General features: G+C 27.0%; 5 protein-coding genes, 2 long non-coding RNA genes and 1 pseudogene across 11 annotated transcripts; 4 read left to right on the top strand and 4 right to left on the bottom strand.

The window, feature by feature from the left end:
* Positions 1-40,135: 40,135 nt before the first annotated feature.
* LOC126552615 (uncharacterized) lies at positions 40,136-43,573 on the bottom strand. The gene is made up of 4 exons (XM_050207327.1): positions 42,914-43,573; positions 42,081-42,845; positions 40,649-42,002; positions 40,136-40,584 (listed from the first exon to the last, which is right to left on the bottom strand). Exons 1-4 carry the CDS (start codon positions 43,571-43,573, stop codon positions 40,136-40,138), a joined length of 3,228 nt encoding a protein of 1,075 aa, XP_050063284.1.
* Positions 43,574-51,088: 7,515 nt separating this feature from the next.
* LOC114129228 (nuclear pore complex protein Nup160-like) lies at positions 51,089-56,938 on the bottom strand. The gene is made up of 2 exons (XM_050207420.1): positions 56,238-56,938; positions 51,089-54,947 (listed from the first exon to the last, which is right to left on the bottom strand). Exons 1-2 carry the CDS (start codon positions 56,248-56,250, stop codon positions 51,343-51,345), a joined length of 3,618 nt encoding a protein of 1,205 aa, XP_050063377.1. The 5' UTR covers positions 56,251-56,938; the 3' UTR covers positions 51,089-51,342.
* A 1,170-nt stretch (positions 56,939-58,108) lies between these two features.
* On the bottom strand, positions 58,109-66,320 carry LOC114129222 (glycerol-3-phosphate dehydrogenase, mitochondrial). Its single transcript, XM_027993881.2, has 13 exons — positions 66,172-66,320; positions 61,649-61,752; positions 61,025-61,190; positions 60,679-60,901; positions 60,456-60,619; positions 60,102-60,396; positions 59,836-60,029; positions 59,559-59,753; positions 59,241-59,497; positions 59,014-59,172; positions 58,759-58,947; positions 58,598-58,696; positions 58,109-58,457 (listed from the first exon to the last, which is right to left on the bottom strand). Exons 2-13 carry the CDS (start codon positions 61,742-61,744, stop codon positions 58,332-58,334), a joined length of 2,163 nt encoding a protein of 720 aa, XP_027849682.1. The 5' UTR covers positions 61,745-61,752; positions 66,172-66,320; the 3' UTR covers positions 58,109-58,331.
* A 56-nt stretch (positions 66,321-66,376) lies between these two features.
* On the top strand, positions 66,377-89,414 carry LOC114129223 (uncharacterized). Of its 2 annotated transcripts, XR_007605508.1 has the most exons (5): positions 66,377-66,517; positions 66,587-66,632; positions 76,631-76,793; positions 88,781-88,908; positions 89,067-89,414. It is a non-coding gene; the product is annotated as an uncharacterized LOC114129223 (long non-coding RNA). The 2 variants fall into 2 exon arrangements; XR_007605507.1 differs by having other exon boundaries at positions 66,425-66,632.
* LOC126551583 (uncharacterized) lies at positions 80,131-83,738 on the bottom strand. Its single transcript, XR_007605509.1, has 3 exons — positions 82,631-83,738; positions 82,328-82,576; positions 80,131-80,782 (listed from the first exon to the last, which is right to left on the bottom strand). It is a non-coding gene; the product is annotated as an uncharacterized LOC126551583 (long non-coding RNA).
* A 2,624-nt stretch (positions 89,415-92,038) lies between the features above and the next one.
* LOC126551582 (uncharacterized) lies at positions 92,039-92,615 on the top strand (annotated as a pseudogene).
* Positions 92,616-104,930: 12,315 nt separating this feature from the next.
* Positions 104,931-112,213, top strand: LOC114129230 (beta-lactamase-like protein 2 homolog). Of its 4 annotated transcripts, none has more exons than XM_050206594.1 (7): positions 104,931-105,134; positions 105,287-105,567; positions 106,520-106,689; positions 108,109-108,220; positions 108,287-108,485; positions 109,095-109,223; positions 109,313-112,213. In XM_050206594.1, the coding sequence occupies exons 2-7, from the start codon at positions 105,308-105,310 to the stop codon at positions 109,427-109,429; spliced, it is 987 nt and encodes a 328-aa protein (XP_050062551.1). In that variant the 5' UTR covers positions 104,931-105,134; positions 105,287-105,307; the 3' UTR covers positions 109,430-112,213. The 4 variants fall into 4 exon arrangements, with proteins under 4 accessions (XP_050062551.1, XP_027849690.2, XP_050062550.1 ...); XM_027993889.2 differs by having other exon boundaries at positions 104,932-105,202; XM_050206593.1 differs by having other exon boundaries at positions 104,932-105,186.
* Positions 112,214-128,129: 15,916 nt separating this feature from the next.
* Positions 128,130-132,252, top strand: LOC114129224 (cathepsin B-like cysteine proteinase 3). Its single transcript, XM_027993884.2, has 6 exons — positions 128,130-128,353; positions 130,226-130,450; positions 130,529-130,729; positions 131,501-131,648; positions 131,713-131,823; positions 131,953-132,252. Exons 1-6 carry the CDS (start codon positions 128,234-128,236, stop codon positions 132,162-132,164), a joined length of 1,017 nt encoding a protein of 338 aa, XP_027849685.2. The 5' UTR covers positions 128,130-128,233; the 3' UTR covers positions 132,165-132,252.
* Positions 132,253-143,755: the final 11,503 nt, after the last annotated feature.

Raw genomic sequence — 143,755 nt, forward strand, 5'->3', positions numbered from 1 at the left:
CGTTTTTGTAAATATTATTTTGTTCATCATTAAAAAACAAAATTATCAAATATATAATATATTGTTAATTGTTTTTTTTTTTAAATAAAAATATATATTTTTAATTAGTTATTCAAATGCAGAATATTTTTTGGGGCTACTTTGTTGATACATAAAAATATAATTTTGAGCAAGACTAGAAATTTATGAGTTTATAAGTTAAGTAGAATGAAGTGGAATAAGGATATTTCGTGAAATATTGGTCCACTATAATACTGTTATTCATAAAACTTTAAATACTTATATGAAGTTATAATATTTTACTTATTTGTCCGATATTCGATTTGTATAGATATACTCTGAATCACATTCTGTTTCAAAAATTAAAAAAATTATTATTATGAAAAACAGAAAAAAAAATGTTTTTTTCCAAAAATGATGTCTCAACAACTTAAATTATGTACGAGTGAATATTTTCAAAAAATTGAATTATATTTTATAATACGAGTATATAAAATATAATATAATATTTTATATTTTATTATATTATCAAGAGCTATATTTTCAAATACTTAGATTTTGTATATCATTTAATTATAGGAATGTCAATTGGAAATCAGGCAATTAAATAAAGCATAATTCTGTCATTTATTATCTTTTAGTTAATAAAATGTTTTTTACTATGTACATTGATGTAGAAAAATTAAAAGCAGAACTATATATGTACATCATATAATTTTTTATACAGTCTAGTAAAATTTCAAAATTTCCTATTTAAACTATACACATTACACACTTGAAAAATAAATTTAAATTACGCCTTCGTGATTATCCTTAAAAACTATTGTACATAGGTAATAATGCAAACATAGACTTAATATTTAATTAAGTACTTAGTATATAACAATTTTTACAAAATATAAAATATGTTTATAAATTCATATAAATTATTATAATTTTTAAATCAAAATTAGTTCCGTATTTAGGAAATCCGTAACCCCAAGCACACAAATTTAATTAACTCATTCACACACTTCTAGTTCAAATTATTTACAGTTAGATATAATAAAAAGGGTTATTGTTATTATTTTTCAAAAATAGTTGATAAGTATTTAAGCAGATAATTTAAGTATTTGTAAATGAGATAAATTAGTGTACTTCAGAATTTCCTTTAAATTTTTAATGAAATGATTATTTTTTTTTTAAATGATACTAAATTGAATTTCGAACAAATAATTTTTTAATTATTTTAATTTGAAAATTAAAATAAAAGGGGTTAAAATGGATTTAAAAATTATTATTTTTCGTGGTAATAAACTTAACTTATAATGATTGGTGATAAAAAAAAAATATTTTCAATATTATTATTATTTATAAGTTTATAAATCTAACTAAAATATTATTGACTTTTTAAAAAATGATCGAAATAACAAAACTACTAATATAAAAAACGTCATCTTAACGTTATTACTAAATTCTAGATTCAACATATAAAACACTACTGATTTTAAAACTTTAATCTTTCATATGTCATGAAAAAATTATTGTTGGTATTTATTTATATTAACAGAATGTTATATGTGAGAATGACCATGTAGAGGATAAAGTAGCCGGGCGGATTACGGCGTAGGCGTTTCGAATCCCGGTCACGGGTGGCTTTTCTCTCTAGGCAGGTAACTAGTCTAGAGTCTAATTCTAGAGAGAGAGTGACCGCTATCCCCCAAATCAAGCATTGCAGAAAACTACTGGTACCCAATTAGAAATTCTGCCAAATAGGCGTCCAACTAGGCCTTCGGGCTTACTTCCGGATTCAAGCCATATGAAAAAAGAGCCCCATAGTGTTTGAACTTTTAACGACTTGTTGAGATCTCAAATGATTGAAAAATTTGAAAATTGAAACCATTTCAATATTGTATACATAATTTTTATTGAAAAAATATTTTCGATATTTAATTAAAAGACGTTTTAACATTGCTAGAACTTCAAAGGCAATATTTTATATTCGAAATCGTTATAACATCAAACAATAGGCATGCTTTTTTCATGCTTTTTTCCCTTAACGAGAACCATAATAACGTGAACAATAATAATTATATAAAAAGAATAAAAATCGATTTCACGTTATTGGTACGACAGTGGCTATTACGACGTTATCATTTAAACAAATCGAAAGTTTTCGACCTTGCAGCGATCGTTGCCAACCACTCCACCTGCCATAAAATAGTAATAATAATATACTTAATCCATTAAATATAATATTTACCTCGCGATCCCGACGAATAATGTTACCACGATGCGCCATCTATATAATATTCAATACAAACACACACACATAAATATATAGTGTAGGTACATAATAATAATATAAACATATACCATATGACGTAGATGGTATATGCGTAAAAATCGGTGGTTAGGTTAATATTGTTATTACCCACAACTGTTATACAGGGTGATTCGTTAACCGTGCTCACAACAATTTTTTCGTTTAAACATGAATATTTTGAAGTCCTGATTTTTTCACTATTTAGGAGTGCTGAGAATGTGTTTAATTTTTTTTTTCAAGTGAAAACCAAAATTGTTTACAATAAATTATGAAACAGACGATTTTATTGATAATGCTCATTAATCCAAATTAAAATTTGACATTTCAATACATTTTAGTATGTATAATTGCACAATATTTATTATTAAGTACCTTTGTGTACTTAGAATAATAGGACCATGATTATGAGGACTATGGTGGTTTTAAAATCATACTAATCAATATGTATCTATTAATATTTTATACTTCATAAAAAATGTTCAAAGCATAACATTACGTAAATACCAAATTACATATTATGTATATTTAATAGTTTTATTAAATTATTTTTAAGGACTATTATTTTTCGTGAACTAATACATAAATACCTCAGAAACTATTTGTTCAAATTTTGAATTAGGTACATCAACGTAATCAAAAAAAATATTTGTTTTATAATTTACATTAAAAAAGATTAGTTTTTATTTGCAAAAGAAAAACAAAGGAGTTTGTTTTCCCACAGAACACTGCTTAAATGGTGTAAAGATATAAGTATTTAATAATCATATGATCTTCAAACAAACTTAAAAATTACAAAAATCGTAATTAGGATAAATTAATTATTAATGAAAAAATGGCAGTGATCATGCTTGGTGAATCATTCTGTATATCAGGGGTGTCATTTTCCTGGCCTAAATGAAGACAAAAATATTTCTCGAAACAAGATTCTTGCATCAACCACTTATGTATATTTACATAAACATCTTAGTATTATGTTTAAACTAAAACGTGATATCTAAATTACGATTTTTTTTTAAATGTTTAGCACAATAGAATGCACCAAAATATTTATAATGAGTTTAAAATCTCAGCATCCTAGAGGTTAGGGAAGGTTAGGTTAGGTTAGTCAGCGAAGACGCACTTGAAAGATTTAAAGATATTCATCATTTGCATTTCAAAGAATTTTTGATTTTTACACAAGTTTATTATTTAAATTGATGAATAAAGTTTTAGGTATTTTTAATGATGAAAATGATCATTTTTCGAATTTAAATTCTTTATAATTATATCGATATTTGTTATTAAATATTTTAAAATAATAGTACCTACTTTATAATATAAACTGTTTTAATAATCATATATTTTATTTTTCTTTAGTCATTCTTTTCAATTAAAATATTTATCAATAATATTTTTGCATTAAACATACATTTACTCATATTCATTTTTTAAAAAATAAAATAAAATGATCATTAAAAAATCAAAAATTTAAAATGTTTATGATTCGCTTGAAAAGAATCAATATATAGTTGAAAATAATATAACTATTAAAATATGGTAGTTGGTAAAAATGTCATGGTTATTCGTTTTTTAATTTATACCAATAAAATGAAATACATTATTCCAAAAACTTGTTGTATAAGTAAAAATTGCTGTTTTTCCTTAATTTCTTCCCCGTTTATTTCAAAATTACTTGGAATTTTCAATTTTGACATCTCAAAGTATAAACTAAATCTAATTTATACCATCAAAAATAAAAGTCTCAAAGCTGAAATTCAAACCTTTTTATTTACTACATTTTACGTTTAAATATAAAAAAAAACACACATCCTTATAAAACCAATGTATTTATTGTTTCTTTATAGCTTTATAAGTAACAACTTATTTTTAATATTTTTTTTCGAGAACGATTTTGCTTATACCTAATTAGAAATCATAATCATAAAAATGTAAAAGTTGTATTTTAAATCAAAAAAAAATTAAAATAACGTTAAAAATCTTAAATTAGATTCAGAAAACAAATAAATTTATACTGTACAGCAAATGAATTAAAAATCATAAAAAGCCTTTAAATATATAATAATATCGTTAATCACGCTGCAGACACTATGTATGCGTATTATATTGAGTATCATATTATAATCATTATTAATTGAATTCTGCATTTAGGGCACTCAATATATTTTGTATTGTGTTCGTAGGTTCGTGTAAATACTCAATACATATTAAATATATATATTTTTTATTCACTTTTGTATGAATATTTGTTTAAAATTCACCTAACTTAGTAAATAATATTACGAACATTGTAAGAAGTAAAACAATATTCTTTTTATACTAAGATGATCTGAAATGATATTATCATATTAAAATGCTATATAAACGTCAAACAGAAGCTATATTTACCTATTGATGTACCCTATCTACTATAGAAACAATATCATTCTTTATCTAGTCTCTCAATTCTATTAATACTTTATAAAAATCAATAGTATAATTTTGTTTCTTATTTATTAAAAAACGTAATTAAAATCTGTATACATTAGTGTTTATTTTATAATAGTTTAAAATAACGGAAATTACAGAGTAAGAATATATGGACTCATAAGTATAATATTTTAAAAATTACTTTAATTTAAATTTATAGTAAAAAGACAGTACTATAAAAGTTATAGTTATTATGAGGTTTTAAAGTTTTTTTTATATATTTCTGTTATATTTACACACATTTTTAACAAGAGTTTCTTGTTATACACAAATTATAAATAATATCTATATATACTACTAACAACGTAATTAACAATATGTACAAAATTACCAGTATTTTAAAGTATTTGAATAAATTAATTTTAATGTCTCTATAATATTTGAAATACTTTTCAAATTAAGTATAATATTTAGATAAGTATTTTAAATATTATCTCGAATGTATTAACTATTAATTATATTTGAAAACAAATACTCTTCAAAATTCAAAAGAATTATCTGTCACATTTCAGATTATTTTTTGATAATCATTATATTATTTTATTTTAATTAATGTCAAATTTATTTATATTTTATATTTTATTTATTGTTTAATTAATATTATTCAGTAATGAGTTTTAGAATTAAAATGTAGTAAATTTAATTTATTTTCATATTTCAGTATAAATATGGTGGTATACAAAGCTCTAATGATACTTATTTAAAATAATTTTCTTATCCACTAGTATTTATACAAGTGAAAAATAAAATTGAAGTAGCATTTAGTAATCATTCCAAGTATTTGAATTTCTTCTTAAATATTTTCTGAATAAATGTATTTTAATCTGCGTTCAAACATAATTTAAAAATTTTTTTTACCTGACTAAAAATTACTTAAAATTAATCACTATTTTCGAACGTCATCGTGGTACTTTCGTACAGTCACATAATATAATATAGGTAATAGATGTATATACACATCTCAATAGCTTCTATAATCTATATCTATAGTCATACAATATTATTATTATATTATCTTTTTTTTATATGCATTTCAATAGACTTTTCACAGTTTTCATTTGTACACATGTCAACCTTTGTTTTATACATATTTTTATATTATGCGTCTCCTCTCAACTGCCAACTGAATTCGTATGATAATTTGATAATGTTTATTATTATTATTATAAAAAGTAAACAACGTAGAAACAGTTTTATTGATCGCTTCGTTGTAGACTCGGGTAGATTAAGCAAAATCACATTTGTGAGAATGGTTACCAATAATACACAAATTAAGAAAATAATGCTAGTCTTCTTTTTAATATCTTAACTTAACCTGTTAGTGGATTTCTTTTGGCCTCAATAACTTATCTAGTCAAAATTCCCGAAATAATAACTTAGTTTTAGATACTTATCATAAAATATGTATAATTCGTATTAAATTAAAATCATAGGTAATATATATATATCTATAAATTCAGCAACTAAAACAAATTTTATAATTAATTATTATACAATAAAATATTTATATTAGCTTTTTAAATTAATAATTTCCTTCTTTAATTCTTAAAAATAGATATTTTACGTTATTTAATTTTGTTGATTAATATTATTTCGTTAATGTGTTAACAAAATAATTAATAAGCTCTATTTCTTAAAATGAAAAAATTGACTTTAATTATTATGAAGTAACTATTTAACTTAAAAGTAATGTATCGACCAAATAATATAAAGTAACTTCAATAAGAATTTTTTAAGATAATTCATAGTGTTAATTACTAAATTAGTTATTAAAAAAAAAAAAAAAACTCCAAAATAAACTACAAATAATAGTTGCACTGCATCTATAATTTGTAACTAATAAAAAAAAATAATTTTCTAAATATTTTTAATGAAATACTATTTTTAATAATAATAAATAATAATATACATATATATATATATAATATATACCTATATGTATACTTTAATTGAAAGTTGCACAATATTACTAATTACTATGTATAATTCTAGGTACAACAGTTTTTAAACATAATTCAAGTTGACAATTATTTACTCGATATTCTTAACTTTTAGAGTTTATTATTTGTTTGCTGTTAACGTGTAACTAGACATTCATTAAGTAGATTTAAATTGAACTAACTTAAGTCAATTCATTAACTATCACACATTTTGGATTACGATCAACAACTACGGTATATACAATCGCTGGTAATTAGTTATTATTATAATGTTGTTTAAAACCAAACCAAATAATTAGAACCGTCTGTTTGTTTGTGTGTTTTTTTTTTTTTTGTAACCACAGAAACGGACTAAATCATTATATAGCTATCAAATAGTATAATAGGTATATAGGTACCTACTGTAGTACTGTACATAGTAATAGTGCCTAGTAAAATATATAATCACAATTATAATGTGCACGGTCTTTACAATAAATGGCTTTTAACGAGAGTAAAAATAAAAAATAAAAATTTATTGCAAAATTCTCTAATTGCATGTTCTTGCTAGTTGCGTATTCTGCAGGGTTTTCAATTATATTACAAAGGGAAAAGACGTTCACAGTTTTTATAAATATTCACAACAACTATAGTACAAAACCACTACTTAAATTAGTACACAATAATTATTCATTTTTCACAATAGACTGCAGTTGTTGAGTCTTCGGATGACCGGATATATGATGTTTTTTTAATCGCATCTATTTTGTATGACAAATAATAATGATGTTATGTATACAATAGCTATAGAAAGAGGGAAATAACGTCAAAATATTTCCATGAAAATCAACAAAAATGAAAATATTATATTTTTATTTAAGTGTACAGAATGATGTTTAATATATAGTTTTATTCAAATTTCCGTGAACGTTAATTACGTGATACAAATATGTCTATGGTCCATCAGTGATCTATTGTAATATCACTTCTACATAATAGGTATTCTATAACGATCGTGCCTTACATTATTACGCAAAATAAAAATTTCCCCAAAAACGTCTGTGAATATTATTCTTATATTTTAAATACAAATTTACACGTAATTTTAATATTATAGTATATTTAGGTTTCTGAATTTTAAATGTTTCATTCTTCTTGAAACATTTCAACGAAATATTGAAAAATATTTTTTCTTTTTTTAAACATATTCGGTTGTAGATGATTAGAAATAATATATTGATTGTACGCAGAAACTATTGATAGTAAATAACTTATCAGTTATCATTTATCATTTAAACCTACCAAGGTTTACGAACTACTATAATATGTTAATGGTTATAATTAAGTTTTTTAACTTTATAACTGCTTAAAATATGGTATATTGATACTAATTTTATTAAATTATTCGTTATGTTTTTTGGAGGTAAATGATGCCATTATTACATTATAGATTTGTAAACTATCTTCTAAATGTTTATATATTTTCTATGTATCATACAATAAACCAACTTATAAAATTGTTTACTTGCAAGTTGATGAAACTATAAACTTTATAAACATATTTTTTTTTCATTAAAATGAGATATTTCATGAAATTTTAAAACCCTAAGTATATCCTATTGTATATTATTTTATAAAAAGCTGAATTATCAGACATTATTGAACTTTGATCACTAAACGACAAACTTTTAGGTACGGGATAATCCAAATGCCTCGTTACAAAATAGGATATCATCCAAAACATCATATCTTCATTCAATCTCTAATTCAGACGATTCGTTGGTGAAATTTAGTTTCTGTGGCCTGGTGAAGGGGAGGTTGAAATTTCCCTCTGGTTTATTAGGTGGTGCAAAAGTGGTACTTTTAATATTCCAACTTCAAAAAACAAGATGTGAAAAAATAAATATTAATAGTTTTTTAGTGTACCTATAATTGCAATGCAATTTTTCGATTTATTTTTCTATTTTTAAAATATTTAATTCTGCATATCTATAAACCCAGGAACTGTTTTAGTCATACGCTGTGCTTGGGATAGTTTTAATCTGACAGAATATATAGGATACTTTATACCACTTCTAAGGATTAAACATATTAATTATAATATATTATTTTACATTAGTTGCTGCTCATTATTAGACTAACTTCGGAATCTTATAATGAAAGTATATTAACCGAATGAGTAAACATAGCAAAAGGCCTTATAATAGAAAAGGATGTAATAAACTAGTAATTTGAGATAGGTATAGGAAAGACTAAAATATGTTCAGTGAAATAGAAAAATATGTTATATATACCTACTTCTAAATTTACTATTATTTATTTTTTTTTTTTACAAGTACATTATCATTATGAACTTTACAGTCAAAGTCAAATCACAATAAAACTATTCAACAATTAACTTAATTTTTAGTTATTTATCTAATCAAACCATCACATTTACTGAGCTGACTTATGTGTGTAAATCAAGATTCGAGACAGTCTGTTTGAGTCAAATGGACAGATAAGTCAATTAACCGTAAGTCTAATAAAGTATGTGCGACTTTAAAAATCATTTTCTTTTTTTATGAGGTTTTTCTATTTGGTTTTGTAACAAGTCAATATCAAATAATATACCTACTACTATCCAATTCCGTGATGAACAATAAATAACATTGTGAACGCCTGCCGCATATTATGTAAAAAAAAAAAACGATTGTATTTCGATAACAACATTTATGTACCTGCCTGCTTTTTTATACAATGAAGTATAAGTAACAACTGTATGAGTATGAGTGTATGACATAAAAAACAAAACACAAATTTCAAGGGAAAACAATAAAAAAAAATTAATGCATTACGATAATAATTACAATATAACGACACTGTGGTGCGCGCCTCGGAACCAATTCTCGTAGGTACCTACAACGAATAAATCGTATAAAATTATACATTTTATATCAGTCTAGTATAGGAATACTTATTATATTTTGTTTCATTCGTGTAAGTAATATGCTAATAATATCATAATATTTATTTATATATGATCATAAAATAACATAATATAGAGTAATTTATTCACAAAGCTTTCTTATCTCTTTTTTATCTTCAAAAATTTAGTTATTTAAAATCTGATTTTTAAATATATTCGAAAACTATATTTTTAAATTCTTAAAATTTTATGAAAAGAATTATCGTTTGACAACAGTAACTTATTTTTTTCAAATGACAATATCCTTTTCTTCAGTAATTTTTCTAATAACTTTGACGTACCTATTCAAATTTTCATTTTGTTTGGTTTTCACGTCAATTGAATTAAGTACGTTGTGATCATCAGCAATACAAGTAGGATTTGGGGGCATCATTTTCCGTCGGTTTTCATAAATATTTTTTCGAATTCTATTTATATCGTTAATGGTTATATCTAATGAATTACTATTTTGTACGATTTCAGTGAGAATAACATAAATTTAACATAATTTAAATAATTCATTATCAATGAAAAAATAGAGGTTTGTATGTTTAGTCAATCACTTTATACACATAAATTTTGTCCATAGTTAGAAATATTCGACATTAAAATATATTTTTTAAGCAGGTATATAAAACATGTGCGGCGTTCAGTGAAAATTGGGTTTACCATAATTACAAAACGTACGTGATATGGTAGCCGGTAGATTAATGTTTTAAATTTATAACACGATTTCGATTTCACTAAATCTTATTATAAACAAATAAAAATTATTTTCGTGTGGTTTCAAAATAGAATCAACCGAGGCAGAGCGAGTTAAAAATTTGACGGCGTTTTATGATGTATTTATACGATTAGTATTCCTGGTGCGATTATAACCGGGATTTGGACGATACACCGCTTTTCATCCACAAATGTACCATTCCATTTCATCACATATTATTATGATCTATATTTTAAATTTAAATTATATAATTTCACTAGGTATCGCAACTAATGGCTACCGCCTACTCGTTTCTTTTACATCAACGACTATTCGTTTTTCATAAACACAATTTTAAATTAAATTACCTACAATACTCATCGACCATCGTACATTACACTTTTTTTTTACAAACAATTATATATAATTACATTTAATTATTGATTTTTTGTAGATAGGTAATCATTTTGATTAAAATGGGTTACACTGAAATCGACTATGATATATTACGATTTAGCACATTTTCCTATTGATTCTATTTACCACATTCAATGACAACGAACGCGTTATTTCCATACGTGAACATTTGTACGTACACTAATTACGTCCGACTTAGGACACGCGAAATTTAAAACATAACAACAAAAATACATTACGTTAGTACCGTCAACCAATTAATGTAATAAATAATGATATATTATTATTATATAGTAGGTACCTACATATCTAAAATATAAGCAATATTATATAAACGAGGCAAACACACAAACATCAACATAAACTGTGAGAAATTCACTATTATTTACTAATTAATTTTTGTGATTTAACAATAATAACTATGATTTTTTATAATAATAACTTCTAATACTTTTTAGAAAAAATAAAAAACTCGATTGCTATCATAAAACCTAAAACGAATATCCAAAAAGTTGATACCATCATATATGTAACTATTCTTTTATGACAAAAAACTCATAGCATATTATTATTATTATATTATTATACATATTTGCTAGGCACTCGTCACCGTTTATTTGAGCACGTTCAGATTTGTATGCATGAATCCCTAAACTTTTCAAATCGACGAACAAATATTTCGCGTTGCTACTTTTGCGAACACTTCTGCACAATGCGAAAAAATTACAAATAATATTATCAGACTTTGATAGCTACTACCTGGAGAAAGTTTAGTTTTAACGCAGGAACAGTGGAACAAACTTAAGAAATAAAAGCCAAAAATCGTGTCATATTTCCAGTATATGACTATAGTATTATTTCAGATAAATTCAAAACATTAATGCGAAAAGAATTTGAAAGGCGTCTGCAGAAATCATTTATATAATCGAATAAAATAAAAACAATTTAAAAAAAACATACTAATAATTAGTTGATAATTATTATCATAATATAAAGTATAATTTGATTCCATGTTATGTCCTATTATGATAGGTTAGGATAGGTATATTATTAATTTGGCTCAGATGCTAAATGTTTTATTATTTTCGTCTAATTTAATGTTAATCTAAATTGGAGTTTGATTGGTATTCTACTAAATCAAAGTATTAGATTATTTTTATTTTGCATTCTATCATCGTATACTTTATTGTTTTGAAAAAATAAATGCATACATTTAAATTTTGTATGCTTACTTGAATTTTGACTTTGCTTACATTTTAATATTTTTTTACTTTAAAATATTTTACATTATCTGTTTCGGCAATGTAAATATTTAAGCTAAAGCAGTATGTTAAATTATAAAATAACAGGTTTCATATGTATTTTATTGGTAATATAATAATTAATATTTAATACTATAATATATAATATATGTTTTATATTATACAAGTGATTGTGCAGTGCGTATGACCACATATGCACTGCACTATATACCAGCCACCAGGGGTGGTCAAACAGGATGGATAAGAAAAATATTATATAACATTTTTTCAATATTCATAATGATATAACATGTTATTGATATTTTTACAAAAATAATAAAGTGAATAATAATATTATTTTTTTTTAGTTATATAATCTGATAAAATTTGAATATTTCGAATTTTTGACGATGATGATATTATTTGGTTTCTCATTATGTAAAAACAATTAACTCTGGTAGATCTGTATAGGTTAATAAATAATAGGTACTGTGCTTATTAAATGTGCTTCAGGTTAAAAGAAAATATTTGTTTGAATAAAATAATTATCAATTAACAGTTCAAGCATAAAACATTTATATCATAATCAGGGTTTGAATTTGAAAAAAATTTCGTTTTATGTTATTTTGAATAAAAACGTTATACAAATTTTGAGTTTATCGTTATTCAGAATTAAAATGTTATTCAACTTTTACGTTTATCGTTATTCAGATTTAAAACGTTGTACAACTTTTGTGTTTTTTTTCAGAATTTAAATTTTAAACGCATTTACGAACCTGTTTCAAAGTAACAGAGCGATAGGGCATCACTATTATCTATTGGCAATAAAATTATTCTATTAATACCTATATATAATTAATTTTAAAATTTTTTTAATAATATTTATATAAATTATTTTTTTTAATGGTATACTATAATATATAAATAATGTTTTGCTTAATGATGTACTATATATTTTGTTAAACGTTACGTTTTATTTTGTATTTTTTGATTATTTATGTATATCGTTTTCCGTTATAATTACGTTTACAAATTTCAATTGTTTTTTGTCAAATATAACTTTATAATTTATAACATTATTATAACATTTTCAAGCCCTGATCATAATAAAAATATAAACTATAACTTTTTAGGATTTTCTCATTTATTTTATAGGTAGATATTTGCATTGAAAATATGTTTAAAAAGTAACTTAAACTGTGTAACTAAATTCCACAGTAACACAATTCCCGTACAATGCTTATAACTCTAAACGAATAATTTTTTATGGTATGCATTTTTTTCTATTTTTTGTCTTGTATATAATTGAAATATTTTTTCTAATTTTTGTTCCCTAACTTTTTAAACTGTTATATTAGTATTACGTGTTACATTGCATATTTTAGATTCTGAACGAAGTGATTAATGTATATTGATTTTACAATTCTTATTGTGTTTTTTTTTTCTTTTTGTGACTGTGTACAGCATAACTTATAGAAATAATGCTTTAATTTCGAACTTTGGTGGTGTTTCCGATGACAAAGTGAATATCCTTGGTGCATTATACTAGTCAAAAGTAAACATTTTCCAACAGTTTTCAAAAAATCGAGAAAAACAAAAAAAAGTGACGGAAAAACCGAAACTTTTACGCAAAACCTATTTTCGACCAAATCGATTTTTTTTATATAGTTGTAAGTTGTAACTCAAAAACAAAACTAATCACTTTAAATACCTACTTGAAATTTTCACCAAATGTTTATATTAGTGTTACCTATATACAGTTCAATTTTCAAAATATTTTCACTTTTTTTTGCGCTATTTATTTATTTTTTTATTTATTTATTACAAATATACGGGTTGCCCCTATAACATTAAAGTACAGTACAATTCATTAGAATAATAGTAGAAAATGTAGATTTATAAAATATTACTTATGTGTAAATAACAGAGAATACAATTTATTTAATCAATAATTTAAACATTAATTAAGTAAGCAATTAAAACGCATATATTGAACTTAAGAGTAATTATTAACAGTGTTTAAGAATATTAGAACAAATTATCATCAAAAGAGAGGTCCTCATTGGCAAGTGACATAATTCGCCTTAAAGGCTAATTTTGTAAATAATTAGTGTCGGAGTTAGGAATATGGAAGGTCACATGAGAACGAGATACATACGAAGGGACTTTAAAGTTAACTTGGGAAAGCAAGCAAGGGGAATCAATATGGTTAGTAATTAGACCACGAATAAATTTTATATTTAAAGTTCTTCTTCGTTCAGCTAGAGTAGGCAAGCCAAGTATGTTTGCGATATTGATATAGTCGTGAGCTAAGTGGGGACTGCCTAACACAAAATAACAAAATCTCAAAAATCTATGTTGAACACGTTCGAGTTGATTAATATCAGAAACAGTGTACGGATCCCAGACAACCGACCCGTACTCTAAAATAGGACGAACTAAAGCACAATATAATGATTTTAATGATTTTGAAAATTTAAAGTATTTAGATGGACGCATAATGAACTCTAAAACTTTAAATGCTCTACTAGTAATCATCGCAATATGAGGACTTGGGTTAAGGTTTCTAGTTAATTTAAAACCCAGGTCGGTTAGATTATCAACGCGTTCAATTGTCAAACCAGAGATATTGTAGTAAAAAAAGATTGTAGAACGGGAACGAGTAAACGTCATGACTCGGCATTTTGAAGCATTGACTTTAAGGCCTATTTTAAAACACCAACTAACAAAACAATCAAGGCTACTTTGGAGATTCGTGCAATCAGCAGCTGAGTTGATTTCCATAAAGAGCTTCATATCATCTGCCAAACATAAAAGCTGACACAAAGGCAAACAGTAAAAATAGAATCGGTGATTACCTCCTGCTTCGATGTACAATATACTATACACACACCGTCGTGCAGTTATTTTATCGTGGTGTTGGATAATATTCAAACAAAAAACTAAAATATTTTGTGCTCCGCACTTGTATTTATAAGCTTGGATTCGCACTCTGCGGCGCTGTGATTGGATATTGCTCGTGGTCGTGCAGCGACGATAACGTTGCTTGCCCGCAGTATTCGTCGCCGCTGCTCTCCTAGCCCCGTCCACAACATTTTGTCGCCGTAGCTCAGTGTCCAGTAGCCGTCGAGTGTTGCGCTGGTTCCGTGTTATGTTCTTGACTTGGATGGTCGCCTGACCGACCGGTGCCAGGGCGCCTCGACGGTCATGTACCATCGACAAACTCGGTCGACGGTCGGCCGAGTGAGGAACAAAACATGGGACCGGCGTAACACTCGACGGCCACTGACTTGGCCACTGACCTGTCCTGACGGTTAAAAAACGTCTAACGCGTACAGCACACGGCCTCTGAGGGTGCGCCAGTTAACTCATAAGTTTACCCTCTACTAAAAAGTTCCCAACGCGGCTAAAGAAGTTTTCACTTCAAAAAAATCAAAAATCGTAAATCACAATTTTTTTATAAGCGTTTAAAGTTAGTAGGTAGTAACAATAACGATTTATGCGCTAACGATTTTCATTATTTTTATTATTCAAAAAGTATAGATCGTAGATACTTAAAAATTTTACCGGCTATTAATATTGGTATTTTCTTTACCTAATTTAATTATCAAAATATTTCGTTTATTTTAATGCTTTTTAGGTATAGGAATTTGAAATACTCGTTTTTATTTTTTTTTTTTATAAATATTGACAAAAATTCCTCATAAGTTAGTCTTATAGTAATATTATAGTAAGAATACATATGCACATTTTTTTTGTTATTAGCATTTGAAGTTCAAATATTGACGAAAATTCGTCAAAATCATGAATATTTGCGAATTATATTGTAGTTCAAATTTATAAAAAAAGTTGTATTAGTTTGGTTTACAATAACTATAAAAAACTTAAATTGTTGGGTATTCAGGTGATTAAAACATAAATCACCTTTTTCACCACCCATCGAAAAATATATCCTATGCTGACTATACTGTTAATAAAACACCAACACATTTTCAATCGCACGGCTGTTATTCGAAACAGTAGCCCTATAATAAGTATGCATCGCACCACACTATAATAGCGAGTAGGAATTCGTTGTTTTTAAAAACCGGAACCGTTGGCGGGAAATATTCGTATAATAGCCGTACAGTTTACCTACTCGGAAACTATTATAATAATGCTTTACCTATTGGCTATTATAAGAAGGAGAGGTGATTTTTTAAGAATATATATATCTGTATATATTAGGTATTATATTTTTTTATCGGATAATGCACAACGCCGAACTATACAATGCGTTCGCGCGCGCACCCACTGCAGCACGCAATCTCTGGCGGCCGACACAGGACGTATAGGTATATTATATTATTATAATCGCAGCGTCCTCGTACCCCGCCCCCGCGCGCGGGGTGGCCCGACATCTGCGGAGGGGACGAGGTGGGCGGGTTGGAGGAGGAGGGGGCGCGTGTTATATTATTAGTAAATAACGGCGCGTGCTGTTCGCCGTGCCGTACGCGATAATAGTAATAATAATATAAAATATTAACACACACACACAGACGGCCGCAAATTTACGGTACACACGCGCACAATACACGCGGACACGTAACGCCGCCGGCCCGGTGGTGCGCCGCGCCGGTATTGTTCCTCGACGGCGGCGGTAGCAGATGTTCCGTGGGGGGGTGGGGGGGACGCGACGGCGCACCGGCCGGAGCACACGACAACGGTCCCGCCGAACAAAACGTACACACCTCAGCCTACCAACACTGCAGCAGCAGCAGCAGTCACCTGCGCGGGCGCGCGCGCGAGCTCGATCAGGCGGCGGCGGTTAAGGGGTGCTCGGGACAGTGAGACTGCGGCGGCAAACGGTCGCACGCGCGCGCGCGCAGTGATTGAATTATTCGGGTTTTGCACACGCACGCATTCACAAAAGGGGCGCCCCTCGAGCGCAGACGCGTCACCGCCTCACCGCCGCGCCGGCCCTTGACGGACGGGGTGTGTGTGTGTGGCGGTGCAGCGACTACGTAGTCGGCGGCGGTGTGAATATAAATATTTTCCGTTTGCCTTTACCGCCGGCGCGCGCGGTCGGTGCGCATTATGCACGTCGTTTACGGCGGCGTACAGGGTGTTCGCGAAACCCCAAACTCGGCGGGCGTGACCGTGAGCTCGAAAATACTTTAAATAAAACGGAACACGCCGTTTTTTTACTCTTCGGCGATAATAATTAATATACCGTATAGAGGTACTCGGTAGTCGCAATAACGATTATAATGTTATTCCGAGACCGTGTCGTGTGTATAATACTGCAATAAGAGGTAAAAGGTCACCTGCAGCTTGTTTCGCACTATAATATGCCGCCCGCCAACGCGACTGCAAGTCTCGCGTGATTATCGCCGACAATATGACCTGCGCTGTTTGCCCCAACCGTACAGACCTTTGTCGCTGTTATACACGAAAAGCCGTTATTCATAAATTATTAGCTTTGGCCCCAATAGCTTTTGCGCCGGGTGTCTTTGTAGCGCACACATTCATAAGTATTACGCCTACGAGACGTATAAACGGGGTGAATTAGGCTTTTTTGAAACGATTGCGAACGGTTTTAGTGCGTTAAATAATTTTCAATAACAATATTTTCATACTATTATTAGGTAATTTCTATATTAAAAACTGTGGGTGCGCGGGTGGTCAAATGACCTCCAGTCTGAAAACACGTTTAAATATGGAAGTATATAACTACTAGACTTGCATCTACTAAAAATCGTCCACTTTGATAAGAATAGCTCTACTCGCCAGAAAAATCTGTTAGAAATGAACGATTTGGACAAATTAATAGACGGTATAATATAGACATCACTGCGGAAGAAACCGGATGGAAATAGTATTGCTTCGGCTGGCCCTTCTCGGTATATCAGCTGCGTATCTATTGCAAGACTAGTTTGCAATTGATAGACTTCTATTTTTTTTTTTTTTTTCTTTAATTATGACTCAATCATAATACATTAATACGTATACTAGCTTACAACTCATTTTATACTGATTTATTTGAGATTTTAACATTTTTTTATATTCAACATATACTATACATAATACATATTCAGTTTACAGCTCTAACTACTATTATGACCACGTATTTTATAAATTATTAGTAATGCTCGTACATAATGTGTACGCTTAAAATAATTGCGATGTCGATTGTTTACAAAATATAAATAATAGCAATAATTATTTTATATATATGTAAATATATAAATATTATGAACATTAACCATGTGAAACCGAAAATTGGATGGTATTAATAAATATTATTATTACTTAGTAGTTAGTACTGCATGATTGCACAATCTAAGACTATTTTATTTGTATTTATAAAAAAAAATATGTTTGATCTTTTTGGAATATGAACGATTTAAGCATAGTTGTTGGGAGAAGCATGCTCTACATTAAAAACTTCATTATAAAACCATACATTTATGTTTTTCTCCACTTTGTTTAGGTACCTAATATTATTATTTTTACGAAGAATTTGCATATACGTGTTTATGACAAGCAACTAATTATATTTATATGGTTTACAAATCTTATTAAAAAAAAAAAAGGTGTAAACGTTAGGTATAACTAACAACGGTCATTTGATTTTTTACGTGCGACCGTAAAATAACGAATACAATTTTTTTTGAAAAACGTCGACTTCAAATCATAGCATGCAAACCGTACATTATTATTTTTCTCCGTTTTGTATAATATTACTATTTTCATTACTGTACACATATCATTGTGACACACGAAATAATAGCTTAGGCAAGAGCTCGTGACACTGACATAAGTCCAAAGTCCGAGGAAGTATTTTTGGTATACGCGTCCTTTGCCCGTATTTATGCAAAGAATTTATTTAATTTAATATAGGTAGTATTGCTTAGTGGTACACTTCAGATGTGTATAATTTACGCTGTCCTATGTTCCCAAAAGTTCTATTTGATATTATTTTGTATGGAGATAGCGATGACTACAATGAAGAGTGTACGTACCCCCCCCCCCACCAAAAAAAAAAAAAGTAATTGACCATCTAAGCGCCTGTGCGTATAGAAGGCGTCTAAATGATACGCCACTGATCATTATTATATATTATTATAGTTAAAAATCCAATCATATTTAACGATAACGACGTATACGGTCGTTCCAACTTTTACGTGGGACTTTTGGAAAACTTTGACTTCAAAACAAAATATATTGTACGCAAAGCGTGCGTTATTCGTACGATATTATCATTACGCTGTGACACGAGAAATTCCGATCACCCTGTGCACAATACCCATTTATATATATATAGTATATTATATGCACAGGCATTATATACCGTACGTCGTCGAGTGCGCACGTCTGCACAATGACGGTGGTGTATATGCGTGTGCGAACCACCTGCCTCCTTCGCTGCCGCCGTTCACCCCGAAAAGGTTTGCGAGCCGACGCCGCCGATTTATGGCAATAATAATAATAATATGCATCTGCACCGGCGCGGCGACCGCGTAACACCGCGACACTATAATATTATTGTGCTGTACTCGAAATATAATAATAACAATAATAATAATAGTACTATTGCGATGAATTATTACCTGCACGCGGCGGCGATCGCGAGTTATTGGTGGAAAAACAATAACGTCGGAATTGATGACAAACGACAATAAAACCCAATACAATAGGTATACCATTATTGATCAAATGCAATTGATTTTTTAATAAAACCACCGTCACTGATCAACCCAAGGACTATCTAGTATTATTAGGGTCACAGATATATAAATGCAAATTTTACTTTTTGGAAAACATTGCTTTTCCACTCGTTCCGAGCACAAAATCAGTTTCATACATCGAAGAACATTAAAATGGAAATTTAGAACTTTGAGTACGTTTTACGTAAATATTTTTAAAGATGGAAACAATTATTTACCGTTAACTAAACGTACCAGTGACAAAAAAATTAAATATATTCTCCTCGACGTAGAATTTATTTACTTGCGTATCCGGGTCTCGCTATAGTCCGGACATCCGGTTAAAATATTTATACTTTTATATTTGTATTTAGCTTTTACTACTAGTAACACTATATTATCTTAAGCTATTTATTGTTTATTTAAATTATTTGCATAATAAAAAACATCGATTTAATAGTTTTACGTAATATCCAAAATTTTTTTTACAAATGTTTCAAAGCTGATTGAAGTTAAATTCGGACTTTCGGCGATTCAGGTGAGTTCTGATCCTTTCAAGTTTATATTAATAAGACTACTGTGTTTCTATTATTACTAATACGAACCATTCAAAATCAGTGGTGGCTGAATTTAAATAATAAAAAACAGAATTATATTCAGTGATTTTTATCAATTTTATATCGTGTTTAAAAACAATATAGATAATAGTATTTTTCAAAGTCTCGAAGTATTATTAATACATTTGATCGTATTTTTAAAGACATTTTTCTTGTTTTAATGACATTAAAATCCGTGCCCTACTTATAATTTAAATGCCTAAGTAATTAGTCTATTGATCGCAGTTACCTTAGGTATCACGTAGGCGCCTTGGTGCGGCTACTTGATTTTTGCTGCGTTTTGCGCTACTATACCTTCGTTGTTGGTGGGTTGAATCTTAAGAATTTATTTATTAATTGATTCCCGAATATGTTTTTTTAGGGACATTTTCTATTATATATATATAATAGTTAGTATATATTAGTTTATTTCTGCAGAACTTCAACCTATTTCCATTACTCTTTTTATTATAATCGGTCATTTAAGCTTGCGATTTGTATGATCTATTTTAGATTGAATTTTAGCGATTCGAGTAAGACGTGAATTTTTTGTTGAGAAAAAAATAAAAATTCAATCATTTTTTTCCCTCATTATTTCTATGTTACTACATCATGGTACTGTAGCGTACTGTTCGTGTCTCAAATTTTATCGAATTAAATATTTTTTTTTTTTATTGGTTAGGTCAATTTAAGTTGAATTCGTTTTTATTTTAATAGGTATACAACGTACAGTGGTGCGAAGCGTGAATATGCTGTGGAACTAACAGCAATACTATGTTTGAAAAAATCGTGTTTGAGCTTCCTTATGTATAGCGTCTTCCTTTTACTTCTCTGCAGATTCTCAGAGACCTGCATAGGTTTTATGGTTTGGCCAACGCCCTTGTAGTTATGAATGTTGTTTTAGTATTTTCAAATAGACGTGCAATAGCTCAAATGTGAGCAGCGTACTATTCGGTAAATTGGATAGGTCATCCAGTATTAAAATATTTTTATTACAAACAAATTTAATAAATTCCTTATTAACTAATATAATCGCTATTAATTATACATTAGCATGTTGTTTTTATAGAGTCATAAACATTACAATAATCTCCAAACTCGAATGCTTACGTGTTAGGTACCTATTGTACTGATAGTAAGGACGTTAACCCGTCATGGTTATATTCTATTAATAATTATTCGTATTAGCGAAGCAACATATTATATTTTTCTTGCAAGTTTTGGGAATCGAGAGCCCGTTACACCTATTTATTCGATTTATTTAAGAATTATAATCAACAGAAACGTCTTGTATCACTTTTTACATTGTTATTTGATGTATATTACTTTTAAGTTTTGCACGCCTATCACGAATTTTACAAGACGTTATTATAAACATTATAAGCTATAGTAAGTTATAAACGCAAGTACACGTTATTGTAAAATATGAATAATGTGATAAACAATACCTAAACGAGTAAAGGAAATTAAAGGCTTTACATTTAAGTTCTCTCTAGTCTCTAATTATTTATAGTTCGTTTGGGCTGTAGATTGGCATAATAATATGTTATATCTATACCTAAATGTAACTACTATAACTGCTACTTAGCAAGCTCAAAATGGTTATTGAATCGAGATGACATAACCTACGGTATTTTTATTCAAATGTCCAACTGCCGGAAGGATATATACCTACACTGACTCTTCAGAAAAATGTTTTTAAATTAATTCACACACGACTACAATGAATTATATCATATAAAAACTATTTCGACATGAATAATACATGTATTTTGGTCATAGGGGTCTATTTAAAATTCTTGAAATATTTTTTTTCTTATTTTTATGTACTTGTCGTCGGTCGATATACAACAGTGATAAAATAATCATTGATTACTTTGATGAACACATAAATAATATAATACGATAAACATTTTTTTTTTTTTTGAATTCCTGATCATTCAAAAAACATGATTTATGGTAATACACAACTAACGAAGATTGGGTCCATGTCTCCGGATTAATAAAATTAAGTGTACCTGTAAAGTTTTTACAACAAAAACTCTAAAGCAAAATATACAGTTTTAAATCACGTGATTTTGTAATGACCAACGAATATATCAATTAAACAATAAAAAGACAGTCTTGTAAAATTTTTGAGTAAAATTAAACAAATACTTCTTAAATTCAGAAATACTTTTGAAACAAGTAGTACTAGTAGTAGTACACAAAGTATTTTAAATACATTTTAAAAGTATCTTTGTTTAGCATCAAATTATTTTATTTTTTTAGTTTTAAATTTTTAAGTTTTGTCTTATAACTCTATGAAAATATAATAAACTGTATGTGATAGAAATATAATAAAATATTATACAATGATGGTAATTTACGTTTACCTGCAATATTTTCCAAATAACAGTTGACTGAAAGAGAAACATCTTACAATTTTGAAAGAAATCGATTAAAGTTACTTTTAAGTTATAACGTAACTAAAACAAATAACTTTTACTTTCAAATAACTCCACAGCCTCTTTTTAATACATTTTTAAATTCTTCGTCGTCAAAGACAAATTCACTGACTCATGAAATTAAAATATTATAAGTGTAATATGACGTTTACACTAGTTTTTCTTTGAAATATGCTGCAAAACATGTCATTTTTATAATATATTATAAAATATCATAAATACATATAATATTTTAAAATGTGTAGTAACTTATTTTTGTAATACCTTTTAATCAAACAAAAATAGTTCATAATATTTAATCGCAATATGAGGTGATTTGTGGAAATAACAGACCAATTTTTTATACAATCGATGAATAAAATCGTTCCGTTCAGAATCTATAAAGGAACATTTTACAATAATGATACATATTGTATAGTATAAAAATTAGTTAGGTATATTATGCGATTCCGTTATTTGTCTAAAAACAGCCGTGCTATTCGGTAGCACTCGATATTTTTTTTTTTATCTCGCACTCAATTCCGCCCGAATTCATTGAAGTTTGCTACCCATTTCTGTTGTAGACGGCGGTGGGTGGTACACCTTGTACTGGTGTGGTGTAAGACATCATAATATACAGTGGTGCACCCTAACTGACGAAGGCTCAACCCGCGTCATCGGGTGCAATAAAAGTGCTGCTGACTTTTATTTTATTCTGTATATATACTTTCACTCTCGTCCGACGCCCTCTACTTATTCATTTATTCATTAAACTATTACAAAATTATAAATAAAAATTGGATGTATAACAATACGGTCAGCCGGCGGCATCCGGAATTTCAACGATGTTCACCTAAATATATGTATTATAAAAGCAGATTCGCGATTTTAAAGCAGTGAAAAAAGCGAGATGAAAATTTGATTAAATACGACGTTTTTTATTGCATATTATTTCAATTTCTTAGATGTTTAATTATATCTGCATTTTGATTTTTCATCCTGGCTTTGGGCGATATGATGTTAAAAATACAAAATTAAATATAATATCATTTTAGAATAAAAAAGAATTTTTAATAAATTCTTTCAAAAATTATAGTTTTTTCTATAAAACTCAATATCCATTAAATATAAATTATTTTTTTCAAGAATATATTTTGTTGTATTGTGTTAATTAAACGTATGTTATACGTCTTAAATGTTATATTTTTGCGCCTTCCAAACTATAATAATAATATTATTCTGATTTTTTTTTTTATCAAGTCTACATTTTAGTATATATTTATATTATCGAGGTAGTTCAATATATCACTTAATTAATTTAAAAAATGTATTAATTTTAATAGATATCAACTAAGTTATTTTATATACATTCATAAATTTCAATGATAACAACATCTGAATCATACAGTCTTTTTTCTTACGGTATTTTAATTTTAAAGCAAGTTATTAGAATATTTAAACATAACATAATAATTAACCATAAATAATTTCTTTTAAATTAAAAAATATTGGAAAAAAAAGTTTATGTTTAACTGCAGCACTTAATATTTTGATAATGGAGTAAACCCCAAGATTAGGCGTATATAATTTTAACCAAAAACAACCCTCACCCCCTCAAAAAAATTTAATTTGTACCACATCTAAAAATTTATTTTAGTTATTTGCGTTACTTAAAATAAATAATAATAATTTTATTTGTAATTTATTAAATGTATTAAGTACCTAATATGTATTTTAAATGAAAAACGAAAGGCTCCGTTAAACATAAATCTACTACCTTATTCCATCGGTTAAAAATAATATTATAATTGAATGTTTAACGCGCGTCATACTTTTTTAATAAATATGGAGACAACTGAAGGTAAATTCTCTTAGTGAGCTGCTATTATACGTCATTTCAATCATACAAGTTACGAGAGAAGCTGCCAAGCCGCGTAATTCACTTATACTTTACAATGAAACTCAACACTCTCGGTCACTGGAGTCTTGTCAGGTATTCAGACGGATCAGTTTTTAAATCATTTTAAGTTTCTTTCCAAAAATCGATCCATAATAGGGGAAAGTTTACCGTGTTATGATTTAATATATAAGTATGCAAAGAGGTAGATTTCATACTCAATTATTTTGTTGCGTCGACGAGGATACGTACGCGCTTTTAAAACGTACATTATATGTATACATTTTTTTTATATATTATTTTTATTTTGTGGTTAAAAAAAATGAAAAAACGTTACCGAGGGGACAAGCTGCAGCGGGGTTGAGTGTATGTAGTCCCTCGCAGCATCGACTGCTGCAGCTGTGGACCACATGATAACCGTCGTCGACCGTCGTATAACTCCCGAGACGCAGTTATAATAATTCCTCTGTCTGCGCACAATATGATAATTTTTTTAACGGCAACATTACACTACAATATTATTGCATAAAACATTATCTACTGCCTGTATTCAACGGTATTTACATCGATCTGTAGCGAAAAATTTACAGTCTAAAAACACTGATTATTCGGCGTGGAATTATATTAATGTATTATGGTATTGTTGGATCTTAGTGAAATTACCATATTATTTCTAGAAATGACCTAGGTATAGATGTTTGCATGTTACACACTTACACGCATGACGCATGAATAGGTAAATAGTTAGAAACACTTGTGCATATGATGGTTGTTGGTTGATATGGCGAATGCTCATTGCTCCTGCTGCAGATGTCTTCCGGTTTTACCGGAAAACGAGGAAATATATATTTTTTAATTTAATTTATAATAACGTATAGGTACTGTGTGAAAAAAATTAAAATGAAAGTTTAAGTATAGTATTTATATATATGAATTACATGAATAGATACTATAAGTATTTAATATATTACCTTTATAATATATTATTAATATTTCTTACATAATATCGAAGTGAAAACTAGGAAACTTACACTACTATAACACCTATAATTGAAAAATGTTTGAATGAGTCACTAAAGTGGATGTAATAAATTTAAACTCAATGAAATGTCATGTAGGTATCATATACGAATTATATGATAAACAATATTCTGAGCGGAGATAGTCTGACGGCCTATATTTCTAATGGTATTTTTAATTTATTCATATATTAATAACTTATTTTATGTTATGTTATAGATGTACTGATATTAATGTACTATATTTTGCTTGGTTCGGTTAAAATATACTTATTTTTAGTTCTACAAAACAAAATGATATCAACATAAATACTTAAGTCGAAATAGAACACAGCAAACTTCAAATGTCTATGAAAAGCATAATAATTTTAAAAAACATTTTGAAAATAATTTCATGTATATTAAATGTCAGTACTCACTATAAATATTTTATGAAAATTTCAAATGTTTTCACGTAAACGTGTTCACAGACACAAAAATAAAATTAAAACGCATTATAAAATCAATACATTTGTCTCTCCACTCAAACCTAAAATTAACTGCCGTCATTATTTTGGCGTAAAACAATAGTCATTGCTGCTGTGTAGATTAGTATCAAATCAGTGAAGTACCCTTCTGATAATATTATTCACCTGTGCAATATTATAAATATATAATAGTAGGTATGCAGTCATGTTACAAAAATAACATACATATAATATAGACGCATATGAATATAGGTACTTGTGTACGGTACGTCACTACTGTGTTCGTGCTTATTGTGATAAAGTATACAGTATCCTGTTATATTATGTTAACAAGGGTGTACCTACGCTATGTGAATGAATGAAAATATTATATATATATTAATAACTATAGTCTTATTGGCATACGAATTTCGGACTGATTTGTACCGTCCAACAACGTAAGGGCCAAAAAATTCAACGACTACTGCACATAACAAATGCGAGAAGAGGTGTGATAATGAAACTTTGAGAGCAGCCTTACAGGAAACTGCAATCGTACGAGAAGGGATTTCGCTTTGCAGACGAACCAAGTTTAGGGGAGGGGGTTAACGGAATAGGAAAAGATCCAAGTGTGTTGGGGTGAAGGGAAAATTGTAAGAACATTGTCTACAAAAGACTTTGGTTCAAGTGGCGGGATGTCGAAATGGCGGTTATAATAAGACTCTTGGGGAATATAATATTTTATTGTTAACGTCTAGAAAGTAGCTGGTAATATTAAGATAAACAAGGGGACTTTAAAACAAGCTGTATCATGTACGTGGTATTATTGTAGTTTATTCATTTTAAAATTATTATCGATAAGTGTTATTGGTTTGCACATCGATTTTTTCAAGGAATTATTCGATGTTTGAAATTTATTATACTAATAACTATTACGAGTATTACATGGTTTAAAAATAATATACAGGTATAATACTTTATGAAGGTCCTAGACCATTGATTACGAGAGCCACTTTACTTTTACCGGTTAAGATCGACTGAGTATCCATATATTTTTCCATACGATAAAAAAAATAAAACATATTTTTACTATTGCCAATAATATTTTCAAAATAAATTAGTACGATGTTAAAATATGGCATTAAAAGATCGTAATAATAAATAAATATAAACTAAAATTTAACCCTGCAACCTGCAGTCACTTTTTAAGTTGGTCGTCAATTGTAAATTATTATGTAGTAAGCGGGCTAGAATATCGTTTTATTTTTATGTAAATACTATTAGGGCTTTTGGGTTTTTTTCTAATCTACTCTGTGTGTGGTTAATTTTCAGGTTTATTGCATCAATATAAATCTGATAAAAACTAAATTATCAAAAAGCTCTAAAAAACAAACAACGCAAAACCTATTATTTTAAGGACACATTTTTACATTTTAAACTATGATTATTTATAACATTATATATCATAAAAATTTTCGCTTAAACACTTTTAGGACTTTTGGGGTTTTTATTTTTCTAATCTACATCTACTCTGCAGGTGACTAATTTTCAGACTTATTGCATCAATATAAAAATTAAAGCACTAAAAAACTCTGAAAAAAAAAATGAAAAGTAAAATCATTATTTTACTCATAATTATTTTTATATATTAAATTATAACTATTAATAATATCATTAACTATACATATATATTATACTACACATAATCAATGATAATACATAATATAAAAACAATTAGGTAGATAAATATATTAAAAAATAATAAAACCTTATTGTAGCTACTAGAACTTTCCTGAAAAACAATGCGAAGTTTTATTTAAAGATCTTTTTAAACAAATAAATATTTTGTTGTGATCAGAATTTTACGTTAGACATCCACCCACGAGGTCGAGGTGTGACGTTTATAATGATCAAAATCTTCATTAATATTTTGATAGAAAATATTAATTATAGATGTAACTAAGAAGACAAAAATACCCAAAAACATTTTAAAAAATAAGAAAAAATTAAGTTAAGCCAAAAACAGGAAAAATTCAATGGAAATAAAAAAAATATTATACGTATTTATGGATTTTGCGTAGTAGCGCAGCTGTTACTACGAATCGTGGGGATTATCGCGTATGCATTACATAATAACTGGGATAAAGAAAGAAAAAAACATCGAGTCGGCAACGACGTAATATTATTGTTATTATTGTTCACGAAAGAAAACGATAGTATTAAATTGTACGGTGAAACATAATCACTGCAGTTAAAAATAGCTAGGTAATATTATACAGTGTGATTCACCGAACATGCTACCCCCGTTATTTTTTTTAATAGGAAATTAATTCATTAAAACTCTAAAATTGACTAAATTATCATATTTTTAAGTATACTTAAAGACCATATTTTTAAATTTTTAGGTTAATAACATGTACTTTGAACCTCCCATTTTACCGTACATTATTATTAGTGATAATTTGTGGCGCGGCCCTTATAGTATCATTATTAAGGTGCTATAAGTGTTTTCTATATATTTGTTAAAGTTTTATACCATTAAGTAGAAGATTATTTATGTACTTGGTACTTCAGTACTTCACAATGATGTTTCTAGATTATGTATGAAAAATATTTTTGTGATTTTTTAATTATCATTGATAATAATTAATATCAAAATTAATTTAAAAAGCAAATTAATTAATTTTTTCAATTCTATATAATAATAAATTATATAAAGTTATAAACATTTAATACTTTTAAAACATAACCTATAAAATATTTGTTTTTTAACAGTTTCCAATGTAACAAATTAGTAGGTTTAGGAAGCTATTTTAAGGAACATTTGAAACATTTTTAATGGCTTTCGCTCTCTCACAGTCTCACACTAACGTTTATTAATGTACACAGAAGTTTTGCGTGTGTAATAAATCTCCAATAATTCGAATTGTCTGCTCCGATGACTTTATGTACATTCTTTGCACGTCTCGTCATTATATGACAATATTGTGGTGGTTACACATTTGCCGAATTGATAGAGAGAAAAAAAACAACAACATAAAAAACGAGTCGTATTATTATTATGTTTTTTTGTTGGCTATATATAAAGAAAACGGCAGCATTAAAAATATATAATAATTTATTGTACACTGCCGCAAAGTTACTGTGGAGCTATATATATATATATATACCTAATATATAGTTAGCTAGGTGGGTATTACGATGACGCATTATATTATTATAATATAATATATTATAATAAATAATAACGCACCGCGGCCGTTGCGCTCGGTGTGTTGTTAATTTTAGTGGTGGAATTTAACTCGGGGGAATCCGACCGCTAGTTATATGCGAGGGGAGTACGCGCACACGCGCATAGCACACAATATTATACATCATGTACAATGAATATCAGCTTACATTTTATTATGAATCGCGCCCTAACCCCCCCCCCCCCCAATCACAACTCGTACTCGCACATTTATACATACACACACACGTTATATATATATATTCGGCTAATGCGTGCCGTATGCGTACACCACCTATACACACACACACACACACGTAAACGCAGTTATAATATATACGTGTATAAACACGTATACAAACAGCTGCTTCGCCGAGCGTAAAAATGATCACCTTTCCTTTTCATTCGCGTACATACCCCTACGACGTGATTTATTTCGTTCGGATACGTTTTTGAACTTGTTCCTACGTATATTATTACGTATAACGCCATGATGATGATAATAATATATGTACGATTCGCGCACCTTCACGCCGTGTCATTACGCAATACCTATGGGAGGTATGTACATATCGTCGTATAGTGTTATAATGTTAGAACATTCAAAGACGAACGAATCGAGGTGAGTGTGTTCAATATACCGTCAAATCGGAATCCAACGGTTAACGAGAATAATATAAGACGCGTATAAAGCCAAACGGAAAACAAAAATACCATCATCCGTCGTCGATATAATATAATATGCAATGTATAGGCGAAGGGTTTATTTTAGCGATTAATTATTAAGATAAGTCTGGCTAGCGAGGCAGTGAATCAAACGGTGCTGAGGCAGTGAGGTGACATTAATTATTTTGCTACAAAGGCCGCCGCAGGCACGAGGAGTCCCGTTGTCATTGACAGAGCGTAGGGACGACGATCGTAGAACAGGCTAAGTGCTTTGTATTTAGTCGTTTACTTTATATTTGTTTTACAAATTGAATAAAAGTGTTTCTGAACAATTATTAAAATATCTGTTTTATTCGAATAGCCACATGATTATTCCGTACTCTTTTAATTCAATCTGTAACTGGTTAATTTGTATATGATCTTTTGTCAATTCAAGTGTCGATAGAAGTATATATCACTGAAAGGGTGCATAAACGACAGTTGGAAAAAACAGTTTGATCTACTTTTTTTAAATTATTCCGTGGACCACATAAAGAGTATATTTTGTCTGTCTACACAATATAATACTATTTTATCAAGAAACAACATAAATTGTAATATTATTATAACTTTAATTAATTTTTTATTTCAACTAAATTCTTTATCATAAAATGAACTAACTAGTTAGTAAGATTAAACAATTTTAAAATATTTAACTTTTTATTTTAACTAGTTAATACCCGCCGTTTATAATATTATTATACCTGGTCGGGTATCGTTTTAAAATAGAGATGACTGATAATTCTATAAAGTTAGAAAGCTGTTGCATTTTCATGTTTGTTATGTGTTATTATAGATTTATTGCTCAATAAGCTTGAAATTAGTTTTGAGACACTTCGAAAAAAATATTAAAAGTTTACTGAGAATATTTTTTGAGTGTTGTGCTTTAGTTTTAAAAGCATATTTATTGAATTTACAATTTTTATACCATATTTGATGGTTAATTATTCATATAATATATATATATAAATTATATATTTAATTTTGAGATATTGACTTTTTCAATTTATATTGTACCTATCGTATTTTTTAAATGAGTACCTAAATACATAGTTGGCATAACAAAAATACAATAATTTTAATATATTATTCACTTTATATTATGGTCAACCTTCAATTAATATTACATTTTAATCTTACACAAGAACAAATATTTGTATACAATTTTAATAATGAAAAAGAATCGTATTAAATTAACATTTTTAAAGTTATTTTAGAAACTATGTTTTAAAATATTACAAATATAATATGGGTATTTATTTTATCATATTATATGTAATTTTAAGAGAACCTATAAAGGCAAATCACATTAGTTCTCCGTAATTTTCCTTGGAATATTAACTTAAGGTTTAACTGGTTATATTATTGTAAAATATATGTATTTAAACAAAAATATAAATAAATAATAGGATATTTGTACTTTTATTTAAGCTCATTAATGTATGTATATTAATAGGTATTTTTTTAGCCCTACAATCATAGCTTTAAACACACAAGCTTAGCTTTCGACTTATAACAAAAAATACCCAACGAGCACTCGCAGGGGACCATATCCAATTCCTATCCAACTATCCGGGCCGGATACGATTTAAACAGGCGATGACTGATAATACTATAGAGACACCAATATTTGCCTTTCAACAATTTTTTTACATTCATGAACTACATCGATCACCAAATGATTGGTACAAACATTATAACGCATTATTTGGGTCTTCAGATGACTTTCAACTAGTAATATTTTATCAGGTACCTTTAGACCCCGTGATAAAACTAATTGTTAAAAACATACCTAACTTTTATCTAAATAATTTTAAATAATGTATTATATATACATTTTGTATAACCTATTATTTATTAGATTAAATTTTACATTCAATGTATGTTGCTATTTTCTACATCGTTATATACATGCTGACAATACATTTTCGTAAAGGATGACTATTTAATCGATAAAATAAAAACATTTTGCATCGGATATTTTTTCATATTTTGGGCGTTATAGCATAGCGTTCATTGAAATGCATTTCTCTGCATACTATACTATAAAATATTATTTAATCACTAAAAATTAAAAAACCATATATCAGTAATTACTTAATTTATTACTTAATGATTTAAACGAATAGAATACAACTATTAAAATTAAAAGTTTTGAATTATTAGATGGATTGAATAATTTCTAGTTTTCACATTCCAGGAGCAATTACGTTAATTGGCAATTGATAACCAATTGTTTTTTCCTTTTATACAATTGATTTATTTGAATTTTTTTTAAATTTTATACTTAAAAAAAAATTTAATAAAAGATTAATAACCATATTATTTTAGAATACAAACTTTACTTTTTATAGCAAATTGTTGATGAATTTATTTTTATAAAATTGTTGATATAATTGTCGGTATTCGAGTAGTGTACCGATATCAAAATTAAATTAAGTAGTTTCTGACTCCTGAATTGTTTACCTTTGTATACTACAAGGTTATTAATCTATGATAATAGGTTTAGAATAGATATAATACGTAGGCTATGATCTCAGCTTAGTGACCCAAAGCTTGTCTTCCTAATTCCGCCAATGTTGTGCGTCGACTTTATAATAATATGTGTATGTATATTATCATATTATAATATATTATGGAGAGAACAATTCCAGTGTAAATTTCTTGGTCGGACGAGTTCTCGAACTCAAAAACAGTCCCTGTCAATGTCATAGTATTATATATTGTACGACGTAAATAATGCTGTTATGTATAATATTATGTTTAGTGTGCAATTCTCTCAACAATTTCCTAATACCAATAGCGACGTCTGTGATTCATTAAAAAAAGAACATAATTAATAAATGAAGTCTGTTAATTACTTTTATTATTTTTACTATGTATTTCTATTTTGTAATTTCCTATATACCTATTATACTTTAATCAAATGTACTTACTGTCTTTAACAGAAATGTTAAATATTTAGTTTAAAAAATAAATAAATCTGATTTTCAACTAAGTTGATTTGCAACTCTTACAAGTTAAAACAAAGAAAAGTAATTCAACACAATTATTAAAACTTAACTTACATTTATTTTACATTAAATTACCCGTACGAGTTAAAACAATATAAAAATATTTATCTTATTAATCTTTGGTAAAATATGAACGATTCAAACGTTATAGTACAATCATACTTATCCATGTACTTATGTTAGTTATTAAAAATGTAATGTTTCTGCTAATGGAACCTATCACTTAAATTCTAAATAATGATAAAAACAAATTAATTAACATTGTAAATGATAGGTACGTATTACAATACCAAGTTTTCTATAAAATAAATCACCCTGTAAGGTTATTGGGTATACTCACTCAATAATAATAATATATTATGTTACCGAATATGTATGTTTGTTTTGAACTTATATATCTTTATATCACCAAATGTGAGACATAGGTAAATGTTACAATATTATATAATGAACAATTGAAGTGTGAATGCAATAAAGATACTCTTAAAGATAAAAAGACGTGTTCGCCGAATAATCGTCCCAGTCGAGGAAATATTTTGACACCCAAAAATATAATATGCATTACAATACGAGCTACATAAACGCCAATCATTCGTGACAAGTGTCAATCGAAGCCGACGGAGTTATTCAAACGCTTTATTATAATTGTTTATAAATATTGGCGTATATTATAATATACAGGGTGGTTTACCGAGCATTCTCGCTTCCAATTTTTTTCATTTAATAATGAATTCATTCAAATTTTGATTTTCATAATTTTTTTAAAACTTTACCTTTAGAAAATATTTTCAAATTCTTTAGATGTTTATACTACTTAATATTTAATATGTGACCTGTATGGCGATACTAGCACAGAATAAATTATTAATAATTTATTCTGTGATACTAGCTTCTGTTTTCAAATTATAACCCCTTTTATCTTAACCATAAATTATTAAGTGGATAATTTTTTGAAAATTTTGAAGAACTAAATTAAAAATTCACACAGATAATTGTCTACTATTAAAATTGTCGTATTAACGAAAAAATTCCTTAAAAATGGTTTTACACAATTGTAAAATACATATAATATCGGATCTATATTAATTATACTTAGACCAGTTGGATCATTTTTATAAATTATGAATATTGATAGATTTAAATAAATTTTTATTATCATTATCGTAGACTTATTTATACATAAAATTAAATAGTTAAAAAATAACTCGTTTGAAAAATGATTTTGATACATCATAATTAATAAAAAAAAATTATTTATTGAATAATTCACAGTAGAAAATTGTGGTTGAAATTTTAAAAACATAAGTTTGCATCTCTTAGTATAAAATTGTTTTTAAATATTTTAAAATATGATATTTAAAAATTACAGAAATTATATTTAATTATTTAAATGGCTGCATTGTCGAAAATGAAAAATGGGGTGAGCATAGTTATTTAATCACTTGTGTGGACAATCACTATGACGTAGTTGTAGTACATTCGAGTTTGAGATTAAAATAATAATAATACTGTTACGGATTAAGCAGACTTTATGTGACGCATAATATCAATAACGTAGGTACGTATACTAACTACACATAATAATTATAATATTATAATACTTCGTTACGTGATCACACGAAAATGGTCAAATAATTATACATGTGGTAAATACGTATTATACAGCGTATAACGTTTTGTGAGTGTATATATATTTATATACAGGATGGCCCATTTAAATATCTATACTAATTATTTCAAATATTTAAAAAATATAATTTTTACAAAATTGCTATAGATGTAAAATGACATTTTTCAAAAAATATATGTATTTTATTGTTAGAATTTTCAAGTTTTTACTTTTTCGATTACAAATAAAAAATTTTGAATATTGTATAATATTAAAAATTGAATTTCAATAAAATAGTTGGTTATAGGTATAAAGTATTTAAAGGTTGATAAGCATATAACGAATATAGTAAATTCGAATACTTTTTTGATAGGCATTTAAGTACTAAGTACTTTTTTCGTTTTACATCTGCGTGTTTCAATAATCAATATTTTTGTATTTTTTTTTTTAAATTTTTTTACTAAATTAATAATATTACTATATAATAATGGCTTCAACAATGTATTTTGTGCCTAAATCGTTACTTATTTTGGTCTACTAATCCGAATGGTCTTAGCTTTAAATACTTTATTAAGATTTCAATATAATTATACAACTAGTCGTTCGGATTTCGATGATTTTAAATTCTAATACATAATATATTAAAATTTTCATAAAATTTCTCTAAAAATTATGTAGGTACATTTTATAATGTAAACCAGTTTTCTTCATATTTTTTGCAACCTCAGCACTTCTGCAATCATTAAACCACAAATGTTTATGAAATTAAATTATATCATATAATAATTATACATTTATACATAAATAGTGGAAATCGCATCGGGTCGAGTATTATTAAGTGTTTGTTAAACTAACCTAACGCGTTGACATCATTTCTTCCGCTCCAAGACATGGGAAATCGCTATAGGCATAGATGGAGGGAATATCATATATGAGGATTGCAAGGGAGCTGCTGTAGGTTGCGGTCTTAGAAAAGCTGTGAGAAAAGTCGCTAGGAAAATAATGATTTTATAAAAGCGAGTGGTGCGCGCAGGACGAGAAAAATGTTTTCGGGTTTTTGGGCTTATGAGTTTTATTTTTGTTGTTTCTCGAAATAACAATAAAACCATCGGCGGATTAAGCGGATCATTGTGATGACTCTCATAAAATATCACCACCTCATGCCTATATACATGCCTTGTACAATACGAACCATGCGTATAATATTATATGTCAGTAAATGAAATTCGGAATTTATTGCACTAAAAATCATTCAAATGACTAAGCATTGTTTTTATTTAAAAACAAAAACCCACAACACTTTTAAAAAAGTTGATACGTCAAAAATAATTTTAAGTTTATAGTAATTGATAATTTACCTATTATGAATTAATAATAATTTCTTAACGTTAGGTACTTATCTAACTAGGTCACTAGGATATTGTGTATTGATGATTATTACAAATATTGATTATTTTAGGTAATTAAGTTATACATATATATTATATAATATACACTGTAGAAAAATAGTTAAGTATCATCTAACTTAGATACAAAATATTAAATAATGATAGCCGCAATGCAAACATCAAAAACCGACCATAAACAGATTTTTAATTCTTTGTACTATTTGGACATAATTAAGTTTCTAATTGTATAGTTGTCGATAGAAATATAATTTATAAATCGTCAAAGTGACTTTTCAAATAAATATAATTTAAAAAATAAACTAAACACGATATTGGCCGATAATATTACATTTATAGCAATAAAAAAATGCACTAGTAGGCATTTTCCCTCAAATATGCAAAAACATGAAAATTCAAACTTTGTGTTTAATTTTACAATTACACAAAATAAATGTATACCTTACTTTGAAATTTGAATAATCTAATAACTATAAAAAAAAACATGCAAATGCAAGAAGTTTGTTTAGCCCTGGTTATAAGTATTATTATATATTTATATTTTTTTTTAGCCGACGCTTTTCCGATTTGATAATTAAATACTACCAACTACCAATATTTACACATTACGCGCTTATATTATGCATATTATTACTATTCAATTATATGCGTTTTAACGCTCATGTAGGATTTTTGTGTCACAATCGACGACGAATTAATTGGCATATTTCAATGCAAACGCTGCGAGAATCGCGACCCGGTTAATCACTCGACATCGTTATTTCGACGAAAAAACATATAAACGCTGGTTCAACTACGTGTTTATAAAACAATAATGTTAAATCTCGTCATTTAAGTGCGTATATACGGTGTGCGGGTGTTAACAGAGCAATTATGAGAAAGACGAAAGTGGGCATTATAGGACGCCGAAAGCTCCAACATTTTTAGTCACCACAAATCAATCAAAACATAAATTTAGATTTTAGATTTTGATGAAAGCAATGTATGTATTTAACCTAACTATAAAATGTGTTTTTTTTTCGTGAATTATAATTTCTTTTTGGATAAAAATGCTTAATAAGAATGCTTCTTAGGATTCAAATTTAACACATACATTACAGTGACTTACTCAACGACGAGATATACCTACTTAACGCTTATTATACCTACAACAGAGCGCTACTTCTGTCCCCGTGTATTTGTTATAAATTTATTATATTATATATTATATTATTTATTTTATAGATTATGTCTTGAATATTATTATGATTAAAACAATTACCTATAAATTATTATAGTAGGTATGATTAAAAAACTATGTGTTATCTGATTAGTTTTGAATATTATGTAAAACTTTTATATGAATAACTATAACTATAAGAAAATTTGGTGTAGGTTTAAATTTATATGAAATCTCAACAGAATGGAATATCTAATTAAATAAATTATATTAAATGTCATGCGCATAAAATATAATGATCCCGTGGCACTAATGATAGTTAGTACGGTACTGAACATCCCATAAAAAATGTTTAATACAATATAATATTTTCATTTACACATTATCCACTTTCATGATTTTTATAAAGATAAACGGTTAACTTTAACAGTTTTTCAATAACGTCATAGACTATAGTTAGAATACGACTGTTGACGAACAAGTGTGCGTGATCGTGCACAGATAAATTTAGTAAATTTAACTTTTTTTCGACGCAAAAATTATTCTTCTATTTATTTTTTTTTTTATGAAAAGTAAAGTGATTTCACTGATATTTTAACAGAAATCTGATACCCACGTCATAGAATCTACTACTAGTAACATTTTAATAATTAATAATAGTATGTTTTAAAAAAATTAGACTAAAATCGATGGAGCAGCTCAATCTACATTTCGGTACCTACATTGGCTCACCTCATAACACACTGTAATCATAAACCACTAGAGAGCGCAACGATTGCATTAAACTTCAAATATATCGCAGAGAATATTATAGGTACTTAAATATTTTTATTTGTTGTATATTTTAGATTTTTAAAGTTTTTTTTTCATATTTATTCGGAAATAATCCTGAATGCACATGAATTTTAGATATTTCCAAAACGGTAAGGTTATGTGACATTAACTTTCGTTATATGAATTTAACATTGTAATTAAGATAAATTAGACATTTTATGTAATACCTAGGTATATAGATACGTTGCCTATAATATGTACTTGCGTAATTCCGAAAAGCATTTGCACGCTTTCTTGTGTTTTAGATTGTGAGTGGATTGATTCTACATTGATGTGAGTTATTTTTATATGTCTATTTAGTATACACAAGATAAGTAATCGAAAAATGCTTCGATTTTCATTGTTGAAGGACAATTTTAAAGAGGAAATAGAACTTAGTTTGTACTTAAAAGAAGTAAAAGTTAAAAATTAAAAATATTCTTTAAAATGACCAGAAAAGATAAATTAATAAAAACAATAGTTTTTAATCAAATTCAATTTTCTAAAAAACGAATTTATTATTCAAATTGAACTCGAAAACTAATAATAGTAGATAAAAATTTTCTTTAGATGTTTATTATAAATAATTATAATAATAAATAGATATAAATTTATAGAAAATGATTATAATTTGTAATCATTTTCTACACATGATAAAATTTTCAAAATATTTATAATTATGTTTAAAAATGTTCACTTTTTAATTTTTAGTTTTTTTTTTTTATATAAATGATATAAAATTGTTTGATAGATAAAAATGTTTAAATATTTAACACATGTTTTCTTATAAGTGTATCGATTACTTAATTAAAAAATATCGAAAATGAATGGTCACAATATTTTTTTTTACAAACATTTAAATTTAGAATTTCAACGAAATTTATAAAATAATAAGTTTTCAAATTATTTTGAAAATAGGAAATTATACAAATTTTCAATTTAATAACTGAGATTTTAAATTTTAATTCAAGGTTTTTTATAAAATTTCAAAATATTTATAAACTAAAATTCTGCCGGTAAAGCTGAGTGGCGGGGGTCAACTAGACCAGTGTGACAGGAAAACTATACCTCCTAATTATAATACCCCCCGGGGGTATGATTTTCCTAGGTTAATAGTACCCCCGGTACAAAAATCCTAGGATATTTATACTCCCCAAAATTATATACCGGGGGGTACAAATATCCTAGTATAATATTCCTTCTAATATTTTTCCTGTGTTATATGTACTTTAACTTCAGAACAAATTAACGAAATTCCCTTGTACTGAGCATAAGTCTCAAGTTATGTGTGATTTTTCACATACTATATAACTATGTATAGTTATTTTAAATAGGTAATAATATATTGTTCGAAATATTGTATTTTTATAAGGATTACTGGCTTATAACAAATAATATCCCTGTAAGCGAGGTCCCTAGCAAATCGTTGTTCGGGGTAACCACGCTTTAAAATGAATATGTCTAACGACAAGCGGACTGTATGTATGATTAAGATATATATATTGTGTATAGATAATGAGATGTATTAAAATATAATATAACAAAGTCAATATAAATTATCAATTAATACATCAAGATATATTGTATGAAATTACAATACAATTATTACAACAAATTATACCATATATATAAAAGAAACAATAAAACAAAATATATTAAACAAAGTTATAAAAAATTGTACCGATATATTATATATAAAAAACAATAAACAACAAAGTTCTTACCGCGTACTGCGCCACTGCAACAGCCGACAAAACACCAATAATTACGTGGAAATTACCAACGCAAAAGAATACGGTGACTAGCGAGCCAAACGGTCGCGGCGGCCCATATATATAGGGACCGTCGTGGATAGATCAGCAGCGGGGGGAGGGGGTGTCGCGTCTAGAATATTCGAGTTTGTCGCAGTGGCCCAGGCGCGTTTGTCGAATGATCGAGAATATCGTCGATCATTCCAGAGCTGTATCCAACATCCTCCCGCCTTTGAAAGGATGCTTTCAAAATTACAAAATAAACAAATAATGAATAATGAATTGTACATCTTGTACCACTTTACATTAAATAGATGAAAATTAAAAAAACAAAAAAACTGGTTGATAGAAGAACCTTCTGATCAGGACACAGGCAGCTTCACCACTTGAGATGGACTGCCTTTACTGACAGACACACAAATAGAGCAAGATAAGCCTTGTTAGTCTTAGCACCTCGTCGACGGCTTTCTTTCACAATAAACGGTCCACCGTAATCCATGCCAACGAATGCGAATGGTCTATGAGGCTGTACTCGTACAGGAGGCAGGTCTGCCATGACTGGTTGTGGGCAAGCAGCTCTATGGCGCACACATCTAACACATGTATGTATAATTTTCCGAATGGCGGCACGTCCTGACATAATCCAATATTTCCTTTGAATCATAGCCATAACTAATTTTGGACCGGCATGTAGAAGGCTCATATGATAATGGATTATGATTAACTGCGTAACATGAGCAGCCTTATGGAGCAACACCGGATGCTTAGCTTCCTCGGTCAGAAGCGAAAAACGAAGTCGACCGCCGACACGTATTAATCCTTCCTTGTCTAAATATGGTGACAACTGAGCAAGTGAATTGGGGGTTATCGATGCCGGTATTTTTCTACTAACTGCTTCCGTAAGTCTTCCCAATAAAAATTTTGCGTAAGCTTAATAATGTTAAGAAGTGTTCGATGAGTTCAATTTGAGTAAGTGGGCCCCTCCTTACAGGCCTCCGTTTGCAACGGTCAATGAGGCGCCATACATACGCGAGTGTTCGTTGCATTCTCGTTAATGACGAAAAACGACGGAAGATCTCTTCTGATTCTTTACATTTAAGGATATGCAACACACACTTCACTGGTTGTTTGTAATCTGGAAGTTGCTCGGAAGGAAGTCTTGTTAAAGTTTGACTCGGCCATTGTTCTTCGGGCTGCCGTAAGAATTCCGGACCGTTCAAATGCAACTGCGAAGCAACTAATTGGCTTGGGAGTAACCCTCTTGATGCCGGGTCCGCTGCATTTTCCGTAGTTTTTACGTGATTCCACTCACATTGTGGCAGTAGCTCCTTTATTTTGTTTACTCTATTTGTAACAAATATTTTAAAATCCTTGGGCTCGGCCTTTAACCATGACAAAACAATCGTTGAATCAGAGAATGCTTTGATGCTTTGTACAGATACTAATTCCTTTAACAGTGACATCTTATGTGAAAGGAGACGTGCTAACAAAAGTGCGGCACATAGTTCTAACCGGGGTATGGTCAAAGACTTATCGATCTTGGATGTCTTTAGCGGAGCAACCTTTGACTTGCAAGCAATGAAATGCACTTTAATAAGACCTTGATTGTCCGTTACTCGTAGAAAGACCGTCGCAGCATAACCCCTTTGTGACGCATCTGCAAACCCCACTAACTGAGCCTTTATGCATTTTCCAATGCTAATATGACGAAGTAATTTCAAGTGCGCCAACGATGTAAGTTCTTCTATGAACATATTCCACTTGGAAGAGATCTCATTGGAAATTGGAGTGTCCCAGTTCAGTCCTTGGCGCCATAGCTCTTGCATTAGGCACTTAGCCCAGAAAACCATTGGGCCTAATGTTCCAATGGGATCATATAATCGAGCGAGGACTGATAGTACTGATCGCTTTGTAGGTTGCATCTCTGTAATATTTGACCTGTATCCGAATGTATCTCCATACGGGTCCCAGTAAAGTCCCAATATTTTTATAGCCAGTCCAGAATGAGGTTCATAGTATGGGTTACTGGCGCAGTCCTCCTTCGCAATGCCTTCCAATACTTCGGGGCAATTACTGGCCCATTTACTGAGCTGAAAACAGCCTTTCTGTAACAACCCAACGACTTGACATTGCACCTTCAATATGCCTTCCCTTGTATCGGCCCCTGCAATAATGTCATCCACATAGGTATATGACCGCAGAAATTGCCTTGCCAATGGAAATTCTGGACCATTATCTTGTTCCAACTGGAGAAGACAGCGAATTGCTAAAAACGGTGCTGAATTTATACCATAGGTAACAGTGCACAACTCATATTCCTGTACTTGCTCGTGTGGTGAACGTCTCCAAAGAATGTGTTGGTAAACACGGTCTTCTTTTCGAACGAATATTTGTCGATACATCTTAACTATGTCCGCTATGAATATGTACTTATAGAATCGACAACGCAACAAAATGTCACCGATATCGGTTTGCAATTTAGACCCAGTTGCTAAGCAGTCGTTTAGAGAACGTCCCGACGAAGAAGGGGCGGAGGCATCAAAAACAACTCGAATTTTTATATCATTCTCCTTCCGTTTTACAACTGCGTGATGTGGTATGAAATATTCTCCGGTGCGTTCAGCCAACTTCATATGGCCTAGTGCAATATATTCATCCATAAAATCACGATAGGCGTTATATAGCTCTTCGTCCTTACTTAGGCGACGTTCAAGATTATATAAGCGATTCAGAGCTAATGCCCGGGACGATCCTAGGCCTAATGAATGAGCGTCATGCTTTGTATTTCCCTTATCCATTGAACTAGAAATTATGGATTTGAAAGGTAAAGCAACATGGAATCTTCCATTAAAATCCCGCGATACTGTTTCTTGAAAATGTCTTTCACATGCTTCATCTTCTGTGCTTGGGCTATGGTTTATATCAAGTTCTTCAACTTCCCAAAATCGCTGTAAAAGCTCACCTATATTTTGATTATCTGATGCCGCATGAACCACCAACGATGAAGCCGTAGAGTATTCTCTTGACCCTTCTATGGCTCCGACTATTACCCAACCAACTGTGTGTTCAAGGCTGACGGCAGACCGGGACTATGGACAATATCCGATCGCGATTGCAAGATGAATGGATATAAATCCCCTCCAATCAGCATGTCTACTGAACCTGGTACATCAAAATCGGGGTCAGCGAGTGGAAGATGCCCGTATCGCTCACGAATTGAAATGGGTAATTTTTGATTCGGCATAAGAGCGGTGATTTTTGGCAATATTACAATATTGGTGGCCGATATTTGCGGTGCATCATACAACAAAGGAATAAAGCTACAATTGGTTGAACCCTTAACAGTTCGTACGGGCTGCTGTGCCAGACCACTAACCTCTACTCGTCCCTTGTGACGTGGTAAACCAAGTTGGATCGCACACTGATTGGTAATGGCCGAAATTTGTGATCCAGTATCTAATAAAGCTCGCACTGGCACCAGCTCACCAGATTGGTCTCGTATTCTCACTATCGCCGTAGCCAGTACAACACTAACATCCGATTTCACAGCGCCTGAAAAGTTAGTAGCTGTACAGTTCTGATCTGTGGTGCTTTCAATCGGTTTTGAAATTGCCATTGCATTAGGTGTTGATGTTTTCCCTGAACCCTTATGTTTTGAATCTAAATGGAGCAATACACTGTGTCGTCCTTCACAAGTTTTGCACAAGTACGCTGACTTACAGGAGTTTGCTTCATGATCCGGACGTAGACAAACAAAACATAATTCTTTCTTAATGACAAACTCCCGCCGTTCGGCGACCGATTTCCTCTTGAACATTAAACATCGAAATAACGGGTGATCACGATCGCAAAACGCACATTTGTTCTTGGCAGTGGCAGTAGTCGATAATGAAGTCTTCACGGACGTCTGGCCGCCCTTGCCCTTTCTAGAACTACTGTTGCCCACTGACAGCGTACCCGTTTAGCGCCGACGTTTTCTAAAATCTTACACCGATTCGCAGCAAAATCCAACAGTTCATCCAGCTTCGGTATGCTTTCTTGAGGTACACTTGCTTCAAATAATCGACGAGTATCAGGATCAATGACGCGGGCTCCGATGTAGAATAGCAAGAAACCAGACAAATCAACAACACCAAGTGCCTTTAGCGCAGCCACATTCTCACGAAAAGTATTAACAAAAGATGATAACGAGGATACCGATTCCCGTTGTAAACGTTCAAATGAAAATAATTTATCACAATGTGCTGTAGCAAGAAGCCGCTTGTTATCATAACGATCCCGAAGCGCACACCAGGCGATTACATAATTATCTGAGGTTAGTGGAACTGATTTGACAATGTTCAAGGCCGATCCTGATAAGCAAGACACCAAATAATGAAAGCGCTCTATATCCGTTATTGACCGATTTTCATGCACTAGTGACGTGAACATATCGCGAAACGCGCACCAATTTATAAGACTACCGTCGAATTTTGGAAGCTCAATCTTCGGCAACGACAACGATGCACGAGCATTATACGTATTTTCGCGTTCTACGATTGCACCTTGATGTGTAATTGAAGGATATCCACGTAATTTCGAAAACACCACTTGAATTTCTCCACACATTTTTTCCATGTCCTCAGTAATTTCTAAATCTGAACTTGTAAATTCGTCAGACCTGTTTATTCAACCAGTGAAGAAAGAACATTTCCTTGCTCCGCTTCAAACGACTTAACCGCACGTTCTAATGTCCCGTGACGTGCGAAAAATATTGGTCGTTTATGCTCATCCGTGTCCGCTTCCATAGCCAGTGCATGTATTTTCCGTATTGAATTTAACGCCGCGTCCCTTGCGACGCGTGCTCGCGTTAATTCTTGTTTCGAAGATTTTGAAGGTGCCATATTGATAACAAAATATCCGGCTCGAAGGACCAAAAAATGTAAGCGAGGTCCCTAGCAAATCGTTGTTCGGGGTAACCACGCTTTAAAATGAATATGTCTAACGACAAGCGGACTGTATGTATGATTAAGATATATATATTGTGTATAGATAATGAGATGTATTAAAATATAATATAACAAAGTCAATATAAATTATCAATTAATACATCAAGATATAATTGTATGAAATTACAATACAATTATTACAACAAATTATACCAATATATATAAAAGAAACAATAAAACAAAATATATTAAACAAAGTTATAAAAAATTGTACCGATATATATATATATAAAAAACAATAAACAACAAAGTTCTTACCGCGTACTGCGCCACTGCAACAGCCGACAAAACACCAATAATTACGTGGAAATTACCAACGCAAAAGAATACGGTGACTAGCGAGCCAAACGGTCGCGGCGGCCCATATATATAGGGACCGTCGTGGATAGATCAGCAGCGGGGGGAGGGGGTGTCGCGTCTAGAATATTCGAGTTTGTCGCAGTGGCCCAGGCGCGTTTGTCGAATGATCGAGAATATCGTCGATCATTCCAGAGCTGTATCCAACAATCCCATACATGGTTACGATACATATTAACATTATTAATACAATATTAAAAACATATTAATGTTATTTTATTATTTTACTCATATTATAAAATATTTATACATAGGTATGAATACAAATTACTGTGGTTCCTGCATAATTGATGTAAGTATATTATCTTCCTTCCTATATTATATTATATTATTTCGTAGTAAATGTGATCGCGGTAATGAGTACGACCGCCGACAACGTTTCCTTCGGGGTTTTTTATTTTTATTCATTCAGTGACGTATTTAATAGACTTGTCCTGTTTAGTTTCTGAGTAAAGACCCTGTTGTCTCATTGTTACCTCCATCTTTTGATTTAAGTATTCTCCTCGGTTGAGGTACTATAATAATAGTTATTATTAATATAATTAATAGTTAAATTAAATTATTATTTTTAGTTTTATTATTCGTATTGTAGGACGACTTGATCTTTTTGCATTTTACAGGACTATTTGCATTATTTGTTGAGTTGTCCGGTTTGAAATGGGTCTTCAGGAAATTATATATTTTTTCCGCTGCCTGGGCGTCAGCCATCAATGCTTGGTTTTTTTGATTTAATTCAATTTTGATATCTTTTTGTTGTTTTTTGTTCAATATTGATCTATTCTGTGGTGAATAAAAAAAGAAATATAATAATAATTTTTATATATTCTATAAACTTAGTACTTACTAAACTTAATGATATACACGATAAAATAATAATCATGAAAAATATGATTTTCATTTTGTTTTTGTTATTATTTTTTTTTTTAATTATCAAAGGATCACAGTCTTCAATCTAAAAAAAATACGAAACATTATTATTTCCAGTTACAAATTATTGGAAAAACATTATAATATAACTAGCAGCCATGTAACTCGCTATAAGTGAGTACCCAACGTCAGAGACACGACTTTAAAAAGAATATCGTAATAAGTCTAGTAATCACATCACACATTTCTTATAAAATGGGTCTTCAGAGCATTATATAATTTTTCCGCTGCCTGGGCGTCAGCCATCAATGCTTGGTTTTTTTGATTTAATTCAATTTTGATATCTTTTTGTTGTTTTTTGTTCAATATTGATCTATTCTGTGGTGAATAAAAAAAGAAATATAATAATAATTTTTATATATTCTATAAACTTAGTACTTACTAAACTTAATGATATACACGATAAAATAATAATCATGAAAAATATGATTTTCATTTTGTTTTTGTTATAATTATTTTTTTTTAATTATCAAAGGATCACAGTCTTCAATCTAAAAAAAATATAATATAATATAATATAGGAAGGAAGATAATATACTTATATCAATTATGCAGGAACCACAGTAATTTGTATTCATACCTATTTAAAATATTTAAAATGTTGATATAAGTGTGGTTGCATAAATCCCTTGCAAAAATAACAGACTGTGACAACAATCTATAGTGTGAATATGAAATGACGCAAGAAACCTTCAACGATTTAAAAATGCCAAAAGATGATTCAAGATCAAGATTCGTGACCACTATATCATTGCATTGGAGCAGACGATAACCACAATTATTAGATTTATAAAATACGCACTAAAGGCATTATAACAGACGGTGACTTCCCATACAGCAAAATAATATTTTTAATATGCTTTCAAAACGTATTTCAAGAAACGAAAATGTTTTTAATTAGTTTTCATTACATTGTAAGGACATTTAACGCGTACGGTGAAGAGCGGAAAAAATATCGGGAAACTTTAGAACTCACGCCAGAAAAACATATCGATAACGAAACGGCGCGGTGGAGGCGGCAAATAACGTTTTCAAAAAGACCGCGGTGAAAAGGAATTTTTCCTTTTTATTTCCTTTTAATATCTATTTATGCTTATGGTCGTAACTAACTGACCATTGACGTTTGGAACATATGCATATCATAATGTCATATAAGAAAATTATTTTTATCAGATTCTATGTTATATATTTTTTATTTGCATGTTAATAATTATATTAAATATATATAAATATATTGCATGTGTAAATAAAAATTTTTACTTTATACTATAATATTATTTTATTATTTTCTAAATTAATAATTTGAACGCATTTTAATGCCTAAGTTCTAATAATATTTTATTATAGGTGCTTATCACTTTAATATTCGTTCTATTATTCAATTGAGTGGGCATTATAGGTAAGCTATTATATTATAATCGACAGATTGAAAAAATTGTATTTTATTATTGTGTAGTTGACATTCCATTGATCTACCACTTCCGTTATTTTTGTTAGGTACATTTAATTTTTTTTCACTTTTATGACTTGATTTAATAAAAAAAAAAAATAGCATAAATGTAACATGTAACGCGTAAACTTCTGCTAGCAGAAAGATGCAGCGATGTACCTATAGAGTATAAAGAGCACTAATTTGCGTCCGAGCGTATAAAATTGCTAGGATATTTGTACCCCCCAGTATGAAATTTAAGGGGGTATAAATATCCTAGGAATATTTTACTGGAGGTATAAAATTGCTAGGATATTCGTACCCCCCGGTAATAAATTGTTAGGATATTCGTACCCCTCGGTAGGAAGTTTAAGGAGGTATAGATATCCTAGCAATATTATACCGGGGGTATAAAATTGCTAGGATATTCATACCCCCAGTATAAAATTTGAGGAGGTATAAATATCCTAGGAATAATATACTGGGGGTATAAAATTTCTAGGATATTCGTACCCCCGGTATGAAATTTAAGGAGGTATAGATATCCTAGACATATTATACCCGAGGTACAAATTTCCTAGGTTTTTCATACCCCGATGGAGGTATTATTATACTAGGATTTACTATTAACCTAGGAAAATAATACCTCCCGGCGGTATGATTCGCCTGTTACACCAGTACCAAAATATGTGTTGAGTCCATGAGAAATTTGTTGATTTATTAATTTAATTTATTAAATTTATTAATTCATAATGTCCTCAATAAAACTTATTATTTATTGGTTAAACAATAACCGATGTATCATATTATAGAGCATAAGACTTGTACTTACTTTTTTTTTTGATAGTACCAATATATGTATTTAATATGTACATATATAATATGTAAGAAATATGTTTTTTTTTTTGATAAAACTTTTATAGATTATATTTATTAAGATATGAAAACCGACATTATAAAACACGATATCGTATATAATTTAATAGGTACCTATGTTTGGTATAGTTGAACAATATTGGACAGTTTAAGTTTTATATTCATATGTAATGTTCTAACTCAACATTGTTATTTTGTTACTAGTTACCAGCAAATTGCTTTTATTTTTGATAGTTATATTATTAGTAATACAGTAGGTTGAATCATTTTTTTTTAAATATACCTATGATGTATAATAATATACTTTAAAAATTTTAAATACCCACGAATAAATCATTAGTCTTTATTTACATATCCAATTTCGTTCAACTTTGAAAATATTAATTATCTATAAAAAAGAAACTGTGTTTATTTTGAAAAAAAAATTAAAAAACCGTTCGATGGAAATTCATTAATTTGTGATTAAATATCAAAAAACTCAAATAAAAACTTAATTTTTCTTTCCGGTTAATGAAATAATAACTTACCTACCTTATAAACAGACGATCAATTTTTTTTTCACAGCACCAGTAACGTTATATTATTATTATTATTATTGTTACAAATCAATTCTAACGTGTTTGAATTACATTTCACATTAAATTTTCATAGCTGTTATAAGTCACCTGAAAATTAAGGTGACTTGTAACACGTACTTTTTATTTTTTTTAAGTCCAATTTTGGTCAAAAAACTAAATGAAAGGTCTTATCATATTTATGAAACATATGCAGAAATTTATATATTTTTTGTAACCCATTGCTATTTTTTTTAAATTCGAAATACCTTTTTTTTTCAGGTTGAAATCAACGAAAATAGTTCCATATTTTAAACTGTGTAAACTTTTTGTTAGGTTAGAATGATTAGATTATATAAGTATGAAAATGTATACATACTACCTACTATTTAGGTTATACTCGTATAATATAGCCTACTCTTGCCTACCCCTTCATCCAAAAGAATATATTTTTTTTGTACACGCTTGACATAGGTACTTCCTAATGTTGAATATTGTTACAATGAAAATTCAATTTCATCTGTAAAATAAAACATCCATATTTGAAACTACTATTTTAGATAGTGGTTTTCTTAACTCTAAATAGTTGAATACCTACTATAATTACAAAACATTTCATTTAAATCTATGTTAATAAATATCTCAGTATGTGAGTTATGGGTAACTACCTATATTATTATTTATGATTATGCATTTATTTATGCCTGTAGTACAAATTATTCCATACAATTTTTTTTATAATAACTGCCAAATAATATCAATGATTTTTAAGGTATATAATTGACAACTATAATTTGTTAGAAATAATAAATAAAAATTTATAAATGTAATGTAGGTACTCGGTAGGTATGTGTAGTATTTTTAATATTCTTCAAGACTAACAGCTGTAATGTATAATAGATGGGTAATATTTATGATATGATTGGTTTGTAATTATAACACTAACAAAATGATTAAGAATAAAGCACATATTATCATTGATTGTATAAATCCAATAAATTAGAATGATTAAAATATTTCAAAGGCTTCTTTTTTGTATAAAAACTGAATACAATTTTATAAGATTGACATTTAATTATGAGCTAGGGCTTCATATATAATAATCATACATAAAAAAAATAATGTAAATAAAATTATAGAAGCCATCAATAATAGATAATAAAAAAAAAGTACACACAGAAATACTTTGTATGCCTGAATGTGTACAAGCATAATATCATTGATTATAAATATAAAATATTGGTCAAGTTTGTTATAATTATTATAATTTAAATGAGAAAATAATAATTGTGATACAATAATCCTACTAAATGTAGAAGATTTTTATTTTAGATTCCAATAAATTAATGATTTCAATATTAATTACTTTTTAGTATCAATTTTTTTTATAGATGTCAGCACACTTCTGTAATAATAACATACACAATTTTACCTATAGTAAAATCATTTGTTGAAGCAATAAAAAATAAAAGACAACAATGGACTGGACACGCCTGGAGAAACCAAAATCCATCAATTTGTACAGTCCTGGAAAAGAACCCTACAGGAAAAACACCCATAGGAAGACTAAAAATGAGATGGGAAGATGTAGTGAAGGACGTGGAAGAACTAGGAGGAGGAAGTGATTGGAAGACACATGCAGCAGACCGAGAGGGATAGAAAGCTGGATGTATGATGGGATGGTCCTAGAGGCCGTAAATACTCATAAAAAAAAATTCATTTGTACAAAATTATTTATTAAATTATTTTAAATTTAAAAAAAAAGTTAAATTTATTGAATATATATTAGTACACATAATTTGTATAGAATTAGTATAGAACAGAAACTATTTGATGTAGTTTTAATAGTTTTATGCAATTAAAATAACTGCTTGGTTTTTTTAATTAATGAGGTAACTTTTAACATTATTCAAAACCAAAACAATTATTTACCATAACCAGTATTGTTAACTTTTACAAAATTGATTAGCGTTTAGACAGTATAATGCAATATTATAATATATAAAGAAAATTAATTAATATATTATAAATATAGAACAAAAATTTTTAAAATTATTCTTAATAACAGTTTACCAGTTTACATATTATTATATGATTAAAAAAAAAATGATGATGAAAAGTAATATTTAATATATTGAATAATTAAACAATACATAAGCCATTACTGTAAACTAAACACACAGACATAAATTAAATTAAATATTTACCTAGTAAACATAATTATTTTATAAAAATTAGCTGATTTGACTTTTTTGAATTTGCATGAATAGGTGAACACAATAATATAAAACAAATAAAAACATTTCATTTTATAATTATTTTACAATTTACATACTTCATATTAGCAATTAGAACAAAGTTAAAAATTTTAAAAATAAATTTGTATTGTAATTTTTAAGTATCCAAAAACATAAGTAATTTTATTTGTACAAAATATAAAACTTATACATTTTTATTAAAAATACTTCATTTTATTTTCTTGTACTACAATTTTATCACAAAATATTTTATATTTATTAAGAATTTCATCTCCAGCCTGTAAATTATTATGTTTTAAATTTACTATTACACATTCTATAATATCTACAGGTATTGTTTTATCAAATGTACTCTCAGTATCATCACTACTTATTTCTTTTTCAATAAGTTCTAATATTAAATCTGAACAGTGTATTAATTCTCCATAACTTAAGTATAATTGTAAAAGTTCACCAACATTTCTTTCTTTAAATGTTTTGACAATCCAATTAGGTAAAAATGATTTATGTCTGAGTAGCTCATCAGCTACATGATAATGTATCAATGTTTTTCCTTCTTGTTCATACCTATTTACTAATTTCTCTAAAAAATGCCAAGCTATTTTTTTACTATCAATGCCCTCACCACTAACTCCGTTGTCGGCTAACCAAATCCATGCTTTATCACACTCTTCAGAATCTATAAGAGATAAACAAGTTTTTACCAACTCTCTTAATGGCTGACAAAGTGATAAATTCCACATTTTAGACAAACGCATCACATCTTTATATTTATGTTTCGTTAACAATATAGATATCACACTTTGTACATCTATATTGATTGTAGACTCTTCAATTTCTTGACGAGCTCGAGCCAACCAACATAATTTTTTTAAGTGCTCAATTTGTATTATTCCATTATGAACATCATCAGTCTTTGAAAAAAAAGGTAATGAAACTGTTACAAACCAAGCATCATTAGGGTTTAATATTTCTAGGTATAACAGTGATAGCCTTAAATATTGTTCTTGGGCTACACATGTATCAGTCCGTAAATATAATTCATAGAATGTCATTGATAGTTTTTTATACTTGGCATATTTATCATGAATTGAACATAAAAACATGTAAAAAGGATATGCATCTACATTTGACAAAGATCGCGCTTTTTTTAATACTATATCTTCTACTGAGCTTTGTAAACCATAAAAATTAAAACTCATGAGTTCTTCTTTTTCATTATTTTCTAATAATGTTAAGACAAATGTATGCAAACAATTTAATTTTCGATCTTGATCTTCTAAACATAAAATATTATTGTATGCACTTCTATAAGCTTTTAATTTTAAATTATTAAGAAAATTGTTAGAATGAAACATTGATGTCATGTTTTTATTTTCAGTATATTTACATATTTTCAATGCATGATTTCCAAGTTTTACTGCGTGATCATAATAACTAAATTTTTCAAACAGAGTAATAGCTTTTAGAAAATTGTCTAAATTTTTTTTAAGATCACTTATAAGTATTTTAAGTGCTTTATCTGGATCATTATTTAATAAGTATGAAATAATTAATGTTTCTTCCCATTTATTAAAGCCCAATAATTGAGCAATTTGTTGTATGAATGTGAATTGTCCCTCTTGTAATAAGAATTTCACAAGAGTAGAAGCGTCAATAAGTGGCCAAGTGTAATTTAACAAGCTATCAATATAATCCATAAATGGTTCCCTGGCTAACAATACATTAGAAGAGATCATTTTTTCATATAACTTTATATCATGTGAAAATAAAGCTTGAATCCAATAGCTATAAGCAAGATTACTAGCATCAACAATATACTCTCTAGTTTGTCCATAATTCTTGGAATTTAACTCCATAAATGTAAACAATCTACAACATAAGTCAAAACGTGTCACCATTATTTGATGAAAACTGTGAGAAACTACACTAATACCTAATTTACTTCTAAAACACCTTGAATATAGTGTATCTTCCATATCTTCATCTATTTTTGAATCAGCATGCAGCATCTTTATTAATACACGAACAGTATCAAGAACATTACATCCATTTAAAAATAATGATATAATTGAATCACTACTATTAAACATATAACAACTTCTAATCAATTCCAAAAAGTTTTTTGGGGACATATTGATATCTAAAAACAAATTAAAATTACTTTTTGGTTCTGACATCAGCACATTGAGTAAGTTATTTAATTTGGTTTCATTTTCAGGATTTTTAAATGAAAATATATTATTTTCGATTTTGTCTGATGGTCGCAAAAAACAAAAGCTTGAATTTGTAACAACAACTACTAAAAACGATGGTGAGCCTAACCAAATAAGTCCAAGAGGAGCTAATCTTTTACGTCGGTAATCTAAACAGCTTTTATAAAAACTGACACTACATTGTTCAATTAGTTGCATTTGTGACTCAATATCTGCAGAGTTATATTTATCCATTTCCTGAGCAACTTTTGTATCGATTACATTACTTATTTTGGTACGGTAATCAGTAATAAATTCACAATCATCAGATGTATCATAAACAGCAATAGCGTTTTTCAAATCATCATTTGTAAAATAGGTTGAAGACGAAAATATTTTATCCAAATAATTTTGTTTTGGGTTAGATGAATATTGAATAGATTGTTCAAAAACAGTAATATCCAAAGAACAATCTTTCCATCCACCATTCCTGATATTTACAGATTTAACACAAGCAGTATCTTTTCCTGTTCTCCATATGCACCAAATTTCATTACCATACAATGACATATCAACTAATCTACTATTTATGGGTGACCGCACATTAAACTTTTCTTGAAGTTTAAACATACCATGATCAGTGCATGGTTCAAGCACTACAAATGTTGAACTTTCAGATAAACTGAGGTAAATAGTAAGTAAAAGTTGATCATCAAAACTTTTGTGAATAATATGTGGTTTTGAACCATTTTCTGTTGAAGCTGCATATATTTTTTTCATATCCATAATATAAATATAGATAGATTTCTCGATTGACCAAACTTTTAATTCACATGTATTATCAAGAGAATATACATAAATATCTTGTTGAAATGGGTGTACAACTAAACTATTAATAACTGGATTCTCAGTATGTGTAGAAAAAACTTTGGTTATATTTGAAAGCATTCGAGGTACAGCAGATTCTTGACAAATTTCTTTTGATGTGGGTAGTCCAGAAATATACTCCATACGTATGTAGAGCATGACATTATTTTGAAGAGCTATTATAAATATAGCATCATGTTTTTGATCTAAACAAGAAGCAGCTGAATATGGATTGCTAAGTTTTGCATTATAAGAATAAAATGTTGCTGGATCATCAATAGATGGTACATTAAAATTTGAAAAAATTGATGAATCCAATAACACATTGTCATTAACATTTTCCAGACGATTTGGTCGCGGAAATGTCAATCGGTGACAACTACATGCTGTCGGCACTAATAAAACAACAGATTCTAATGTCTCATGCACAGATATTCCACTTTCCAATACAGGCGAATCACAAAAATGTATACGTACTTGGTTTTCTGTAAGATTCATGTCTAAACTATACTCGACTAATTCAAGTTTATCATACAAAACACGCCAAAATATAAAACGGTTTGGAATATCTTTGAAACAGTGTCCGCCTGATCGAGGTAGTGTACTTTCATCGAGCAGAGTAGTTGAAGCACCTTCAGGATTAATCAAAATTTCCCTCCACTCATTTGATTGAAAATGTTCAGTAACTACTTGTCTGTAGATGGTATTTATGTATGGATTTTCAATTTCACCCATATTCTCTAAACACAATAAAACAATACAAAATTAATTCAAAAATTAAAATTAAAAAGTAATAAATAGCAATTACACACTAAACATAATTCATTTTTGTTATAATTTGTAAGAAAAATAAAATAAATTAAAGTAACAGGTTAATAAATAATTTATATAATACATGAGTAAAATATTATTTATTATTTTAAAGAATACTAAGAAATTCTTTACCTATATAACTTTTTCCTAAAAAATTAAAAATGATTATCAAGACTTAGGTAGTACACGTATAACTGGGTGTATACAAAAGAAAATCAAATTTATAAAATAAAAGTATTATTATCTAATGAATCTCATCATTTTTTTTTCTATTTACAATTTAATTATTTTAATTTTTAAATGAGATGAACACATTTAAACTTTATGTTGTTAGTGCATTTTAAAATCCAAAAACATACATCTTTAATTAAATTAATTTTGAAATATTATATTTTATAAGAAAAATCCGTTAAATATCTAATCTGATTTAGGAAAATTTTTTTTTTTTTTTTAATTATTTATTGGACTTATTGGTGCTATATATAAATAAATAAATATTTATGCTAAATAATTTCATACAAAAATAATAAGCTGTCCTATATTATATCTTTACATTATGGATTTATAATAATTAATATCTTAATTATTAAAAAAAAATTGTTAAGTAATGATATTTATAAAAATATGAATACTTGAATACAGTGGTACAACTAGAAAAAAATTTCAGGGGGGTTACATTAATACAATATATATCGTCAGGCGTACCGACGTGAAGGAGTACTATGGCCTCGGAGAAATTTCAGGAGGATTACAACCCCTTAACCTCACCTTAACCTCACCCCTGGTTGCGCCGCTGCTTGAATAAGAACTTATTACCTAGTATTTAATCAACATAATTTGAACAACTTATCTATAACATACATGCTTCAAAAAATAACAATTGAATCTAAATGTATATTATTCTGAATCTTAGTACATATTATAATCTTACAAAGAAAGTAATATATATTTAAGATTTTTTCAAACATCGGTATTAATAATTAATCATTTTATAATGATTTGAAATCATTGATATTATATAGAAATATTGAATAATAAAATTTAGATGTACATTACAAGAGAATGAAAAAATGAGAATAAATCAATAAAACCGAGTTTGAAAAATATATGCTCATAACTAAGGATTTTAGTTGATTTTAGTATTCTGAACTACTATTAAAATTTTAAGACCGGGCTTGAAACGCATGGGTAATAATAATTATATAGTAACAACTCACCGTTTCTAAGCATAAGTTATAGGTCAGAACGCAATTAAAGTTGAATGTCTGAATGTTTTGAATGACTGATTTAAAACTTGAGAGCACGTTTGGACATTCGTTTAACGGTATTATCACGAAATATAACAATACATAATATGTAATAAATACATTATACATACATATATTATAATAATATAAAATATAATACAATCATAGTTAGCGTTTAACTACGTGGACGTTAAATAGTAAGATTGATTATGTTTAGTAGTAAACAAAACTCAAACTCACGAGCACGTCTTAAACGTGCTCACGAGGAAGTTCAATTGTTAACTCTTATCACGTTTTGATCAAAATTTGTCAAATACGTTAGCACGGGTATTATACATTTGTCCCAACATCACTTTCATCCATGTTCTGATCACGATTCATATCTTAAATCGTGGTTCTAATGACAAATTAAATTTAATTTGTCATGGTGGTTCTGATATTCTTGATTCTTTTTTCGTATTCTGTATAGTTCATTAGTTCCATAAAACATTTGTACAAATGGTCAAATATATCCACAGATATATGCGTATATATCAAAAAAAAAAAAGATTATTAATTATAAAAAGGCTAGAATAAATAACCATTGGAGAAAATGTCTAGGGAAAAAGTTGTTAGCTATTTTTTAGAACAAGTAATAGTCTTTTCACGAAAATAAAGGCATTCAAATAATTTAAATATTGACAATATTGAATGAAAATTGCATTATGATTTTTAAAATGTTATTCACTATTTATAATAATAAAATTTACTAGTTTTATATTTTATATTAAAATACAAAAAAACAATATGAAGTTAACTTGATGATATTTGATAAGCAATAGTTAAATTCTCTGTAATATTAAACACAAAAAAATTAAACTTTAACATCCTTCAAAATGTAGCTCATACGCATTGTTTATAATTTTGACTGGTTTTGCAAAACTTGTTTTCGCACAACAATTTACATTTTCCTTTGACTTATCTTTGTTTTTTTCTCACAAAAGTATTATTTAAATCTTATTTCACATCTTTAAAATTGGAATGTTTGTTTGTTATCATATTTAGTGAATACATATAGACACAGAAATTAAAAAAAAAATCATTGTAAAATATCAATAATATTAAATTCATCATTCTTCTTAATATCTAAAATTATTTATTAATTATTATACCTTATTATATATTGTTTAATTGTACTAAGTATTCTTTTATCAACACTCATTATATCAAAATCTATACCTGTTTTGAAATATATTTTATCTATATTTTTCAGTTGAATTAAAACAATATTTTGAAATTTTTAAATGACAACATACATTTTTAACTTCATATTCTGAATATATTTTTTAATATTTTGATACATAAAAATACAAGGTTTCAGTGTATGTCATTAAAATTTGGTTAGGTTAGGTTATTAAAATATATATATGAATTATTGATTTATTTTATTTTAAGGCATTACATGTTGAAACTAGTATTACTTGATATTTACAATATATTATATTATCTTGACTATATAAGTTCAAAAATAATTTAAAACACAGTTTAATAAAAAATTAGATGACGAATATGGAATTTGGACGTCAAAAATAATTTATAATTTCCTAGAGATTCTTATTTATCAAAGTTATTAGAAAATGGGCACATTTCATTAATATAAATATTTTCCTATGTTAAGTTTAAATATTCAATATTTTACGTACTTTACATTGTTTATTATGTATACAACTACATAATTTAGAAATAATTATTTTTATAACTGTTAACTATAGTTACATTGTTTATTTTTTAAGAATGATAACTTATTAATTATTTAGAAAATATATATTACTTATATAATATAATAAACATAGAAAATAAAATTCTTTGTAAATTTTTCTATATTTTTTTTTATTTAACATTGTGGTCATAACAGCAGTTTTTATTTTTAAACATAGTAACACTTTGTAACAAAACAAAAAATTATAATTAAAGAAATACTTTGGTTATGGTAAAATTCATTATATCTAAAAAGTTGTTTACGGACACTAAAATGAAACCAAGAATAAATAAATAATTTGTGATTTAATCCAATAGAATTTTCATCTAAAATCCACCGCCACTTCTTTCCACGCTGATTTTGCTTTGAACTTTATTATGAACTTCTTCTAATTCGGCCATTCGGGCAAAACGAGAGTGAGATATATGACCTGATTTAAGTGCTGACATCATCTAAAGTTTAATACATATTTTGTATTATATATTATTAGTATGTAATCACTACTAACATTTTATTAAAAAAATTACAATAAATTAGTATAATTTTAACTTTTAAGTAGTGTTTAAAGTAATTAATATAATAATGTGCATACCTGTAAGTATTCATCAAGCTCAACTTGGCCATTCATATTGGTATCTATTTCTCTCAGAATTTCATGAAGCTCATCTCCAGTTACATTTTCACCAGTATTCTGTGAAAATATAAAACATAATTTTAATCATGAATGATAAAATAATTGACAAGAATAAATACCTTCATACTCCTACGAATATCATTGATGGAAACATATCCTTTGTGATCATGATCAAGAATCTGGAATCTTTTAACATACATTTTGATCTCTTCCTGGGATAGAGTAATTGGAATTTTGTCTCGAGATGCTCTGTTCACACTCATACCCATTTCAGTTGCCAAAAAGTTGTGAGCCATTTCCAATTGTTTCTAAATATTGTAACATAACACATGTATTAATAAATTATAAAGTTGTATGACTATCAAATATCTAACTTTTTTTTCATCATCACTCCAATTTAATTCTTCAGCCATAATGTTTACAATAGTTGGGAGTGCTTCTTGAGCAGCTTGCACATTTAGGAATGCCAATCGTAAACGTCTAGCAATCATATCAACAGCCGTAACTGCATATTCTCTAACTCCATAACGAATCTTTTAAATAAAAATAAGTTTTAAAAATGATTTTCAGAAAATTGTAACATAAGTTTAATGTTTAATACCTCAGCATCAATGTATGGGAATTCAGGGTGAATTTTATTACCGATTACTGGCCAACGTTTACCAGTGAGATTAGCTAATTTAGCTACAGCAAATGCTCTGTCACCATATGACGTAGCTAAATGTTGAGCGACTTCGCATTCCAAACCGAAATCTTGTACTAATCTGATGTACATTGTTGGTGTCCAACCATGTGATCCTTCCAATTGGAGACCATCTGTTTGACATTCAGGTTTTGTTGGTTTTAATTCTGGAACAGCTGCAAAAACAATTTTAAATTACATAAGGGCAAAAATGTATAAGTAAAATATCTAATTAACCTTTTATTGCAGCATCAATAGTTTCTTGAGCCATAGATCTGTATGTAGTCCATTTTCCTCCAGCAATCGTTACTAAATTAGATTTGCTCACATGCACAATATGATTACGCGCTAATGACTGAGTGTCACCTTTATTTGGATCCGATACTAATGGACGAATACCACCCCACGCACTTAAAACATCACCTCGACGTACTAAAGTCAATTTATAAATAATATTAAAATATAAAAATAATAATTGAAATTTTAATTTTAAAAACTCAATTTAATGGCATACCTTCAACATCAGAGTTGAGATAATTTTTTATTTCATTCAATATGAATGAAATTTCTTCTTCTGTAGGTGTGGGATGATAAGTTACATCACATGGGCTATCTGTGGTACCTGATAATGTATGTTTTTGCCATGGTAAAAAGAATATAACACGGCCATCAGATGTTTCAGGATCCAAAAGTCCCATTTGTTCAGGGCTATAAATATAAGAATAATGAAATATATTTATATAAAAATACCTATACTAAATCAGGATTTGTAAAAATTACCTGTAATAACCAGGTAATACAATGTGTACACCTTTACTAGGAGTACATATTTCCTTAGTATTGCTATCATCCATTTTTCGTACAGAATCAGTAAAAGGTCCAGCAGCATTTATGATACACTTTGCTTTAACATCCCATTCTTTTCCAGTTAGTTCGTCTCGAAGGTGTGCACCACAAATTTTTCCATTTTCATCTTTAAGGATATTTATTGCTTTTACATGATTTGCTACTGTTGCACCATAACGAGTTGCAGTCAGTGCTAAAGCTAGGCACATTCTAGCATCATCTTGTTGGCCTAAGATATAACACATTGATGAAACAACTAAACGAACTGAAAAATTGCATTATCATTACCATCATGATACACAATAGCTCCAACCAATTTATTTTTTTTAAGCATAGGAAATATTTCTAATGCTTCATTTTTGGATAAATAATATGAACTTTTAACTGTTTTTGAACCTGCTACAAGATCATATGCTTTAATACCAACCCAGTAGTAAGGAACTTTCCACCACCTACATAAATATAAGAAATAGTGAATAAATGTGAATTAAATATAAAAATTAAAACATACTCATAAACAGGTAACATGATTGGTATGGCATGGGTTAAATGAGGAGCCGTTTTAAGCATTGATGAACGTTCATGCAATGCTTCTTTAACCATTTTATATTGTTCCAAATCTAAATTAAGTATTGCTTTTTGCAAATAACGTACACCACCATGGATAAGTTTAGTACTACGACTTGATGTACCTGATGCAAAATCGTCTAATTCGACTAGTGCAGTTTTTAAACCTGAAAATCATTAATTAAAGGTTTAAAAATGTAATTAGAATATAAAATTACTTATTACATCAAAATGTATACAAGATAATTAGTACTAAAATGTGCCTAATATTTGTTCATTAAATATCTTACCTCGTGTGACCGAGTCTATAGCACAACCAGCCCCAGTAGCACCACCTCCAATAATCAGGACATCAAATTCTTCTGAATGTAGAGATTGAATTTGAGTGCTTCTTGGAGGTAATGTTCGTAGTCTTCCAGTTTTCTTAGCACCTTCTGCTTGTACTGTTTGTAATTGCTTCAAACAAAAATAAATAAATGTCATTAGATGTATTACCAAATATAACAACATAATATAATAACTTAAAATTATTTTCATACATACATATATAATATATATATATATTATAAATAGTATATAATAGCGGTTCTCAACCCTAGGGTCGTGACTCAATTTTAGGTCACCAATAATGTTTAATGGGTTAAAAATTAAAATGTTGATATGATTATATAAATCATAAATTTATAAAAAGGACACATGAAAAATTGAGTAAAAATCTTAGGTCCCCAATACACAATGGTTGAGAACTATTGGTATATAATATTCTTAAGCAAAAAAAAAACCTAAAATAAACACTTTTCAAAAAGTACATAATATTATAATGTGGAAAATATCTATGGCCTATAATAGGCTATATTATGTAGATACTTTCTCAAAGAACCATAACAATAATAATGTAAAAAAGTAATACATACTGTTGGATTTTCTCCAGTCAATAACCATGTGGTGAAATATGCTCCAGCACTAACTGAAGCACCACCAACAATTAAATTGTAAAGTTTTGACGTCATTATGTAACCTAAGACATAATAAAAATGCAATTCAAATTATGTATGTAATTATTTTCATAATTATTTTATACTATTCGTTATTTGAAGTAAAAATTAAAACACTGAGCAGGGAATAATAGATGAAAAGACTATAAAAAAGATTCAGTCGAGAAATACTATTTGATTAGCCTTCAAATTTGTTTTATCCTGGATATATTTAGTGATCTTTTAGGGTACAAATACATGATTTTTTCCTCACATTAGTAATTAGTGAACAAAATAACTCATACTATGTTATTACTAAAAAAAAAAAAAATATATAATATTAAATTTAAAAAGCAAAATATACATTATTTTTCATCTAATAAATAACTTTTATTTTTAACAATAACAAAAATGTCTTCAACATAAATAATTTCTAATATTTTTTTCTCTATAGCTATAAAACAGGAATACATCTTATTGAAAAATGTCCCAATATCCTGATAACATAGTCTAGATATGTAACAACAATTTTAGCAATTTCAGTATAATTGTATAGATTATTACCTATTTTGAATTCTCTACAGCAGACAGGTTTTAACATACAACAATGAATGTCATACTAAAGTGATTTTTAAAGCATGATTAAAATATAAAAATACTTGTTTAAACAATGTTATAGCTGATATAACTTATGAAATATTAATTTGATATAAATTAATCTAAAATAGAACTCTGTTAGAAAATAGTTAAGGAATATTCATTAGGTATTATACAAAATGTATGTTCTAACATACATGTACACAATCTTTATACAATTAGATTTGTATTAGTATTTTGGAAATTTAATTCAAACAAACAAATGGTTTTAATCTAAATATCAAAACTAAATAAACAAAAACAAAAATTGTTATTCAAATTTCTGAGGCAGATTTACTAATTGGAATTGGGCCAGAGACTTTTTTAGCAGACCTTTAGATTAACTGCCAAAAGTCAAATCATGTTATGTATAATATACTAATACTTGTACATATATATACTTAACAAATTTTAAATATAAAACTTCTTACATAAATAATAGCAGGAACCTAATACATTTTTTAAGTCAATGTGACATTGAATGATATTGAACTTGTTTTTAAATTTCAATCATTTTAAAAATCATAGGAGAAACAAAATGATAAAATTTTAATGTTTGTTGTTTGAAGATATTGTTGAAGATTAACATAAATAATTTACATATTTGAAACCTAATTAAATAAATTGTGACCTAGGTATGGTTAAATAAATTAAAATATACTATTATTCATCAGTATTTATTTAGATGACATAATTAGGTAATATCTATAATTAAATAATTAGTTTGATTTGAATTTCTACTCAATAACTTAAGACTTAATAAGTTGATGTTCATTTGTTTATTATTTAACAGTGGATCAATTCTTATTTATGTAAACACCTAAGAAGTGTTTGAAATTATTTTAAGACATTTATATTTTATTAATAATATGAAAGATCATTTTAATATTGCAATAAGGATTTAATATTAAATCGTCTGAGAAAATAAATTATTAGAAAAAGATAATATGTTAAATTATAATAAAATGTACACATATGTATGCATAAATTAAAATAATTTTCACATGTATAAATAAATTAAAAATAAATATTAATATTTAATTAGTAGGTACTCCGGTTAGTACCTAATTATCAAAGTAATTATGTTCATTTATAAATGAGATAGTATTAAATAAGCTCCCTGCTAATTACATATTGCAGTTAAAAAAAAAATTGTCAATCAGTAACAAAAATAAAATAAATTAATAATGATATAATTATAACTCGTTATTTGTTTTGAGTGTGTCAAACATAAATTTCTAATAGCTACAGAATAATGTTATATATTTAATGTAAATTAGATAAATGTTAGCATACATTATTTGTAATATTATTACAATGTTTTTGATGTCACATCTAATTACAAACTTGACATTTATTACTTGAGATATTACAAAAAAAAAACCAAACTTAAGTAGGTATGGTCAATATGGATTAGTAAATTATAAATATATTAAAATTAAAAGCCAAAATTAATATACTAGGTATTAAAATATGGTTTGTTTTGTCAAATATCAATTAAGTTATATTATTTTATTTTACTACTATAATATCTATTTCATTATGTATATATAACAATTGTGTTTTGATTACGTTTTTCTGGGTAATTAATTTTACTGATTATTATTAATCATTTTTATTGCTTTAAAAACAATATTTTCCATTACTTAGAATTTAGACCTTTCTTAATGTATTAATTATGCTGCAATACCTATAAGGTGCCAAATTAATTAAAAGATAAATTAATAAAACAATAAACGATTTTATTTGGAATGTTTTTGTCATTTTAAGAACATAATAAGTAATTAGCTACATGAATATGCTTTAGAATAATATAACAAATAATATTTATCTAACAACCTCAAAAAAAAAAAAAAAAAGAAAAGAAAAAATATGTCAATCTTATAAGCATTGTTCACATTTAAAATATTTGTACCATATTAGTATTCAAATAAATGAACACTAATTACTATGTGTAAAACTTAAGTTGCTAGGAATAAGTGTTTGTATTAGATACAATTAAGTATGTTACAAAAATTATTACCTAACAAGTAGGATTGGTCATAGGTTTATAGAAGAAAATAATCTCGAAAGTAATGTATATAATGGACCAAAGTTAGGTAATCCTCTACAATGTATCTACACTAATTATGTATTTTTTTTACATATTTTTATATACAATTTTAACCTCAACAATTAAAATTTGTAACAGGAAGTTTGTGAATACAGATAAGTAATATATTATAAGCAAATAACAAAATATTTGTAGTGTTATAAATATAAATCTCGATATAAATGTTGTATTTTTTGTGGAACGTGTTATGGTTCAATATTCAAATGATTAATATAGTTATTCTCATACAGGTGAAATAATTGCAAAAAAACACGATAACCGTGTTTATTGATATCAATAATCAAACATCAATGCCAAATATTTTTCAAAGACATGCAAATCTATATAATTTAATGATATTTATTTGGAACAAAATAGAACAGTATTAGAGGCATACAATAATAGGTACATTATTGATTAATGTTGAGTAAGTACATAATATAGTTTTTTTCTGATGACTATTATCCTATTTGACGTTATAGTAGATAAGCCATAAGTGTACAATTTAATATTATACATGCACCTATTTAGGTAGTTATATAAATCCATAAATTTTTTTTATACATATTTTGTTTAAAATTTTTCATAGTACACAGGTATAAGTAATCAATGTCCCTGAATGTAATAGGTGCCTTTACGGCAGCTTAATTAAATCAATACCGGTATTTAGAGTGGTGTCTAAAAAAACAACAGGTAGGTAATGGCTGATTGTGTGAGATTATGCAACCAAGGTCGTTTTTAAGCAACAAATAGGATAGAAAAAAAAAAAAAAAAGGTAGGCAGGTATTACCTCGTCGTGTGGTCGGCAGTAAATGTGAAAAAAATCGCAACGAAAAAAGAACGAAATTTGATCACAGACTCGCGTCCGTTGCGGATATGAGTTAATGAATTAATTTAATCGATAATATTGTTACGGTTGACACTCGTACCCGATCGATTGTCATTTGTCATGACAATAACGGTTAATCGCGGTTGTTGACATCTCGATATTTGAGTAACGATCACAAATATTATTTTCTTCTAACTATCGATCACTGGACGGAGACGCGAGTAAAGCGACGAACACGACTGGCGAAGCGGCGACGGCGACAAAAAATCACGCTTCTGCGGCGCCCGCATGGACTACTCCTCTATCAGTTATCATTGAGCACTGAGCACTGACCAGCGCGGGCCGGATAAACGCGATCGTCGACTACGGAATAAAAACGACATTGTAATCGGCGGCAAATAATGGTTTATCAGCCGTTATCGGTCCGCCCGACACGATAATATTTTGGAGGGGAACAATAGACGGCGGTACGCGTCACGCGCCAGACACGAGTGCGTGCGGCGGCGGCCCGTGATCGGTGACCGGTGTTATCATGTCTCGCGCGCGCGCGATCGACGAACGTGCGAGACCGGACAGGTGACCGAATTCGTTTGTGTGACCGAAATGAGCGATATTAATATCGCGTCGGCAGGCGTGTCCGGCGGCCGCGGTTATGATACTATAATATTGATATTATTATTACATAATAATGAAATTGCAATATCGTCGTCCTCGCGCGAGGTCAATATCGGCGGCGGCGGCAGTGGCGCGTGGGCGTTTGTAGGGCGGGGTGAATGGTTGAGCAGGGGGACGCCGCGAAAACGAATAGTTAATAATAATGAGCAAATATTTTCGAGTAATATTATATTTATTATAATGTACAAAATACTATTATTACGTTCGGCGGCAGCGGTCTGAGGTACTCACCCCGTTAGTGCGCCAGCGTCGCTCATCCAGCGAGGAACAGTCGGACGGTGATCGGTGGTCGGCACTCGACTGGCGGCGGTGGCCGAGTTTTTAAAAATAAACGCCCAGCGGGAGGCGACGGCTTGACGATTGTCCGCGGTCGGCGGTATAGAACGCGAAGGAAAAAAAAAATTGTTAAAACGATTTTTTTTTCGCTCGTTCCCCACCGCGCGCAATCGCGACCGACGTCCTCTGCTGTGACGGCGGCTTTAACGTGACATTGGGGACTCCCCACGCCCGTGGATCGTAGGAAAAAAAAAATTACACCACTTGCGGCGGCGCAAGCGCGCGAGTACCTGGGCACCGCGTCAGTATATTATTATTATTATTATTATGTGTGGTTTATTTTTCGTGTAATATTATTATACTTATATAGGCTTGCACGTTGCACGCCCGACCGACTGCCAGTAGTCTTGTATAAGGTAAGTCATGAGTACTCGAGTAAAAGTATTCAAATAATTTTTAAGTAGGTACTCTGCAAACATACTTGTTTGAAAAAAGTGTAGGTACTTAGAGGCCAGTAGAATATTTTAAATATTTTCTCCAAGTATCTCATTTTTTTAGCGATTTAAATTACACTATAAATTATTTTCAAATTATATTTTTTTAGTTTACACGTTTTATACATATTTTTAATTTACTGAAGAAAGAAATAGAGAAAGTAATTGGTCTGCTGTACTATCGTAGGTGTCAATAACTTGTAAATTGTACATAGTATAATAGTATCGTCATTGAGGAGTACGAGTATGTCACTGTAATAATAGTGTAATGTTTATGTTTGTGTTAAACTTCAAATTAAATGACGATTCTATCGCATATTTGCATACAAAAACGATTTTAAGTGAGGATGACTTGACAGCCTTTATTATTAAATATAATTTATGTCTTATGATATATTTATAGGGTTATTGCCTGTTGTTGGCACTCACACTTAGTAAGGTCACATAGAAAAACTAAAAAACGTGGGTAGTATATTGTACTAATATACTATTTCAGGTAAAAAAAAAATTATAAAATTACAAATTTAAATAGGTAGTTGCAGACTTTCAGTGAGTCTTATATGCTCTTACTTTATAGTTTGATTGTAGACTTCAAACGCAGAAATAAATTGTATTCAGTTAAATTAATAGAAGTAGATTTTAAGAAAACATTAGAATTTAGATTACATATGGTATACCTATTAACTTTTTATAAAGTTATTCTTCAACTAGTAAAACACTAAGATGTTTTTATTTTACACTCTTCTAAAATGTCTTAATTTTTTTTTTTTACATTTTTAACAATTCTAGATGCATTAATTAATTATCGCCATGTATAGACTGACGTCTGACACAAACGGAAAAACAGTATTGAATTTTTATATTGTGGTTTTAAAATTGTCCATCCCATCCTTCCATAAGTATAGTGCTGAGATAGTGTTTGAGATCTCACGAGTTTGGTAAAAAATGTTGAGTAATCTAATCGTACCTACGACCTATCTCATTTTTAAAAATATATTACTCACTTTTACCGTCCCTATAAAGTGTCCGTGGTATATGTAAAATGTAAATCAAATAATAATAGAGGGTACTGCAAATTGTCCGTTCACTATTTATAAGTAAGTACCTATTTCTATCATAGTAATTTATTTTACAGCTGTAAGTTGAATTAGATTATACTTAATTATTATTGTAATATATATTCTTATCATAATATATTATTGTTTTAACTTGACAATACCGATAATTAACTGTAGTTCGTAGGTCGGTAATCGGTATGAATAGGTTTGTAGTTAATTAGGCAGTATATACGTAGCATACAACTTACATAAATATTTTTTAAATGTCAGTGTGGTATTGTGTATAATGTGTTAATGTGTATAAAATATAATAATATTATATTTACATAAAAGTTTTAAATTTCTACGAAGAATATTTTTGAATTGCCTACATCAAAACCACTATAAAATCGTTATTCTTTCTTATTTAGATAGGTATCTAATTAGAAATATCTTTCGAAATTTCAAATTTCAACTTAAAAATGTCTATAAAGAAAATGTGTTTTATACATTTTAGATTGTTTGGTTTCAATAAAATGTATTTGTGAGTATCTTTGTATTAAATGTTGAAACTTCTGTATTATAAGTTTTATGAATTTCTAACTACAAATAATTTGAAAATTTTTGCAATTTTGACAAAGTTCCTTAAAATTCTAACAAATGCATATAATGTATAAAAAAAAACACACATCATTGTAAAATAAATACATTCATCACTTCGTTCAGAATTTAAAAATGATTAAGACTATGTGTATAATAATTTATGTATATTATTGTATGAATTTACAGAATGGACCCTAAAGAATATTATTACACTCAAGCACTCAACTGTTGACGTAGGTATAAGAAATAAAAATGATAATTTTATACATGGTAATATGAAATGGTATAATTTTAATTACAATAATATTATTATTAGTGTATTTCTAGATTCACTAAGCCCTGAGGAATGCGTGTAATATGTTTACGGTATTATACTCGTTTTATGTGACTTATACCCACAAAAAATTCAATATATACTTGACAGAAAACAAGTGAGTAGGTAGTAATTTATAGTTACACCAAATGATATAATGTTCAATGCTCTATGCCTCTATAAAATTAATAAAAATTCTAAAAAAGTCAGTTCTGTTAATTTATAAGATTTAAAAATATGTAGAAAATTTGAATGTAATTAAAATATATCTGTAAGATTCAGATTTAAATACTATTAACATAAGTTTCTACATTTGTACTTGAATACTTACTTTTTAAAAGTATTTTTTACAAGACTGACGTCGATGTAATATAGCTAATACTTTTAAAATGTCTATATAGGTAAAATGTATATGATAATAGTCTGCAGATAGGTACTATCGGAGACGTAGATACCCTACAACAGTGGCATACTGAAGGGGGGGGGGGGTTAGGGGTTTAACCCCTCAGAATTGAAACATGTAAGTATAATTCTTTTTTGGATTATTACATTAATAACATTTTATACATATACATAAATGGTAAACCCCCATAAACGAATTTTGCGTACGCCATTGCCCTATAGGCCTATACAAATTGGTTCTCACCTATCGTCCAGGTTATGGACAATAGCATGTCAAGAAAATATTTATATAACTGACATAGTATATTTTTATAATTAGGTATAGTAAATAGAAATAATAAAATAATATTGGTGAACTTATTTCTGTTACTATTGTTACGTAGTTTCGATAGTGTACCTCATCATTGAGTTTGCCACTAATCCCCATAATAATTAACTGGCTAGCTAATTTTAATTCATTGACAAATCATTGTATAGATATAGAAAAAATCCTTCTGAACAAAAAGACCGATGTCGAACTGTAATTTACATTATATTTTCTATATTTATCTACTTAGTAATTTAATTCAGAGGGTTAAAATAATTTATGCTAATTTATTAAAATTCATATAATTTAAGTACCATATAATATAGTAGTGCTTCACCGTGAGGATTAAAGGATATTTAGTACATGCTTAGGTGCCAGACTTTAACAAAAACGTGTAAAATACTTAAATAAGAAAATCGTGAATAATATTTTATTATACCTAACGCTTGTTGTTAAAATGGTTCCTTACGTAAGATGTATAAAAATGACATTACAGGTTATCTGTTATAAACCATAATTATCACAATAAAATCTATCTTAACATATTATATAGATTATAGTAACATAATATTACTTTTTCATAGTATCTTAAGATTTTGACACCATTTTAAAATTATTTGATGTCTGTCACCGATGTCTTTTTGTTGTTCTTGGGACCTCTTAAAAATGTCTTAAAGGAACTACCCAAATTATTATAGTCTTAAAAATATAAAGGTATATTTTATAATAAAGGTATAGGTATTTAAATAGTATTATTTCATAACGTATTTTTATTGGATATACGTTTGAGTAAAAAATATTAAATAAATAAAAAACTACCAATAATTGATTGTTTTACAAAACGTCATATGTAGGTATATATTCTTACAATACAATTAACTGCGTGATTGTAATGATTATTTGTGGAAATTTATAAACTTTTTGTATAATTTCATAAAATATAACAAAAAAATGAGAAAAACTATTTAAAAGTGTTCGAGCAATTACATATTACTGATAACAATTAAACAATATAAACCTAATTTAATTAATTATAAAAAAGAGCTGTACAATTTTGAAATTTATAAGTCAAATAATTTTAAATTACATTTTATAATCACGTAGATTGTAGATGTACTCGTATTCACTGTTAAAAATATTTGTTAAGTTTTTTTTGTCTAAAATAACTATTATTTTCGTTTTCAATGTTTTCATCGCTACAGAAAGTGATAATTGTATGTATAATTCAAACTTAAATTGGATAATTGGATAAAATAAATAAATAAAATACAACACCAAAACAAATAATGTAATAGATACTTCATTGAATATTTTATACAAAAGTAGGTACTCAATTAAGTATTATAAAACACTGTTATTTAAATACTTCTGCAGTACCTAATAAAGACAGAGACAATGAAATTTAATCCAATAAAAATATTTTGTACATTTTGATATTTATTGAGTATACCTATCAAATAAGGTATGTTTACCTTATATTTCCATAGAAAGGATACTAGCATAGAGTATATTATTAGCATTATTAGTGTAAGACATAAGTTATACAGTGCAATGAAAAATGAGAATTATGCAATTATTATATTTATAAAAAAATTATTTAGATGTCTATATAATATTATCTGATATGTTATTATATGACTAAATTGTATGTTCTTTGTATAGAAATATATTGTTTAAAATTCGAATATTTATGCAATTTCTGCATTTTCATTTGTCGGTAACTTTAGATATCTTAATATCTTATCAGTTCACTTTACGCCATAAGGCAAAACTAGAATTAATTTTTAAGGTGAGGTGAGGCAATCAAGAAATATATTTCTATTATAACATTTTAGATTATGCGCTGAGTAATGGTATTACGACGATGTTCATGTTTTTTGTTAGTTTGTCATTTTATTATATCAAACATAAAAGAAACGGAAAATTATTTGAAATTTGAATCTGCCACTTTGATGGTTTCTGGTGAAAAATTGTGTGTAGTAATAATAGTCTGTATCGTTATCAAAATTTAATTAAAAAAAAAAAAAACAAAAAAAACGAGTTTATTTATTATTTATACCAGATCTGCAATTTTTAACAAATCTTTGTTTTTGTGTTGTTTTATTTACATAATAAAATCGTTTAATAGTATAAGTATTTCACTAGTATTTGGAATTGTCTAGTTCATCAAATAGTTTTTTGATTTATGTAATTAACTGTATGCTATGTTCTAAAATATATTTAATAATATATAATATTTTTTTATTATTAAAAAATTTGAAAAATTGAATTCAATGTTCTTCATAAGTTAATCCTTATAGAATTTGAGAAAACATCAAAAATATATACAGTTTTTTTATATGTTATTTAAGTTCCAATACTTCAAAATCCTGATTATTTGAAAATTATCTTTTAATTGAAAATGTACACCAATCATAACAATAAATTATAATTTCAATACCTAAAGCTTGAAAATTTCATACAAGAACACAAGGTTTCTCATGAGTTTTTTAACTAGAATTTTTAAAAAAAGTTAGCAATAGCGATAGTCGATGCGGTGATTAGTTGTGTACATACATAGTATACATATATATTTTTATTTTGAAGTGTTCAAAGTTTAAATGTCGACAACATTAAAAATTCAAACTTACAATAACGATTTATTTTCAAATAATTTTTGTTATTTTATTAGTACCTTATTCAAAAAACACTTGAAAATATTTGTGATTATGTATAATATTATTATTTTCCACTTACAATAATATTCAAAAATTTTGTCTAATTTTAACAAATTCAACCTACTTTTCTGTACGTAATATTGACTTAAAATTTTTATTTTTTAACTACCTATAGCAAGTTAATAACAAGCAAAACTGTAACAGCAAGCTGCAATAATATTATAATAATGTAGTATATCTATTAATACCTATTAATATATTATAATGATTTGTTTTTTATTACCTATATATTACTTAATATCAATAAAAAGTAACATTTTATACATTTTGTTTGATACTTTGAATGTTATTATTCCTTTCGTTGATCTATACGTTTATTGATGAAAAAAAATACATTAAGTACTAATATATATTTTTTAGATTCTGAACGAAGTGATGAATGTATTGATTTTACAATGGTGTGTGTTTTTTTTTTTTTGTTTTTATGTCTGTGTACAGCATAACTAGTCGAAATAATGCTCCAATTTCAAACAATGGGGGTGGTTTCCGATGTAAAAGTGAATATCCTTGGTGCATTATAGAGGTACAAAGTTAACATTTTCCAACAGTTTTCAAAAAAATCGAGAAAAACAAAAAAAAAATGACGGAAAAACGGCAATTTTTACTGAAAACCAGTTTTCGACCAAATCGATTTTTTTTTATGGTTGTAATTCAAAAACTAATTACTGAAAATACTTGAAATTTTCACCAAATGTTAATGTCAGTGGTATCCGTATATAGTTAAATTTTCAAAAAATTTTGACTTTTTTTGAGTTATTTATAGACCACTGAAATTTTCGATTTTTTTGAGAAATTTTTTTTAAAGTGTCGATAAAAAATTTTTGGATGAACAAAAAGTTTTGAAAATTTAATACAAGGTTCCTTATGAGTTGTTTTTAATGTAGCTAAAAAAAATTAAAAATCGTTAGTCACAATTTTTTTTTATAAGCGTTTTTAGTTCAAATTTTTACGAAATCTGTCGAAAACGCGAAAATTTGCAAGTAATTTTGAAGTTAAAAAATCATAAAATTTTTTTCTTTTATAACTAAGTTTTGAAAATTTGGTACAAGGTTTTCCATACATTTTTCTTCAAATATCTGTAAAAAAAACTCTACCGGATTCAGACAAAAAATTTTTATGAGTGTTTGAAATTTAAATTTTTACAAAAACCGCGTTAAATAACAGTTTAGCCTCAAACGATTTTTGATATTTGTTATTATTCAAAAAGTATAAGTCGTAGATACTTGAAAATTTTACCAGTTATTAAGATTCGCGTTTTCTTTACGTGATTTAAATTTCAAAATATTTTGACTTTTTTTGAGCTATTTATAGACAACTGAAATTTTCAATTTTTCTAAAAAAATATTTTTGAAGTGTCGATAAAATTTTTTTGGCCCTATCAAAATACTTGAAAATTTAATACAAAGTTCCTCATATGTTATTCTTATAGTGATTAAAAAATTATAAGAATACATAGGCACAATTTTTTTTTATTAGCATTTGAAGTTCAAATTTTGACGAAAATTCGTCAAAATTATGAATATTTGCGAAATATTTGAAGTTGAAAAATCATAAAATTTTTTGTGTTTATAACTAAGGATTAAAAATACAACACTAAGTTTTCCATAAGTTTACCTTCAAGTATCTATAGAGAAAACTCGAAGCATCATTATAGGAAAAATTTTAAGTGCGTTTGAATTTTAAATTTTAACGAAATAGCGTAACGATAACGATTTATCCTCAAACGATTTTAAATATTTGTTATTATTCAAAAAGTATAAGTCGTAGATACTTGAAAATTTTACCAGTTATTAAGATTCGCGTTTTCTTTACGTGATTTAATTTTCAAAATATTTTTTAATATAAGCTGGTTTTTTTAAACCACCTTTTTCACCAACCACTAGAAATTATATCCTAGGCTGACAAATCATCTTCGTTCAGAATCGTTTTTCGTATACAATGATAACTATCATTGGATTCAAATTTAACACTCCTATAATATATAATAATGATCCATACGGCACCTAATGTACAGCAGAGCGGTACTCACTTGCCCGCTTTTTTAATGTGATGTATTTCGTGCGTTTTTTTTGCGTCAGAAGCGATAAATTAATGATACATCTATTACATATTTACATATCGACAGCATCTGTAAAAATTTAAAATATGAACTTTTTGAACAAAGACAAATATTTCAATACATTCAAATTTTAAGTTTTTTTTTTCTTTTTGGGTGGTATTGGGGATTGAAATTTAAAAGGTTAGGTTAGGTTAGGTCTAACTGGTTCGTTTTTGAGTGATGCAGTGAAGATAATAGGCACTTCACTATACTTTTTTTGCTAATAAACGTCTAGACTGTTTCTTCTCAAATTTAAGTAATTACAAATATTACAATATGATGGTTGTATTATATAATAATATGAAGGTTATATTTATACACCCGTGTCTGATCGAAACACTTTGAATGTCATATTGTCATCTATATAATAATAGGTAATTAATAATATATCTAGCTGTCTATCTGTACATAATTGTTATATTTTACTATTTATCAATAGGTATTTAATAAATATTATACACAAGAGATTAAACAATATTGTCTATAAACACATACATTTTCATTATATTTTAATCGTGGGTGATAATTATTACTACCTATCTGTCACCGTATATATATAATGTATTATATCTATATGTATATTATTTCATAGTAAAACTCGTCGGTCGTCGACTGCATGATGTATTAAGAGGACATTATACACCTGTATATTGTGTTGTCTCCGTCTTACAAATGTAAAACAGCAAAAAATTGTTTTGCCCTGAAAAGAACCGAGAAAAGGCTATACAGTTATAACTAAGAAACGAAATTTTCACCTCATATAATGAAGAAATTTAGCTGAGAAATATCGTTTTTGTGTTTTTGATATCACTTATACTAAAAAAATTATTATTGTTAAAAATTATTATTGTTAAAAATCAATTATTTTTAATCTCGAATAACTTTTTTTGTAGTTTCGATAATGAAAAAATAAAAACGATATTTCACAGCTAATGTTCTCCTTAATATGTGGTGAAAATGTCGTATTTTAGTCATGACTGTAGCCTTTTCGGTTCTTTCTCATGAAAAACAGTTTTTGCTATGTTTTACATTTGTAAGAAGGAGCAACACAATCGAGGAGTGCAGTGTCCTCTTAAACTGTAGGGTGACCATATTAAGAAAATAAAAAAACGGGACATTTGTTTCTTCCTCCCCAGCACCCCTCCCTCCTCCAAAAAAAAAACTGTTCTATATAAATTCATACATAATAAGCTGTATATAGTAAAAATACAAATTTAAGTCGTATCACAAACAATTATTTTCTTATTAATTTACCATTTTTTGAGTAAATAGCATAATAATAAAAGTGTTAAAATGTTATAATTTTTTAAACAATTAAACAATTTATACGTTGTTACCAATACTGATACATTTTCTACTATGTTTTCATATTTTCTGAAGAACTTATCGAATTTAACAATTTTGGGTAGTTCAAAAGGAATTTATGAAATTGTGAACAAGTTAAAGTGCTGTTTTTTAATAATTATTGATAAACAGTTTTTTCAATTGTCCACAATACATTTGTTATTGAAAATATTCTTTCTACAAATGCATTTGTTCCAAGAATAACCAAATAATTGTTAAGAAGGTGTTAAAAAAAATTGATTTTTTTATAGAATTTAAAATACACCACGCCATTTTTCTGTCACTTTTTTTGAAAAATTTTTCCATTTTAAGATTTTTAAACTTGTATCACATGAATTACATAATTAGATTCATCAAATAACTTATCCTCATCCAGGTTGAATTTTTTATTTTAAAATAAATATTGAATACTTTCTTTAACGTCTATTCAAACCGGAATATCTAATAATTGAGTCCATCGAAAAATTTTGAACGGTTCAAAATAACAACTCCATTTTGACTGCTGACTGTAGGCATCGACAATACTAGATATTCGTAAAAATTGACAATCAAAAATAGCGGACGACCGTCGATGGGTCGTTCCGTATTCACTTCATGCATGTATAATAGTATAATATAATATAATGCAATAATAATAAAAGATAATAATTGTGTATCGTAAGCGTAATTGTTATAGTGTTATCTGTTATTTATAAATTTGGTTTCTAATTTTAAATACAAATACTAGTAAAACTGTTTAATATTTGTTTCATATATCGATATTTTTTTTCACAAACATAATATTATAATATGGAAAAAACGGGATTAAAACGGGACAATCTTCTAAAAACGGGATAAAAAGCGTCCCGTTCGAAGTTTGTCGGGACAACGGGACATGATGACCAAAAACGGGACAATCCCGTTTTAAACGGGACGTCTGGTCACCCTATCTTAAAGTCTTAACCGTGATAATACTAGGTATAAAATCATAAAATTATAAATAATATAGTTACGAAAATAGTAACCAAAGCTACTATACTATACACTTTTATATGTGATGGATATTTTTAAAAATATATAAACAATAATAATAATAATAATAATAATAATATGTGGACAGGTATGATATTGGTTCATTCACTCGAACGGGCCTCATGCGGCGGCGGTTTCCTCCCGCCACGGCTGTTCTCAAATTCACCGATCGTCAGCGTGCACGCGGCGGTCCGATGTAGTACCTGTCATTTCACGTGTCTGGCGCGTGGTATAGTCGTCGAGTGGGAAAGGTAGAGAAGAATAATATTAGAAAATAAAATACTGTAATTGGCGAATCCGACGGCCGTGGCCTTGAGCCTATACAACATTAAAATAATTATTGTCAGGTTACGCCATGCCTTCGCCACCGTCTAAAATACATTATTATACACTCATTACTTGCTCATAATCCATTCGTTTATCATATATAATATTATTTTATTTACTTGCAGTTCACATGACACGTGCACAGAGCACGGAATAAACATATCTTCATAATTTTATATTTTTACAGTTGCTATTTTTTTTTTTTTTTGACTTCGCGTGCACATTTTTTTACAGTCACCTATAGCTATTACCTTGTGTCCTTGTCCCTAGGGAGATACGTGAAACATTTTTTTTCGATCCTCCTTCATTTAAAGTTTAATCATTTTAATTAAAATTTGGCATACCAAATGCAGCTAATATAAATATATAATATGTAACTATACAAGTAGGTACTACTAAGATATAATAGAATATTAACAGTTATTATAACGACTATATTGTAATCGAATAATTTATATACTAATTTAAAGTGATGGCATTTTAAATTTTGTCTATACTTTGAGCATATCTATAAACCATGCATGTATATATTTATTTTAATAAAATTATGTGTATATTTTTCTTCGCTCAGAATCATTTAAACGTAAAAATTGATTTATCATTTAGGTAATTCAAATTTAACAAATCCATTACAGTAATCTACTCATTAACAAGATACACTTGACACTTAACGCATAAACAAATATTTAATATAATATAGAACGATCACCTATTTATAATAATCTTTGAAATTATTATTATAATACAATTTGTTTGTAGGTAGGTACCAAATTCATAGAATTTAGATAGACATACAGCCATGAATCAATTAATCATAAAACTATATAATTATTATTCTGAAAAATAGGACATCTTACCATATCGTCTTATTGATTAACTTGTAATTTCATAACATATATTGGATTAACTTTTAATGTGTAATGTTATATTTTATTTGTAAAAAATAATAAATTATCTGTAATATAATGAAATAATTATTAAACCAGCATATAAGTTTTACAGTGCACTAAAACTAAACACTGTTGATATACTTACAGACATCCATCATAGGCGCAAATATAGTGTTTGAGATTTGGCAGGGGGGCTGAAGCTCAGGTTTATGTTGGACACTTTATTAACACAAAATAAGTAAAACATCGGTGTATGTATGACATAGTTATTCTAGGAGGACTAAACAAAGTTTAGGGGGGCTTAGACCCCCAGCCCCCTTACTATTTGCGCCTATGCAGACATCAGAATACAGGGCATCATGCTCACATATTTGCAATTAAGTGGAAATTTGGTGGGGATAACTGGCAACTGCTAAGCCCTCCCCTTAAACATTGTCATACCATCCACAAATAAATATTTGACACTGTTTCATACAAAAAAAGATTTCTTCAATAAGCTAAAAACTTTTTTTTTCTTTCATACATGGTGTGAAAAAAAATTGTCTGAACAAGTAAATACTACGCAACAAGACTGTTTTTGTTATTCCCAACATTGAAAGATAGTAATATTGTCAATCTATTATAGAAATTAGAATGACGTTGTATTATATTAATAAACGAGTTACGAGTATAATACCGATAGACGATAATAGTAAAATGCGATGGTTGCTATCGTGAAAACTGGTATCATGATTCATAACTAGTGTCGTATTATGTCATAGTCATGCGCCTATATCAACTAGTTTAAAACTAGTTTATTGTTATATTATAAGAGTTATAATATTTTACATGATGTTGATTATATCGTAATCTAATTTGCCACTTTGTTTTTTATTAAAAAAAAATAATTTACCGAAGATTAATACGTCGATAACTATTACAATATAGATAGAGAATGAGAGAGCTATGCCTCCAAACATTTATTATAATCAATATTACAGGGAAATCTAAGCCTTCTACAAAAAAAAAAAATTTGTCAATTTTTCCTTATTTACTATACATATTTTCTGATGTAATAATTATATGTTTTCAAGAAAATAATAACGAAAACAATACCTGTCAATACCTACCTATAATATCAAATTTTTAATTTTTCAAAATAATATTTATTTATTTGTCTTATGATTGAACTTCAGAATTGTTGACCTGAATATGAAAAACAGCAAAAGAAATAAAAATAATAGATGATATTATATATATATATAAGTATATAAACTACAACAATATTTAAACTACATTTTTTTTTCTTTGGACGAAGGGTTTGCATTTAAATTTATTTTATGTTTTCTAATAAAAATTTATAAGGAATCTTGTATTAAAAATTCAAATCTTGGGTAATTATAGGTATGAATGATAAACATTTTCGAAATTATTAAGTACAGAATAATTTATGAAAGTTGGTAATTTTTTTTGTATTTTTAACTTTTAGCACTCATACAGGATTTCTGTGAACTTAATCTCGAATAATTTTTTTTTCATTTCAATGAGTCATGGAGAATCCTATATTAAATTTTCTAATTTTTTGACCGAGAAAATTTTTTTTTTATCGACATCTTAGAAAAAAAATATTTTTAAAATAATGGATAGGAATCATAATACTACCTATCGGCTATCTCGGCTATCATATATAAATAATTCATTGAAAAAAAAAATCATGCGCATAATTGAAAACTCGACATTTTCAGTTCTCCAATAAGAATCTAAAATATAAGAAATTTTGAACAATAATACATTTGAAACTTGTCATAATTTGGAGGAATTTTAACCAAAATTTTAATTTCAATCACTTGCAAAAAAAAAGAAAATATCGTGTGTATGTATTTTCAGTTGCTTTTAGAGGACGTTGTTCCAGCATGTGTTGTCTCCGTTTTACACGCATATGACATATCAAATTTTCAGTTTCAATAGTGTGCTAGCTGTGCTATACTGCAGTTAATTTTGATATTAAAATGAATTGACCTATATATTATAATTGTATAATTCAAATAATTCAAAGGTGAGATTACTATCTAGCCCTCTCTTCCTTAGTAAAATTTTATTGATATAATTATTTTTAAGTAAGTTATGATTATTTTGAAACTGTACATTTTAAAATGATTATAACTTACCAAAGGAAAAATTATATGCAATCCTATATAAAATTGTAAAACTTTATAATAATTTTTGTAAAAAAATTGACAATTTATGATTATCAGAATAGATTAAAATTTGTCTACAATTGTTGAAATTTTTATTGAGTACTTTTGTAGAAAATGATAATTTAAGTAACAGTGAAAAATGTCTACGATTAATGTTTTTTGAACAATTACAAAATAATAAAGAATAAATTGTAGGTAATTATATTTCGAAATTGTTAATATTCTTTATTATGCGCAAAGTCGTCAAAATATTGTTACATTTTACTTTTAACTTTGTATTCAGTTTAATTCCATTAAAACATTTAAAACAGACTTATGAGAAAAGGTGTGTTATCCTGGCACCAAAAACTAAAATTTGCTTTAATAACCAATTTTAATTGGTAACGCACTTTATGAGAAACTTTGTATTTCATTTTCAAGATTTTTACTCTATTCACTATATTACGATCATTTTATACATGCCCTAACTCCCTGAATATTTATTAATTATTTTTACCGTATGATACTGAGTAGGTTTACTGTCAAAAGTTTATAGGGTTAATGTAATTATGTTCATTTTTATTTTTAATTTTAGTCATTTACAATTTGTACGATAGAGATCACACATTTTTTTCTTAATACAACGGTCTTGGATATTAGACCATTTTACATTCTTCAGAATATGGACAGAATTTTACAATCCATTTAAATTTGACCTGAATATTACTTCCAAATCTTACAGTCACGTATGCTCATTTGATTTTAGATCGTATATTTTACGTGCATTCTCGTATACAGCATGCTATGTTATCGTGTTGACATAGGTCACATAGGTATTGCACAAAATATATACCTATACCTGCCTGCCTAAAATAATATTAATTATAAAAAATCATTAGGTCACAGGAATTACAAGCTATTTATCACAGAACAGATATGAAATCGATTAAATTATATTATCTAAATCTATAACTGCTATGAGCATGCTGTGTTTCACGTGATGGTTATCATGGTGAAAATTGGTGAAGCAATTTATAATTGTTGTAGTGCAACGCGTATATTGTTAGTATATTAACAGTTAATTAATAGTGGTCTAATTAGTATTATAATACTTAAAATCTGGCCTCATGAGTTTATCTTAACGTTACATGTTATGTACATCGATAAACGTTTTTGTTTATTTTATCAACTTCGTTGGACGGATAATAATTATAACATTACTATTTAGACCGCTTAGTATTTACTAGGCATATATTACAAAATATTATTACAATATTATTGTTGATTAACATTTATTACGGACTGCGGTCTGTGTCAAAGGGCAAAATAACAAATATTACCTATGAATATAGGTAATATAGAAAATGTATTAATATAGAAATATGCACCTGTTTCGACAGTGTTTTATTCATTTTCAATAAAAAAGAAAAATACATCATACAAAACTAAAAACTATACGACCTTGCACTGGCGTTCTTGCATTAAAGGAGGGGGAGGGGGAAGAATTGGGCAAATGGAGCTCTCGTGTTTTTTTATTATTCTAAATAATTGATACATTTGATATAGGAATATTTTTCATGTGCTTTATCTGTAAGTGGCAAATAATAATAATAAATGATAATTTTTAATTCATTATATTTTTCCATATTTTAAATTCTGATAGCGCTGTGCTATTATTCTATAGTGTTATATGAACAAAATTGTAGGAATATATTAATAATTATTGTACTGTAATAAGTAATAACTAATAACACGTATCGATGATTATTACTTATTTCGGATGTCATATATTTTGTTGTTTTTGGCAGTCTGGAGTCTAGAAGAGTGCTAGTCAAAATCGCTAATGAATAATGATCTTAATGATGTCTTAATAATGAAAAGTAGGAAATTCTTCTCGTAGAAATATAATAAACTAATATTATTAGGTATTGTTATAAGAAAATGATGTGTGTAGATACTACGTGATACGTCTAAATAAAATAATCATAATTTTGATTTCATTATATTCCATTTAGTGCTTTTGGGACTCAAATCACGTAGTGTACGTAATAAAGATAAGCAATTGAGCCATTAGGTACTGAATCATTAGTAATCGTCCATAGTCTGAGTAGCATAATCAGTACTTAAGGACTAAGATATACGATATACCTAATAATACATGTCAATTGTCATATCTAAGTGGTTATATTATGCCATGTGTTAACATTTTATAATTATTGAGTAATTCCGAAAGTCTTAAGCTTAATCTTTTGGAGTTATATATTCACTCGGAAAAAACGGTAAGTTATCGCATATCGCGGTATCGGTTGAAAAGTTTATAAAAACCAATAATATTGTATAATAATAATATTAATTGATAGACATTTATACTATTAATTATTTTAATAATTAAATTTAATATTATAGTCATACCTATAATAAATTCTATGTTTTTTGTAAAAAATAATTTAATCAGACGTAGACGTATATATCGTAATATATATATTATTTTGCTTGAAGGTTTTAAAACAACTTCCACTAAGTTTCTCTATAAATCTTGGCGTAAAGAATTCTTATTCATTGATCAACAGCTCTTATACATACCTTGTTTCACTTTATTTAGGTATCGTTGTCTAGGCTTTTCACGAGATCATTTCCGAGTTATTTTTAATATAATCTAATCTAATAAGTATAACCATTTAATTAAATTATAAAATACATTATAATGGCACTCACCACTTGATATCTGTACATCAGAAAAGTTACCTACTTGGTTGCTTGCTTCTTTTTTATGAACTGTTTTAAACATTCAAAATGAGTTTAAATAACCATGTAAACATAATTTTTTTGTTGATAAAATAACATTAACTATAGCCATAAAAATAAATAAATATATAAAATAAATTATAAACTAGCCAAGTGAGCTAGATATTTTAACAACGACCTTGCAAGTGCTTACTGTAAGTTCAGAGTTAGACTTACTCGTAATCTAGTAATCTAGTCTATATTCTATTGTCTATTAGTCTTAATAATAATAACTATTAACGACAAAAAAAAATGAATTCAATGATAATAATTATGTATTTCAATTTTACAATACGAATATTATTTAATATTTAAAAATAACCATACATTTCTTCTGGTTAAGCTTAGCTTCAGAATATTACCTAAGCTATTTCTCAGAAAACGTTAAGTATTTTCATTGTTATCATTCTCTACGTTATATTTAAAAAAAATAATAGGCATTTTTTGTTATGATCAATTTCAAAACTAATAGTAGAATATTCGTTTGAAAATTATTGACCTTAATTTGTACATGGCTGTTTTAAATTGTTCATACTGAATACGAAGCCGGAAGCAGTTGAATTATGTAAAAAATACTTGCAAGCTCAAACATTGTATACAATCGTTAAGTTATTAAAAATATATTTCTTTATAATCTTTTAAATCGAATGATAAAAGATAAAACTACTAGTACTTTTTGGTACTTGTGGGTTGTTGTGACTACCTTGATAGCTTGATGCGGTGCCGGTTGGTGAATGTTCGATACTGAACACATGCCAGCGTTATATTTTGTAAAATCAATAATTATGCTTTATAATTTAATACAATTAACAAAAATATCAAATGTAACTAAATCTTATTGTTTTCTTTTATTACAATAATAGGTCAATTCTTCCCTGTTAAGCAAAAATGCCGGAACTCGAAAAAAATTAACAAATTAGTTATTTAAGGCATTTAATAGGTTTATCAATTTTAAAGGGAAAATACTCCTGAAATTGTAATGAATAGGCTATAAACTTAATATTGTTCTTTGAAAACGCCGTAGGTAACAAAAAAATTAGAAGTATTAAAGTAAGAACGCCGCATCTTATACTTACTAAGCATAAACGCCGTAAATATGTTTGTATGTACGGCATTTTCGCATAACATAATAATATGTCCATATTCTATCCGAGTTACGGCGTTATTAACTAACATTTCAACTTTTTTTCTGTAGTAACGGCTATATAATATATTTATAGTTTCTAAATTGTTATCTTCATTATTATTTGGAAAATTTATTAATTATTATCAAAAAACATTCATGTTTCAAATTATATAATATATCCAATTACGACGTGGGTAAAATATATATATATATATATTATATAGTGACCCAATATCAAAATAAATTATTATATCCCAATACCTAAAAGTATGAAGAATAAAAGTTATGAAACTTATACAAAAGCTTTTAAATATATCCAAAATAAATGTAACGAAAAAAATTTGACTTTTGATCCAAAAAATGTAACAGTCGATTTTGAAATTAGTATTCATAATGCTATATTATCTGTTTGGCCTTCTACTAATATCATCGGCTACCGTTTCCATTTAACTCAAGCATGGTATCGTAAAATTCAAGAGTTAGGGCTTAGTACAAAATATAAAGAAAACTGGTGGCTTAGGACTACATTTGGATTAACATTTTTAGATCCACAAGAAGTTTCAGAATCATTTGTCGAAGATTTCATGTCTATAATACCAGAAGGGTCAGAATACTGTAAATATGCTGATTATTTAACTGACAATTATATATTTGAAAATAGTATGTTTCCACCAACAATTTGGTCTAATTTTAGTGCGAGTATATCTAGAACAACAAATAATTGTGAATCATTTCACGCACATTTTAATGAACTATTTTATAAATCACATCCACATATTAATATATTTTTAAAAATTTTAATTTCTAATGTACAAAACAACACATATATTCAAATTAACAGTTGCAACTTAGGTATACAAAAATCTGTAAGATGTAATTTAAAAAAAAACGATTAATAAATACAAATAACGCAATAGAAGAATATAAAAATAAAAAAATTTCAAGAATGACGTTCTTAAAAAAAGTATGCAACAATTATTTAAAATCATAAATAATAAATAATTAATAGAATAAGAAATATTTGACTTTATATTTATACTTTATTATATGTATACAAATTTAATTATAAAATTCAATTGAAGTTCAAAAGTATGAATCCGAAAATTAAGTCAAACAATTTTTTGGGAGTCAATAAGAACCGCTTCCTCATGGTGGCCCCTGGGTAACTCTAAATGGTTCTCAAACTATAATTAGGACAGTTATGTAAAAATATATTTGGCGGAAACGAAAATCGAACCTTTTCGTTTTGGTGGAAACGATACTTGGAGGAAACGACTGACGCCCGTGAAAAAACTTGGTATTAAATAGAACAATTATGCGACCGTTGTTAAATGGTTAGGTGTAGGCTAGTAGGTGTAAGGCATAGGTCAGTTAGGTAGGTAAAACACAAGCCCCGATACGCTGTGGTTCAATTCCAAGCTGGCTGATATTATTTTTGTCTTTTTTTTTATTTCAAAATAATTTGTCTCATATATTGTGACAAATAATAACATCTATATAACATCTAATAAATGTTACATGTTGATTTGAAACATTTATGCAACGTGATATTGCACAGTGAGGTAATGTATCAATATAACATAATATGTATGTGATTTTTAATGTTATAATATACACATTACTTGAACACATTGGATTTGCATTGCCGTGAAAGTATGCATCTATGTTTCAAACGATGTGCTTACTCTGTTTCCTGAATGTCAGCAAAAATAAGGCATTAAGTGTTGCAGCAATGTTTTTGATACACGTATGCAAGTTGCATTGCGATGTTACACGTTCCAATAAATCATCGCTGAAACATTAATACAACAATTCATTGCACAGTGGGTTGGTTAGTTGTTTATACAGTTTTATATACTTACATTACATTTGTTAGTTGTGTAATTTTAACAATATTAGATTTTCGTGTTAATGCTAATTTTTATTATTATATGCTATTTAATTGTGTTGATTTTGATTAAAAGATAAGTATTTTGTTATTTTATTTAATTGCATTGTTAAATTATTATTATACCTACGTAGGTACCAATATATAATATAGTATTATATATAATACCTACATTCATTTTTCTAAGAAAGTAGCAAGAATAAAATTAAGTGTGCAGTCCGAAATTTTACAAAAATAAGGGCCTAATATAATAATTAATAAATAAACACTATATTAATTCTACAATACTTATTTATATTATTTTATCAGTATTGCAATTTTCAGTACGTATATCAATGTAAACAAAAACAACCTGAACAAACTAAACATGTTCATTGTTCATATAATATTTATAAATTAATATTAAATTATGCACAAACAAAAGCACAGAACACTTCTGATTGATATGTAATAACTAATAATGAATTGAAACACAACATTTGGATTAATGACAATTTGGTAATAAAAAATGGAGTATTAAATTATTGGTAGTAGTATAAAAAAATCGTGCTTGAAGCTTTGTTACTCTACCCAAAGGTTTGATATAAAAAAGTAATATTTATACCTGCGTCGACAAGCATTGATATTAATTTTGTAAAGGAACATAATACACCCATAAGCTTAGATACACAAGTTCCAACCTGTTTTTGTCTATCAAATATTTTAATTTCAGACCTTGGTTAGTCGTATCATATCCCATTGATTGTCTGATTATATTATTCGAAGTAGTTTTCACTTCTTGCGGGAACAATATATGCCGTATAATAACATTAATAGTTAAAAAGTAGAATTTAAAAAAACCGGTCAAGTGCGAGTTGGACTCGCGCACCGAGGGTTCCGTACAAACCTGTAGGTATATAAGTAAAAGTTCAACCAACACGACAATCGAGTCATAGTTATGGTATTTTTATTGCAAAATGAAATTTATAACATTAAAATATGAAAAGCTGGAGGATCATAAATTAATGACAAAGGTATCTTTATCGTTCCAGTAATCCTTCATTTTATATTAACATCTATCATTTATTTTATAATATAACAAGGGCAAGCTTTTTTATCAAAGTTATTTATTTACAGTTTTTTAGTCACTATTTAACTATTTAACTACAATTATATTTATCAACGCGTTCATGAGATAAGAAGTAGTAACTTTGAAATTTTCAAAATTGTCAAAAATATTTTATTTTTATATGATGAAACTAAAAATTTATGGTTTTCGTAATTTTTCCTATATCTGTACTATAAGACGTGACTTCTTAAGAAATTTCAAGATTCTAAGCTCACGGGAAGTACCCTGTAGGTTTTGATTCCCGTGCGAGTTTCGAAAATTTGCGGAAATTTGCGGCCTAAATGGCTGTATCTTTTGATTGCGTTGGCTTAGATGGTTGATTTTTCTACAGCTTCCAGGGACAGTAGACCTGAGTACCATATAGAAATTTCAGTTTGATACCTCCACGCGTTCCTGAGAAAAACGGTCTTGACAGACGGATGGACAACAAAGTGATCCTATAAGGGTTCCGTTTTTTTCTTTTGAGGTACGGAACCCTAAAAAGTATATTATTCCTGAAATATATGTTAGGTTTAAATTAAGAGTTGTCATTAACAAAGAATACAAGACAATTTTTTTCCGATTACCCATTATTTTAATTTTATACATGATCGAATTCTAAAATTAAAAAACTCATCAGTCAGAATGTATTAAACTAACCTATAGGTACACATTCCCAAGATGCACATAAAAAGTGATTAATTTTTAGGGTTCCGTACCTCAAAAGAAAAAAACGGAACCCTTATAGTATCACTTTGTTGTCCGTCCGTCCGTCCGTCTGTCAAGACCGTTTTTCTCAGGAACGCGTGGAGGTATCAAACTGAAATTTCTATATGGTACTCAGGTCTACTGTACCTGGAAGCTGTAGAAAAATCAACCATCTAAGCCAACGCAATCAAAAGATACAGCCATTTAGGCCGCAAATTTCCGCAAATTTTCGAAACTCGCACGGGAATCAAAACCTACAGGGTACTTCCCGTGAGCTTAGAATCTTGAAATTTCTTAAGAAGTCATGTCTTATAGTACAGATATAGGAAAAATTACGAAAACCATAAATTTTTAGTTTCATCATATAAAAATAAAATATTTTTGACAATTTTGAAAATTTCAAAGTTACTACTTCTTATCTCATGAACGCGTTGATAAAATATATAATTGTAGTTACCGCAATGGCCGCAACTTACCTCTATATATTAAGAGGAGACAAAATTTTTGAATCAGCTTGTTACAATAAAATATAACACCCTGAATTACCCGTCGTTGCCGGGTTAAAGTTTAAAAACATTTATAATAATTCAATAAATTTGATAATATTTTCAAATTATTATTCATCTGTTAAAACATTTTATAATTCGCCCGTATGTAAAAAAATAACCTCTCCGTCACCAGACTTGATCACGTCCCATGGGAATGCATTCCCGTTCCCGTCCCCATCTCAATCCCGTATATATTATATTAAATTAAAACACCAATTAAATTATATTAAATTTAAATTAAATCAAATTTAAATTATATTGAATCAAGATATATCATTAAATTTATTTGGTTAGAGCTTCTCTGTAAACGATATTTGATGTTTATTGAAAAAATACAGCCGTGAAATCGTATCCAAGGAATTCTATTTAGCCAGCCTATACCTATAATAATAAGTAAATAATAAGTAATAATAAGTAATAATAAGTAAAACACCTTGTCCTTGTGTATGCGTAAATGCGTAGGATATTTTACGACTTCATTAATTGTCATTAATTTATGATCCTCCAGCTTTTCATATTTAACTGTTATAAATTTCATTTTGCAATAAAAATACCATAACTATGACTCGATTGTTGTGTTGGATGAACTTTTACTTATATACCTACAGGTTTGTACGGAACCCTCGGTGCGCGAGTCCAACTCACACTTGACTGAATTTTTTTTACACTAACAATTATGATTGTAGGTGCTTAATACAACTATTTAGTACTTTTACTTTTACAGATTGTTAGTTGGGAACGTATGAAGAACGGCATTTTAAGTAACTTTTTATTATCGACCGTAGGTCTCGCAGACATATGTACACAAACGGATTTGAATCACATGTGACTTTTGTGCTGGTTCTGCAACGGGTAATAAAATGTTAAAACATTAATATCAATAATATCATATAAAAACATTATTGTTTTTAACAAACTCCACTTAAATGTATTAAACGCTAATATTAAACGAAGACGCTTTTAAATATGAAGATAAACTTAATTTTTATTTTTATTTTTATAATTTATAGACGATCTTCTCTTGTCGTGAATATGATACTGCAGTAGTCCAATGACATTAAAGCGATGAGGGACTTTTGGCACACACTGTACGACAGAAATTAAATATTATAATATGTTGGTCGTGATCATTCGACCCGCCCATTGTTTTACCCTACCACATTTAGACCCGACCAATTACACGACTCCACGATCGAGGTAACAGTTCGCCGTTTGTATATAAAAACGATGTGCATACGAAATCATGCAAACGAATCAACTTAGAATCGCCACTACAAGCGATCCACCGAGGAGTAAATTCCGATATCGTACAGCATAATATTATACAGGTTTGTATAACGACAACAACAACAACAATATGTTTCTGTTGTACACCACCGTACCTGCGGTGTTCGCTTTCGCGTTGCTGTTGAATTTCTTCTTTATGTATTCACCCGTCAACTCGGATAAGTCGAATGCTGATTGCCCGAAAAATGAATTTTATTTCAAAAGTTGCAACGAATGTATGATATCGCCATGCTACACCGATCTAAAGAGGCCGTGCTACATAGTGGATGGTGGAGACACTGGAGTCATGTGTTATAATTGTGCTGGTGTAGACGATGGAGACGAAATGTTCAACGAACTAGAGAAATGTAGGAAAAGCTGCAATCAACACAAATCGAAGTATTGTACTTGTATAGGTGGATGTTACTGGTGCATCGAGGCAGCTGGTAAATATACAACATATCACTGTGATATGCCGTATGATAAACCAGTGTGCGAAGAAAAGAAAGAGAAGTGAACCGCCAGTACGCCCGCCGCGCCCTGAGATTATATATTATAATAATATTTTGATAATATAATAATTATGTTACCTATTACCTAACTATGATTTTTATTCTTAAAAAATAATACCCCGTTACAATATAATAATATTATATAGTATATAATGTACGTATCCAATCACCACCGTGAAGAATTTAATATTGTTTTCATGATTTTACCTATATATTACACAATTAGTATTTTGGCACAATTTATCATATTATATACATATTATATTATACACAATAATAAATAGTTAAGATGATAAATGTTTGTAATATTATACTATGTAACCACTAATCAGTGCACCTCTTTCATTCAATGTATTATTTATTTATTTCATCAATATTAAACTATTAATCCATCACGTATATAGACTCGGTGCTTTATAGTTATTTATTTTTTAGTAGCTCTGACTCTGGGCCCTTTCGTATTCTTATGTTGTAAAGCTGCATCTGTTCGATATAAGAAATAAATTAATAAATATTTTTTGCTTGTAATATATGCACACAGTAATTCACCTATTATTTTTAGGAATTGTTAAAATATACAATTACTTTAAGACCATATTTTGAAATTATTGAGATTTATTGCACCTACTGAATGAGAAGAAAAACTATGAAAAATAAAATTTTTTAAACTATATATTAATGTATTTCCGTATTCTGTATGATTTTATCCACCTCACTAAAGTATTATTATTTTTTTTTATTTGAAAAGAAAATTACGCTTCAACTTCAACAGGGAAAATCATTAGCCTGAGCCCTGAAGTATCATTGTTATTTAATAATATAAATGATAAATGTTTATAGTATGATGTTATATAATCGGTTGACGTATATCATTGTATTATTATTTCATCAATATTAAACTATAACTCCATCACGTAAATACTTTGAGATTTATTAATTTAATATTTAGAAGCTCTCTGAGCTTACTGACAATTCGTAATGAAGCACAAAAAAAAGATCTTTTGCATAAACAAATAAAAACAACAAAAACATTTTGGCATACCTACACTCTAAGCTAATGACACTCACTTGAATAAATTCAGATTAGCACTGTTAGATTGTTGAGATATCACAGCGGTCCGCGTTTATCTTGTCTGTTGTTTCAATATTGAAATGACTATCGACATATCGTGATAAATTTTTTATATCGATATTATATCCTGTATATCCTATACTTACACATCGTAAAACCAATTAAAATATATTATATTATAAAATATTAGTTGTAAATTGAACTCAAATATTTGTTCAAGTATTCAAATAATAAGCAAACAAGCTCTAAAATCAGCAGAGCATCATGTAGTGCACACCAACTATTCCAGTAGATAGTGTATGTTTTAATTTCCATACTAAATGTGATATTTTGAATTCAATTAAACAATATATAAGTACATATTTTACATAACCTTTTATGAAATTATTGTTCTTAGCCTCAGCTTGTACAAAAATGTACATGTAATAATATTAGTGACTAGTGTATTGTATAGGTAGGAAATTAGGATATTAGATACCACTAATATAATAATAATTTATTATAAACAATTAATAATAAGTCACCATATAATATAATAATTTGTAAAATGTACATAAAATTATATAGGTACATTGGTAGGTATATATACAACATGTGTTTAAAATTGACAACACTATTAACAAGAAAAACAAATAGTAAAAAAAACTGCGATATAATAATTGGTGTATAATCATTAATCATAAATTTAATTAAATAACAAATCTGTGTGCCGGTGTAACCGCCAAAATTTACTATAAATTTATTATTTTTAGATTCTTGTCTTGACAATAAATCATTTTAATTGCTGCTGTAGAAAATAGAGAACTAATAATGTCACATCATTATCGACAACGTTAAACCAATGATTATAAATACTAATGGTATAACGATAACGTACAAAATGTTATTAATATTATTATATTGATGTGTGACGTCGTCTACTAAATAAGTACAATTCCATCCGCCACAACCAGTTTGTTGTCAAATATAATGTCCATTTTTATTTTATAATATCTATGTAAAATTATAAATATAATTTGTTATTAATATTTATACGTGAGCGTCGAGTTTACGATGACATTCACTGTATAGTCGTAGTGACGTGTGGTTTATTTAAAATTCAGTGTACTATAATACCTAATTTGTTTTCAAAATGCCCAAAAGACGGTGCGTATTTATTCTACAATTAAAATTAGAATTTCCTTTTTTACAAGATACTGACGAAGTAGGAAAAATATTTTGTATCATATATAAGTCAGTGTTTTCTATAGAACATGGTGGACGTTCAGACATAACACAATACGTTACAAAAGTAAAAAAAAAATTTACTGGCATTATCAGCTGCATCAAAACATGAAAAGGTAACTTTTTTTTTTTTAAATGATATGAGTGGGTCCACTGACGAAAGTAGACGTACTGCATCACAAGAAGGGATATTCGCATTTCATACCGTGGTACTCAATCACTCATTTCGATCAATGGACTGCACATCATCTCTTTTAAAACAAATTTAAAATAAAAATTTTACTTGTGCGAGAACTAAGGCTGAATCGACTGTTTTAATTGTGTTGGCTCCTTTCGCCATACAACAAATTTGTAAGGAAATAGAAAATATAAATTTCGCTACAATTATGATAGATACTTCTAACCATAAGAACCTAAAAATCGTACCAATTTTAATAGGTACGTTATTTCAAACCAAATTCGGGAATACAAATCAAAGTTTTTAAAGTGACAAATTTAAAAAGAGAAACAGCAAGTATTTTATCAACTTATATAATTGAAAGCTAAAAAAGCATAAGTTGTCAGATAAAATTGTTGCATTTTCTGGAGATAATTGCAATACTAACTTTGGAGGTGTTTTAAGAAAATAACAATTTAAAAACAAATATTTTTTGGAATAGGTGGCGCTGCTCATATTTTGCACAACGCAATGCAATCAAGTGCTGATGTGTTACCTGTTGATATAGAAATCATAGTTAACAACATTTTTCAATTTTTTCATATCTATACAGTTCGAGTTGAACATTTGAAAGAGTTTTGTGAATATGCAAATGTTGAATATAAAAATATTCTTGGAAGTGTAAAAACTCCTTGGCTATTATTATTACCTGCAATAACAAGAATTATTGATATTTATTCGGGCTTAAAATCATACTTCGAGAAACAGGAAAAGTGTTCTACAATATTAAAATCGTTTTTTTAATGATCCTATGTCTATACTATGGTTTCATTTTTTGCAAAGCCAATTAATGTTTGTCTGTGATATTGTAACAAAAATAGAAGGAGATAAAATATCAGTCTGTGAAGTTGAAGAGAAATTAGACATTTTAGTTGAAAAAATAAAAAAATAGAAAAAATCTAAACTTCCTTACAACAAATATTTTATCGCTTTAAAATGGTTTAAAAAGCAATAATATGTTTAATGAAAACTCATTCAAAAAAAAAAATACTGATCTATCTTATAATACTTTTTTATCTTACGTAGAAAAATTGGGGTTGCCACTTTGACCAGTTGAAAATATTTCGTTGGGTCCAACTAATAAACTGTCTTACTTTGGAAAATGTTCAAAAATGTATTAAATTTCTTATGGAAAACAATCGAAATAATTCTAACATAAAATTAGATGAAGATAATTTATTTAATGAATTCAGTCATGTAGAACAAATTTTTAAATCATGAATTCATGAATGACAAAAAAAAATTCAGCTATAGTATAAGTTAAGTGGTGTGAAATATAATAACATTAATAGTTAAAAAGTAGAATTTAAAAAAGTATATTATTCCTAAAATATATGTTAGGTTTAAATTAGGAGTTGTCATAAACAAAGAATACAAGACAATTTTTTTCTGATTATCCATTATTTTTATTTTATACATGATCGAATTCTAAAATTAAAAATCTCATCAGTCAGAATGTATTAAACTAACCTATAGGTACACATTCCCAACATGCACATAAAAAGTGATAAATTTTTTACACTATAACAATTATGATTGTAGGTGCTTTATACAACTATTTAGTACTTTTACTTTTACAGATTGTTAGTTGGGAACGTATGAAGAACGGCATTTTAAGTAACTTTTTATTATCGACCGTAGGTCTCGCAGACATATGTACATAAACGGATTTGAATCACATGTGACTTTTGTGCTGGTTCTGCAACGGGTAGTAAAATGTTAAAACGTTAACATCAATAATATCATATAAAAACATTATTGTTTTTAACAAACTCCACTTAGATGTATTAAACGCTAATATTAAACGAAGACGCTTTTAAATATGAAGATAAACTTAATTTTTATTAAATAATGAATCACATATTACAATTAGTATAAGAATATAAAATATATTTCTACAAATCTATCGAACAAACTATATACCTATTTACATAGCGAGCGGCGTAAAGTGCCTATACACTTTGTTTCTCCTGTTACTTATTTACATTGATAGATGCACTCTAAACGTCTAAAACTATAACGTCTTGCCAAAGTACTTAACTACTCAAGCCTGGGCAAATTAATGATAATTTTTAAATGAGTTAAGTTAAGTTGATAGTAAAAATTTTAAAAAGTTTAAAGTTAATAGTTAGGTATCTTAATTTTTTTTTAACTCAGTTAAGTTAAAAGTTATATGAAAGCTGACATTAACTTATGAACTTCAATTAAGTTTTAAAATTTTTTGTTTTATTATATAAAAAACCAGTTATATGGTTTAAAATGATAAAAATTAAAGTTTGATTTGATTAAAAGTAACTCGTTATTTATTAAGTTTATATCAATTGTAACGTCACTACATTTTTCAGCTATTATTTTATTATGAATACGTTCACAGCTACTATATTATTATTATTATTATTATTAGGTACCACACTTATTGCGCGCTCTGATAAATGATAATCATCTAGTTTACAATGTTATGTCACCTTTGACAGGGACTGGAACCTTTATGATTTAATCGGTTTAGGTTTCGGTTTCAGTTCTCAAAAATCCAAAATTTCGGTTTCGGTTCTGGTTTCGGTTTTCAAAAATATCAAATTTCTGTTACGGTTAATACCGGGTTTGACCCTTATTATTTGAATTTTGTATTTTATTTTATTTTTATCAATTAAGTACTGTATAACATTTTAAGAACTTCTATTTAATGATAGGTATTTGTAATTAAGTGTAGGTACCTATTTAAGAATTTAGGTAATATAATATCAATACGAAATTACTAACATTAAAAATTTAAAGCTATAAAAAATATAGATACTATTTATGGAAGTTTCACTATATCATTGAATTCTAAACATAGTAAAAATTCAAAAAACATTATTAGCAAACAAAACCTAAATAATAATATATTTAAAACATAACTAGATATCCATTAGGTAGGTACGTACCTATTTTGTTAGTTATTAGTTAATAATATTTAAATTTTAAACTAATGGACAAACATACAAAACATAAATATTATGATTTTAATAAATTGGCTCAGGTATATTAGTAAGTTAGGTAACAAAAAAGTATAATTTATTATTTATTTATTAAAAAAATGACAACTTACTCTAAAACACTTATAAACGCACAAATTGTTATTAATTTTAGAAATTCTATATTACCTAACAGCTATTGCAGTTTGCGATTTGCTTTTCAATATTAATTGAACGCAGGTAACGGGCTCATTGTCGATTACATTTATTTATATGGAAATTAGAATTTGGTTTTTTGGAATTTATTTTATAACGATTCTGTTGTACACATAAAAATTATTAGGCTTATATAGGAATTATAGGTCTACGATTTTATAATAGTTATTTGTTATTCTTGATTACTGACTTTTTACTTATTAGTCATTACTTACTGTACATTATAGATCAAATATCTATTGGATTTTTGAACCAAAAATAACCGAAAAAAAAACGTAAAAACCTCTACATCAAATTATAGGTTTCGGTTTCGGTTTCTAAACAAATATATTTAAGTGTCACTTTTCCGATAGACCTCTGACCAAGCCAACGTCGGCGTACGTCAAGTCCCCGAACATCGTCCGTCATTTTAAACCTCGTGGATGTTCATCTACATGTGAATGATTTCAATACTGGATAGTGTATCCACACGTATCCTCGTATATAATATTACCACGGATGGTCAACACCATTCAATACAGAATACACCTGTATTGTCGTATATAATTATTATCATCCTGTTCGTAACCGTCGTCGACAACGCCATGATGGGCTAGACCATCAACATAGGCCAGGGCGGCCCGAAGACCCAGATTGCTGTTCGCTAAGACATCGTCAACTTGCCAACGACCATACCGTACAAACTGTGTAATGTATTATGTTTTCCCATGTGTCTTCTTTTTGTTTAAAGGCACGTATTTCAGGCGTCGCAAGATGCGGGTCCCTTTTCTCTCCCCCTGTCTTAAGTCCAGACAATATTCGCAAAGTATTAACACATAAAAAAACCACATATTTTATTCCATAAAAAAAAATGTACTTAGACGGCACAGTCTATCTACGATCGTCATTCTTCTTGTTTTGAAGATGATATGACGGGAATTTTTATTATAATCATATTAGAAAATATCGTATGTCGAATAGTACCTAATTTTATAGTACCATCATTAAAATATTAATCTTGCGATTATTGTCTGATTCGCTTAATGTTATTCTTCACGAACAACTCATTAGGTATTATTTTCCCGCACACTGTCTTCCATTCATTATATTACAAAGAAATATTAAATAAAAAAGCAAAATGTATTATTCACCTTCGGTGAGAGATAATCTTATTATAACCAAAATTATTCTTCACATGTTTTACTCAACTTAATTATTACTAGGTATTTGTAATGCCATTTGTTATAATAAAGTTATTATTATATTGTCAACTAAAATTATTATACTATTATTGAAATGTCAACTCAAAATTATATATTATTATTGTCAGTCAAATTTATTATACATTAATACATTATTGTAATGTCACTTATTATCATAACTTAAAATTATTACCTTTTACACTATTGTGTCAATGTCAAAATATATTATTCTGATTACCTTAAATTCATAACTCTTATGAAACTGATTTATGTTTTATGTTTTTATATATAGTTACTTCTGAGTTGTGTTTGGTATTTATATATTGGTTATTAACGATGTAATATTTTTGCCATACGACAAATAAATAAATAAATCTTATTGTTATTATTTAGTGTCACTCTGATTTTTATTGTTATAACTATTTAAATCTTTGACGTTCATATCGTCAATGCGTGTCTAAAACCTATTAGTCTAGCCACTCCCCACGCGGCACGGCTAATAGGGTCACGAATCTCAAGCCCCAGAGGTTCGTGGGTGGTTTTCGGAGCTTAAAAGCTCTGAAATATCACACAATTAAAGTCAGTTAAGTTTAAATTAAAGTTAATGAAAATGACATTTTAAAAAGTTAAGTTTAAAAGTTAAGATTAACTTTAACTTTTTAACTCGTTTATGCCCAGTCTTGCTTACTCTACTATAGTTAATGATCCATTATATTTAAAAGGTGATTTACCATTACTGCTCACTTATTTTAAGGTACCTTGATGATAATTTTCCTTATTTAGCATCTTCTCCTGGTAAAATATATCGTAGTTCTTACTTAATTATAATTATTAATTCAACCAACATTACTAATTTAGTATTTTTTTTATAATTTATAGACGATCTTCTCTTGTCGTGAATATGATACTGCAGTAGTCCAATGACATTAAAGCGATGAGGGACTTTTGGCACACACTGTACGACAGAAATTAAATATTATAATATGTTGGTCGTGATCATTCGACCCGCCCATTGTTTTACCCTACCACATTTAGACCCGACCAATTACACGACTCCACGATCGAGGTAACAGTTCGCCGTTTGTATATAAAAACGATGTGCATACGAAATCATGCAAACGAATCAACTTAGAATCGCCACTACAAGCGATCCACCGAGGAGTAAATTCCGATATCGTACAGCATAATATTATACAGGTTTGTATAACGACAACAACAACAACAATATGTTTCTGTTGTACACCACCGTACCTGCGGTGTTCGCTTTCGCGTTGCTGTTGAATTTCTTCTTTATGTATTCACCCGTCAACTCGGATAAGTCGAATGCTGATTGCCCGAAAAATGAATTTTATTTCAAAAGTTGCAACGAATGTATGATATCGCCATGCTACACCGATCTAAAGAGGCCGTGCTACATAGTGGATGGTGGAGACACTGGAGTCATGTGTTATAATTGTGCTGGTGTACAAGATGGAGACGAAATGTTCAACGAACCATTGCAATGTAATGCTAAATGCCAACAACCATCAAAGTATTGTTATTGTATAGGTGGATGTTACTGGTGCATCGAGGCAGCTGGTAAATTTACAAAATATAAATGTGGTTTGCCGTATACTTATCCAGTATGCGAAGAAAAGAAAGAGAAGTGAACCGCCAGTACGCCCGCCGCGCCCTGAGATTACATATTATAATAATATTTTGATAATATAATAATTATGTTACCTATTACCTAACTATGATTTTTGTTCTTAAAAAATAATACCCCGTTACAATATAATAATATTACATAGTATATAATGTACGTATCCAATCACCACCGTGAAGAATTTAATATTGTTTTCATGATTTTATCTATTTTACACAATTAGTATTTTGGCACAATTTATCATATTATATACATATTATATTATACACAATAATAAATAGTTAAGATGATAAATGTTTGTAATATTATACTATATAACCACTAATCAGTGCACCTCTTTCATTCAATGTATTATTTATTTATTTCATCAATATTAAACTATTAATCCATCACGTATATAGACTCGGTGCTTTATAATTATTTATTTTTTAGTAGCTCTGACTCTGGGCCCTTTCGTATTCTTATGTTGTAAAGCTGCATCTGTTCGATATAAGAAATAAATATTAATAAATATTTTTTGCTTGTAATATATGCACACAGTAATTCACCTATTATTTTTAGGAATTGTTAAAATATACAATTACTTTAAGACCATATTTTGAAATTATTGAGATTTATTGCACCTACTGAATGAGAAGAAAAACTATGAAAAATAAAATTTTTTAAACTATATATTAATGTATTTCCGTATTCTGTATGATTTTATCCACCTCACTAAAGTATTATTATTTTTTTTTATTTGAAAAGAAAATTACGCTTCAACTTCAACAGGGAAAATCATTAGCCTGAGCCCTGAAGTATCATTGTTATTTAATAATATAAATGATAAATGTTTATAGTATGATGTTATATAATCGGTTGACGTATATCATTGTATTATTATTTCATCAATATTAAACTATAACTCCATCACGTAAATACTTTGAGATTTATTAATTTAATATTTAGAAGCTCTCTGAGCTTACTGACAATTCGTAATGAAGCACAAAAAAAAGATCTTTTGCATAAACAAATAAAAACAACAAAAACATTTTCGCATACCTACACTCTAAGCTAATGACACTCACTTGAATAAATTCAGATTAGCACTGTTAGATTGTTGAGATATCACAGCGGTCCGCGTTTATCTTGTCTGTTGTTTCAAAATTGAAATGACTATCGACATATCGTGATAAATTTTTTATATCGATATTATATCCTGTATATCCTATACTTACACATCGTAAAACCAATTAAAATATATTATATTATAAAATATTAGTTGTAAATTGAATTCAAATATTTGTTCAAGTATTCAAATAATAAGCAAACAAGCTCTAAAATCAGCAGAGCATCATGTTGTGCACACCAACTATTCCAGTAGATAATGTATGTTTTAATTTCCATACTAAATGTGATATTTTGAATTCAATTAAACAATATATAAGTACATATTTTACATAACCTTTTATGAAATTATTGTTCTTAGCCTCAGCTTGTACAAAAATGTACATGTAATAATATTAGTGACTAGTGTATTGTATAGGTAGGAAATTAGGATATTAGATACCACTAATATAATAATAATTTATTATAAACAATTAATAATAAGTCACCATAATATAATAATTTGTAAAATGTACATAAAACTATATAGCTACAATGGTAGGTATATATACAACATGTGTTTAAAATTGACAACACTATTAACAAGAAAAACAAATAGTAAAAAAAACTGCGATATAATAGTTGGTGTATAATCATAAATTTAATTAAATAACAAATCTGTGTGCCGGTGTAACCGCCAAAATTTACCTTAGTGATATTTTACCCCACTAAGGTAAAATATCACTAGCGATTATTTACATCCGGGTATAATTTCCCTAGGTACATTTTTGCTAGATTAATTTTATCTCTCTACAAGTAAAATTTCACTAGCGATTATATTTTACCTCAAGTAAAGTTTCACTAGATATATTTTACCCCAGTAAAATTTCAACAGCGATATTTCCACTACCGATTATTTACCCCAGGGTAAAAATCCACTAGACTTAATAAAATATACATATATTTGAAGATAATATGTTTAGTTAAGGTAAGTATTATGTGTTTAATCCGGGACGAACGCAGGGGGGCCCCCAAAATATCACAAACAAAAAATAAATTATATGACCTACAAATACCTATCAGTATTACCAGTATTACCTACTAATAAAAAATTTCAATAAGAAAAATAAAAATAAAAAAATTATTGATTAGGTGGCAAAGTGAATGTAGTTGGTGCATTTGGGAGATCATTTTTTCAAATTCCAAATAGTTTTCATATGCGCCTACAAAAACTAGAGAAAAATGAAGAAAAACCGGGAATTTTTACGCAAAATCGGTTTTTTGTGAACATCGATTTTGGTTTTTGCTGTAACTCTGAAATAAATTACCGTAGATACATGAAATTTTCATTGGTTGTTTATAATAACATTTTCTATACATTATACAATTTTTAAAAAATATTGAAAATCCGTAGTAACAATTTTTTCTTAAGCATTCAAAGTTCAAATTTTGACAAAATACGTAAAAATGACGAAAATTTACAAATTATTTTGAGTTAGAAATTCTTAAAAGTTTTTCTTTTTAAACCTAAGGTTTTAAAATGTTATATAAGATTTATCATAAGTTTGTCTACATTTATCAAAAAGCAAGTCAAAATGCATTTTTATGAGCGTGTGAAGTTCATATTTTTACAACATAGGATATTCACTAAAATTCTCATGTAGCGATTTTCTTATTTTGTTGTAATTCAAAAACGAATAACTGTAGATGCATCAAAATTTTACTGAATGTTTATATTTTCATCTGCTATACATCATACAATTTTTAAAATATTTTGACTCATTTTGAGCTGTTTACTGACAATTTCAAATTTCAATTTTTATTGTTTTTTTTTTTTTCTATAAATATCAATAACATTTTTTTTGGTCGGCCAAAATGTGTGAAAATGTAATACAAGGCTACTGATATATTTTTACAATAGCAGTTGAAAAATATTTAAAATACATGTGCACACATTTTTTTATAACCATTTAAAGTTCGAATTTTGACAGAACTTATCAAAATCTCGAAAATGATCAATCATTGTAATTAAAAAATTATAAAATGTTCAGTTTTTATAACTAAGGATTGAAAATTTAAAACAAAGATTCTCATGAATAGTTCATACTGTCACCAAAAAATCAAAAAAATATATAAACACACTTATTTTTTAAAGACATTTTAAATTCAAATTTGGACGAAATTACACATTAAAACCAAGAATAACAATTTTAGTTATTTTGTTGTAATGTAAAAATATTTTTTGTTGGTATATGAAACTTTTAGAGTACATTGTTATATTTTAAATACACGCAATGATATTTTCAAATGTAATTTTTTTTTTGAAAAATGAATTTAACCTTCTGTAGTAAATACTATTGCCTAATTCTAAAATTGTTAAAATTGATCTAAAATGTTAGTTAATAACGCCGTAACTCGGATAGAACATGGAGAAATTATGTTATGCGAAAATACCGTACATACAAACATATTTACGGCGTTTATGCTTAATAAGTAAAAGAGGCGGCGTTCTTACTTATAATACTTCTAATTTTTTTGTTACCTACGGCGTTTTCAAAGAACGATAATTAAGTTTATAGTCTATTCATTACGATTTCAGAAGTATTTTTCCTACAAACATTGTGTAAAATTGATAAACCTATTAAATGCCTTAAATAACTAATTTATTAATTTTTTTTGAGTTCCGGCATTTTTGCTTAACAGTGCAGAATTGTACCTTTATTATATTACGCAATATTATATAATTTACAAATAATTTGTGGGAATATTAAATTTGTAACTTATGTCTTCAGTTATGGCGTCAATTTGTTAATTGTTATCTTAAATAGATAATCTAGTAATCGATTTGTAGTGGCTATATTTTGCTCTCAATAACGTATTTATTTTATTTTATTTATACAGTTTGTATAAACTGAGCCTTTTTAAAACGTATAATATTTGAAATACCTAACAGACAATAATATACAATTATAACAACTTATAGGTTATTTAGAAATTATACATAATTAGATTAATATAACAAATCCTTAAAGACAGGATTGGCGTGGTACTCGGTGATCTGGCCTTGGTTTCGTACTTATTACTATGTATTTACTTTTTACTTTTACTGTATTATACTATTATTGTTATTGAATAATTAAAAAAAAAAATAACTATCTTCGTCACATCAAGTTTACATCATATGAATAGGTATATGATATGAAATAGTATATAGCATAAAAAAAAAATGCCTAAATCTTCAATAAAAATTAAAAGTTTTAAATGATTGCAATGAAGATATTTCCCCAATTATTTACAGAATTGTAATCGTATTAGCTATTTTACCGATAACAACAAGCAATAAACTGCTATAGGTACTTATCGGCTATCAGTAATAGGTCCTTTTCAACTCTTCAATGTTTAAATTCGTATTTTAGTTTATAAAATGAATGGTGAAAATCGTCTAAATGTTTTGGCACTAAGCAGTAATGAATATAATATTCATAATATGTATAACAGCATTTATAGTTAGTATTGCCAATAAATAATAATATAATATATTTTATTTTATTATTTTTCATACCTGCACTTTCTGTTATAGAACCACGTTCTGCCTACACATATTTATATTATAATTGAGTTTATCTTTAACTTCATTATTTTAAATCGGTTTATCTTCATTATTACTATACTTATTTTGTAAAACTCGAAGTTTGTCTGAATTGATATTTTTTCATTATTTGTATTTAACCATTTGCATTTGCATTCTTTGTATAATTTTGTTCTTTAAAACAGTTGAATTATAAATTGAAAGTATTTTTTGCATGAAGATTGAAAAATAGAATATTTGCTCTAATAATTTAACCTAACGTATTACATTTTCAATTTTTTTATCTACATTTCAAAAAAAAAAAAAAAAAATACAAAGAAAAATTGAAAATTTCAGTTAAATAAATAGCTCAAAAAAAGGCGTAATAATTTGAAAATTTAACCGTGTATAGATAACGCTAATATAAAAATTTGGTGAAAATTTCAAGTATTTACAGTGATTATTTTGAGTAACAACTTACTATATAAAATAAATAGATTTGTTTTTGTAACTGCTGGAAACTTCTTACTTTTGACTTCTATAATGCACCAAGAATATTCAATTTTTCTCTGGACACCACTCCTGAAGTTGTAAATTGAAGTATTATTTCGACAAGTTATATGGTGTACACACATAAAAAAAACGCATCATTATAAAGTCAATACATTCATCACTCCGTTAGGTTATAGAATCTAAAAATATAAAATAATCTTAAAAGTCTCCGTTAAACATTACGTTTAGGCAACCAAATGAACATTAAATCGGTCCATAATAAATTGACTAAAGATATTTGAAAAAAAATTCTGTTACTATTTATTGAAAAAAAATCATAGTTAAAAATATTTACTGTCGCCATAAAAATGTTTTTATTTACAACAATAAAAAAAAACCTTCAAATATAATTTAATTCAGAATTATATTACATGTTTTGGTTTCTATCAAAATTTGTAAGCAGCCCAGTCACTTGAAACATAAAGTTTAAAACATTTCAATTTTTTTCATATTTCACCCATGAAATAAAATAAAAAAATAAATTTTGGTTATAGTATTTGCTTGCTATAAAAATATAATTTATGAGATTTATTACTAGATTATAGTTTTATCGTTGATTTTTAATTTACCATTTCATAACATTTTCTTTGTATAGAAACAATAGAGTTTCAATACTATAAAAAAAAAATAGTATTTTACAAACAGCTTCCAAATATATCTAACTAGGTTTGTCACAATAGTTATGCTTTTTTTGATAGTGATTTAATTTTTTATCTGTCTATTATAAAATCAATGGTAACCTAAATTAATATAAATAACCATTAACAACTATTTTGGTGATATTTTTCTTGTCATTTTTTTACCTTAAATCGGCAATCGTACTATATTGTACCATAGCCCATAGGATGCTATTTATAAAAATACAATTTATAATTAACCAAAAATACAAGTTATATACTTTGATCAGTTTAGTTATTATCAGTTTAAATACAATAATTACGATCATATACTATATATGCAAAAAACAAAAACATGCAAAATAAAACCTAGCCCTGGTAATAGTATTCTGAGACATCTGAGTTACTTATCCGGATTTTTTTTTATCCTAGACACCTTTATGGTAGACACTAGACGGTAGTCTACCTCTAGCCTAATATCTTGGCATATTTTTGTCAATCGCCTTGTTACGGCTGTCCGCGAATAAATGCAATACAGAGTATTGAGTATTATATTGCACACGAAACCAGGCTTAGGACAGTTGCGAGTTGGAACCATTTAAAAAAACTAAAAAGTATATTGTTAAATATCAAGTATTTCAACATTTTGATCAGTAAATCGTTAGTAATAAATAATATTAATTCTAACTTTTTATTATTATTATTATTATCACTAGTCGAGATAACGTTATCTTAGATCAATTAATTTACGATTTTTTTATCATACCATCAAATTCTTTAGTCATAATAATTATAGGTAAACACGTAGGTAATAAATGTTATAAGCATGCCAATAAAGTATGATACACTACAATTATGATCTAAGGTCATGTCTAAAAATCGTGTGTCATAAAATTAAATTACCCATGACGTGACATAGTGAACCGATATTAGTATTTTACTGCACTTTCAGCCTATGTTGACCGATCGTAAGTCGTAGGTCAAGTTATAGTAGGTAAGGTAGTACAGCTACCGATAGAAGTAGGTACACCGATAGGTAACGATTTTGAATTTTTGATTACTATTTAATATTACTATTTTATTACTGTGATAATAACTGTTTTCTCGATGTATTCTATAGCTCGTAATCAGCAGTCGGTCAATGTTCACTATTACACGATCATTCCGATGGCGGTTGCCCGTGTCTGTGTTGTCATTCGTCCATCATCACAGCCATCCTTCGACACAATCGATCATCAGTAGAGCTAGTAGCTCAAAACCTCGAGCCCGTTCGAGGATGTCGTTGCCTCGTCTGCCAATCGTCAGCAGTGTCTCGATCAGAGAGCTAAGGGTGTTAGGATGCAACCCTGGTTTCATGACGCTACAGGGTACTAATACTTATGTGGTTGGCACGGGTGAGCGGTATGTTTTATGTAGTTGTATCAAAATAATATATTGGGTTTAAATGATTTGTTTAAACAGACAAAATCAAGTTACAGTTTTTTTTTATCTTAGTATCCTCCTAATCTATATATTATTTATAATTATTTAAAAATATACATAATTTATGAAAACACAAATTAAGTGCTGATATTTATGTTTTTAGCCAATTTGAATTATTAAGTGTTGGGGTAAAAATGTAAAATATTTTCTCTGATAAAACTGAATTAGTTGGGACATAAGATACTGAAAATTGTAATGCATATTTATATTATCATATTCTACAATAGGCTAGATTTTGTATATTGTTTAACATCAAATGCTGTATTTTTTGTGTTTTTAAATGTTGCAACTTTCCAATCTTAATTCTTAAAATAATTTTTATTTCAAGTATCATATTATATGATAAATATAGATTTTATTCTAATTCATTTTGTAACTTTTCATTGAAATGTTCAGTTGTTGTTCTTTTGTATTGACCAAGTTTGATTTGGTGTTTTTAACAATGTTTAGACTTTCATCAAATGATAAAACATACCTATTTTATCAATATAAAACACTGGGTATTTTTTTGTATAGTTTATATTCAATTTTTTTTTCTTACCAACCACCACTGCTAAAATTTACTATATAATATGTTTTATATGTTAATAGTTTATGTATGTAATGTTATGAATTTTATTACAAACAAAAGTACTAGCAGTAAACAGAAATGGAAAAAAACGACATGCTAATTGCTAATGCATATAAATCCAGTCTTAGTAATAATTAATGAAACTCTAATATCACTTTCTATCTACTAATTAAAAAAAAAAAAAAATAGTTTATGTTATTATAATTAAACATGTTCATTTTTGAGTTTTATTCTAATTATTGTGTAAATTATAATTATTTTAATTTTAATTAAGTTTATTGATATAATATTTTATTACAGACGTATACTAATTGATGCAGGAGAGCCAAACTTTCCAGAATACATAAAAAATCTTCAAGAAACAATGATGAAGTATAATTTTCAACTTGATCATATTATAATATCACATTGGCACTCAGATCATATTGGAGGAGTAAATAATGTGTTAGATATGATTACTAATAAAAATGGTAATATATTAAATATACAGGGTGAGGCAGTGAATCAGGCGATTTTATAATAAATACGAAAAGCCTTGTAATTGATATGTGCGTAATACAACTATAAAATTATGTTTACCATAAATAAGCGTTTAGTCATCATGAATCGTTAGACTTCCAAACAACGTTCCTCTAAAGTAGTGGTTCTCAACCTGTTGTAAGTGTACCCCTAGGGGTATGTGACATGATCTTAAGGGGTACGTGAAAAAATTATTTTTTGTTTATTTATATTATAAATTGATACTTGGGGTACGTGAAATGGTGGTGAGAGAAGTCCAACGGGTACATGAATGAAAAAAAGTTGAGAATCAGTGCTCTAAAGTAACGGTTTGGTGCGCTTTATCCTCTTTAGGAATCATAGGGCCGTATTTTCAATAAAAGAACGAACGTGGACCATCTTGCAAATATCATTTATAAAAATTAAATAACAAATTAACACTTCTTTTATGCTATTTTATATACTTTCAGGTTATATAAATATATTTGTTAAAAATATATTTGTTTGGTTTTTATAGTTATTTTTAAATTGCTCGATTCACGGCCCCACTCTGTATAACCTAATATATATGATTTTATTAGAGTAAAATAGATCACATTTCGATGAATCAATAGCAAGTATTAGTATGTCAACTTTTAAAAAATCATTGTTTTATAAATATAATGTAAAATGTTACAGAGTATTTTAAGCTAAATAATCATAAATTATGCAAATAGGCTCTTTATACTGTCAAATTAATGATTATTGATATTATACTAATAAAAAATAGCACAGAATATATTCTTTACTTATATTATATTAAGTTAGATATACCTTGTTAGAAGTTATAGCCTACAAATTATTGACTACTCATTTAAGTCTACAAATTTATTTTCGATAGACATTACTAATAACTTTTATGATATTGAGCCATTATTGTCATGATTATATAAAAATATAAATGAAATTAACATTTAAGTTTATAAAATGTCAATATGTCCATAAATAGAAAATGATTATTTTCATAACTCGAATGAATTTCTAAAGTCATCTTAAAATTTGTGCATTTAAAATTATAATATGTATTATTTTTAAAACAAAATTTATAACATTTTAATATTTTTTGAAATATCATTTGTTAACATTTATTATTATTTTTAAATAATTTTCTTACAACTAAGATGCTCAACAGTTATATTGTAATATTTATTCATTTATTATTATTTATTACATTTTTTCATATTAAATTTTAATAAATTCTGCTAATTTTTCTAAAACTTGCTTTGATATGTAATTTCACCTATATAATCTGTATCAATAATTGTAAATAGCTTTTATTTTATTTATATTTTATCAAAATAAAAAAAAATTTTATTAAGAGTATAAATAAATGTAAATAAATTATATTTTAGAATGTAAAGTTTGGAAGTTCGATCCAAAAATAGGTAAAAAACGTGATTTCAACTTTCCACTTCATATTGTTGAGGATAAACAAAAATTTCAAGTTGAAGGTGCCACATTAGTGTAATTATTTAATTTCTTTAAATTAATTAATATTGAATAAAAGTTATATTTTTATAATATTTTTAGAATTCATCATACACCTGGACATACAACTGACCATATAGTTATATTTTTGGAAGAAGATAATGCCTTGTTCTCTGCTGATAGTGTGCTTGGAGAGGGAACTACTGTGTTTGAAGATCTAACAGAATATTTAAAATCATTACAACTGATTTTAGACCTAAACCCAACAACTATATTTCCTGGTCATGGCTCTGTTATAAAAGTAATTAGCATATTTAGTGATTTGAAACATAAATTGTTAGTGTATACTTATTATCAAGGATTCTAACTTGATATTCTATACATTTTAAAATTTTTTAAGAAGTTACTTAAAATTTGATTCAATTTTAAAAATTAGTTTTATTATGTTTATAACTTAAAACTTAAAAATGCATTTTGCATTTTTTTTTAACATCTTATCAAATTAATTAAAGTTGTTTTGAATATTTCATAATTTTATTTATATTAACATATTCTGTTAATAAATAAATAAAGAAAAAATGTTAATTTTCAAATAAATCTATTAATAACTAAAACCTAACCTATTATTTTTTGTTTTATTTTGTATATCATTACTCTATAAAATAATTATAAATTTTTAAAAGTTTTTTCCAGTTAACTAAATTTTTGGATAAAAAAATAATTACATATTTAAGATTTTTCTGTGCATTAAGTTCCAAGTCTTGATTACTATATTTAATTTTTGTTTGTATTGTGTCCTATATTTTATTAAACTAACTATACTTTGTTAAATAAATTTTTTTTTTAATTTAATTGTTATTTATAATTATTATAATCAATTGAATGACTTATAAAAGTATTTACTTTTTAGGATCCAATTGTTCGAGTAAATAATTATATTAAGCATCGATTAGAAAGGGAAATGGAATTATATAATTTAATTAATAAATCTCCATCTGGATCATTGTCTGAAGATGACATTGTAAATGAAATGTATAAGGTAAGTCAAAACTTTTGTTACTATACATTTTTATTTTCATATATAATATGAATTTTTATTGTAGTTTTATTTTATTTTAAATTTTTCAGGTAATTCCTAATGATTACAAGAAAGTAGCATTGTATATTGTGAAAAATCATCTTGCTAAATTAGCGAGGGACGGGAAAGTGGTTCTTATTGAAGATAAATGGAGAATTAAAAAATAATATGTGATAAAATGTTTTTAAAATTTAAATTGTTATAATTGAGTATTTTATTTTAGTATACATTGTGTTAAACTTTGGTAAATTTTAAATATGTATAAGTTAGGTTAGAACTAGAGACCAGAATTATATGGATTAAAAACATATAAAATATGATGCATGAGTACATTACTTAAGTGGCTAATTATGTATTAATATAATATTAAAATTAATTAATAACAATGTTAACCATGAACTGTAACAAATGAAATCATTTTTAAATAATATATATTTTAATTAATTAAATAGAATATTTATTTTATTTGGGTTGTGATATCATATTATATTATAAAAATTAGTTTATATTTTAAAATAAATAACATTTGTATTTATTTTTTTAGCAATTTATAGTTTTTAAATAAAATAATAATTGTGTAGACAGGTGTATTAAAAAATATATTTAAGTTTATAAAATGTTAATTTATAATTTTTGTACAAAATATTAAATGAAAATCACTTTATCGTTTAGTATTTAATTTAACATTATAATTAATAGACATTGCTTTTTATTTAAATTTTTAGGTTTTGAAAACATTGTATTATGTTATGTTATACACCTATATTAGTAATTTATTATCAAATTATAGAGTTCAGTTTATCAACATCAACGGACGATTAGTGCTTACATCATACATGTTCTTAAGTCTTAACACATGTACAAATCTTATCAATGGATCCGTTAGATCCAAACAAAGACTATTACAGTGTAATAATATTACTTAAATTAATATTTTTCACGTTGTTTAAGCAGAATTGATTAATTCTTAAGTTTTGTGTTACTAATGCACTGTGCATATAGTTGGTTTAATGAAAAATTGTGTAAATTGAAAGTTTAAACTACAATTTTGTTCAATTTTTCTAAAAATATGTGCTTTTCATATAGTACAATAAAATTGGGACATTTGATAAGGATTTATAACATTTGTAGTGTAACATTAATCGCCTGTATTAAACCCACAAAATATGTAATTATGTGCAACGTAAAATGTTGTCTATAAAATTGGTTACATTTAAAATGTTAATAGTTTTGTATAAATAAGTATTTGTATGAAGATGCATATTATGAATATAATTTTGATCTCTAGTTAACTTATAGTTATTATAGTGTGCGAGTTGAAAACTGAACTGTGATCATCACATGCCAAGTAGTTGATTTTTATCAGGGCTACTTAATTTTTTTTTTAAATTAATTTCAAACTATGTAAAGAAGACTATTTTATCAATTTTGATTATTTTTTAAAGTTATAACAATAATAGTGTTTAAAAATAATATCAAAATAATTTGTCGTCTTTTTTAGTAGAATCACGGTTTTAAATAGGTTAGGCCTAGGTTAGGTTCTGTTGTCACTTTATCTACAGCATTATTTACCAAGACTTTTATATACATTTTGAAGGTATTGTTTTTTCAGTGACTTTACTTACTACTTGCATTCAGATTAATTCAGTGGGGTTGTATCTGTTGTAACTTGTAAGGAAGAATTATTGAATGGTCCATTTAAAACACAAATTCATCCAATTTATATGTTTTTACTTTTGCTATCATCAATTTGATTTTTTCCAATAGTTAACATTATGTTTTTAGCTCACTTTTCGCCTCATATACTTTTTATAATAACAATAAATTGAACAACAATTTTATTTATATATTTTATTTTACCATAATTTAAAAACAATTTATGTTGTATTTTTTTTTAATACCTAACTAGTGCTTCATAATTTCCAAGTGTAATTTATTTTGTAATGATAACTTTTTCTTCTTAAATTTGCATCGGTTTATATTTTATACACTATTATTATTATATTTATATTGGTCTTGTACTTTTATCTTTTGAAAATTCCAAATAATTTTCTGAACATGAACAGGTATACATGAATTACATGTGAAATACATGTACTTTTTATTTGGTTAGTAGATTAGTTGTGTGTAGTTTTAAGTTGAATTTTGTTATTATTGTTGCTACTCTTTTATTGTTAGTTTGATAGAATTAAAAAAAAAAAAAAATGTTAACTTGAAAGCTATTTTAAGTTATTCAATTGCTTTAGTTGTCTCTTAAAGTTGTTCTATTTATGATATTGATGGTTTGATGTATAAGATGTATTTTTTAATAATTAAAATTTTTTATTTACTTTAAGTTAAATGTTATAAGATTATTATCGTGTAATTCATTTTTATCTTTGATCATTTAGATAGTAGACTACCTTCGTAGCTATAGGTATAAGAAAAAATCTAATTAAATTTGTTGTCTAATAAGGTAATGTTAAAATGGTTTTTAGTAATTTAGTTATGATTGCAGTAGTTTTTTGATTGAAACGCTCGTCAATTCTTTGTATTAATGAATCAAACACCGAATACCTACATTATAGTTACTCGAATTTTACCTTTTTTTTCCTAAATAAGAACCGATTTCTCTAATTGCCATCCCTATGTGCGGTTAGTTTTCTAGCTTCAACTGATGGTGTGTTTACGCCGTGTTCGATCGTTGTTCGAACATTTTGAGTTGTATATTTTATTTTATTTTTAAACAGTAATATTCATGTACTTATTTATTATACGTGTTTTCATTTTATACATTTATATTTTATTATCTTATATTTTTTTCATACTTGTATTAAGTAAAAGTTAAAACTTTGAATTTTTAAATATAAATTTTGTAAATGCATATTTGTTGCGTATATTAATGATTTTTACTGTATATTTTTTGCATATTTTAATGATTTTTACTGCATATTATATGGCATATTTTGATACTTTTTAGTGCATATTATAAATCCGGGCTCTACTCATAACTCATAAGCATAATTATTTGGTTAGTAGATACCTAATTATTTACTTTTCATATATTTTAAATATGTTAGCTTAGATTAGGTTACAACTCCTACAAAAGATAGTGTTAACTCCTATAAAAAATAGTGTTAACTCCTACAAAAAATTAATACAGCTCGTATTGCTGTAAAAAATATCAGTCTTGCAAAATATTAACACATAAAACAAAAATTGTTTGAAAAATATAGTAAAAATGTTAATAAGACAATAGTAGTCATATCTAATCATTTAATCCTGATACGAAAATTTTTTAAAAAATATAATAAACATATTAATAAAACAATAGTCATAAACTCATAACTCATAAATCATAATTATTTACGTTTAATTAACGTGATCGGAAATTTTCGATACAGACGAGATTATCATGTTTTATCGTTATTCGACAATATTCGATACCATACCGCCGATCTATTTAAAACATTTTGTACTGCAAGTGCCGATGTGAACGCGTATGGTATAGTATATAATATGGATATAATCAATAACCTTCAAGAATCATCATACAACGTATAAACACGCTCTATTTAAGTGTTTTCTTATTAAATATATATTTATTATTTTCAAGTTATAATAATTTTTAGCTTTTTGAGCTTTTCAACTTCAAAATTGTGAATTCAAGTAATATTCTCCTATTTTTAAAGGGAAAAATGTCTATGTAGGAGATTACAGTATCTTTGATTTTCAGGTAAAAATTTTAAAAGGTTATTACTTATTAGTATAGGAGTTTACATTTAATGATACAGGTAAAAAGGTTATTCGTGTAGAAGTTTACATTTGGCCATATAATAAATTGTTATAGGTACAAACATATAACCCGGAAATATTTATTATATTTAATGTTTTATTTTTAAGTATGGTAATAGAGATAATTAATTTGCTATATAATGTTTTGGGAAATAACAAAGCAGTTGAGCTTATACTCGGAATTCGCTGGTCGTTGCTATGTTACGTACTTACTAGACGGAGAGAACAAACGAGGGTGTAGGTACGTACTCTTAAAATCGATCAATATATTTTGCTGGATTCCTACAACGTTACTGATGCCAACGAAATAATGTGCGTATCAACGTTCAACAGAAATCTCGATTTGGCGCCGTTGGTCTCTGCGGAGAGGGTGGAAAATGGTAGTAGCGGGGATTTGGTTTCCGGAAAAATCAATACTATTTTCGCTCTGCTGTCGTATTCAAACTTAGGCTAGTTTATATGTATATATTTTATAAGAGGAAAATATTATTTCAACGATGAATAGCAATTGTGAACTAAAAATGAATTTATGATACTAACTCATTCAATTATTTCGTATTATTTACTGCATTACATTGATTTTTAATTTATTATCTATATTATTAATATTATTTTTTGTTATAAACGTCGTTTTCTTATACAGACGAAACACCCAAGACCGAACAGATAGATTTACTCACGAATTTGTTTTAGCCGAACGTTTTTGTTTACTTATAAAAGAAATCTCGTCTACTAGCTCGTGCATTAAAAAATATTATTAGTATTTTATATTTTACGTTGATTAGTCAGTGGTATTTGAAATGCCTGAATTGGTAAATACATATTTTCAAATGATGCAATACATATAATTAGGTAGCAATATTCAACTAAAAAATGAGATATATGGTTCTTATACTGCTCACCCTTCTTCCAAACAAAAATTCAACATTATCAAAATTAGAATTTTTATTTAAAATAGTTGTATTAGCCAGCATCAGTATTGACCAGAGATAAATGAAACTGAGATGCGGGCAATTCATCTGTGGCGGAATAAATGAATATGCGGTTTTGATTTTAATATTATTAATAATAGGTAACTAAGCCACTCTAAAATAACTGGTTCAATTTATTATATAAACCTTACTTAAATCATCAAAATCAGTTTAGTATTTTTACTTGAATCTATATATATAAGATTTAGTCATACACTTTGCTTCTTATAATAATAATTATATAATAGTTATTAATCGTATCCTAAGATACTCTTACAATCTGTTCAGTATTCTAAGTAATATTTGTGCGAAATTCGGTACCAATTTATTAATCAATTATATGTCATTTAGATATAACTCAACTAATAATACCTATCTCTATTATAGACGACCATATTTATATTATTATCTATCTGTCTAGTGTCTATCATTTTATTATTGTTTCAGTTGAAGTTGTCTTTATTATTTTTTGTACAATTGGTCGAGTATTTTTTCGTATACAAATCTCAACTATACTATACTATACTATACTATACTATACTATACATTTTGACTCTTATCTATAATAAATAATCATTTTTAGTAATTAGTTGAAACTCAATTTCAAGTCTATACAGAATAGTAGTTATTAGCATACACGACAATATATAATACAATACGAATAACAATATCCAACCATAATCTCTATTTTATTGTAACCTTTGTTAAAAAAAGATCTAAAATAAAATTCATATGCACCCTATAGAAATCTATAAGGGTTGAAATACGAGACTACAAACTCTCACTGAATCTCAATGAATCTACATTGAAATAACTTTTATTTAAAAACGGTTCAGTTGTTTTTGAGCCTATACTGTATACTGGACAAAGAGAGATACATTTATTTATATATTATACAGAAGCTATTCGTATTTTAAAAACTCGATTTCGAATAAAATGTAAAAGGTTAAATTTGTATGCGATGAAGACATGAAGTTGATATAAATATTATGAGCGTAGTATGCTCTTGTATGTATGTATATCATACCTAACAATAAATTATGCTTACCTACTTAGTCCTAGTCAAAGTTACGAAATTATGTATCGTATGTTACAAGTGCAATAGTTGCACTAGTGCAATAGGTACTGAATATTACATAACAACAGTAAAGGTTACTGGTGCTCGCTAAAATATAGGCAAAATTCCGGATATATTATAACTTATAAGCATGATGTATGTTATTTTAATATATATTTTAGTATTTGAAAGAGAATTGAAATTATTCTACTACAAAAAATTTGTAAAGAAAAATTGGAATCGTAGGTTTTTTTTATAGAAAAAAACAATGTCTCATTTTTTAAGAAAAATTATTTAGTTTGTAAGTTTAATATTTTTTGTTTACTTATAAAAATAGAAATTCATATACTTAAATTTGAGGTGGTGACGATAATTGTTATAATAGCTATAAATTTATGTGGTCATATCAAAATATTGTATTGATATAAATATAAAATATCATATTTTACTATAATGTTCTATATTATTTCATTCACAAGAGTTTTATTTCCATGGTCTTTTTTACTGTGTATGTATAGTACATTCACTTTTTTAATAGTTTTTTTATCGACCAACTATCGTACCTTGTGATAAATATTTGAAATTTCATTACACTGGTTTACTTAAAAAATATATTTTATTTTATTTAGGTATAGGGACGCAAATATAATATTTGTAAATATGGACTTTGGAATAACTAACTTTTTTTATAGCATACAAAACTTAGAATTTGCAATGCAAAAAAACGCCACATTATTATAATACTATCTTAATATTCTTAATAGAATATAGGCATGTATTACTTAATTCAGGAAAACGAGAAAAGGACAATAGAGTGTAACAAATATATATATATATATATATATTATTTTTATGTGTACGTTGATGCTTTCCAGTGCAATGATGATTTACTAATTCATAATTGTAATAGTGCAGTAGTGAGTATTTAGATTCTATTAGTTACTTAATATAAACTATAAAGTCAATTAAGATAACTCAAAATTAAAATAATTACCTAATATCGTTTTTAATGTAGTAGCTATATTGTACTATTGCAGCATATTATTATTAATGGTAAAAAGTCGATGAAAAAAAGTGTTTTATTACCAATATTTATTATTAAAAATAATAATATATAGTTATTAAATAAAAATAATATCTTTAAATTAACGATCAACATGAGACATTATTATGGTTTTTTTTTCCATGTATCCGTCACCATAATTGTCCTTAATTTGTCAATGAAAATCGTAAACGATTTTATATTATATTTAATGTAACATTATAATAGTAACAAGGGGTCTATTGTATACGCTGTAGGTATACGAATATATTTCGTATAGGTACTAAAACTGGACGTTTTTCATATGAAATTAATTTCAATTTCTTCTTTTTATTAACCATCTTTTGTTTACGAAAACTTATCGTAAGATTGACTTCCTTTTGTATGCATATTTTTTGTATAAATCACGAAAATGGTGTTTTATATATTATTCGTGTCAAACAAACATTCGTTTATGATTATTTTGTACGACGAAAACGCTCGTATACGAGTTATATAATATAATTTAAAATAAATGTATGGTGGAAGGATAATATGTGAAAGCCGGGTTTGAGATTTCATTTACTAAAACAAATAAATATTATCTTAAGTCTATATATTATCGTAGCTACGTAATAATTTGTATAATTGATAGTTTTCAAGCATGTTCTTACAGTTCATTTATACTATTGTTTAAATATATATAATTTGAACCTTATTTTATTGACAAATTGGATGGTTTGGACTTGTTAAAAAATTTTGTCTAGAAACAATAAAAATTAATGAAAAAGATGCCGCCAAATGCTCTAGATAAATAGATTATACTAAAATAACTTTTTGAAGACAAGTTCCTAGTAGATTTTTTTACATTAATATATATTTATATAGAAACAAAACAATAATCGAAATTGTGTTTAATATTATATTTAAACACTAACAATCATACAAAAATGCTAATGCCATTTTAAACTTTTAAGTTTATCTATATCTCGGCGCAATAGACGCACTTAATTATATATAGTATTATATAAGTAGGTAGTAGTAAATAATGTCTATTGTCTATATTAAAATACGATGAGGTGATCAGATATATTGTAATTTATATTCTCTAATCTTAACGACTTTCTTTTTCATTAAGTGTTTTGATTTGAAATAAAAATAATAAATATAGGTAAGGTAGGTACTTAGGAAGGATGCTTAACGTTTAAGTTTTAGTGAATCATTTTTAATTTGCGTTGGTATGACAAATAATAACTTAATAGATATAATACACACCGCATTTTAAGTGTCTGTACGCTGGTCGACAGAGACTTGTGTTTACTGTGTTTGTACCTAAATTATAGGTATAATAGGTACATATTTTATAAATTCGAATAGATATTTTAAAAAATACAGTAATAACATACGAATAATACGATTCGATTAATCAAGTTGTCTGACTATATCATCGATATTATAACAAGTCATAAGCTTGCAGTTGACACGAGAGTATTAATAACTTTTTTTTGAACAAGAACATCACATAATAATCTAATGCCAATGTGCCATACTGACTATAATGTTCAGATATGGATCCAGATTTTGGGGAGGGGGTATACATTTTTAAATATATTATTATTATATATCATGTTTCTATGAGTTTAATGATTTATTATGCATTAAAAAACTTAACAAATGCATTAAAATTTCAAAAATGTTAGAATAAAATAAAAGTATTCTAAATTTTTATAATTAAAAAAACGGCGGTTAAGTGGGTGACGCTCTGTATAGTAGATCACTATAATTAATGTATTCAATTTGAATTCAATGATATGTATCATTGTATACGAAATACTAATCTGAACGGAGATGATTTGTCAGGCTAGCATAAATATTTTCCATTGGGTAGTGAAAAAGCTGATTTATGTTTCAATTACTTGAATACCTTAAGATTAAATCATGTACAGAAAATGTAAATTTGAACAACTGGTATATGTTTCAAGTTACCAAGATTAGACATTTTTAACTATAACAAAAATGTAAAATTGTTTGATAGCTAGTAAATCGTTATTCTACGTGTGAATTTTTGACTTCGTAAAACTTAAGATAAAATTATTTTAATTGGCCAACGTTCAATAATTTATTTTATAATTATTGTAAGCCAAAACTAATGGAAAGTCTTGTAGGTAGTAACTAGTAACTACCCATACCTACAACATCTTTTGTAAATTTCTAACTATAAAATAACTTGAAATATTCATGGTTTTGACGAAATTTATCAATATCAGCTAAACTTCAAACACTTAAAAAAACAAAATATATTATATGCGTATTTTTATAATTTTTAACTCACTATAAGATTAACTCATGAGGAACTTTGTATTTCAATACATTCAATTGTCAAGTATTTTGATTTAGCCAAAAAAAATTTATCTGAATTTATAAAAAAAAACTTATTCAAAATTTCAATTTAACGGCCCTGTCAAAGGTATATATTTTAATTTAAATAAGACGTTTGTTTTATTTATACTATTTAATTAGAAACCAGTTGGAAAACCTCTGGTGATCGTTAGATTCTATTTAGTTTTCTTAATTTCTATTTAAATTTCTTAAAGTACCTAAAATATTTTTTATAAGTAGAATACTATATATTACATTATTTTTATGTACTTTCATTAAGTTTATGTTACACGTCAAAGTACTTAATTTATTTTTGTACTTGACACAAAAATTAAAAAATTAAATAATTTAAAATTTAAAATATTTAAATTAATTGTCAGCCATATTATATTATGAATCTACAAGTGACCAGTCATCTATGACATGTTGGTGTTGACTTTTAGTTAATAATAACAGGTAAAAATATTGAAATAATATAACAATAATTAGTTATTACTATATCTAGTAGGTACTTTGGTACTTATTGATCTACTATGCTATAATAAAAGTAATTTGTTTTGGGGAAAAATTAGTCTTAAGAATATTTTATTATAAATGGCTACATAAATATTAAAAATTATCAAAATATATTGATCGCAGAAATTCGTGAAATTTCATTATTACCTAAATTAAATAAATTATTGTTTAATACTATGGATTGATTTTTTAAAATATTTAGACTAATTTTAAGGTATTTACAAAGGGGAATTTAAAATAATTTAATTTGTTAAGTTTTTTATTTTATTTTTTGATAATTGTTGATAAAAAATTATTAAACTTGGTCAAAAAGCTCTAAATTTAATAATGTATTTTACATAAGTTGTTCGTTTCGCAGTTAAAGAAAATATAAATCAGAAATATAGATATTATTTTTTTTTATAAGCGTTTTAAGTTCAACATTTAACAAAATTTGTTAAAATCAAGAAACTTTGCAAATTATTTCGTAATTAAAAATTTAAAAAATAATAAATTGTATAGTTAAATTTTGAAAATTGAATATAAGGTTTCTCATTAGTAGTGCTTATTGAAATTCGAATATAAATGCATAATTTTTATTTGTAGTCGTATGAAGTTCAAGTATTAAGTATAGTAATTAAATATTTAAACAAAGAATAATAATTTTAGGATAATTTAATTATATGTACCTATAGGGATTTGACATTTTTACTGTACAATTTTATTTTATTTTATATTCAAAATATTAGAAATATATTTAGATTCATTTTAAGTTATCGTCAATTTTACCGTACAAATACTTCCGAATTGTAATAGAAAAAAAATAAATAAATTATCATAATAAAAGGTGTGATTCCTTTTAAAGGTAACACTAAATAATTCTGTGATATTGGATTGGGGGGGGGAGTCATTTTAAAATAGTTAGGGACTATTAAAAATGCAAATTTCTTACAATATTTTCAAATTTTTAAACTTTTTATTGTGCGCATGCGCAGCACAATATATTTTTTTAAATAGCAACACCTATATATTATTTCAACAACAGATTTGGGTTGGCTGAAATGTTTGAAGTCAATTAAATTGATCTTTTCAAAAAATTTTGATCTTTTTACCATAGCTCTATAATCAAAATTGACTAAATGATAATGAGCTAATGGTACATTATTATTTATTATATTATACGAAAAACGATTCTGAGCGAAAATAATCCATCAGCCCATATCTCAAGTGATAATTTTTTATTGTCATAGCTAAAATAAAAACAATTAGATTGTTTTAAAAGCTTATAAATAGCGTACAATTGTCTAAATATGTTGAAAACTCTTTTGTTATAGAATATGATAGTTAAATAATGATCACGTAGGTAATATTTTGAGATTTTATGATTAATATTTTTCATCACCTTCAAAATGTTACTGTTGAGACGTTGAGTAGTTTCTATAAATCAAATATTTCAGTACAAATATATATATATATATACGATATACCTTGAATCACATATTATGCATATTATACAAAATACCTTTACATATTATATATTTTCAAATAATTAAATGTTAAAACAAATAAAATATTTTTCGAATTACAACAATATAAAAAAAAATTGTTTAAAGTAAAATTGTTAATATTATTTATACAAGAATATTCAATGTCAACAACATTTGAATTTCAATCCGTCATAAAAAATGTTTATTGAATTATGCTCAATTTTTTTTTATATTTTTTTTATTAGAAAAGGCGTATGAATAATTTTGTATTATACTTTCAAGTTTAAGATTTTAAGATTAAACAATTTATGAGTTTTTTAACTACACAACTTTATGTTTAGCCGTTATGTTCAATATAATATCAGTATAGTACACTATAATATCTGTTTTTTTACTATAATAATATTTATAACTTTATCAATATTTATGTCACTAAAGTTATAGATTGAAAAACCCTCAAAAACAGTGACAGCCTATTGCAATAGTGCAATACCATAATTATCAGGCGTGTATATGGTCAACGTGAAACCACAGACACCATACATTTTGACTCGTCAAATAATATAGCGAAGATTACCATTTGCATGATTTTTTTTGTGTGTAAACGTTTAAACTTTTTATCATGTGAAACAGGTTATATTATATTGTAGAAAAAAAATGTCATATTTCTGATATTTATAAAACCTTGTAAGTAGTAGTATAATTTGCATGTAACCAATCACAATCATTTATATAGGCAAACAAAAAATGTACGAATTTTGTGAGCCAAAACGAAATTCATATATGAGCCATTTTATAGCAGTATATAACATAAGTTGAAAAATCAGCTAAAAATACCCACCGAGTCTTATGGAATTCATTGATATAACATATAATTTTTATTGAACTTTGTATTCAAATTGTTTTATGAAATTAGTTGAACTTATGTTGTCACGATAATACTTTTTTGTTCATTACACGAAATTACTAGTCATACATTTTTTGTCAGAGATGGGTATGGATGTTGACACATTAAAAAAGTATTAAATAATTTATGTATTTTTCTGATTTTGAAGAATTTCATAGTAATTGCAACTTAAAACAAAAAACATTGTGTCTATGTATTTTTCTTTCAAATGTCCATACTTTTTTTTACTTTTTAAGATTTATAGTAAAAAAAAGATATCTATAGCACAAAATGAGCGAAAATATTTTGAAATTGATCATGTCTAAAAAGTATTAATATTAATATTTAATAGAAAATTGAAGTCTTTAAATTGAATATTATAATAAACATTATATAATATGGTAGTAACTATTAAATATATAATAAGACAAAATCAATTTTATTAAAAACTGGCTTTGTGCAAAATATATAGTTTTTCTTAGTTTTTTTGTTTTTATTGATTATTTAAAAAAAAGTACTGGGAATTTTTTGTTTTTGATTCTCGTCAATTAAACTTGGTTCAACAAAAATGGTATCCTGTAGAATTGAAGTATATTTTCTATCATATAAAATGTCTTCAAATTATGTTAAAATTAATAAAATCGTTGTCCTACTTAGAAACTAAAATAATATGATATTTCTAAAAATATTTTCAAACACGATGAATAATTCAATAATTAAAATAATAATATTTTAATTGTACACAAATAAGTTTTTTTTTAAATTTTAGACAAAAATGAATATAGTAATATAGCATCGTATATTTTTCTTACACCCGATCAGCAGTTGCGTTTACTCTAATTTATTATATACATAATCAAAAACCAATTAACAAACAGAAATTATTCAAGTAAAAATGAAATTTATCCCGAAGGTAAAATTGAAATTAATTTATTAGAGCTTTGTTGTAGTCGGGCTTTACATTTTAAATTAAACATCAAACAATATACTCGTATAGCTTACTAAAGTTATTAGTTATTAGTTATTTCCGTGGACCGTGGATATATTATTATTTTATAGACAGGTAGGTAATAATTATGTCGATTCGTCGTGCGCATAATTGGGCGGCATGCTACCATACCGTCTTGATACGTCCCGAAAGATTAATTTATTATTATTATAAATTTACATTAAAATAAATGTTTGGTAATTATTATATAAGCTAAATAATGGCAATTGAAAAACATATTACGTAGGTAAATATTACATTGCATTTTAATGGAGAATAATCGCGTCTAATGGGCATCTCACTTGACCTATATTTCCAGTAATTGAGCAATGACAATTTCATTACGATTAGTATTATATACATTATTGCGCGTGAAATATTACTTGTTTTTATGAGTATGTCTATAATAGGTATATTATATTCGTAAAGTACCTATAGTTTTCTTCATCTTTCAAGTTTTCTGTAGACTGTAATAGATACTTTGGTAATAGAAATAGTGAATTTAATATCCACTCATACTGAACTTACTAAATTCACTATTTAGTATCTACAGTCAGTAGATTAAGTAGGGTTAATTTTAAGAGGTTGCAATAGATAGTAAAAAAAAAAAAAAAAAAAAAAAAACAAAACAAATAACACTTACACCAATATTCGTATTTTATATTACATTATATTAAATTTAAATAATATAAATATTTTAAAATTAGGTATACACAAAACTTATGAAAATTAATCAGTTTCATGAATAAATTGTCTATAATTTGATAAAATACATCGGTGTATTGAATGAATCATAGCCCATAATTGAAGTCGTTTATCTTGCAAAGTTGCAACACAGTAAATGACGCCTCATCAGGTGGTAAATAACATTGTTTATCAAAAATAAAGTTAGTATTTTCTTAATTATTAGTTGGAATATTGTGGTTATTATATTGGTGGGTAAGAGACTAATCATCCCTACATTAATGGAACTCACTTTTGATTTTATTAAATATTTACGAAAATAATACATTTAACATTTTTTTTTTTTAAATTTTAAATACCTATTAAATAATGAAATAAAAATGTTCAATATGTCTAAAATTCGTGAAGTATTTCGTAATGGATGTGAGTTATGTAATCAATTTGAATCCAATAATGGTTTTGAGGAGCGACGATGTGTCAGTCTTTATTTTTGTACATTTTTAATATCAAGGATATTTTATGATTAATATATTCACTAATTATTAGTACTACGCCACTACGGTACCTATAGTTTAAACTAATTTTTTCTAGCTATTATAAATTAATACTGTGGAACTGTTTGTGAATGGATTTGTGGGGTATATAAATAGTTTAATAGTATGATTTTAATCTGGATATTTTGAAAATGACATTTTATATGTAGTAAATACTAAATAATGTAATGTTCCAAATCTCTTCGATTAGTATTTTTTAAATAATATCAAAGTAACTAATAATATTATTTTTTTGGATACTATTTAATATCATTTTCTTTAAGATTTAAAATTTAAGCGCGTGTAAATAAATTATATCAATGTATAATATTTTAGATTCTGAACGAAGTGATGAATGTATTGATATGTTTTTTTTTTTTTTTTGTTTTTTTTTTGTTTTTTTTTTTTTTTTTTTTTGTGTCTGTGTACAGCATAACTAGTCGAAATAATGCTCCAATTTCAAACTATGGGGGTGGTTTCCGATGTAAAAGTGAATATCCTTGGTGCATTATAGCGGTAAAAAGTTAACATTTTCCAATAGTTTTCAAAAAAATCGAGAAAAACAAAAAAAAAATGACTGAAAAACGGCAATTTTTACGCAAAACCAGTTTTCGACCAAATCGATTTTTTTTTATTGTTGTAATTCAAAAACTAATCACTGAAAATATTTGAAATTTTTAATAAATGTTAATGTCAGTAGTATCTGTATATAGTTAAATTTTCAAAAAATTTTGACTTTTTTTGAGTTATTTATAGATCACTGAAATTTTCGTTTTTTTTGAGAAATTTTTTTTTAAGTGTCGATAAAAAATTTTTGGATGACCAAAAAGTTTTGAAAATTTAATACAAGGTTCCTTATGAGTTGTTTTTATTGTAGTTAAAAAAAATTAAAAATCGTTAGTCACAATTTTTTTTTATAAGCGTTTATAGTTCAAATTTTTACGAAATCTGTCGAAAACGCGAAAATTTGCAAGTAATTTTGAAGTTGAAAAATCATAAAATTTTTTTCTTTTATAACTAAGTTTTGAAAATTTGGTACAAGGTTCTCCATACATTTTTCTTCAAATATCTGTAAAAAAAACTCTACCGGATTCAGACAAAAAATTTTTATGAGTGTTTGAAATTTAAATTTTTACAAAACCGCGTTAAATAACGGTTTAGCCTCAAACGATTTTTGATATTTGTTATAATTCAAAAAGTATAATTCGTAGATACTTGAAAATTTTACCAGTTATTTAGATTGGCATTTTATTTACTTGATTTAATTTTCAAAATATTTTGAGTTTTTTTGAGCTATTTATAGACAACTGAAATTTTAAATTTTTCTGAAAAATTTTTTTTGAAGGGTCGATAAAATTTTTTTGGCCCTATCAAAATACTTGAAAATTTTATACAAAGTTCCTCATATGTTATTCTTATAGTGATTAAAAAATTATAAGAATACATAGGCACAATTTTTTTTTATTAGCATTTGAAGTTCAAATTTTGACGAAAATTCGTCAAAAGCATGAATATTTGCAAATTATTTGAAGTTCAAAATTCATAAAATTGTTTGTATAGGTAGCTAAGAGTAAAAAATTTAATACAAGATTTCCCATAAGTTTTGCTTCAAAAAGCTATAGAGAAAATTTTAAGAGTCATTATAGGAAAATGTTTTGAGCGTTTGAGTTTTAAATTTTTATGAAATCGGAATATTTGTTTCAAAATAGAATATATGACAATATTTAATTATAATATATTATAGACTGACAAATCATCTCCGTTCAGAATCGTTTTTCGTATACAATGATACTTATCATTGCATTCAAATTTAATCTACCTTAGTCCGAGGTCTACCCCACCCCCTAATGTACAGCAGAGCGGTACCCACTTGCCGACTTTTTTTTTATTATAATTAGATCACTATATTTGAATAATTATAGACTTACAGAAAATCGTGTATTATATTTTTAAGAGTTTTGGTTGATGAAATTTGGCTAAAATCTTTAACCGTTATTGGCAGAAAAAAATTGAAATTTCGAATTCCTTTTAACAGAATAATAATTTCAATTAGTATAATCTATTTTAAAAATTGCATTGTGTATAAAAAATAATAATTTAAAAGGATGCCACACCCGCATGTGTTGTCTCTGTCTTACTAAAGTTCAGCTTCAGCATAGCGAATATTTGTTCAGTAGAACGAATGCTGTGTGTTCATCTTAAATATTAAAATGAAATGACTTAATAAAACTTTTATTTTTTTATTTTTATAATAAATATGTGATATGTATTCTAAGATAATTGCATTTTTTATGTATGATTTGTATTTTATGTAACATTTAGATATTATATCATAATAAGTTTTTCCACGTAAATTTAATATATTTTAGAAATTACTACATATTTTGTTGAAATTGAAGTTTGAATGGAATTTAGGATTTAGGTATTTAAAAAAGATAATAACACGACTTTATAACTAAATAACTTACAATAAATGTATAGTATATAGTATAAATGTAATGTAAGTACGACTTTACTGATCTAGACACATCGTATAACGTATCGTGTCCGAGTAACTCTTGTACAAATTAAAAATACTATACCTATATAGTATATACATATCATTGATGTCATATATGTGACCTATGTCACCATGTCACGATGTCACCTATGTGTGTGTGTGTAAAATTGAGAGGTATTGCTTTTTATTAAAGTAGAAGGTTAAACTATAAAATATAATATATTGAGTATTATTACGTACACCCGTGTGTTTACATTGTATGTATACTAATTTTATTGTACAATTCAAAATATTTTAGAAAAATTATATTTTAAATTTTAGTGCTGGAGAATAATATTATAGTTACCTATCAGATATAAATATTTAATTTACGGTATTACCTTCCTCCTGATCGTCGAAAGGCTGTCGAGGTCGTAATTCGAGAATATGAATAACAAGTTAACTGTATAATAAAATATTGATAATTAAACTATAAAAAACAATATGGATTATATATTATATTCATGCACTTTACCTTACTCGCAGCTGTATTTATTTTACGTGGTGGTTTTAATAAGATAATACAAGTTAAAAAGTTTTAAACACTCGAATCCAAATAAATACAACACTGACATGTTTCATTAAAAAGAAAAGAATCAGTAGGTAATATAGGTAAGATCTGGTGTGGTTTATATATGGCTGGTGCGCATGCACTAGTGAGAAGAGACGACGTGGTCAAGCCAGCTAGAGCCAGCAGAGTCACAGGCTCCTTTATCAAAGGCTTCTACGTTTGCAAAGACTTAGCTTTATCCTTTGTGGCAGAGACCCTAGTTGGAACATCTCTTATCTCTGAAGGCACATAAATAAGTCACACGTTTGCGTCACAAGCACGTGTGAGTTTCTATGTGATCTTACAGTGTAAATAGTCCCTTTCATCAGTGATGAAAGATGTATATTGAAATTAACCGTCATCTAAATGTGACACCTAGATTGTTATTTATTTATTGTATAATTAAGCTATTATACAATTATGTTAATATGTGAGCATATTATTATACATTTTAACATGTTCTCCTTGTTACAAAATATCGAAGGAGGTGCTCATGAAAACTTGATACCCTCCGTACTCATGTCTATAGAGGCATTGAATCAAAATTTTATAAAAATAATATAATATGGTATAAATATATATTATTATAATAGTTAAATATTAATAAAATAATGAATGCAATGTTTTTGCATTAAATCAAATTAAATCAACCTATCGTAAAACTAATAATAAAATTAATTACTTCAATAATAAAATAATAAAATATACTTAGTGATGCAGGCTGACAGGCTGTCTCCATTTAGATCATTTTTCGTGTACAATGATACATGGAATGCTATATACATATATATTAAATTTAACACAACCATTACAGTGATTCACTAGACACAGTCGATACCTATTATACAGCAAAGTTGCACCCATTTCACCACTTTTTTGTGTTGAACTTAGTCAATAACTTCGGCTGCGATGTACTTTATAGTTAAAATCATTGGTATATTTAGGAATATGGTATAATTAATGAAGTAGTGTAATATCTCTTTTCCATTTACATTTAATTACATATAGACAAAATCCCCTAAATACGTTGATCATAATACTAGTTAAATATTATACAAGGATAATAATAATAATAGTAGGTATAATACTTACTCAATGAGTAAAAATTAAAGTTAGCAATTTTCATTTGATTTGAAAGTAAAAATTTTAAGTTATGTTCTAGCTATGTAATAACTGTAATTTATATTGATCGTAACATTTCATAACACTATTACTATGATATTTCTGAATACAACAGTTTGATTAAAATTATTGATATATTAATGTAAACACAATCAAAACTGAATTTGAAGTGTTGAAACGAAATAAAATTTAAAAAGGTAAATATTATAATATTAATAAGAATAAATTTAATCATATATTATGTATTTTATCATTACTTTAAATTAATTATTCAAAAACCCGATAACAGTTTTTGTTATTTATTAAACGGACACTCGATAATCTTTAAGAGCTTGAAAACCTACTTGACATGATAATTGTATAGTATAAATAGTCGGAGATTGAGCACATTAACTCACTGGCTCCTGTTGTAATTGCTGCAACAGGTAATTTTTTAGTTATTTTTTTCTTAATACGATTATTTTGCTTTCCAGCTAAACCGAAAAATGGCTCGACTATTAATTTTGTTGTCGGTGGTGTTATTCAGTGTGTATCAGACTGAACAAGCACATTTCTTGGAGAAAAATTACATCGACCGAATCAACGAAGAAGCAACAACTTGGAAGGTACTTTTATGATAATATAAAATACATATTATTATAATAATTTTGTATGTTACTTATATATAATTATATATGCAAGGGATTGTGGTGCAATTTAATTTTAAACTTGTCACATTTTTATTCATGAATTTTCTCCTCAATATCACGTTACTTTTTTACTTTTTGTGTTTATAATATAAGACCATCATGTCTACAAAAATATGTGTAGCTTTAAAATTATCAACTAAAATTCAATATTTTACAAAAGATTTATCATTTATTTTATTAGGTAGGTACATCAGTTATTTTAATTGGTTGTATATTCACAATGTGTCAGTGTTATTAGGATAAAACTAGAATAGGCCATAGCCAAGGTAAACTAAAACTATTAGTAAAGCCCTACAACATAATATGTATATAAAAAGTATTTAATGATTTCCTACAAAAAGTCATTGTAAAACTAAAAAAATTCAATAAATTTATGCTCCTCTAGTTCTAAAGTAATACATTATTTTTTTACATTATTTTCAAATTAGCTCAATGAATATTTATTATGTACACGCGTTTGTAACAATGTAGACATTTAAAATTTTAAAATGTAGTCAAAATATTATAATATCATGGATTAAATTGTTGAGGACCCGAAAACCACTTAAATAATATTTCAGTTTTGATATTTATAGTTTATACCACCGTAAAAATTAATACATTAGCATGGCTTGGACGAATTCTAAGAAGGATAAGGTGAGAGGTTAGCAATAAGTTTAATGTATTGAGTAGATTTAGGCATTTATAGTCACTAAAACCTTTATTTATGCATCAAATAAGAAGATGCCACACTAGCGTTTTTGTAACCATTTGCTATTTGAGGTGTTGGTACTTTACCATATTTTAATTTTAAAGTAAGTTAAACGCATTAATAAATTACAATATTTTATGCACTTATAACTTACTCTGCTCACTGGTGTGGCGTTCAATTAAAATGTTCAATAAATTATAAACTTTTATTTTATTATATTATAAACCAACCAAACGGTATTAATTATCAGATTTCTATTTACGTATTCAGTACAATTATACTATATTTATTATAATATTAATTCCACATAACAGTTATTTAAATTCTATAGTTTGGTTCTATTGTTTGATTATTTTTTTACTTCTTTTGACATAAATGTATAATTTATCATTGCATAGTCTCTCTTCTCACATTAATTATGTATTTATTTATACGTTTAGTATATATTAATATTACAAATTGTTTGTTATGTTTTATAGCATAAATTGCAAATATTATTTTAAATAAAAATAAAATGTCTATAAAAATACTCCAAGAAACGCATTTAAATATTTTATATCATTGGATAAATTATCATATCTAGTTTTAATGAACTTTAAAGAGTTGATCATTTAAAAGTCAACATTTATCTAATAATAATATCAGTCAATTTACTTGACTGTAAATTCATTGACTTTTATAAAATTCAACTGCATATTATGTAAAAGTATGTTATATATTATAGAAATGTTTTACAATCAAGAAACAATAGAAAAAAATTGTAGATACCTACCCCAATAGGAAAATTATCAATGACCAATGTTCATGTAAAATATAATCAGTGAGATTTCTAACAAAATTCAAAATACCGTATTAGAAGGAGTCGGATGGAAACAAATTGTATTTTTTTGGTATTGAATAAATATCAATCGATGAAATTATCAGCTATCTATGCTATATTTATTGTAATATTAAATTGTGTATGATTAATGATTATATATGCAATATTGGTGCATTTTCATACAAACTATTGAAATTCAATAAAGTTCTATAAAATAATTATAACAAATTTATTATTATTAATGCTAATCGATTTCCGCTTGACTTGCGTTTATTAGGCTGGTATTAACTTTGATCCGAGCACACCAAAGGAAGACATCATTAAGCTGTTGGGATCTACGGGAGTTGAGTCTGCCAAAAAGGCGAGTATCGATCAATTCAAAACGGACGACGATGCTTACGAAAATGTTTGGATCCCCAGGACATTTGACGCAAGGAAAAAGTGGAGACATTGCCGTACAATTGGAGAAGTTCGAGATCAAGGACACTGTGGTTCTTGCTGGGTAGGTTTATCGGCAGTCTTGTTGCGAATAAAAATCGTAAGATTAATTTAGCACATTTATGACATTCTATTTATATAGGCTTTCGGAACCAGCTCAGCGTTTGCTGATCGTTTGTGCGTAGCCACAAACGCAGATTTTAACGAACTGTTGTCCGCCGAAGAGATAACGTTTTGCTGTCACACGTGTGGTTTTGGATGTCACGGAGGCAACCCAATCAAAGCCTGGGAATATTTTAGTAAACACGGTTTGGTCACAGGAGGAAATTATAAATCTGGAGAGGTAAAATGTTGTGATTAATTTGTAGGAATAACAAGTACCTACATATACATTATTGTAGAGTTTATTTTCAATGATTTATCATTTATCGAACATATTTTGGTGAAAATTTTCGGTGTAGTTTTGTGAATGAAGAGTAATCAAACCGACATATAACACCCTTTAATATGTTCTTCAACACTAACATTTTGTATTGCACTTGATGATATTATGTTTTACAAAAGTACAACGGTCACATATCTGTAAGTTACTTAGGGGCATATAGCAAATACATTGATTTAGTAAGAAATTTCCGAGTATATACTCGTACCTAGTTATATAAATTATAAAAACGTTTTAAAATTAGCTTAACTATGTTTAATTGATAAATTAACTTAATTATGTTTATTATTTATAAATATTTGTAGTTTTAGAAGGGTAAGTATAATATATTAGGGGCTAATGCAATTATTTCAAGTTTTCGGGATAATAATTCCATGAAGATCTAACATTTTTATTTATTATCATAACGCCACATAATTGTTGATATTTATGACTTTAAATGATTATATTATACAATCGTGATGTGCCTGATGTAGTGGCGTGGCGTAATGCTACACTTAAATAAGTGATGTACGCACTGTTTATGCTGTTTATGGTGTTATTTCGGTTATTGAAGTTGTCGCAACAACCCAGTTCGATTTTGAATTTGTAGTAATCAAGTGTAACGATTTAAGCCAATTGCTGTTTAATCGATTGTTATTTAACGTACACGTATATATATATATATTCTAGGGATGTGAGCCATACCGAGTTCCCCCTTGCCCACGTGACGAAGACGGCAAAAATACATGCTCTGGTAAACCAATGGAAAAAAATCATAGATGTACGAGAATGTGTTATGGAAATCAAGATCTTGATTATGGCGACGATCATAGATATAGTATGATTTATTTTACAAATTTTACAATATACAGGCCATAATGTATTTGATTTAATGTTTATAGCACGTGACTATTACTACCTAACTTATGGCACCATCCAAAAAGACGTTATGAATTACGGACCAATTGAAGCATCGTTTGATGTATATGACGATTTTCCCAGCTACAAGTCGGGTAAACACGAATCGATCATGATAATATTATATTATATTTATACTTCTAATTTGGAATTTTATTTAAAAAATTTTATAATTTTATTGTTACTGTATCTAATTTAAATTTTGATTTAACAATGGACTTTAGGTGTATATGTAAAATCAGAAAATGCGTCATATTTGGGAGGACACGCCGTGAAATTGATCGGTTGGGGTGAAGAAAATGGAACTCCATATTGGTTAATGGTAAATTCGTGGAACGCACAATGGGGTGATAAAGGTCTTTTCAAAATTCGACGAGGCACAAACGAATGTGGTATCGATAATTCAACAACTGCCGGTGTACCAGTGACTTATTAATTTATTGTAGTAGTTACCTATTAAAATAAGAACAATTTTGTCATACTGTAGTATTTTATGTTTAATTAAAATTAATTTTACTATTTAACATTTTGTTTTTATTGATTTTTCAGTAAACATGTAATTTAACACCAAAGTATTAAGTTAATGTAAAACTTATAAGTTATATAACAAATTATTCTATACAGTTGATTGTTTACCTTACTTTTAATGACTACAGAGGAAATTAGATTTATATAGATAGTTAAGAACAATAATATGATTAATGAAATTTTTTTTAGAAAAATTAATTCAGTTAACCTTATTATAAATAGTAAAAAAAACCATGATAGTAACAATAAAAGTATATTATTACATATAACTTAGTAATAGTATAAAGTTTTCGTTAAGAATCATTATTTGTTTTATTTAATTATGATTTATTATTGACTTTAAAGTCAAGACATATTATTATTACAGTGATTTACTCATTGATTTTATTAAGATTTTTTTAATAAGAACATATTATTAAAATTCTTAAGAAAACAATCAGTTATTTTGATATAGTCTTATATTTTAAGATACAAACAGTACTGAACTTTGTAACTGATTTTGTATTAACCACTATATAACTATCACTAGTATACAGATGAACTTTAAGTGCATATAAAGTCCTAGTATTCCTATCAACCCATTTTTTTGACTAAATTTCTATTTAAATCGGTAGTCTACAAAAAAAAAATATTATAATAAACATATTGATTTTTTATGTGGCATTAGTGGTACTCACTTCTTTTCAAAAGCGTAAACAGTTGCATTGCATGGTAATTCCACTGCTAGTCATTATGAGTTGTATTATATAGGAAAAAATAGCTAATATTCATTATTTTCATTATCACTTAATGTGAAACCAATACTAATAATAGTCTACCATCTTGAAATCAATACATAATTATTTTTTATATTTATAACAAAGAGTGTATAGAATTTCAGATTTATAGTAAATTGTGATTGCACAAAATTGTTGAATTTGCAGTTTCTTGTTTCTACATTAGAATTTGAAATAATTCAAATAATAGTACATTTTTATTTTATCTTTAATATATTATAACAATCAAGTTTGTTTTGTGTTTTTGTGTACAGTCGATAAATTATTTTATATATAGTATATTCACTTCTTGGGGAAATGATTCACCGTAAAACAAATAACTATTGTGAAAATTAGTTAAAATTGTCATGAATAATGAATAATGATTTTCGGTTATTATCATGCACTGTAAGTATAATGGTAACAAGACATTTTGTTTACACATGTTCATATAATATAAAAACACAAGTATGTACATCGCTATTAATCATAAGTCGAATATTATTTACCAGTATATTTTATAGATGTGTATTGGCTGTATTGCTTGAGTATATATTTTATTACTTGTGTACATATGTTATAACGTTATGTGGGCGTCATTGTGTTTGGGCAAGTTTGATAGAATATAAAAGATAAAAAATAAAATTATAAAGATTAAGATAAAATTATTATACGAAATTATTAGTAATTTTTATGTTAATCTAAAAGACTTTAAAGTTAAAAACACAATTTAAAATTTCCATGAAAAATAATTTAAAAACAAATAACAAACATATTTTTTTTAATTATTTTTTTTTTTATTAAAATTACCTACATTACTTTTATATATATTTTTTTATTTATTATTTATTAAAATACGGTCTAAAAGTAACATAATATGGGTTTTATATTGTGATATTTAAATATAATTTAATTGATGACTCAATTATTATGAGTTATTTTTAATTTTATTATTCAATTGATGACCGATAACATTATCTTTATTTTCATTATGAACGGTAAAATCAGTATTTCAAGTAGTAGTTGGACCCTTAACCCTTGCCCATATTTTAATAGTTTTCCACTAGAAAATAAAGAAATACAACGGTAAAATATTTACTAGATATCTAGGTATATTTTATGAGAATATCTACTTTGTTAGCATTCTTCAAGTATTACAATTGTAATAAATAATTGAAAAAACGTTAACGTGATTTTTTTTAAATAATCCTTTCAAAATCTAAAAACTACTTACAAAGATTTGATCAATATAGTTGAATAATGTCATATAGGTATTCACTTTGAATAAAATTCCTATTTTTGTCTCCTAAAAATATTAACTGAATCTAGTAATAAAAAATATATAAAGGGTAATTCTTTTATCGTTAATCACTCATTATTTCAAAAGGTATACTTCAAAAGGTTAACTTTTGAAAATATTTTTTTACATAATTCTCAATTGAAATAAAACAAAATTATCTAAAAAAATTATATTTTGTAATATTTTTTATCGTAATAATTTTTTTAATTTCTTGCTTTTTTGAATGACAAAATTTTAATTTTATATTCTGAGGTAGAGTATTTTTCGGAGTATTATTGTTTTAAATTTTAGGTGAGCAAAGTAGTAGACCAAAATTTTACTGAGTTTCCCTATACCTCACCATTAAGCTCATCTAAATTTAAATACTTAATATATATATATATATTTATATATTATAATAAATATATATTTGACGTCATTTAAAGTTTTATAATTAAAAAACTTAGAAAAAAAATATGTATATATATATTTTTTTAAATATCTTGTTTATTTCGATAGTAAATTAGATATATAAGAAAAAAATTTCAAAACGTTAATATATTTTGAAATAATGAGTATTGTTTGACTAAGGAATCGTGATACCTTGTACATAATATGTAAAATCACGTATTAACTCTTTACGTAACTAAAAGTCATCCATAAATTAAATTAACTTAAACTTTTTATTATTAATGCATAGGTATTACTTTAAATTAAGGGTAACAAAAAATAAATCTTACAAGTTAAATATTGTACAGCTTTAAAAAAATATTCAAAAGGATAAGGTGGTAACTAGTGACAGTTCTTTTACCCTTTCCTTTCAAAAATCGTTTTTATACTGTTAACACTTTTACACCGTTTAGTGTTTCAGGTAAATGGTCATAAATTGGATTATTTCCAATAACCCATAACAAATAATAACACTTAAGAGTATAGTACAACGATTTACGACATTTATAGTATCTAATTAAATATTAAATGTATGAATATCTTTTTTGCATCCAAAGTACGTATGTTAGAATGATTTTACACAATCAGTAAAAAACAACATGATTATAGCAGATGAGAGATGATAGCATTTTTTGGTCAGCATTTAATTAAATTATAAACGAGCCAAGTGAATTACAAATTATTTTTGTTTATTTTTGGGTTTACATTCGCCTAAAAAAATTATAATATTTATTAACTATTTAGCATAATAGAAAACTGTTTACTTCTTTTCTAAAAAAAAAAATGAAATCCTGAGAACGTCCTTGTCTGTTTTATCGTATCCATAATTTTACTTTGAAACTATTATTTAAATACATCGGCCATATAAAAGATGATTTAAAAAAAAACACGAAGATAAACGTAAAAATATTTTAGATTCTATGGGTCATATTTATTTGGGCAAACGTAAAATGCGCCCAACGAAGGGAAAAAATTGTAAATTGCGATCGGTATTTTTTAAGTATACATTTCTATGTAGTAAATTGCGCCCGGTATTTTTCAAGTATAAATTTCTATGTAGTAAATTGCGCTCAATAGAAATATAATTTTTATTATAATAATTTAGCATTACCCAGAGGACACCACGAGGAGGCGACTATCACTATCCTTCATAAACATTATTTTTAATATTATGGGATTAATAAGTTGTTTTAAATGTTTTTAGGTTAATTTTTACAGTAAATAATAATTAGAAAAAATGTAATACTAAAATATCAAGTAAATTATATAACATAGAGTTAATAGTATAGTAAAATTATAAGTTATATAATATCAGCATAGTAATGAGACATCATTTTTATATAATATTCAGCTCTCGTAATAGTATTTTCATTGTATTGTTGAAAAATTTTTTTTGATTTGGTATTTTGACATTTTAACTATTAATTTTTATGTAAATTTCGGACTGTAACTCTAATATTTTATCCATAAAATTATAAATATGAGGATGAGAAGTATAAAAGCTTTTATTAAAATGACTGGAATGATTCACAAACATTAGTAGTCCGTGTTTATGTTACGGAAGCTGATGCTCAAATATTTGGAGGAAAGTCAGCAAATAAAATCGCTAATATTATAATAATTAACGGTTAAGTCGCACTTAGATTAGATACGATGGGCGCAATTTACTACATAAAAATTTATACCTAAAAATTACTGGGCGCAATTTACTATACTATTTTCACTACCGGCTCCCTATAGGCGCAATTTACAATCACCCATTTATTTTTCTATTTGTAATCGCCTTTTGGAGAAGTAATTAATAATGTTTTTTAATATTTTCTAAGTAATTGAGAAAAATATAACAAAAAACAAGAATTTTTATGCAATTTCAGTTTTTCATAAAATTGATTAAGATAATTATAAATTTTAAATGTACATTTTAACTGATTTAAAATATAAAATTATATATTTAAAAAAATGTATGTACCTACAATTTACATGACGTATAATATTATGACTTAATGTAAAACATTTGTAAAATTAAGTATGTCACATTTCGATGAAAATAAACATCTTTTGTTAATAACCTTTCATGTCGTTGCTTTCTTATTGATTTTTTGTCTACGACTAGTTTAAGCACATTTTAAAATTCTTTATTAAAAATCCGGAACTCGCTTGTGCATAAAATATTACAAAATTACCCAGCCTTTACGGAATAGTAAAATATTAACGTATGCAAACAACAATTTTCTCATTGTTTGAAATTATTTAATCAGCTGCATTTCATCATTAATATTTATAGACATTATTTTTACGTGCTAATAGTAATATAGTTTACTTTGTTTCTTTTATAATATAAACATAAATCGACCTAAACAACTATATGGAATACAATTCAAAATATATATGTACCTACACAGCATGCATATTAAAAATATAAAACTTGTATCCATCAAATTAATTCATATTGGCTTTGAAAAATATGTTCATAATTCATTTTTAAAGATCTCTTCTTTCCTATATGTTGTATATTACGTTTAGTACAATCTTGGTTTAGAAAATCAAATAGTTTTTCTAATTAAATATAATTTTAGGTACGGTATCAATCATACCAGGATATAAATTCATTGACATTATTTTAATAAATATGCCACATGCAATATCGTTCAGAATCAGTTATAATTTATTAATAAAGTTATAATATCTAATTACATAATGCAAATCCAAAATAGTCGATCGATTTTCATAAAATTAGAACTATATATTACACCTAAACTACTTTTTTAAATTTACTTTTTACTCTTCAATCCAAAAATCAATAGAGAATTTATTGGCTTTAAAAAAACTATCACAGTTTTTTATTTATATATTTTTTCCATTGATTTAAGAAATTAAAACTGTTATTAGATCAGATGTAATTTTTGACTTAACTTGTATATTATAGTTAAAACAATCATTAAATGCATTCAAAATCTTGTGTAGTTTAAATTTAATAGGGTTTAAGAAGGGATAGATCAACAGCATTTAATATATCTTGAGAAATGCTGTGCAGGATCATCAGCTACTATTATTAAATTAATTAAATAATAAATGTTATGTTTACGGCAAAAATGCATTCACTAATGACCAGTCTATCTATTTTTATTTCAAGCTCAAGTAAAACCAATTTTATCGTTTGCATCTTAAATCAACTCTTCTATAAATATTATATTCGCGTTGAGATGTTAACTAATAGATACCTAACCTGCGATGCACACATTGCGTGTAGCGTATTGATTATGAGCTTAGGACCTGTTTTAATAATATGACGTTTATGAATTTATATATAATTTTCAACTGTATATTTATTCATGATGGTACATATTCTTAAGTAATTAATGTATTTATAAGTTATAGCTACACAATATTACAGAAGCGTTAAAACCCGATTAATTAACGATGAGAGTCCATTTCTTGCGGTCGACGACTACCTCTAAACATTATTATAATTTGAACTGTGATTTATAAATATATATTCTTTAGTACATTTATATTACTTATAATCACGATTTAGCTAATTCTAAATAATTGAAAAGAACGATTTTCTTATTTTATATTTTTGCATAATAAAATTGCATGATTAGAGTTTTTGAGAATTTATTTGAAAAAAAAAATATAAGATCGCATTAATATCGATTGAAGAACTGTAATTATTGTTTTGTATGTCATGCATATGTTATTTATAACTGATATAGTCGTTTTATCGAGTAAATGATAAAATATTTTTCTAATATTATAAGTTTGTCAACCAATTGATATTGGTATCAAATTAATTTAAGAACCGCTAGTATAGGTACGAGTGTTGGCCGTGTGGAATGTAAATAACAATTTTCGTATGACATTTACTGTAAAATTTAACGATTTCGAAAAATTCCTGAAATTCGGAGTGAGTACTAAGTTAAAAAAAATGTTTGAAGAGTCATTTAGTGAAATTTTCAAAACTACTGATAAATTTCTTTTTTGTGTTACTTATGAAATCTATAGTTGTATAAAAGTTATTTAATGATTGATAGAATTTAAAATTGTTTTTTTGTAATATTTTTAAGAATGAAATGAATACTTGACTATTCTATATTTTATGCAAATCCCAACCCTTATTATAATATTTTTATATAAACGTCTCTGCCCAAATTCAGGGTGATTCGATGTTCTACTGAATATATTGTGTTATTCAAATTACGAATCAAGCAGGTGTTAGTTGAATCGTCTCGCATTATGATTACGGCACTCCATTGCTATTAAATATGCATTATAAATATACAATATTATGTATACAGTTTTAATAGATTCATAGTGTATAATAATAATAATAATACGTATTTTATACGCACATACTGTTTGCACGTGGACACAATATTTTTTGATGCTCTCGATGTCAATGATCCGTGTCGTATACGCCGATCACTTTGACGCACACAAATAAAATTGAAACATTTACTGCATAGAGTGATCAATAGGTCGAAGAACCCTTTTATATTATCTTCTCTGATTTCTTATATACCTACCTATACCTAACAGTTTTTTACGCATCTAATGTATAATACAACATGTATATTGGTAGAATTTTAAAGCCCTAAAAACCTAATAAACATGCTTTTATACGCCCTATACATTTTGGATAATGTGCTAAAATTTTTGTGAGTTACTCATTGTGTTACTTGAAATCAAAATAAAAAATCTTGGTTTTAATTAAAATTTGGATTATTGATTTTAAATTTTCCCCTTTAAATTTAAATTGATGTATAGGTATATTATTTTAATTTTCTGACTTTAAATTAGATTTAAACATATATTTTTTGTGTTTACAATATCGTTTTTACAATTTTTTAATCTTTAAAAAATGAAATATTAGTCATTATTTTTTACCTGCTGATGAAAAATATTATAGTTCTATTGGCTATATATTGAATTTCTTTTTAAATTCTAAGTTGATCTTTATACATAACAATTATTTAAAAATAATTATTTTTTGATAAAAATGCTCAATTTTAATTTTATTAAAAAAAATATTATTTTAACATACCTACATGTTTAATATAATCAAAATTTCCATTTTAAAATCAGCTTTTTATTTATTAGAATATTTTTAACTACTTCTATCGATATTATTCTATTTTGCTATATCTGTAACAAATAACAATATTATTATTACTATTTTGTGGACTATGGCCGACTTGAATTCGAAATAATCAATACAATTAGTACAGTTTACTAATTAATAATTAGCAGGTTCCTGTATAATTTTATTGTGACAATCTGCAAACGGTTCATTATACAATAGTAGTATAGTCTATACTATAAAAAAAATGTTTGAATACCCACTCTGGGTTGTAGTTCGAATGGAGTAGCTTCATTAACTATTTTGATTTTGTGTTTTTTTTTTGTTCAAAGTATGGCTACATTTTCTTCTACTTTAAGTTCAATAATATGTTTTTTACGTCAAAATGAAATTTAATTTCGAAAACTCACATTCACACACAATACACAGATAGTATTCTTCGTTTCTTAATGCATTATTCATTTTAATGTAAGTCACGTTTAAGGTATAACACAAATGATAACATATTATATCTAATAAAAATATAATATATATGAGTGTAACTTATAAGTGTATTAAAATTGATTTTATACCTATGGTACTTCACATTTGATTATATAATTTTATAAATGCACGACCTACCTGCACGCTACCAATGCTTTTATGATATTATAATATCGATTATCGACTGTAGTAGGTGGTGTCAACAATGTTGTAAAAACATAAAGTAATAATATTTAGTTAGTTAAAATAATATAGCAAACTCTTTGAAATTCAAGTTATTTATTTACCATATCGTAATTATAATTTGTAGTATGTTGGTAAATAATTATAGTATAATAATACGAAGTAGTAATAAATAAACTAGATTTGTTGAGTACAATATAAATTCTATATGTATACTGTATTGGTATGGTATTCGGCTATTACGGTGTCTTTTGTATGAATTTTTTTGTCGGGGTACTAAGTTCATAAATAAATATGTTATGAGCATAATATATCTAGGTACTGCAAAACGTGTCGCCACGACCGTTTATTATATAATAGTACACACGGTGATTTACTAAGAATGCTCCCTCCACTTATTCTGTAATAATACAGTTATTAAAAATCTGGTGATTGGAAGTTCTAAAAAAGTGTAATTAAAAATTAAAATTTGAAATTTGTTGAGTGCACTCAATAACTAACTTAAACTAAATCTACATGTGATAATATACTAACTTCTTTTTTTCAAATGAACACCATTCTTTTTAATTTTAGATTTTTAAATTAGATATTTTTTTTACAACAATGTTGATGTACCTATGTAAATAAAATTTCAAATTAGTAGTTTTGACTAAGTAAACTTTAAATATGTATTAATGGGATAATTATTCCTCATCTACTAACACTTGTAAACAGCATGTATAATTTGTATATTTACATATACAATAAAAATATAAGTAAGTTTAGTGTTTGTTACGTTATGTTATTACTTATTAGTAGTTATTATTTAGAAAATCATTAAAATTATTATAAAATACTAATAGATTAATATAACTTAAGCGAGTACAATAATTTTTAAATCAATTAAAAAATAATACTTATTCGTCTTGTTTTATCGAACTTATTTCTTAAAATATAAACAAATAAAAATAATAAATAATATATTTTATGTTATGCGTATAAGCATATATTTATTACCCTTTGTCATAATTTTAAATAGAACGGGAACTACTCCTAAATTTAAAAATATGGATATTACATTTTTAGTATATTTAAAAATTTCAAAATTTAGATTTTGAATAATAGCATTATTAAAGAAAAACGGAGTGAACATATTAGTAAGTAATGGATGAGACAAATACGTTTTCATGTAAAATAACTTAAACTCAAAATACTTTCAAATTTCTTAGCGAAGTTTAAGTGAGATTTTCAACGATCAAATTAATACTGTTTAAGTTATTTAAAGAGATTCGGTACCTACTAATCGCTTTTTTGACAAAATATACTTAAATTTGTTCATTGGCTTATAATATATAATAAATATATAATATTAAAAAACATTTAAAGACTTTTTGAAGTTTACTCTTCCTACTTTTTCGAATTTTTACTGTAATATTATCTTAAAAAAATGTCAGATTTCAAGTAAATTGATCGAAACAAATTTTGTTTTTAAATTTCTTATCGCATTATTATAATATTGCTGATATGATAGATATAATATAGTACGTCATGCCTATTATTTAGTGAATAACAGTACTCATCGATTAAAAAGAATGATGACACTTGAGTTGTGCGCGTGTGTTAACACACTGCCGTCTATACTCTATTTTATAATACAGTCACACACACACTAAAATTATTACTTATCCCACACTTAGAAAATATCTCTTGTCAAACTTTTAAAGAACAGTCTTTATCGAATTAACCTAAGGCACCTGGTTTTAATGCTATTTTGTCCTAAAAATACACTGTACAAGAATAAAATTGATATTGCAGTAAAAACGACTAAATTTATTTATTTTAATAAATAGAGAGAAATATTCTATAATTTACATTGAACTTCGTTTTTAAATATTTTAATCTCAAACTCAAGACAATTTTAAGATTTTTTACAAATTAATCAACTCAAAATAATATTAATATTGCTGTACTCGGTTCTTATATGTTTAATCACGCATATAACTTTTGGTTTAAAAGTCGTATACGTGTAAAAGTATTATAATTTGTATTAAAATATGCTATATAAATTAAAATTTGTTTTTCAATAAATTATCATCATTTAATTATATATTTTAATTTTTCAGTTTGTATTTAATTAACTACCTACCTAGTACCTATTTTATTTTGTAAGATGAAAATGAATTCCTCCTATACCATGTCATAAGCCTTGGATTTTGGAGTAGGTTTGTCTATTATAAAATTTATTTTTAAATATACACTAATATGTTTTTAGTTGATTTTAAATAACAATAGAAGATGTACTATTATTAATTTTCAAATTTTATACTATTGTGGAAAATTCGCATCGGGTTCCTTAAAGTTGTTTACAAACGTTATAAGTAAGTTGTGGTACCTAATTATATATATATATTAATAAATCAAACGAGTAGATAACAAACGGTTTGTTGCTTTTAGATAATAATATGTCGATTATTTATCGGCATATTGATACATAAGGTACGTCATATCACGAATATCCTACGAACAATTAACATAGGTACTGGCAACAATGGCAACATTTAAACTTTATCAAATAACATATTAATATATTTAATATATACCTTCTTTTTTTTTTTTTATTTTATTTATTAAGTTTTCCTGACAGTTGGTCATCTAAACTTAAGGCTAAGGAATAAAAAAATTGACATTTTGAAAAAGGTTAACAAAAGAAGAAAAAAAAATTACAAAATCAGTAACAATTGATAAATTAGAAATTGACAAAGTTTTAAAAGCTTAGATCTAACTATATTTTTACAACAGTAATAAGTATGTATAATTAAGATTTAAATATATACCTATTATAATGTATAATTTGAATTTTTAAAAACAATGATAATAATGTTATTATTATATGTTTTTATTATAAACATTCCTCGCTACGATACTTAAATCAGAAATTTGTTTCAGTAGGGAGAATATTATAAAAACCACAACATACACATTCGTGAGATGGCTACTGATTTTCTACACTGAGGTTATAGGGATATGATATAATACGGTATAGTACGGTGAATGAAGGGGAGTAACCGAGCATGTGTTGTGCTTTTTTAAACTGTTTTGCTAATCATCTCGCTAGCAAATGGCATAAAACTAATTCAACTACGGTAGGTTACTGCTATACTATATTTTCTAGTGAGCACAATCATGGATAATAGAATGATAAATTTACACCATCGTGAAATATTACTTACGAGTATGTGTGCTAATTTGTAATATTATTATTGAAAAGATCATACACACAATTGTTATTA

This window comes from Aphis gossypii, chromosome X, assembly GCF_020184175.1.
Source record: "Aphis gossypii isolate Hap1 chromosome X, ASM2018417v2, whole genome shotgun sequence".
In the NCBI taxonomy this organism is placed as follows: domain Eukaryota; kingdom Metazoa; phylum Arthropoda; class Insecta; order Hemiptera; family Aphididae; genus Aphis; species Aphis gossypii.

What these genes read in the sequence shown, in the direction of transcription:
- LOC126552615 (XM_050207327.1), bottom strand. Translation starts at nt 43,573, where the DNA reads ATGTTCAAGAGGAAATCGGTCGCCGAACGGCGGGAGTTTGTCATTAAG. An exon ending in ATTTTGATGTACCAGGTTCA is followed by an intron (nt 42,846 to 42,913) that starts GTAGACATGCTG and finishes TATTGTCCATAG; the next exon opens with TCCCGGTCTGCCGTCAGCCT. An exon ending in TGGGAAGACTTACGGAAGCA is followed by an intron (nt 40,585 to 40,648) that starts GTTAGTAGAAAA and finishes CACCATATTTAG; the next exon opens with ACAAGGAAGGATTAATACGT.
- LOC114129222 (XM_027993881.2), bottom strand. Translation starts at nt 61,744, where the DNA reads ATGACGTCAAAACTTTACAATTTAATTGTTGGTGGTGCTTCAGTTAGT. An exon ending in TCCCATACATTGATGCTGAG is followed by an intron (nt 59,173 to 59,240) that starts GTATTAAACATT and finishes TTTATTTAAAAG; the next exon opens with ATTCGTTATGGAGTTAGAGA. An exon ending in ATATTCGTAGGAGTATGAAG is followed by an intron (nt 58,697 to 58,758) that starts GTATTTATTCTT and finishes ATATTTTCACAG; the next exon opens with AATACTGGTGAAAATGTAAC.
- LOC114129230 (XM_050206594.1), top strand. Translation starts at nt 105,308, where the DNA reads ATGTTCACTATTACACGATCATTCCGATGGCGGTTGCCCGTGTCTGTG. An exon ending in GTTGAAGGTGCCACATTAGT is followed by an intron (nt 108,221 to 108,286) that starts GTAATTATTTAA and finishes TAATATTTTTAG; the next exon opens with AATTCATCATACACCTGGAC. An exon ending in TTGTAAATGAAATGTATAAG is followed by an intron (nt 109,224 to 109,312) that starts GTAAGTCAAAAC and finishes TAAATTTTTCAG; the next exon opens with GTAATTCCTAATGATTACAA.
- LOC114129224 (XM_027993884.2), top strand. Translation starts at nt 128,234, where the DNA reads ATGGCTCGACTATTAATTTTGTTGTCGGTGGTGTTATTCAGTGTGTAT. An exon ending in AAGAAGCAACAACTTGGAAG is followed by an intron (nt 128,354 to 130,225) that starts GTACTTTTATGA and finishes TGCGTTTATTAG; the next exon opens with GCTGGTATTAACTTTGATCC. An exon ending in TGGCGACGATCATAGATATA is followed by an intron (nt 131,649 to 131,712) that starts GTATGATTTATT and finishes TAATGTTTATAG; the next exon opens with CACGTGACTATTACTACCTA.